The sequence below is a fragment of the Parambassis ranga genome, chromosome 3 (assembly GCF_900634625.1).
Source record: "Parambassis ranga chromosome 3, fParRan2.1, whole genome shotgun sequence".
Classification (NCBI taxonomy): domain Eukaryota; kingdom Metazoa; phylum Chordata; class Actinopteri; family Ambassidae; genus Parambassis; species Parambassis ranga.
Window position 1 is genome coordinate 23,457,991 of NC_041024.1, and position 144,179 is coordinate 23,602,169.

The window sequence follows — 144,179 nt, forward strand, 5'->3', positions numbered from 1 at the left end:
TGCTGCCATGTACAGGAGCAGTGAAGATATCAGGGTAAGCGACATGCAGTATCAAGACCTTCTGATGGTATTAACACCCATGTGGAGTATCCGTAAACACTCTGGTCACAAAACACATTCATATACGGCGTTTAAAGAGCAAAATTTGTACACCGTCTGCCATTTTGCCTTGATCGCATTAGAAACACACAAAAACATTCCCTGCATCATCATCATTGCATGGCACATAATGCAGAGTCATCAGCTACACTTCACCGACTCACTAAAGACTCCCATTTTGTCCTGCATGTACTGGAAGATCCACAGAGGACACCTACCTCCACCTGCACACACCACCCGCCCACCCACCCACGGCCAAGCCGCTGTCGTCCTGATACTTGTTTTAAAGTAAGCAGCTCTGCTTTTGGTACACCGGTGTGGGCTAATGCATGCAGTTTTGCGCAGCTGCGGCGCGGGACAAGCAGACAGCCGATCACGGCGTGATTTATGACGCTGACCGCTGGCTGCGTGGTGCAGGCTAATGACACATACACTAAAGTCATTGATTTGTATGAATGCCCTCCGCTCTTCATCTATCACAATTTAACGTTAGGAGTTTGCAATGCAGAGGCGGAGAAGAGGATGGAAGGAGGGAGGAAAGAGAAGGAGAGCAGATGAAGAAGGAGAAGAGGTGGGATGTGAATCTAATGTATGGGTGGCACAAAAAACAAAAACGAGAGAGAGAGAGAGGGAAGCAGGTGGGACGAGTGGAAAGCGGTACCCCCAAGGCCCGACATCCTCTCTCCACTCTCCGAAGTCATGACTCATTTGCTGCTCCTGTAATATCTCCCTCCTTTCCCCTGCTTTATGGAAATGGCTGCGAATTGTGCACAGTGGACACTGTGCTCAATAAAGCAGATAATAGCAACAACACAGAGTGAAATGCACGAATTACCTTTAGTCTATGAGAGAGAGGGGGGGAAGGGGGGGTGGTAGTGGAAGAACTGAGAAGGATGAAATAAACCCAACACATATGTGGTTTAAGCAACACAACTGCATCATCTTTCCCCTATTTAAGCCAGAGCTGCCAGCGCATAGTCATAAACAAAGAGAGGATTTTGTAATGTTGTCAGAAGAGAAATTAGTATAGTATGTCAGCTGTAGTATGCCAAAAGTACAAGGATGTTTTTACTACATAAAAGCCAGCACAGTTTTCTAGTCTGACCCACAATCCTCTGCACAGAGAAAGATCCAGCACATGACTAAGCTGCCAACAGAGCAGATCATCTTGTAGTAAAGTAGCACTCGAGTGAAATAAATGTCATTTTGTCATGTTGTGACATCATAGTGTGTCCTCAGTGCAGGGAACACAAATGCAAAGGTATGTACTTTTAGAAGGTAGAGATAACAGTATGGAGCTGCTATCTATATAATGACTTTCTTTGATAGTAGTATTCACATAGCTAGTAGCTTAAGAGCTAGTTTTCATCAGTTTCTTCCATTTTATGGCAGGTTGCAGGTCCAAGACACAGAATGTAAATTTATTTAGTAATGAATCCCTGATCCTGCCTAAACTTCCAGTTAATCCAAACACAGGCAAAGAGGTGGAAAGTAAGTGGAGCTGAGGTTGATGGGTAGTTAAACTGTGAGTCAGCATTCAGCTGTCAATCAAAGCAGCTGCGTCCATAATTAGACAAATGTCTTATAATTAAAATGAATAAGGATATAAAAATTAACCCTTTCTATAGTTAGCAATGGAGAGCAAAGTTATTTTTGTGTCAGGCTGTAAACACTACTACTACTTTTAAACTAGACATTTTAACATGGAGGTCTATGGTGACTGACTCACTTTTGGAGCCAGTGCCCCAGAGGCTGCAGGGGGAACTGCAATTCTGTTTTGTTTGTTTCTCAGCCCCTAGGTTGCAACATGATACAAGAAGGGAAACAAACATAAGATTTAAGATGCTAAATCATTTACTCAATACTATCGCGCATCTATTAATCCCATAATCGCATTAATTGTTTTTTTATTATACTCAATATTAATGTCTTTGTGTCTCACCTGGACACAATGAGGGTAACTGAAAATACATTCATTGTAATCACAGTATAACAATAAATTACAAAATTTGATTACAATATGGCAAATTTATTTTAAAAAACTGCAGACTTAAGTCTAAAGTCTATAGGACTGAATCCATTTTTACGTTAAACATAGCACTTTCCTCTTTTATCTTGTTTTATTCACACTTTTCCCTTTAATAATAAATTTTGGAGGTAACTCAGGTACAGGGGGAGAGTTTTTGTATTTACAATATTTATTTTTGTGTCACTAGCTTTAACTACATCTCTCTGTTTTTGCTCTCCACCACCCTGTTTCAACCACAGACATCCTAGTCTCTCATTTGATGACATGGTGCAGATGGAGCCATGACTCATGGCTTACAGCACCCGCTTTAATTACAGCGGATGTAAACAAGCCTGTCAGTTATGCTAATCCGAACCATGGATGGTTGTGAGCAGACAATAACAACAGACGAACAACAGGAAGGAAGAGGACCAGTCTCGACACCTGCTTCTCGGACAGACTTGTCTTTCAAAGCTTCACATCATGTGGAGTAACTTTTTTCTCTACCACCGGCTGCTTCCCCACTCAGGCCTGAGCATTTGGAACAGGAATGTACACAAGTTCTGTTTTCATCTATGACCGCACACAACATATCTCCAAGTCAAGATAATCATATCTGGAAACATCACTGAGGTTTGTCCACTGACACATCCAATTGGTTCCATATTTAAAGAGACATGCAAGAATCACTGCTGCAGGTTTCCTCTGGAGCGAATATGTAAATATGACATGCAACTGCTTTTCATCAGACTTGTGTTTTTCTACATTTTTACTCTTTTTTTTCATGTTACCAATATGTCATCTGTAGCACAGTCCTCTGATATGCAGGCAGCACATCCATCTCCTCCAGTTAACATGAATCTTAGCTTAAATTAGCAGAAGAGAAGGGAGTTTTATTCAAAGCTAAGTAAACCATGCGCAGAAGAGCTGTATGAGTAGAAATGCATTCGTTTTAGACATGAAAATTTGTACATGTTGTACAAAAATGTATGTTTTGTTTTTTTTTGCTCAAGAATGAAATTGAATGAAGTAAAAAGCACATACATGTTACATGAAGGCACATACATTTTAACATAAACAGAAATAATTCACATTTATATGGTGCTACTTACTACATATTCAAACACATGCAACTTTTGGGCGAGGACAGTGTACGGACGGGCCGGGGATCGAACCGCCAACCTTATGAATAGTGGGGAACCAGCTCCCAACTTAACCACAACAGCTTACATAAGAATTATTAGGGAAATAAAACAGAAATGCTTTCACACCATATCTGGAAGAATCATTGGAAGTATTAGCACAAACAGCACAGGCTAGAGAGCCATTACACAGATAACAGCCAGCAACTAAAGTTTAAGCTTCTGGCTAAAAAGTTAGCATGTTAGCACAAATTAGGATCACAAGTGGAAAAATACAGATCACATTTGCAGCATTGGACAATAACATAAAGCTGGTTTCAGACAGATATGATTGGACTTCAGTGACATGAGTCACCACCTGTTGACCACTAAAAAAAGATGTACATACTACCATGCTTTTCCTTGTCAGGCCCAGAAGCTACTTCAATGTACATTACCAAAACAACAAGAGACACCAAGTAAATTCACAATCATGCTGCAAAACTCCTGCTATATCAGCTAATGCAAAGCACACATGCACAAAAAAACTTTAAAATAGGCAAATGGAGGAAAAACAGCTCGACACATTGGAACAATAAAGTCAGGTTTTAAGCCCATTTACCTACAAGAAACTAAAATATAGTCAAGGGAAGCCACATAATAGCACCCAAAAACATACCAAATGAAAGCTCAATTGCAACACATAAACAAGTATACAAGTGCACATAGTCCAAGCCAAACCAAAGAGCCTGCATTTGATAGTAAAATGTCACTAAAGTGTCACAGTGCCACAACAGAGCTCAGAAAACAACAATGCAAGCAAAGAAAAAACAACTCACCAGGAGTGGGGCCTGTGTGTTTGATTCTGGGCCTGCAGTTCACCTGTGTTCCTCACTTCCAGCTGTTCCTCTCTCGCAAGTCCTTTGTTCTCCACAGAGTTGTGGTTTTACCATAAAAAGAAGCTAAAAGCATCAGTTTATTCATTTCAGCTGTAATCCAATTCAAGATAGCTCAGAGCTTCTTTGCGTACCACCAGACACATGTTTCATCCACACCAAACATTTCTTCCCTAACATTTCTGCAGCCATTTTGTCTCTAGGCCACGCCCCCTCAACACTCACAGGCTGCTGCAGGTCACAGGAACAGGAAACTGCACTGGACAACAACATATATGCACAGAGGTTTGTCCTGTGATAATTGATATTTGAAGAAATGGAGGATGGTCAGTAGTGTTGTTACAGATACAAAAGCGAAGAATCCTGTTCAAAACCTATTTAAATAATTTAATTTTATATGAAGTTATTATTAGGCAACGCAACAGAAGTACAAAAAAAACACATAAAATAATATTTACACACAGTGTTGAAAAAACAGACAACATATACATTAGGGATGTCCAGATCCGATCACAGGCCCGATTCTGTGGTTTCAGACTCGATCAGAAATGGACGTTACCTCCCAATCAGTACTCGGATATATATGTATTAGGGCTGTAAATGACTCTCTGGCGTGTTGTGGAGGGGTATGTTGCTTTAGGTCTGGGAGGTTCTGGGTTTAAGACTCGGATGAGCCGCTTCCTTTCCGAAATTTCCGGAAACGGGTAGTTGGTGCGGTGGCAAGTGCTCCTCTCAGGACACATACAGAGTTTTGCTTATACAAAAAGAAACACGAGCAGTAATAGGTTTGAAGAGGACAGAAAAAAATGCCCTGTGACAGCGCGAAGGTGCAGAACAGCACAGCTAAGATAGCACAAATAATCACAATGAGTCACCCTAAAAGTATCAGATCGAGACTCGGTATCGGCAGATACTTAAAATCAAATGACTCAGACTCAAACATTTTAAAAACTGATTTGTTTAAACAACCTAGAGATTAAAATTTGTATACATTGAATTCATCAGAATTTTGCTCTGCATAGTAAATGTGACATAAATAATTATACTTTATTAGGGAACATTAGGCCACAGTAAAACAAAGAGTAACTGTGTAACTGATGTTTCTTTGCTGATGATAAGCGTCTGTTTGCTTGTACCGTAACCTCACATCCTGCATCAGAGCTGTAAAACCAGGTAGGATTTATGGGAGCTAATGTTCAGCCATGCTCTTTGTTTTACCCCTAGGTGAAGCAGCCCCTTGATTAAAAACAAAAAAAAATCTCTTGCTACTTTTACCAAACATCCACAAACAAACAAAACTCTTTTTCTTTTTTTTTTCTTAACTTAAGCTTACTGGAGGCATCTGTCACCCTCCCCTCCCCTCCAGCGCCGTAGGCTGGCAGATTTAAGTAGCCCCCCCACTTGATTGCCAGAGCCCTCAAATCTCGTCTGAGAGACGATAACGAGACGTCACAGCTTTACACTCAGGTTTTAGAAGAAGAGGGAACATTTGTCATTTACGCGTCTCTCCGGTCTGAGCGTCTGTCAGCCAAGGCTCCACTCTAACAGCAAGACGGATCCAATTACCAGCCGTGGACATCTCTAACAAGGTGCCGGGAAAAAGGCTGCCTGGACAAACAACGCCCGGGCCCAATAATGAGAGGCCCTCATTTGAGTGATTTGAGTCCTTCTCTCTCTCTTTCGCTCTCTTTTTTTTCTCACTCTCTCTTTTCTGCATTGAAATGTGCTACAAAATATGCAGTGTTATTTTTATTCATCTTTATTTCACCCCATTTTTCTTTTAAAGTTTTGCTCGTACTTTAAAAGACAGAAGTGAGAGAGTGAGTGGTGGGGAAATAAAACAAGGCAAACATGGATATTAGCATAAGAACTTGCTTACACACGCACACACACAGACACAAGCTTAAACTTTGGAATTGCTGATTATTAATCATTCCGGAGCCAAGCTTGTCAATACAAATGATACAAATAACAGTGGTGCATCCACAACGTGCGGCCAAGGGGAGAGAGAAGCTCTTTTTTCACAAGTAGCTCATTTTACCTCATTCTTTCGCATAACTAACCAGGCCATGGATTGTCAATGCTGGGGCTGGGATCAATGCGCCAGGGCTCTGTGCGTCTCATCGATTTCCCAACTCCCAGATATCACAGCGACTCTTCATCAACAAAAGCACTTTGTCCTTCCCAAATAATCAGATCGAAGGAGCTCCTCTCCAGAGACAAAGTCACTTCAGTACCACCACACATACCCCCGCACCCCACAGACACACACACACACACACACCTCCAACTCCCACCCCACCACCACCACCACCACCACGCAGAACCCCTCTGGGAAACCAAAGCATTTTGCTTCCTCCGAGTGTGACGCACGCTCAAAACAAATGACTGCATGCTGAGAAACTTGTGTATGAATGCATAATCCTAACAACACGAGCAGGTAAAAGAAAAAAAAAATCAATATGCGCCACCACACACAGAGAAAATATGCAAAAATAAATAAATAAATCATCGAGCTGCTGTAATTGCACATAGTCTAAGATTTTTTAATTATTATTCTATTTTATAGATTTATTTTTGCAGCCTAATACTTTTACATATTTAATACATTGTTAACATGTTTTGATTGCAGCGCACACGTTAATTAGGGGAAAGTAATAAAAAACATTAAAAAAAGGGAAACAAGGGACGATAAATAGAGAAGGAGAACGCTGGGTGTCTATATGGACTGTACCTGTTGGCTTACTTTAATAATAACTTTTATGTTTTTAAGAGCTGTGGTGCATACACTGCAAAGAAAAGTTGATACATTTTAATCTCTGAAAAAAAAGTTCATTTTATAGGCCACAGTTGCTACATCTGACATTTTTAGTGGTACAAAGCCACAATTAACACAAATTATTGTCTATATAGAAATGTATATATGTAAGAAAAATCCAAATAGCTGGCTTAATTAAATGTATGACCGGATTAAGACATGTTTTATTTTTATTATTACAGCTTATTACAGCTATAACAGCTTCAAACTAAGGATCCTATAAATTTATACAAATAATATATATTAATTTATTTTATGTTATATTGTATCAGTGTACATTCCATAAGCTATAGCTTGAGCATAAATTCCCAAATACCAATACTAAAAATAAAATTTAAGCTGAATGGGTCAATAGGTGTGTGTGCTGTATTAGCAATAGATGTTCTTTAGCTGTTTGTTTGTTTGTTTTTAATAATAATGTGTGAATGGTAGGTGAAGACAGACATTTTTATCCATCAAAACCGCTTCCTTGGACAAACCAAATTTTTTAATTCTTCTCTTTTAAGCAAATGCATCATTTCCTGTCAATTTTGGAGATATTTATAGATGAGCCACAGTGACCGTTCATAAATCTACTTTAATATTTTAAGAGGGTCTTTCGGGTAAGGGGGGAAAAAGAGGAAAAAAAGAGAGAGAAAAGGAAGGCAGGGATCGGTGGAGTGGGGTGGATGGTGGATAGGATGGTGGGGGTCGGGCTTTAACTCGCTGCCCAATTTGATCAATCGCCACAGTCCTGCCTCTCCACTCAGAAAATTAGAAATGGGAATCTTAAAATCTGGAGCCGTTTATCATCACAGGTAACGCAGGGAGCCAGATGAGACTGGAGAGAATAGGTGTAGATATTTCAGTTCCAAGGCATAATCTTAAGGTTCTTCCACTGTAGAGACCTATGAGTACAGCAATACACACAAACACACACACACACACACACTGGTGGGATCGCTGGGCAGTATAGAGTTTTTCAACTTTGCTGATAAGCACTGATACAAACCTAGAAAAATTACAAGGAAGTTTGTGCAATCTTCCTATTGCAACAAAGTTGTAAACGAACACACACACAGACACACACACAGAAACAACACACTAGATGTTAGTTACACTGACACTCATTAGGCACCTATTTTAATAGCCTGACTCCATACTTGACATGGAACTCCGTGATCCTCTCGAACTCCTAATTGTTTTGATTAGCTGATAAAATTGCTATACCTAACAGTGGCGCCAGAGTGACGGTAATGTGGGCAAGTTGCATAGTCACACAAAAGGAGAAAGCTTTAAAAAAAACACAGAGAAAGATGTGAGCCCTTTTGTAAATGAGATGAAGATATTTGATAGCTGGAGATGTTATTTAGAGAGGAGTCTCTTGTGGCACTAACTAAGGCCAGAGTCAAACCTTTCTAATTAGGAGACATGAGAATTTATTGCAGAGCGGTCAGGGTGTTCTTCTAATGGAGGTGTCATATGTGGACTGCTAAACAAGTAGCCTGAAGCTTGCTGCCCATTTGTTAAAAATAAAGTCCTAACTACTTGACGTTAGATGCCCCCAAATTTCATGATGTGTTACAAAATAATGACCATCGCCTTGCAGAGTGCAAAGCTCGCTCGCTTTGTCAAATGAGCCCGATGTGTTACAGTAAAGTTTTCCTCATACTTTAATCATTTGTTGTGAACAAAGTGGGAGCCCCATGAAATGTATTAATTTCTTTCTCAAGTATTGTGAGTGTGGATGAGGGAAAAAAAGCTTTTAAACATTTATTAGCCAAAGGTGTAGTTCTAGCTGTAGTTCTTATTTAAGTCTATGTGTTTACCACCTGAACGTAAGACTACATGCTACTATCCCAGCTTTTAGAACTCAATGGGTGCCTCTGGTCTGAACCACTTCAGATCAGCTTGTGCAATGAAATGCATGCGACAACGTCCTCTGATAATAATACTGAAGAATAAACATAGTAAACACAGGAAGGAAACACTGTGATGTGGAGGACTGCTACTTGTTTCTATGACACGGCTGACACAATGCCACGACGGAGGATGTGCAGGTTGGTCGTCACCGTGGTGAGTCTTAATCACATGACCATCCACTATGGCTGTATAGCAATGTGTTGATCAATGCAGTACAAGTGGTGGTGTGCATTCATAATCCTGAACTAGGCTTAGTTTTTGGTGGTTTCTCACCAGAGAACAGGGGATGTCTGATGCAGGTTGCCTGCTTTTGGGGGTTCTTGGCCCACCCGAGAATTTAAATGGACTGAAACCTACAGAGGGAGGCCCTTCAGTGACTAACTGGCATGCCATCCAACCACCCAATCCCACTCAAATCCCCAATCCCAATCCCACCCCATCCAAAGCATGAGTTAAATTTCTTACCTCTTACTTCATTCCTTATGACTCTACTCACTAATTTTTTTTTTATCATATCAATGCTAATTATGTACCATAATTAGCGGGTGTAACTGCTTTGATTGAATCTAGGTGGACTACACCGGTCAGAGCCTCCCACAGTACAGTAGTCACAACATCCCCAGAATAAAGAGTCAAGCCTCACCTGCTCACTCACTTTCACACTGCTCTCTAAAGGCTGCATGATGTGGCCATAATATTCCTTCAGTTCTGCAGAGCGCAGAGAGATTTCCCTGCACGGCAAAGTGATGGGGAATGACAGACGGGAGGCTTGGCAGTCTTGATTTGTGCACACCTCAAATTTCATTTGTCAATACAAAACTGCCTAACAACAATCTCCCTCTTTCTATCAATTGTGCAAAGTCTGTGATATCCAAGACAATTTGACTTGTAGATGTGAGAGAGCGAGAGAGATGGACAGGGGTGGGTGGACGTTGTTCGGAATGTCTTGTCTCTTCACTCGTCTTTGCTCTCTCCTGGCAACTTTGATTCAGGCAATTACCAAGCGACTGGAGACTCTTGCTGACATTTGTCTATCAACAGGAGTCACTTCTCTAATTAGCGTCTGTGGAGAGGGAAGGAGGAGAAGAGTGCGCTTGGCGGAGGTGGGGTGGGAGGGGGAAGGTAGAAGGGGCGACAAAGACGCTAAGATAATCAAGTCCAGATAGTAGCTCTCTTGGACAATTAGTGAGAGGAGCTATTGCCGGATGTGATCCTGCAAGCTTCCCCATGACACTCCACACCACACACCTAAAATATTTAGCGTTATATTTGCCTTGCTAGACTGCAGCTGTTGGGATTTAATCAAACTTGTTTGTGGCCCAATCAGTGCAGGTGCTGCCCAGCGTGAAGATAGATTCCTTCCCTTTTTCCCTTTCTCCGAGGACCCCGGAACAAAGCAGCATCTGCACCCAGAAGATAGCCTGGGATAAAATATGTATTAGTTTCCTGCGAGGCCCCCCCCAGCCCTCCATCCCCACGCGCCCCTCTCTCTCCTCTCTCTTTCTCGTACCACTTTGGATGACAAAAAGCAAAGAGGGGAGATGGGGAGTAGTGTAAGAAGAGATAGTATAGATTTGAATCTATTGAATCTACTTACTGGGAGAATAGCCAGTACACATAAACACCACAACAAACAGCAATACTGTGAAAAGCCGCTGACTTTTTATTCCTCATATACACATCTCATCTATAAGTAAAAGCATTTAGTCGACGGTTCCGTATTCTCTTCTCTGTCCTGGTTTTCTTCCCTTTTTTCCCTTCTCTGCTCTCCGCTCTCTGTTTTTCTAATTTCTTCTTCTTCCTCCTCTCCTCCCCCAGCTGACAGGCTCTGGGTTTTCAAGAGAAGAAAGCGGGCATTAATTAAGACAGTGCCAGCTGTAATTTTCTGGGGAAGTAAATTTCTGCACAACTAAAGGTTACGGGGACCTTTTCACTGTCAGAATTTACTACAGCCTGTGAATGTTAATGCAGCTAATGAAGACATGCTCTCAGAGTCTGAACTTAAAAAACTTCCAATAGGAGGAGAGGGCAGAGAGAAGGAAGGAGAGGGATGGAGGACGGATGGACAGAAAGGGGGAATAAAAATAATAATAAAAAAAAAACACGATGCGTTGAGAGACAACAGAAAGTCCATTTTTTGTCTCTATCATAAATGTTTGTGGTTGCATTTTTAATTTTTTGTTTGTCTTTCACCGGCAGTGTCTTTCAGCAATGGGTACAGGAATAAATCCAAGACCTTGACCTAGAACAGTGCAGTTGTTCTGGCGGGTGTAGGGGGCGTTGCAGTTGCCTCGGTTTGCCTTGTTTCAAATCTGGCGTACATGATGAATGAAGGGCTCTAAATGTCTCTGATCTAGATAACAAATCCGCCAGCAGCAGCAGCAGCAGCCAGGTGAACGAGCTTAAAGCAGCAGCCTAATACTGAAGGATGAACAGAGAATGGAGCCATGTGAGCACTACAAGGAACTTTAATTTATATGTGATAAACAGTCTATTGCCACAAATAACAAATCTGTTCAACATCCTAACTACTTAAGTCAGGTTTATAAAAAGATCATATTCACCCATAGGTTTCTGAAGAGCAGCAATAAGTCAGCTCAGCTCTGATTGGGAGCATCGTAGTCTGCCTAAAATCCTAATTATTCTGCAGTAAAAAAGGTGGACTGTGGGTGAGTTATATACAAAGTCATATTTTTTTATGACTTTATTGACTTTACATATATTTTTGATTCTTCAGCATGGGTTTCATTCCTCAGCCTCAGAGGATGCTGCCTGGGAAAAACAGACCATGTCAAACACATGCTTACAAGACAAACCTTGCATGTGCAACAAGTGTCTTCACCATTTTTTTTGGCTACCACAGCAAGTTCAACACACAGCCTTCAGATTTGTGTAGAAGTGCTTTAACTATGTTATTTGCATTTGCACAGGATACAAAAGGAAACATTAAACAGCAGTGCAACATCACAAAAAACATACAAGTCAACGTCTATATCAATATGACATCACAACACTGTCAGGGTTTGTAGTGTGGAAGTGGACTCAAATGCAGGACAGCAGGCAGTAGTTAAGCAACTTAAAGTTCTTTTATTTAGTCCAGGGGTCAAAGCAAAGGTGGGCAGTAGATGAAGCGAAGGTACAAAAGGGTAGGCAAAAACAGAGTTCTGAAATTTAGAGTCTAAACATTAAAATTAGAACTGAGAAGCTGATACTAAAACTCAAAGGGTGCTCAGAAAACTCAATAAGCTGTCAAAAGGCTGGTAACTGAACTCATAAACAAAATTACACACAAGACTACAGACCAGCATTCACAGTGTAGCAACAAGAACATCCACAAATACCAACATGTATACCAACAAGACAACCAGATGAAGACAAAGGGGAGCACAGGACTTAAGTGGACAAGACAACAAGACACAGGTGAACACAATCAGGGTGGGACAGGCAATAAACACTGGCGAGAACACAGAGGAAGTAAAACAGGAAGCACAAGACACAACAAAACAACAAACACAGCAAGGACAAACACCAAACCTTCATCTAAAGAGAGAACAATAACCGAACACAGGATAACTCAGAAAACCAAACCTAGGAGAACACAATACAAAAGAAACATTTCCATCATTTCTGATACTTAGCATACTTTAAAGGCACATTACAAACAAGCATTTCCTAGCTCACCAAGTTCATTGTAACATTTCCATTGTGTTGCTAGTATATGCATGGTGTTACATATCGTGTTGTTTGATTGTGTCAGCATTAGCATTGCATTGCTGGAGCACATACATGTGTTGCAGAATTGTTTCTTGTCTTAAAAAATCATCAGACATTTCACATACCTTTGAAGTCACACACTTGCTTGGACAGGTCATCAGTCCTCCTGTTTGAACACTCAACCACGATCTATACACAAGTTTTAAAACTTTTCTCCTCTTCAAGCAAAGATTTGTAGAAGTCTTTTTGCTGGTCCAGCTATTCACACACTGGAGCCACGGTATTCCTCTACAGTGGCGTTATTAGAATCTTTGCACAGCCTGGCTTGGTGATCAACGGCCTACAAGGCCCAGAGCTCAGTGGAGTAGTGCCAAAAAACTCCACAAATTGTTAACAGTGTCCAAAGGTTTTGTTGTAGAGAGTTGCTAAAGTTGCTGTTGCTTCAAGTGGGATAATAACCTGTAAAGTTTTTGGATGATTACACAGATTCTTTGTGGACAGACAGACAGAGAGACACAGGAGCAGCGGCCATCTTGGACATGAATTCATGATTCAGAGCATTAAATTGTTAAAAATAAAATCATTTCTTTCTTTTTTCTGCCAACAGCTTCCCCCACAAACCCCCACACCTAATACTCACCATGCTTGACCTGCTTTTTTTCATGAAAGGCATCAAATGTGTGATTTGTAGTCATATTCAGCCATTGCAACAGCTGAATTCAGATTCGAAATGAGGCCTCCCGCAAATAAAACACACCTCGCTTTCTCAGAAGCAAAAAAATAAAAATTTAAAAAAGGAGACAGAGACCAAGTGAGGGAGAGGTAGATCAATGACAAGGTCAGAAAGCAGCAAGGAGCCAGCAGACCTGCAGAAGTCCTGGAGAAAAGTAATATTTAACCCCAGGCTAGAGAATAATTTCACTTTCCCTCAAATCAGTTTAAAAAATCTCTTGCTGTCAGAGCCTGGCAGATTTATACAAATTAATGGCCTTTAGTTGAAAATCTCCCAGCGCTTGGGTTATTAATTGTTAAAGTGCATACATTAAACAAAATGAGCAAAAAGTCATTTTCATAAATTATCTCATACAGAAAAAAAACTGGGTAAAGGGGATTGTTGGCCTGGCTTTGGTATGGGATTTTGTGGTTATACCATTCGTAAATATCTGCATACAATAAGAAGAGAAGGAGAGAAGAAGAAATAATGCATGGAAGAAAAGAAACAAACAAAAAGGGAGCAGTGAGGTCAGGTAGAGAAAAAAAAAGATTTATTGTTAGTCTTCTTAATCCTTCTTTATCTTTGCACATACTTCAGCATCTAAATTACTCCCTGCCTTTGCTTGCATGTGTCAGAAACGGTTACAGTTGCATTGCCAGGTTTTGACAGATCTGGGATCATCGTCGTGATCTGCTGTCTGATGTCCTCGTGGAGTTTTTAATTATGGACTCTGCCACAATCAACTAAGCAGACTTCATCAGAACTCCTCCTGCCACCCCCGAGGAGTAAGACAAGGTGCTCACCGCCGTTTAAATTTAAAAACGTTCTCACAAAAAAGCATCCATCTGTAGCATCACTGAGGATCTGTAGGACCAGACGAACATTTTTACATTTTGCTTTCATGTATTAAGACAAAGCTCAGTAATTGGAATTAAAGCACTAACCTGCTAACAAACAACCGCACCAACAGAAGGACAAAATTTCCCACCTAGTCGTCTTTATAGTTAATCAGCATTATGGGTATTTTGTTCAAAGCTTTTTACCTGTTAGCTTAAGATCCTATACTGAGATCTGGTTTTTGGATTCAGAACAGTTTTATAGTATAAAAACATATACACACTTCATTATTATATTATAGTGTTATTTATTAAATACACTTTACTTATATTTAGCACAAGCAAAGGACTCTAGGACCCGAAGATTTTGTTTTTTTCTGTTGAGGTAGAAACACCAAATTTAGTATGTAGATTGAATTTCACATATTTTGCCATAATTTTAATATCTGAAGGCATTAGAAAAAAAAAGTTTCTGGGATTGAAAGTTCAAAAAAATGTATGCATCTAGTGGTAAGAATAAATTAATTTCCAAGGCGAAATGCTGCTTTGTTTGTCTGTTACTATTCATTTCCATTCATTTGTATGGGATTTATAGTTACAGTCACTCAGAAATACAGCTCTTGGCCTTAATCATGAAGGAATAAAGGTTTTAAACATGTGTCCAAAGTCTAACTGAATACACCACACTATCAATATGCAATGTTAGTTCATTATGTCTCAATGTAATAGCTTCATACAGTCACTTTACGTTGTTTTGGTAATATTATATAAAATGTTGTTTCTAATTTTCTTCAGAGATACTCACACTCAGTCTCCACTCACACACACACACAGTGGGCTGAGTGATAGGTACTTGAGGTGTCGCTGGTCCTACTGAAGGGGGGCAAAGAGAGAGAGAGAGCAGCAGTCAGATAGTAGGATGAGATGTTATTTCCTAAATTTGGCCCCTAGCACAAAAGAAAGGCCTGTTTGATATTCATCTATCCGCCACTGGCAGTCTGGCGAGGGAGCCTGTGAAAATCTATTCACTATGATAATGAACAAATTGTCATACATTGGGCTCTGTCTCCCCTTGACAGTGATAGTTATCAAAGAGAGAGATCGAGGCAAAGGCCGAGCATGTGTGTATGTGTGTGTGTGTGAGTGTGTGTGTGTGTGCCTCCCAGATTGTCGCCGTTCCAGAGCGGTGGCTGTCATTAGAAAGACAAGCCTCCTGGCAGGAAGCTCCTGTCATGTCACAGCCTCACACTTAAACGCTGTCATACCTGATTGATACATACAGCCTTGCTGTTTGTGTGTTTTTGTAGTACACACATACACACACACACACATTAGTAATGAATGTTTTTCACCCTTGCATTTAATTGTAGAACCTTCCTCTGCTTCCTACCATTGCAACATGTCTTGACTGCGTGTTGTAAAAGGTCAAGAGCTGAGGTTTGTATCAACACACAGCATTGCCTTTGACCAATAGATATAAAACAATAGTCATGTCAACTCTGAACTGCAGCCGTGCTGCTTTTCCTGTGGCACTTGGCTATGATGATAAAAATAGATGTGTGACGCTCTGCTGTAATGTCACTCATTTTACGTTTCCCATCAGAAGTGTGTCAGCTATTATGTAATTTGCATGCAATTAGCATAGAGATGCCCACGGGGCCCGAGGTCACTCCGAGTGAAAAGCCCAACATGTCGCTTGATCGGATCACCGCTCACATTCGTAGTACAGATGAATGTATTCACTGGAGGGATTCTTTAATTGGACAGGGCACATTGTACTTCATTTCACCTGAGGAGGGTTTATATCATTTACATACAGCCTTTAATATGCTCTTGTACATTTCAGAGCAGATATATAGTGTACTATTCAGTATTTTTTATCATTTCCTGCTTGATTTTGAGGCAACATGACATTAGTAGAGCTCACTATTTCTTTTGTTATTATAGAATTATTTTTGTTTTAAATTTACTGGCAAATGCAGTGGGTTTAATTTAAGCTAACCTACACATGCCCAGTTATCAGTGAAGTTTACATTCTTTAGGTACTTTCATCTTCAGTGTTGGGAGTACATGAAGCTGAAACTTGGCATCAGTTTTCAAAGGACTTCAATGGAAGTGCTGTAGCAGCTTCAATAGATGGTATGTATGTGGTGTTGCAAAGGTCACTGTTGTTGCACCCAGTCAGTGGCAGACAGCTCGCTGAGCGGCAGCGTTGTGTTGCAAACCGTGGATTACAAACACACATCTGAAAAGGTGAAGAAGGTGAATGTTGTGTGATTGACTGTACAAACAGATTCAACAAGAAATCTGAGATCTGGTTTTTACAGACTGCTGAAATCTTAAGAGAGGAGCTGCAATTCACAGAAACAGCTGGAATCCAGCAGCTGAAACATCAGTCCAATGTAACACTTTTTTTTTAAATGTTTGGTTACATGCAGTACTTATGACTCGTTTATTTAATATTTAGCATCTTTCATTTATTTTTGTTAGTATTATAGTATTCAAAAACAGCCTTTTGTTGACAAAGACAATTTAGATCATTCCTCTTCCTCTATTTTCCTGGTATTGATATCAAGCACATATAAATGTCAGGAAACCTGATTCCAGGCATCATGTCAGTGTTCATGGACCGCTGTTTCTTTGGTAAGTTCGAAGGATCCCTTGATCCTTAAATGGAAGCAGATGGCAGCCGTGTTACTGCTTGTTTTGGTAAGGGAAGTGATGTCTGCACATACCCTCTATAGACAGACAGTGACAGACTGCTCCAGTCCATCCTTTCCAGGCAGCTGTTGTAGAAGTTGTAACTGCAGTAATGTAAGCAAGTAGATTTTCTATTTAAACTCAACCAACGAATTTTGCGTAACAATGTGAAAGTAAAGAACACCGAACGAGATTCAAACTCTGGTAAACTCAGTCCTGGCATGACTGTGCCACAAGTTATCATACATAAATATCAAGGTCTTTGATTGAAAATACAGTCAGGTTTTAGTGTGGTCTATCTAACCTTTGGATTCATTTAACATTTTAGTGACATTACACGGTGTTTAACTCAATTTCATTCATCATGACTATACCCATAGACAGTTTGTAACTATGGACAAAGTGTCCCTGACATCACTCTTGTGGGCCCATGTTGGAACTGTTACTGTCTGCTTAAACTTCCAATGCAGGCAAACAGGTGGAGCACACATGAAGGTGAGGTTGACAGGCACTAAAGGAAGCAGAAAGCATGTGCTGGTGTGAGTCGGCACCTACCTGCCACTCAAAGTGATCACACCTCATTATTATGCATAATTAAAAGTTTTACAATAGCCTGCTTATCCATTAGCCTACTGCTAACAGACCTTATAGGACAGTATATTTCTAGATTTCAAGTCTTATGTTGTCCACTATGGACCAGAACATTTAGACAGTGAGAAATTCTGTGCTTGTACAATGACCTGGCAAGGCACGCCATACACCAGTGAGTACACTGGAGGCAGTGCGGGTAAAGTGCCTTGCCCAAGGGAGGAGTTGGGATTGAACCACCAACCTTCCAGTTATTGGACAACCCTGCTCTACCACTGAGCCACTGCTGCCCCAAAGTAATGTGTCAGAAGTGGGATTCGAACCCACGCCTCCATTCGGAGACCAGAAGTCCCGTTTCTGCGGAAGGAGATTATCCTTGAGTCTGGATAATCTCACCTACAGTGAGGTAGGAGGAGCCAACACAAACCTGGACTGCCCACTGCTGTCACAGCGCTATGTTACTAAACATACAGCTGAACATAACAACACACAACATTTTGTTTTTCATTAAATGTGTGTTAAACAAAGGATCACTCCACCAGTTCAAGCAGCACTCGTGCTCTGATGTGTTATTTGTAACTTATACAGAAACAGCATTAGTATGTCATACTGAATGAGCAATTACTGAATGAAAGATTCTGCCCTTCAAAATGCACAGGCAGCACATGAATTCTTAAGAATTAATATTTTTCCTTGCATATTAGACATTAGAACGCTTCATATTAGATGCCCACCATGATGCCCTTGAAAACAGAAAGCCATCCTAAGTAGGTATGCTCCAGAGAGCATCTAGTAAATTACCCTAAGGAAATAGTAAAAAACAACAGCAATAACAGCGAGGCTGTAGGCGGCTCTGAGAACGCTTCCTGTGATACTGTACATAAATCATCCTAATGCCTGACTTAAAATCTCTACATACATAAATAGGGAGGTGTGGGTATAATATACACATGGATGTGGAATACATGTAAGACTGCATTCAAATGTGGATGGATATTAGTATTTTAGAAATGTTTGTCTTTTCTGTCTTCGCCCCAGTACAAACACATACTGCACCACATCTGCTGTCGACCTCCACACCTGCACTGTGTTTGTTTGTGCTGGAGCACTAGTAAACACATGCACAGGTTTACATTCTATCAGCACAGTCACAGACTTGTTTAGTTAGTATTAGGTTCATCCAACAGACAGCTGCTACAGTGATGTGCAAAACTCATGTTTCTCTGATAATGGTGCATCCTGCAAACCGCATTATTAGCTCCACCTGCTGAACTGCTCGTTAAACCAGCCAATCAGATGTCACATGTAGACATGGTGAAGATGACCTGCTGTGAGCATCAGAATGTGGAAGAAAAGGTGATCTCAGTGACTTTTAAGCCTCCAATACACTGTGCGATTTTGGGGAAGTAGTTGTTTAACACACAACTCACACAGTACGAATAAAATGCATGCGATGTCAAGTCAAATGTCACGATTTATGTGCTCACACTGTCCAATGGTCGGCTGCGACATCACTGCTCACACTACACGCGACTTCAGGTGCCCAGGTGAACATGTATAACCCGGAACTGTTGGTGTTTCAAAGAAAAACCTAAGTCATTCAGAGTTTGTGTTGCTGCCTCGGCTGATCAAATATAGCCTCCATCAATTCTGTCCAATGCGCCGCCATGTTTGTTATCATCTGAAACAATTTCGTGTGCAAACGCATGCGCAGAGTGGGAAAAACACAGACTTCGGGCCGGATACTCTCACGAGGGGCGACAAAAATATCAAACACGCCAGAAATTCAACCGATCATCCGATTGCTGTTTGTGTGATGTTAATCGCCTCTTGTGAGCCCCAGTACACTGCGCGATTAAAGACGCACAACAAAGCTGAAATTTGGCCCGACCCAAAAAAATTGTACGACTCAAAATCCAGGTCAAAATCTGACCAAAAGAGCAAGTGTATGCCTGGCTTTAATGTGTCAGTCAGAGTTTGGTGTAAACAACATAAAGCATGGATCCATCCTGCCTTGTATCAGTGGTTCAGGCTGCTGCTGCTGCTGTAATGGTGTGGGGGAGGTTTTCTTGTCACACTTTGGGCCCCTTAGTACCAACTGAGTCTGGTTTAAAGACCACAGCCTACCTGAGTATTGGTGCTGACCATGTCCATCCCTTTATGAGCACAGTGTACCATCTTCTGATGGATACTTCCAGCAGGAGAACACACCATGTCACACAGCTCACATCATCTCTAACATGACAATAAGTTCACTGCACTCAGATGTCCTCCACAGTCAGCAGATCTCAGCCCAATAGAGAACCTTTGAGACGTGGAGGAGATTCACATTGTGAATGTGCAGCCGACAAATCTGCTGCAGCTGTGTGATGCTGTGATGTCAATGTGAAGAAAAATCTTTGAGTTTCAGTTTCAGCTTCTTGTTGAATCTATAACACCAATAATTGATGCAGTTCTTAAGGTGTCCAACGTGGTACTAGCAAAGTTCACTGTTCAACCTGTCCAATATTCTAGAGGGGTAGACCCCAAGACCACGTAGACTAAGCTAGATTGTTTTCTTTTTGTTATTGTGTAGTTTTGTCAAAAATGAGCTATGACGTAAATAAAGTTGTAAAACAGTATAGACATGCGTTGCAGAGCCAGCAGGCGCAGAGGAGAGGCACGAATAAACAGTTATCTGTGTTACTCTCACACTCCAATCTCTTTAACAAACAAATGACAAGTGAAACAAACGCTCCCAGCAGTCTCTCCACTCTACCTGCATAGTGAGGCCCAGTGATGGAAAGAAACTAGCAGCGGTTAGGTGGGTGGGAAGGGAGAGAGGAGAGGAGGGGTGGGGGAGGGGGAGCAGTCACTGATATACATGCTGTGCCCTTAAAGAGATGACGGCCCCTGTCACAAGGCAGAGGGCCCCGCGACACGCCGGGATATAAATCTACACAGGAGATAAAGAAAGTACATGATGAATTAAGCTGGTGCATATAAATTCTTAAGAGCCTCCATTTTAATGCTGGTCATTATTCAACAAATTTTTCTAAGAAATGCCACATGGGCAGGAACAAGTAATTAGGGGGAGAAAAGTGAAACTGTCACCCGTAATGGTTTACTCCGCCGCCTCACCTTATCGGGGGGAGAGAAAAGAGAGGAAAAGAGGCAAGAGGGGAGTGAGCCGGAGCTACCAAACTGCCATTAAGGCAATTGTGAAGTAGTTTTCTCACATGGTCTCACATTCTATCAGCTGTTTGGTTGAGAAACGGTGTCGGACTGTACAAATTTATTAGATTCTGGTGAAGAAGAAGGTCCCATGCATGTCGTTTGACAGTACAGTCTCAGCCCTGCATTGTTACAGAGGATCTTGTTTCCACTTCCCTCTTCCTCTATCAGCCCTTCTCTCTCTCTCTGTTTCTCTTTCTTCCCCCCTCTCTCTCTCAAATCGGCCGAAGCCTCAATAAATCTGTGGTCACGGGGGATATTGTTAGTGTTGGCCAAAGTACAAAATTTATGGATGACACTTTGTAACAATTAATCAGGAAATGTTGATTAATAAAGTTGGTCAGTTATTCTCCTGAAACCGAGGGGAGGCTTCGCCACATTGTCAGACTGATCATTTTATTCATTATTTTTGATTAATGTACCCAGATACCCTGACTATAAGAGAAGAGGAAAAAGAGGAAAAAAAATATGGAGTGGGGGGAGTGGGGTGGTACTTATCCTCTATGCAAAATCATAAATAGTGAATGAGTGTGTGTATACGGGCATAACCTTGGCTGTGGCAAAGAGATTTGAGGGGAAGGTTGGTGGGATGTGGGAGGAGAGGGGGAGAGAGAGAAAGACGGGTGAGGGGTGGTGCTGGTGGTGGTGGGGTAGGGAGTGAGGGGGGGTGTGAATGTGCACATTCAGCAAATAAACTGCAAGTGGGGATTAAGGAAACAAAATAGGGAGGGGGAGGGAGGGGGGGGGGCAGCGTGATGAACATCACCTCTCTGGACCTGTCCGTCTTCGCTGGACGCCCATGATTAATTAGTTTGTTTAGATACTCAATTAGCCCAGCCATGCAGAGAAAGGCATGGCGAGAGTCTGTGTGTGTGTGGAAGAGGACGAAGAGATGAAGGGTTGGGAGGGAGGAGTGGTGGGGGGGAGGTTAATGAAACTGAAAAAAAAAAGTGTTTCTTAAAAAAAGGAGAGGATGGGTGGTGAAGGGGTGAGGGATGGAAAACTGAGATATGAGAGCCAGTCGTGGAACAGCATGCGGATAAGTTTTAGAACTTTTGAGATCAGGGTTACTTAATCACACACTGCGAAACATGAACGGTCACTTTTCCACAGTCTGTTACAGCTATAACACAAAATAATAAATACTTAAGTTGTGTTGTTTTTGGTAGGATTTGTAGGTGTAGGAATTAAGCAATCTGTGTCTGTCATTGCCTTATGAACCTACCAGTTCATATTAATTTTTAACATACTGGGACCTGAAACCAAAGTTGGTTCAAACTAATAGGAAAAAGGACAAACATGCCCTCCGACATGATATATTGTTGAACTGATTTCATTTATTTAAAAGATAAAAAGTAACATACAAAGCACATTGCATTTTTGCTTTTATTGCACTCATACACACACACACACACAGACCAGTGGTGGCACAGTCATCGGTAAAGGTGCTGTCAGTGTCCATTGGGAGCAGCTCGGCAGACCAGGAGCATTATGGCATGTGGACAGGAGGAGCTAGAATAACAAATAGCTAATGAACAAACTGCGAATACTGGATATGCATGTGTATGACAGGGATGTATGGCATTGGATTTTGCAGCCATCCTCACAAGGAAAATGGAACATGAGTAACGTGATACTCCAGGCCTTGAAATTGGAACATGTGATTGTCCAGCTGCATTTCTATGCATGCATATTGGTGGGGACTCGTTTTGTGTTTAATGTTAAGAATGTGTGAGCTTTACCTAACCCATACCCTGTTTTTAATGCCTAACCTTAACCAGTGTTTTTCCTGCTGCACATGAAAACGAATGAACAGCAGGTGAAAACAAAACAGCTTGTGGTGTCAGGGGAAGTCCAACCTCAGACTCCTGAGTGAAAGTCTGCAACGCTTATTAGTTGCCAATATCTGATATGCTGTTATTGTTTAGCTCGTTTTGGCTGCTTACATGCTCCCATTTTATTGACAAAAATTTTGGATGCATCCACGAAGGACACGATGAATATTAATGAATATTATTAGCAAGCCCAAGGTCTTGCTAATAATATTGTGCACTGCTAGGTTTGGCACATTGTAAGCAGAATTAAGTGCACTAGCTTTGACATATTTTTGACAGGCAGCACAGAAGTTAGCATCTCACAGGTTCCCACAACAAAAAGTCAACAATTATCCCATTAGCTTTCGGATTACTGTAAAAAATAATAGACGTCTGTTTTGTTCAACAGGATAATCTATTTTTTCCAGGCCATAAAACTTTCCTCTGAAGAAGATTCTAATGTTACACTATGATGCCATCTCCAAGTTTATCTTCACTTTGATTGTATATCTATTTAGCCACTTAGTAGCCACCTACATTAAGGCACATGAAAACATAAATCATCTTGTGCTTGTTAATGTTTTTTAGTCAATAAAACGTAAAAATCCTGTGAGTCAACCACAGACTGTATTCCAATCTTTCTAGCAAAAATAAGAAATAAATAAATACAAAAGAAAACTTTGGGACAAGGGGTGCTAAAATTCTAACACATTTCTGGTTTTAGGTCTCACTCATGCAGCAATTTCCTCAACACGTGCAACTGATTTCTAAGGAAATTTTGAGTTACATCAACATTTTCTTTGTAAATCTATGGCTAAACAGTAACCATGTCACAAACTGGATGATACAAAATAATCTGGCCACTGTTGTGAATATAACCTTGTCAGGACGATCACCTGCAACATTATTCCTTATACAATCAATAGCCGATCTTAAATTAGAACTTCAATAGTGGCTCAGAGTGTGTGACATTTTGGTCACTTATACCCGTGTTTCTTTAAAAGAGTGATGGTACTGTGTGCATATCTTTGTGCGACTTAACAATAAATGGACATTAATTATGGACACTATCAATTCTCTAAATTAACACAAGCTGCTGCACAAAAAAAAGTTTAGCTCCTTCTGACCCTCTCTTAATAATCTCATCACAAAAGACAGAAACTGATGAATTTCCATCAGTCTATGTACGCACACACACACACACACACCCATATCCACACACGGTGTCAAGTATGTGTTCAGTCAGGAGCAGTGTGGTGCCAAGAAGCCCTCTTTTCACTTTGTCACATCAGATTTGCTAAAACAACTGTGAAAACACAACTGTTCTCTCTGACTGTCTCTTCTCCTTTGTTCTCTGTTCTGCTCCCCTCCCATCCACTCTCTCTGCAAAGCTGGGACAAATGGCTGCTTTGGGACAGCGTGTGTGCATGTGTGCGTGCGTGTGTGTATGCGTGTTGTTGGTGGGGGGGGGGGGGGGGGTGGCGTGGGGTGTCTCATTGTGTTACGTGTGATAAACTGCTGTGACAGCAGAAATGTTTGTGTGACAAGCACTCTGCAGTTGGAGTCCATTAGCTGCCTCTTTTGAGTCTCCTTGGCGGGTTATCACTCTTAACACACACGCACACACACACACATAAATGCATATACTTAAACACTCACAGACACACATACACTGTACAAACAAGACAGCCCGCTACTAGTCATGATGCTTGTGTCCTAGCAACATGTGTCTTAGGGCATCATTCATGTGTGTATGTATGTAAACACATTTCTATCTGCATATTTAGAAAGTAACCTTTTCATGTGCACTATTACTTCTCCGTAACATCCACACATGCACTGCAGAAGTGTTTTCTTAAATGATACACACATATGAAAAGGCTGAGGAATTATTTTAACATTATTTATGTGAGTCATAATAGACTACAAGAAGTCCTGTACAGGTAGCTAATCATATTGTAGTTATAACCATGGCAACCAAGACCCAAACCATAATATATATTATATAGTTTTTTTTTTTTTAATTAACCAAGTCAATTCTATATAAACTTTATCAAAGCAATCTAAAACGGTGATATTAAACAGTCTTTCATACATTTTTTTTTTTTACATTTTTATGTATTTATTTATGGTCATGTGCTGAAAACCTCACATAACACACTCACACACACACACACACAAAAGAAAGGAACATTCAAAGAGATTTTTTGACACAGCACCAGTGCAAAAATAGCATAGATGAAGTGTTGTATGCATCTTCCATGTTGTCCCTTGGTGCAGTAGTAATATGCCTCTGTTTGTGAGACCCAGCGGTCTCCCACCACCATCACCACGGCTCTGCAGTATTTGGTAAAAATCGCCTCATTTCCCGGACTGCATATTCCCCTTGGACCTGTGCTGCGATTGTATCGTCGTTGTCTGGCGTTTAGCCCGGACTCACTTTTCAAATGGGCTTAACCTTGAGGGACTTGTTTGACACCCCCCCTCCCCTCTTTACTCCCTTCTCTCAACCATCCCTTGCCACCACCACCACTACCACCAAACATCCCCCCACCTCCCATAAAGTGTGCCTATGTGCACGCAGATACACACTGTTTTCCAAACCATAGTGGATTGAATAATTGATGCCTATCCTTCTGATGCATTTGTTAAGCTACACAAGTCAGACAGAGACTGTCAGAATGTGTGTCTGTGTGCGTGTGTGTGTGTGAATGTGTCATATTCTGTATGTGTTCCAAAAATCCCCTCACCCCCTCCATCATCACAGAAAACATGTCCTGTCCCCTTTGACATTCATCATAAACGCCATATGTCGTCGCTCCCCCCACCTCCACTTTCCTCTCCCTCTTTTCTCCGTTTCATTCTTCGGGAGACCCAGAACTGACAAACACACAAACCATTTGGAATGTGAAACTGTGGACCAGACAAGCTTTTAGACCTCTTGCACTGACAGTTGAGGGAATCGACTGTGGACGGCTGTGGTGGGAGGGGAGGGGAGTGGGGGGGTGGCCATGCAAGTTTAAACAGACAATAAAAGAGGGAGTGAATAGTTTGTTTTGTTTTTTTTTTTTAGGCAGAAAATGATGTTGACAGATAAAACAAGGGAGAAAAAAGAAGCAGAGAAGAGCACAGAATTGACTTTGTGTATTTCCAAGTCTAATGTTTCTGTGGTGGCAAACCATTTGTGGCATGGTGCCATGTCTTGTGTCTCTGAGGTTTGAGGAAGATGGCTGCCATAACAAAAAAAAGGAATATCAGCTTAAAAAACACACATTTTATAGAAATTTCCTTCATTTGTTCAACATCATCATTACAACACAAGTGCTTTTGGTTTGCAGTGCGCTGGTAAAAACACAGCTGCACCATCCTCGCAAGCAGAAAAAAACGACAACAGAAAGACAACAAGAGTGGAAGGCAATAACAAACATTCATCAAAACTACAGATAGGATGAGGCTATTCATTCTAGAGGCAGGGAAGAGAAATATCATCAATATTTGACATTGTTTTATGGAGAAGCCACTTGATTTCGTCCCAGGTCCTGTGCGGGTGACCAGCAGCGATCAATTACCATTGACAAGATTTGTGTACACGGACGGCCTTCGCACTTTGTTTCGCTCTGCCCTGCCTCTGTGAAGTTGCCTCCTCAGAGATCACGAACCAAGTCCAGGAGCGAGTGCTCCATCTTCCTTCTGACTGCTCGGCATCGTTACTGCCCGTATAAAGACGACTTTAAACTAATTACGCAGTGCAGGGTGATTCAAAGGGGTTAACAGGCATGCAAGGTTGAGAAGTTGATATGAAAAATGACTACAAATCATCCATTTTGTAATATTACAGCATGTAATACTGATGTTAGGTAAGTTGCTCTGTATTTTGGATTGTTAGGTTATTTGGATATTAAAATTGGTCGCTGATTTGTCTTTCGGCTGAACTCACCCGGAAGCTGTGGTTTTAAAATAAAAAGTTTATTTTGAATTAAAAAAATGTCATCTTTAATGGAGCTTAGCCCTAAACTCTAGAAAGATAGATTTGAGTCTGTGTCGGAGCAGGAGTGGACGTGCAGTCCACCCATTCACTCCACTAAACTTCCCACTGTGAAATGGGTGTGGAATCCCTCCACTTCACAGCTACTTCCACTCAGCATGAACACTAATGTACCAATGGTAACTGTTTATCTAAATTGGGGTGGATTCATGTGATGACTTGTGTGCTGATGACCATAGACCAGAGTGTGACTCAGTAGCAGGGATCACAAAACATCAAACATAGTCCATAATCCAAGACTTTATTTATTTATTAGAACAGGCAGATGTCCATACATGGTTAGTCAGTCCACGAGGCAAACACAACCAGCAAGGAGTAGGCAGAAGCAAAAAATTCAAAACACAGTTCATGGGTCAAAGAATACACAAAAGATCCAACCACGAGCAAAAAAGCTAGCTCAGGGTCGAGAAACAGGCAGGAGTCATTCACGGGTAAGTACACAAAACAAGTGCTGGATTGGTCGACTAAGCGTGAAGACAATCTGGCAGAGAGTAGTGGGAGGAGAGGGTTTGAATACACACACTGTGATTGGCTGGTTGGACACAGGTGACTCACAAAAATGATCAACTAAATAAAGGGAGGAAGAGGATAACAACAAAGCAAGAAGACCAGGCAATTTTCAAAATAAAACAGGAAGTAGAACAGGAAGTGAACAGTCCAAACCACACAGACCATCACCACTTGCTGCTTGCCCCCATTCAAATATAGTATATATAATATAATAATATATATAATATAATAATAATAATATTATTATAATAATATATATATTGCTAACTTTCACAAAGGCTTCAGGTTTTTTTTTAGCCACACAGGATGCTGCTTGGATTAGGTTGACCAAGTTAAGGTCAGGCAGATTAAATGTGAGACTGTACTCACATATTAGAGATATTAGTGATTTTAATAGTTTTCATTAAAACAGTTCTGTGACATTGGGTTCAGCATCATTGTAATACCAAATGGGCAAATCTTCTGTCAGAGCAGTTCAGTCTCTGATAAGTCTTCACCATCATGTACACTAATGCAACACCTATGACCTGCATTAGCTAATCAGGGTAATGACTTTCATTCATGAAGGCTTAAGTGCTTGTTTTCAGTCAGCTTGAAATAAAACATCTATATGCATGAGTCCTGCTGTAACTCTTGGTCTAAAAGACAGAAGCTGCATGGATGGGTATTTATTGTTGCTGAACCATGATGCCATCTGCTTCTTGATTGGATGCATGTGTTTATCCACCCATGGTGGCACTTCCTAAAAGTGTGCGTTTGTGGCCGGAAGGAAGGTGAACGCTGATGTCTTGATTGAGCCGTAGCAGTCAGAGGGCATGGATAACAGCTTTGTTCTTTGATAAGAATGTTTTGACAAAAAAGTTGTGTTTTTGTAGATGGAAGACTATAAAAACAGCTTTTTATATTAATTTGAACAGAGTAACATTTGTTTTCCACACAAACCAAAAACTACCAGGGTCAATGTTACACACATGCAGCACACACATACAAGTAACATTTTGTCGTAACACGTGTAAAAAGCATCATGGCAAAAGTGAAAGAAATAAGTTTAGCTATGAGAAAAGGGATTGTTAATGTCTACAAAGCAGGAAAAAGATAAACAAGTTTATCAAAGTTTCAAGAACAGAGTGAGAGGTTTTATCAAGAAGTTCAAAGAGACAAATAGTGCAGAACAAGACTGGCAGAGGTAGGAAGTGGAAAATGTGGAACTCTGGAACTGAAGTGTCAGAGAAGAGAAGTCACTCGAGTCCTGTACAGGAATGGAGTGCCAGGAAAAACTCCACTTATGGGATGCTTCAATGTGAAGATGGTAATCTTGGCTGTGTGGAAGGAATCATGGAAAAAGAAGACCTGAATATCTTGAGAGAACACCTAAAGCAGTCAGCAGCAGAACTGGGTCTTGGTCTTGGTCTTCTCTACAACATGACAACAACCCAAAGCGTACATCTCCTCTAGTGAAGAACTACCTCCAAGAGAGAGCAAAGTTAACTTGCATAAAGGCCTTAAATCTGTGGATTGCACTAATCCTCATTTTGAATTTATTAAGCTTTTCTGTACATAATATATAGAACGCAGGCAATATTTAAAAAAGAAAGGAGGAGCTCATCATTGTCTCTCTGCACATAGGTACAGTTAATTAAAGCAACTTGAAAACATGTACGCGTACATGTACGCATTGCTTTGAAAAAATCAAACCATCTGAGTTATAATTTGATAAAAAAAAAATTGATTAAAACGCAAAAGCAAGCAGCAGCACAGTCCAGAAACACAATCAGATTATATACTCTGTAGGGACACCTGTAGTTCAAATACATACATCGTTCCTCATAAGGCTAGAACAGGACACAGAGCAGTTCATTCAAAAAGGATATTTTGCACACCATTGCTTCGTTCCAAAAAAGTGATCTCACTTCTTGCTTTGATGGGAAAAAGTTGCACAAACCGACACCAGAACAAGCCCTTCCAGCTTTTTTTTTTCTTTCTGGATTATGCTGCACTTAAATGTGAGTGTTGACTGCGACTAACAGTAATACCAGATGTATGGAGAATATTTTTGCATAGCTACATAACTCACTCATAATGGCTGCATGAATGGCCGGTCACTTTAGACTGTTGAGGCTGTAGTGTAGTAATATAGCGGGCGGGTAACACCGGCCCCGCTCTGAGTGCTGCGGCGCTAGCAGGTGATTTGTAGCTCAGGGAGACTAATGAAGTGGTCGCTCTGCCACCCTGCTTCTTTTGCAAGATCAATTCGGCGTCAGGGCGCGTACGGCGGCCGCGCTTTATGAATGATGGAAACCTCCTTAGGCCATCCATATACCTGAATCCCCAGCATCACTATGCACCCTCCCTTCCCTTCCTTTCCCCTCCCTCCCTCCTTCCCTCAGGCCCCCATGCTCCTGGAGGCAGGGATTCAGCAATCTTTCTTGTTTGGAGAAAAATACATTACCATCGGCCTCCTCAGCTCTCCGGCCTCCCTGCCCCGGCGCTATATAAGCTGCATACATAGCTTGACTTTATGGCTGCTAAAGAAAAAAAACAGCATGTGCACAATATCTACACACACACACACACACACACACACACACACACTGCCAGAACCTGTCACCATTTAGTGATTTGATTGACTTGATGTGAGGCTTTTTTATTGTTGGCCATGATGACATCCCCTATTACAGAAAAGGTGTTCAAGAGGCCGGGGAAAAAAGAGGAGCTTTTAAACTGTTAATGCATAATGCGATAGATGTTTTTAGTCAGTGGATGATAATGAAAATGAGCTAAAGCGGCGAGCACGGAGAGCCAGTCGCTCGCCTCTCCCTTCTCTGGCCTTTGATCCCATCCAGTCTGGCTTTTAAAGCATCTGCTTCCGTAATGAGGAAGAGTTTACCATAGCTGATGCAGATTCAGGAAATGAATTCAAAAGTTAATGGCGTATTTGTCCCGATGATTAAGAGCTGTGCTTCGTTCTTTATGACATCGCTGATCCTCGCTATAAAATGGATTGCGAGGAAAGGAAAAGTTCTAACAATTATCCTAAAATACCCAAAGGATAATTATTCCGGTTTTATTTGTGGAGCTGAGGCGCTTTTAATGGGGCGGGATGAGTGAGGTCTGGGGCTGATCTGTCAGGGGTTGTTTTTCTTATTACAGTACATGATATATAAAGATGTCATGAGAGGTGGAAGCTTCTCACTTAGATTGGAATGCATAGAAAACAAGGCAAGGGTGGAGGGAGGGAAGGTGAGACAACAGAGAGTGAGTAGGAAAGAGGAGGAGGACAGCGAAGAGGAAGTCTTTACGGTTAATCTCAACTTTTTTTGAGATGGATTGGTTGAACCTCTGTGTAAATCAGCGCCTGCATGGCAGTCGTCTTTTTTTTATAATAATCCGGGTGTCAGCGGTGAAAGAGCGGAGAACAAAATAGGTGGCAGTGAGGGAAGGCAGAGTATAGCCGTCCAATTGAACCTGATAGCTTCCCTCCCTCGTTCGGCATCTCTCGGCCTCCCTTCATCCTTCTTGTCCTGGCTGAGAGGAGGAAAATGAGCAGGAAGGAGTGTTTAATGTTTCCTCTGATGCTACAACAAAATGAAGTGCCCCCCCCCCTCCCAGCATGTGTACTAAGAAATGAGCAATACACCCATGATGCTGCAGTTTACAGTCATTTCTTGTTTTATCTTGTGACTGCTGACACACATGCACACAGCGTGACTCATTGTAGGTAGTACAACATACACCCAGCATATAAGTGTGCTTAATATTCGATCATTATTTTAAATTCCAGCTGCTGTGGGTAGGTTTAGTGTGTTACCATGTTGTTAAAAGGAGTTTTTGCATATAGGAACTACACACACTGTTATAAGTTTGTGCCATTCAAATGGTTAGTACTTTAAAAGGTCTTAAATCAAATAATAAGAACTAGAATCAAAACAAAGGAATCGATGTGGGCGAGGAACGCTGAGGGATACACCAGAACACGTGTAACACACCGAGAGGAGAAACAGACAAAGACTCAGGGGGGAGCACATGTACTAAATATGCAATTTAAGGGTAACGAGACACAGGTGGAAACAATGATGGTGGAGCAGCCAATCACAGAGGACGGAAAACACAAGGACAGGAAGTGATGTCAAGCAAGATGCACAAGAGAATACAACTACCAAAATAAAACGACGAAAGAGAATGAAATGCACCTAAGAAGGAAGAAAGTGACATTATTAAAATAAAACAGGAAACCGTGGATCATTCACTACGGCCTGCTCAATATATGCATCCAGTGGGTTTGTCACCAAGCTGAAAACAGTCCGACACTAATCACGTCACTATTCCTACATCATTGATGCTGCACAATGAACATATGCTGCAGTGCACACGGTACACAATGCTTGTACTTATCATGATCCACTGTGGGATGAACTTATTCCACTGTGGAAGGTTTAATAATGTGGAAGGTATTATAATAATAACAATAAAATACCACAACCACATGAAGGAAGGTTTCTACACAGACAGGCTCAGGTGACAAGTAGATACTTTTTTGTCTTTCTAAAAATGTACTCACCAAGGACTGGATAAGGGAGACGGACAGTTTAAAACTAGCTTTGTATTATTATTATTATCATGTATAACTTTGGCTTTATGTCTAGATAAACGATGTGTACTGTCCTTCCATGTTGTGTGTGTTCATTAATGTCAGCTAGCTATTACTGACTAGTAAAAGCCAGGCTAAGCTGCCATCTTTTTGGATACAAAGTTCAAAAGTCCCAAAAAGATGTTATTAACACATACACTGATCCACTTTCATACCTGGTAGTTCCCTTTCCCACTGAGTCCCGCTGTAAGCAACTTGGGCATATCGTCTCCGAGTGCGTTTTTTAGGACATCTTGGTGTCAATTTGGTGCTGAGACTACCCCCAGAAGAACAAGTGCACCTGCAGACCAAAACAGTGCCCTGAAAGAAACAAAACAGGGTTCACAGAACCTGAGCAAAAAATCCCTGTTTTGTCTTAACACTAATATTTCTTTTCTCCATATGTGCAATTTTTCCCAGTTCCAAATTGGTTCTGATTATTGCATCACACAATAAATCATTTAAAAATACTTTACACCCATATATTTTATTATTTTGATATTCAGGTGTTTCACACATGTAGCACCAGCTGCCTTCACCACTGCCATGTACACCTGTATACTCTTTTCCTCCTGACTGACCAGGAGACACAGTCTGAGCTGCAGGAGCAGCAGCAGCAGCGGCGGTGGCGGCAGCGACGGTGGCGGCAGCGACTGTGGCGGCGACAGCACTGTGAAGCCTCTCCTTGTTTCCCCTGAGTGTTCTACATTTACCCCCCCCCTTCTTCCTTTATATATTATTCAAGTTCAAGTAATTAATTCAGGATATCAAATCAAGATGTAGGAAATCAATCAAGAGCCTTTTTCAATCTGCCTTTCATTAAGCAGAACCCCCGGTCCTGGCTGAGCCTGTAGCGGAGCTGGCCTGGACTTCTATAAAGACAGACTGAAACACTTACGTGGCATCCCGTCCGCCGGAGAAGATGACTGCTTTTTGCTTCGCAAGACCATGCTGAAGTACTTAAGGCTGCATCCGATTGGGTGGTTGGAATTATTTTTGTTTAGTGCTGATATAAAAATGAACCACATGGCAAGGGCCTGGGATCTCCTGATCAGGATCTGAACAAGGCCAGTCTGATAACGGAACACTGTGAAAAAGAGAGAATATCTTAAAAATATCCTCTGATTTCTGTCTATATTTTATTTCAGTGCATTAATCATATCCTCTCTGATAACCTTAAAAAATAATTTTATTCGCATTAGCGCCAGATGAAGCAGCTCCTAGCCTGAGAAGAGATTAAGTCAGAGCAGATGTTACTGAAAGAAACAATCTCTAGTTAACAGACGTGTCTTATAGTTCACTTTACGCCCTTTCCTGCAGTCACGGCCACCACAACTTCACCCGGCTCCTGCTCAGATCAATAAACCTGTGGGAGCAAATTCATCTCATCCCCCTTTTAGGCAGATGCTCGGCCATCTTGAGGCAGACACAATAATGTTGTGGTAAAAATGTCAGTCAGTGAATGTGCAGGAGGACGGCACCAGGGGTAGTAATCTTTGTGTATATATATATGTGTGTGTGTGTGTGTGTGTGTAGTCGCGGTGGTTGGAGGGAGTAATTTATTGAAGGAAATGTATCTATATTCTCATAGAGCCACTGTGAAGCCGAGATCTCCATCGCAGTGATAATTTGCGGTTGTTAAAGTGACACAGTGTTGGTAGGCTGTTCCAGGCGAGGAATGTGAGGGGGCCAGACCTGACAATTAGAGCTCTGTATATCACACACTCTCTCAAAGGAGGGATGGAAGACAGAGGGGCAGGAGAGGTCAGGACACACACACACACACACACACACACACACACATATATTTATATATATACACAGTACACACACACACAGGCACGCAAGGTGGCGGACATACTGTAAATACAAGCTTATGAGGTCAGATCATACTGTGAGCGGAATACATGTGGCTTTCATTTGCAGAGGTAACAACAGATACCTTTCAGGTAAGAGCATAATAGATGTTAATTTAATTTCCTCTCATTGTGTGTGTGAGTGTGTGTGTTTTAAAATGCACTTTTGAATTATGCTTTACATCATTTACATCATTTTGTCAGACACAGCCTCACGGTAATATGATATAATTGGGCGACAGAGGCATTGTACAGTACATAATAAACAATTCAAGACTCCCAAGTAGGTAAAAAAAGTCTGTTTCCAATCCCCTGTACAGTCGCAAAACAAAAAGAAAAAAGCTTAATATGCTCACTTTATCGTCCTATTGAACCTTTTGGGTGCATCTTTTTTTTTTTTTTTGAGGTGGAAAAACAGGAGTCGATGTGCGTCCACGATATGAAGGTGAATAATTGTTGTAATTAACGACCTGTGGATATTAGCTTAGAACCATGTGATGGACCTCCAAGGCTAATTCTGAAACCGGATCTGTCCGATATCATTCTTCAAAATGGCACATTTTATGCACAACAGTCGTGTTTTCTGCTCATGCCTGGCTCCTGTGTAACACACACACACACACATAGACAAACCTGTCCAAAGACTCTGAACTTATTCCATGTAAGATAGCTGGAGCCATTAGCTTCCTGTGACCTTTTACCACTCTTTCTCTGCCGTCACATTCTGACTCCACTCTGTGTGTGTGTGACTACTAAAAAAAAAAAAAAAGACCTAAACCCATGCAGCTAAAAAACACAAGCATGCATAGATACTGTAGGTATCTACAAACAAGCACGCAGGCATGTATTTGCGATGGATTTTCCTTTTTCTTTTATTTGCTGTAATTGGAAAATAATTCAGGCAATGTCAGGCAGAATCGATAAAGAATTAATGAAAAGAGAGGGGGAGTCATTAAAGGCAATAAAAAGGGAGAGGTTATGATGAAGATGGCATCATGGAGAGACACAGAGGAGACAGACACTGCTGCTGCTGCTGCTTCATTTGTGTGTGTGTGTCAGAGGAGCATGTCGCAGACTAAATATTTTCACAGTGCTTTCTTATGTAATGCTAAATGAAACATACAAACAAATATTCATTGTTTATTCTAAAAAAAAAGCAACAATAAAACATTTTAATAGAAATCTGGCTCAAAAAATGAACGAGAACATTAAATCTTTAGTCTTATTCCACTGTTTCAACACTACGGCCAGTGTCACAGTCAATCATTCAAAAGAGGTAATTATATGACAACCCTATACGCTAAAATACCTGCAGTCCCTTAATAGGATTTGAGCCATCTAGATCCAACCTCCAGCTCCCCCCACCCCTCAAGCCCCTACCACTCATCTCAGTGCCATAAAGCTGCCAGAGGAAACAATACTGCCTTCTCTCCTCACCGCTGAGGTTAATGGCAAATGGGGCTATGGCTGCCGGTGATATTGTTGGATAAATGATTATTGATTAGGTAAAGGTTGAGCTAATCATTAGGCTTCATCCATTTTACAGACTCTCTCCATGACCTTTCTGCCCAGGCCCTTCTTGGATCAGCCCCGGATTTCTCCATACGATGATTTGATCGCAGATGGGCACCGAGGGGGTGGAGGAGAAAAGGGGGGGGGGGGGGAGCAGAATAAAAGAGCAAACACAGGAGAGTGTGCTGAATGTGCATGTGGAGTAAGTCGGCCTGTGTTAGAACCATTTGCTAACTGCTGTATTTAAAACAGTGTGTGCTATACAAGCCACGTGCCATCAGTCCATCATTCAAAAACCCATATTGTAATAATAATAGCATGTGTGTAAATCTATGGTCGACATTTAAGTCCATATTAATCACTTAATCACCCCCCCGCCCGCCTCAGCTTTTCAATAGCCATTCTCAGGTTACAGTGTTTCGTATTGAGCCGAGCGCACAGGCTAAAACCCTGAAATACAACTATAGGCAGAGCGAAAACACCCACTGCGAAACATCCGCTCTGAAAACCTTGACATGGTGACAAGGAAATGCCTCGCTCCCTAACAGCTCTATTTATTGAATTGTAGCAAATATTCCTGGCAGCGGGGACCTTAACCAAAGCCAGACTGGAGCTGCACATCTGCACCCAATCACAGGAGAAAACCCCTCTGTTCCTTCTCCGTTTCATTTATTCACAAAAAGGCCCGTGCTGGGAAACAGAATGTTTATTTGAAGTAATACTTTACTCCCAACTACTGGATGGCAATACGTTAGCATTTTCATTGCCGCGTGCGGAATCTGTTCTGGAGAATAATGAAGGCCATGATTTTTTTTCGCCCTCCTCCTCCTCCTCTTTTTTTTCCCCTTTTCCTCTCTTCTCTGCTAAAACAACAGAAACTGTTGGTGAGCTTGTAAACCACATATACTGCCACTTTGCTCTCCAGCTTGTTTGTGCACATGCCATTCACCCTTCTTAAACATGACCAGAGGCTGCTCTTAAACACACCAGGCCCCTGATTTATTTATTTATTTTGTCATGCTATCATGTGCTACTTTATTTGAAGCATTAGCTCATGTATGAGTTGTGACTTTCAACAAAAAAAAAATCCCCACACATGAGGGAACGCTGCAATGTAAATCATAAACAACACCACACACTGTATCTCCAGATCTTCACTTTTTATTGATTTTTTTTTCTTTTAAATATCACGGACACACATTTTTCCCTTCTTTTGGGCTTCCCTTTTATTGTTATTGCCTGTACAACCTAACACCTACAATCTTTGGCATCTACTAATGGCCGGCTACTACATACAAATAGTCATGATTTGCGTATGTACAGAAACCACACACACACTGTGACACGCACACACACACATTAGCATCTGCAAAAATAGGGATAATTGAGAATAAAGCTCACATGCAGAAACATAACATGGTTTGTTATCTTTTTCTTTGTTTTGATGTAATCCATCCATTTTTGCCGATTTTAACATCTTAAATACTTAATAAATGAGACTGGATGTTATTGAAGAATGAAAAAGAGATGAATGAAATATGCCTTGGCCTAACGTGCAACCATTGTTGATGAACTTTTGATTAGTCGTCACTAGAACTAGGCAATAGCATAATCGTAGTAAATCTGTAGTGTCAGAACCCTGCTGGTCCAGAATAGTGATGCATGCATTCAATTAAAAGGAGACCCACAAGCAAACAAACAAACAACCAAGGCTGAATGGTTGAATTACAAGTAAGAAATATTAAATAAGGTGAATAAAATCAAATGCCCCTAAAACACACAGATTACAGAAGTGAAAAAGTTAAAAAAATCAAAAGAAACAGGTGGAAACACAACCATGGCAAACAGAGGAACAAAGAAGCACGTGGACTAAATACAAAAGGTGAAGGTGATGAGACACAGGTGGAAACAATGAGGGCGGGGCAGCCAAACACAGAGAGAGCGAGAGAGAGAGAGAGAGAGAGAGAACACAAGGAGGAACACAAGAAGTAATACAGACTGAGCTACACAGGAAACGACAACTACCAAAATGTGACGAGGAAGCATATTACACAAGAAACTTGGCATTTTCAAAATAAAACAGGTAATAGGTCCAACTTATACTAGACACCTGTTTGAATGTAAGAATCTTTGTTGATTGGTGACTGGTAGAAAAAAAATGTGGTTCTGGAGACAACAACAGCAGCACTGCCCTCGAGTACTTTGGCAGGTGTTTATGTGGCTGCATGTGGACAGAATGCATAAGCACATCAGTACTGAGGCTGGTGTGAACCTTCTCCAGTTAACGGACATAGAGGATAAGAAACAATCTCCTGATCCCATAGCATAGCATAAGCATTTAGTACTCTCTTACTAGTTGTGTCTCATGCAAGTGTGAGGCCTAGAGAGGTGTAGCTATATTGTGATGATTGTGCCCAAAATCCAACCACCTCAGATGTGCAATGAATCTTGGGATGCATTGGACCAAATTTATCAGCTGCACTTGAAGGAGCCATCAAAGTGGCACAGGCTCGCTGCAGCCTTTGCAGAACTGTGCTAACATCATACCTATATACACTGAGCTCTCATGCTGTATTGCCATACATGTCTACATGTTCCATTTTTACTGAAAGTCAATTCATCTGTACTTCCTGTCAGCAGTGAAAAAAGAAATACCCCACATTCTGCTCGCCGTCTGAACACTGTCACTCTCCTCTCCTCGTCCTCTGTCTCGTATTCTTTACTCTCCATCCTTCATTCTCCCCCTTTCTCTTTCTGTCTCTTCACCTCTTATACCCCTGCCATATTTCATTTAAATATTTTATCTAGTTGTCTTGCGGCTTCTGCGGCTTGCCAAGTGTCATCTAGATCCGTGGGCCCCGACATTAAAGTGGAGCACGGAAGTCATCTTTAAAGGCGCGTGTGTGTGTAAAGGAAGAGAATAGAGGGGGAAAGGGGGTGGGACAAGGGGGGGAAGCAGCTCGGCCAGAGCCTGAGATGTCGGGCGGTGATGTGAAGTGAAAAGGTGGAGAAGACAGGGGAGTGATAACTAATGTACTTCCTGTGTACTTCCTCCTCTCTAGCTGTCAACCCCTCCTGTGCCGAACACCCTCCTTCAGCCTAAAAGATATAACTGATGTGTGATGATTTCGTGTGTGTGTGTGAATCTGGGGTAAATGTGATGTAAAAAAAAAGTTGCATGAATAAAAGGATGTACATTTAGGACATAGTGATGGCTATGGAGAGGTGTGTGCTTGTGAGGAGGTGACAATGACAGATGAGTGAAACTTTTACTTAGCAGAGAGTAATGTGTCGTCTCCATTTTAAAAGATGTTTGTGCGTACCTATGTGTTTCTGTGTACGGTTTCTCATACCCTGGCAGGTTCCATGTTCCAGTGGATCACTTGAATGCTGTTGAAAATCTCAGCACCGACCTGCGAAAACATAGAAGAAGAAGCAGAAGAAGAAGAAGAAGAGATTGTGACCACGCAGCTCCCTGTAACACCGACTCTCAGTGTAGTTTTAGATCTTCACTGTGAAAACACGACGACAAACACGGTTTGGCTTTTAACACATTTTTTTGAAACTTGCGTTGCCAGGTAGCTCGTCCAACATCACCAACACACACACGCGCGTGCTGACATGGACCGCCTCACGTTACAACCACCATAAACCACGGTATAATACGTTGGGAGAGGTAAAATCACATCAGCTGTACATCTCTATTTTTCCTGCAGAAAGGATCAGATCAGACCAAGTGTAAATGAAAGTCATGCTTCTGACGGGAGGAGCTTAGTGTGTCTTATAAATAGAGAAGAAGAGAAGCAACGATGCAACGTAGAGCCATGTCCGCTCAAATTAGTATAGAGTTGTGCGACATCCACCTTTTATTTTCATGCATTTTTTGTGATAGATGAAAAAGCAATTAATTAACAGAAACAGAAATTGCTTACAGTATGATTTTGTGGTATGATAATCAAGCTAAAAAAATCCAAGATTTATGTAATGTATATTATAATTTTGATATATGACACCAGGCTCTGGAAAATATGAACACACACATACACAGTATGATTCCATTTTTTTAACACCTTTCATGTCTTTTCATTTCACACACACACACACACACACACACACACACACACACACACACACACACTGTGTGTTTCTGTTCCGCTTGCCAGGCTGCTCACTGACTCCCCACATGTGTGTTTGACCTTTCAACTCTATGCTTCCCCCTCAGGAGAAAGGCCCTGCTCTCTGATGCACCTTTGTACATCCCAACTCACACACACACACACACACCAACAAAAAGATACACACCGATCCATCGTTGTGAGTGTGTGTGATTTAGCATTTGTGGGACAACTTGGGTCAGGCTTGTGGTCACTCATGGAAACAGATAAAAGGATATATCACTTCCTCAGTCCCTAAAACCACAAGTAAGTGTGGGCTTCTGGACACACACATACACACACCATGCACTGAGCTCCTGAGTCCCCAGCTTAGCACTTGATCCTCTCTCTGGGAGGTTGACACTTCAGAAGGAAAGCCTTTACAAGACAGGCACACACATACATACATACACACATTTTTGCAGTACATGTCTGCGAGAGCCCCCAAAAACCTTGGAGGCCTGATCATGGTGATCTGCTGGTCAGCATCTGTTTACTGTCGGGGACACTGCTTCCTATTTCCACAACCATCAGTCACCCAGATGAAACTCCACGTCTCAGCGTTTGAGGTGTGGGAGACATATTGGAAAAATCACGTCCGTAAACAATTCTGTGTCACTAAATATCCTAAAGCTAGGACTACTCGCTTTCTGCAGAAGTGGAAAATCATTTGAGCATATTGACCTCTCCACTTGCCTACTTCCACCCCCCACCCTCGAGGTAGCGCAGATTGCTGGCCATATCAGCCCCGGCAGGGAAGCGCTAATTCAGACAGGCGTGGAACAGACACAACTCCAACGTGGATGTCAAGTCGGCTAGCGTCTTTACACGGCCCAAGGGCACCTTGCTGCCAGTTTGTAAGGGAGAAAGTGCGGCCACTGCACCCTGAGGTGCCGGCATTTAAAGCAATATCCTGTCTATTGTGTGTGCGGACCATATGGATATTAGTGAGGTCAGTGTGAGGTTATGTTAGATGGAGTGGGGCGTAGACACCGAGAGGAAATATGAACACCAATTCATGAAATGTTAAAGTGTATTTTGACTGACAGATGTTCCTCCATTAGTTTTATTATATTTGCTGTAAAGAGAATTTTATTAAATAACTCCCACTCACCATGTTTCCTAGACATTGCTTTTTCATCTAAAATTAAGTTACATCATGTGACATTAAATATCTCAGATCCAGCTCCTACAAGTGGTCAAATTTTTTAAATGTATTTTTTTTTGAGGTCATATATAGGTTATGCACAATCTTCTGACTGGGCAGAAATCGTTGCTATGATAACCAGGAAAACGACAGAGAAGCTTGTCGTAAATAGAAGAAGTTTGTCCTTTAAATGTGTTCAGTGTCAGTGTGAACCGAAATTGTGTCCCTAAACCTAACCCGGTATTTTTGTTGCTTAAACTGAAAAGTGAAAAAAACACACACAATACATGAACCCTGGGCTACAAGGTGAAAATCTTGGATTAGGTTTAGACTTCTGGTTTGGTCCTCTGACATTGACCCTATGGGAACTTAATTTAAAAAAAAGGAAAGTCTATGGGATTCAAAGGGTTAAAGTGAGTCTGTTTTAGACATTTTACTGCTCCTCCAAGCAGCTTCAGATCAGAACTGATGCAAAACATCTTCAAAAAACTCTACAAGTCCAGATGCCTCACTTTAACCTTTTGAATAAAAAATGGCCTAGGTGACTGAGAATCTTCATCAACAAGTCTATGGGGTTTGATTGACTTTTGGTGACTTTGCCTAAGTTGACAACAATATGGACGTACATTATCCATGAAAATAAAGCTAGTTCAAGCAAATGGTCTTACACAAAATTTCCACCTGTTTCACTTCACCTCTTTGCCTGTATTTGGATTAACCAGGAATTAGGGTGGACTCTATCATCATGGCATCCATCTATATGTACAATTTATGGACCATACCAGTCTTACTGAACTATTGCATAACCAAATATGACAACTAGTTCAATTTTGACAATTACTTGGATTGTAATAATGTTGTTTTCATTGTGTTGCATGTTTCACATGCAACAACAAGAAATACAATATAAGTACTTCCTGATTTGTTGTTTGGATGATGCTAGACTTGTGGCTGAATGTTTGAAAAACAGTAGTAGGGAGATTGTGCAGGACAAAAATGGCGGATTGATAAACAGATGAGCTACCAACAATTTAAAATTGAATACAGAAGAACATGTTATTACAAACAAGGGAATGACATGGTGAGGTGAACATGCAAACAGACACTAGAAGAACATGGAAAAAATGAGGTGATGGTAAAGAGATACAGGTGGAAACAATGAGGGCGGGGCAGCCAATCACAGAAGATAGGGTTTCTATTGGAAGTAAGTACACAAGAAACTACCAAAATAAAACAACTACAGACCTGCATGTGAGCAGGACATTTACCTGACCTGAGTTGTAGCTATGTAGTTGATTATTATTTAAAAATAAAAAAAATCAGTTTCAGTTTCCACTCAGCCGGTATGGTACACAGAAGCAGTGGGGGTGGGTGGAGGAAGGGAGGCTTCAGTGTAGCAGCAAGGAGAATGTCACAATAAGATAAACACCGGGTGCACCTGAAGTGCCTTCGGGCTGATGTGACGTGAGTATCGGCTTATGATTTGTACCCACTGCAGCTCTCAGCGTGGAGTGGTTTCCACACACACTCACTATACATCTTCAAATGCTTAGCACCTGACTCTTGAGTGTTTCTGTAACCCACTGCTATGTTTGTATAGGGACGATAATTTCATAATGAGTGCATGAAAGCGTACAGGTTTGTGAACGTTGAGAATGATCCATCACAGACGGAGGAACTGTTGAGATGCTAAGATCTGCTGTGTGACTATGGCAGCTTTCAATGCACAATATTATTCTTTTTCTTTCTTTCTGATTCTACTTGTCAAGTAGGTATTCTACCACTATTAGAGGGAAGACACAGACAATATACAATAAAAATACAGTGCATTGTCTGGCAGTGATATGTATAATATGTGATAAGGAACGATAGGACTTCAGATCTTGGGTCAGGCTAGGGTCTAGATTCAGCAATACCGGTAACGATTCAGGTGGGTTATATTGACACTAGTAAAAAATGAATAATTTGGTAACCTCATTGATAACATGAGTCATTACAAATATTCTGACAGTTTTAACTAAGCCAAAGTTTGAATATTTTTCTTCATTAGTGCTACTACTATTTACTGCTCAAATTCAAATATATCAGAGCATCATTCAGAATAAAATACAATTTTTAGATTTTTAGTGCAAATTCATCACAAGGGCTTAGTAATACATAGGATCCATCTAGTTTTGTTTATGAAACGTCTAGACAATCCACAGCAGATGGACAGTTTAAGTAGTTATGATGTTACGATCATGTTAAGTCCACTCAGACTGGGCGTTGACATATAATTGGCAGGAAATGTTTCAAAATGAATCTAGTGATGATTAATTGCTGCAAATGAGTCACAATAAAACGTACAGAGAGCTGTATACAATTCTAAAGTGAAGTCCATCTCCATTTCTCCAAGATCTAGAAGTGAATTACTAAAATCCTTAACTTTATCTATTTCTGTTTATGGACACAGACGTAAAAGTCAAATGAAACAATATGTTTACTAGTCCATATACACTGCATTCAAACTGTGGTTTACTTCCTGCCTGATGTTACATGTACTGCTGTGCCAGACACCCATAAAAAAAACAGTGAGGAGACCCCAGTGGGATCTGTGAAGGAGTAAATCGGACTGTGTCAACATTTCATTGCTTTAAGATATAACAAGGAGATGAAGTGGAAACATGTATGTGACTCATACAGAGCTGTCTCCATAAAGCAAATGTATTAGGTGTTTTTTTTTTTACTGCAGGAAGTCGAGTCTGAGATGAGGTAGGAACCCTCCTCTCTTCTTATTGCATCTTAATGTAGTAGTATCAGCAAAAAGTAACCTATCAATTTGAAATACAGTTGTATTGTTGAATTTTGTCTGTGTTTCTTTACCAGAATCTTATAATCTCCCATAATCTCAAATTAGACTGAAAGAGACAAAATGATTGATCCCTTTGCTGTTTTCTTGCAACACGGAGCTTCAAATAAATAAATAAAAAAAAAAGAAAACCAGGTAAGCAGCTTTTTTCATTGAAAGAAGTCGTCCCCGAGGCTCTGGAAGGAGTCCTGGTGGTCCCTGAACCTGACGTTGAGAAACCACTATTTTCAAGCAGTGTAACCAATGAAGTACAGTAATGGAGTGTAGTGGCCTGAAGTGTAGCTATGAAGTCTTCCCTAATGACTCTAGCACATGTGTGTCTGGCTTTCAGCCCTCTCATTAACGTCACTGGACACTGTATACTTTGTGGCCGTGTGTGTGTGTGTGTGTGTGAGAGAGAGAGAGAGAGACGCTGCTGTTTGCCAATATAGCCAAGGCTTAGAGTGCTCCGGTGATCTCATCTCCTCTTTAGAGTGCTCACCCTGTGGCTGTGGATGTGTCTGTGTTTACGTGCACACCCACCTACAGGAGTCATACGTGAAAAGGAGTGTACTTCACCCATCCACAGGATGTCTTTCATTCTCCATCTACTGGACGGACGTACCGTAATTTGTGTGTATGTCACCTCCTTCTTTTATTTTAGAGAAGCTAAGGAGCTCAGCAGCAAATGTTTGGTAAATGTTTCTGTTTCATTTATGTTTCTGTTACACATGTTGCAGCTCTAGTTTATGAATAAGGAAGACCTGTGTGTGTGTGTGTGGTAAACAGGGTGGTTTGCTCTGTGGAAGAAGGAATTTCCCCCAGCAGTCCCCATCAGTAATAGTGCCTGTAATGAGCTGCAGCTGTCAGCGTGGTTTCCGCACACACACACACTTGCATAAAACACACACGCAGTAAGGAGGAAGCGGTGACTCACTCAGCAGTGCGCCGTCATACTGTATGCTGATAAACAGTGTAACTCATCAGACTTTGCATCAGACATTAGAACACAAACATTTGCTCCGAAACACCTTCTACAAATATCTGGATGCAGTTTGTGACTTATTGTCAAACTTCACTTCTCACATAAACATTCTGCACAATAAGAACACAAGCAATATGTTTTTGTTATGTTTTTGTCCTGCCAGCTCTAATTTTAAACATTTTTTTTTAAAATGACCTGATTCGCTTGTGAGACTCTAGAGGTGCAGTGACGTGCAATTTAATTATGGTTCATGTTTGTGTTTTGATAAAAAAAATCACATCTTACTTTCACACTTCTTCCAAATGAAGGAAGCTAATTTTCCATCAAACTGTATTTTTAAGGACAATTCTTTGTTCGGATTCCTTCAGGAATGAGCTCAAAAAGCATATGAATTTAATAATAACTTACGTAATAAAAATGGTACAATGGCCACGACACAGATGTTTTACATAACAAAAAATTGCACTTTCACATGCTTTTTGTGTGTTCGGTGGTGAGATTATGCAGCACGTCCCCTCCTAGACAACCAAATAATGCATATGTGAAATATTTGTATATTTAATAATTTCAGCATTTCGTCACCTATGACACGTGCAGAAGTTAATAGAGTTTTATTTTGAAATAGATATTTTTTCCCATTGAAATTTTAAAGTCGTTTACTACCATGAAAAAACAAATTATATGACTTTCAGCCCATCTTAATCCCACCTTTTACTTTCAATCTCATTTTATGAAATGAAGGCAACAAATCAAGCTGAGCTTAGCGTTCTAATTTAATTTACAGCAATCACAGGGAATGGTGTGAATTTCTTTATATGATCAAATCGTTCATTTGTACTTGAGGGTGTTGTGATTTTAAATCATTTTTTGTCTTTATCACATCACATAAAGAATATTAGAGGTGCCAGTTTGTACTGTCAGAGAAGTAGTTCAACTGCAATGTACTGCTAGCAGTTATCTTTAGCTTGTATGCTAATGAAGCATCATCAGTCGTGTGTACTCTGCTACCCTGTTATAAGTTTCTTGGCACCAGGTGTCCCAGAAAGTTGCTCCACTAATCTGACTATCCCTTCTAAAAACAAAAAAAGAGTAAATCACAAAATATAAAAAGTAATGATAATATTAATGATAAGACAGAGCACCTAAGAGTGGCCCAGCTGAGCCACAGCTTTGTGTTGTCACTGGCCCCGGCCCTCCGTGACCTCTGCCAATTTTTATCTCATTTCAGTCTAACTTTGTAGATCAGACTTTAATTTTGAAGCACGGACCACGGGACAGTGATGAATAGGCTACATCAAGGAGGGCTTAAATTACCCCACTCCCTGGTGGCAACACTGACCACAAGGAGAGGTGTGTGTGTGTGTGCATGTGTGTGTGTGTATATGTGTGTGTGGTGACCTAGTAACAGCAGACAGAGAAAGAAAGAGGGCTGGTCAGCACTTGCCCTCTCAACCCTGCTAGCTCCGCAGCACACCCAACAAGGGAGGAGGGAGGAAGAACCGTGGGGAGGGAGGGAGATGGAGAGAGAGAGAGAAAGAGAAACAGAGCATCCACTCCATCTTTTTCAGTTTCTCCTGTCAATGCGTTGTCTTGTTTTTGGTCAGAGTTTGTAACTTTTAAGGTCATTTGAGGAGACTCTAACCCTGGCCTCATTTTGTTTTTTTCTCTTTCCATGCAAATATTAGTGATTACCTTTGCCAGTGGCCGGCTAGTTTTGGAGGTCATTGGGATATTGATGAAACCTTAGTGCTACATAATGAAACAGTCCATCTCAAACTAAAAGGAGAGAGTAAGGCAGGAGCGTCTGGCCAACAGCCACAGGCTAGGCCTCAGGCTGAGAAGAAGAAAATCAAAAACAAGGTGACAAAAATCAGAGAAATAAACTTGAGTGTTTTCTCCATTTGCATAAGAATTTAGTGCAACTCCTCTGTTTATTTAAAAGAAATATTTTTAACTGATTTTTTTAAAGCTTATAGTATTTATTCAACCAGGCTTTATTTCCAATTGTGCATTTAAGCTAATTTGGTGAGCTTACACTTTTTTCAGCCACTGTCCCACATCTGTCCTCTAATGTGCAGTGATGCTCTGAGTTAAGAAATCAGGGGCTGTACTCACAGCTGAGAGTTTTAGGCATACATGTGTATCAAACACGTTATTTCTTATTCATATTTCCCTGCGTTTGTTTCTCAGCAGACTGTCCACAGCTCTTTATGTGCTCTGGAGACCCGTGTGCCGACGCGCGCAGCGGCGCCAGGATCATAATGAAAGGGGGAAAAACTAAGACTAATAAGCATAAATGTTGTAAAGAGATAAACCACCTCCTCTTCACCACTCATAAGCCTATGACAAATCCCCACGCAGCTAATGTAACATGGCTTAATAAGAACATGGTCACATTATTGGAAGACTGGATCTCATAACGCATCCGTATAATATGTTGCAGTCCAAAGAATGCCTCAAAAAGTTGATTATGTTTGTTTGCGAGTGTTTAGGTGATCTTTGTGCACAACTTCAAAACAATATTGACTCTATTTTGACTCACCAACAATAACCAGCCACAAAAACAAAACGAATTTCCAGGACGCATCTCCGTCCTCCTTAGCGAGTGCCAACACTTCGCCGCGCCGTGCGTCCGTGGAGAGACCTTTGGAGCTCCCGACTTGTGCGTAAAGGCAGCAGTGGCAGGATGCAGAGGCGAGGTCCGACTCCGATTGAACCCCCCCCCCCTCCTTACCACACGAACACACCAACACACACACCGTGAGTGTTAAGACTAGTAGGAGAACGTGTGTGTGCGTCCGCGCCCTGACGCGTTTAAACTCTGCTTTTCTCTTCAATCCAAGTGGAATCAATATTCCAAATGTCCATGAACTCCATCACTTACACACACCCGTTTCTCCCACGTCCTTAAATGCAGTTTATAGCTTAAACAGTCAAATGTAACACACGTCACCACAATTTTTATTCCTATGTCTGCTGCAGTAGAGAAGTAAATCTGTTCACACCATCAGTGCGACTGGAATATTACAATTATCAGCAAATTATGTTTAATAGAACATGAGAACGCACCAGGACGGAACACAGAGGTTTACTGTGCTGTCTAACCCACAGGCCTCCTGGAAAGTATTAATATCTGAACATGATACGCTATTTATTTTGTAGTTCAGCAGATGGTCGGTACGGTACAAGCGGACACGAGGAAGTGTGGTGATTTTGTTGTAGTTTATTCAATTTCATTTTTAAATTAAGAAACAGCTTTTCATCCCACATTAAATCACATCTGCGTCAAAGACATAAAGTTGTGTTCTCTCTCATAATAATCACAAAGTTTAAAAAAAAGTGAAATGAAACAAATGAAGTGGAATTCAGAGGACGAACAGATACAGAATAAACGACATAATCTGAGCCAGAATTACGCACGTCTCCTAGGTGTATACATTTTGACGCAGTTTTTGAGGTCTTTGTGACAATGCTTTTTAAAATCAGTGACACGCAGTGTTACCCGCGGTGGAGCACGTTGAATGGATTGGTTGTTTTTCTTTATGCTTTGAGTAATTAGGAAAGTTTATGCAAACGTTTTAATATCGTGCCCATAAAACGAAACATCAGTCATCCAGTCTCTCTCCCTCTCTCCCTCTCCCTCTCTCCCTCTCTCTCACACACACACACGCTGACTTAATAATCTTCACAACGATCGCTATTAAGATGAAATAATTTCTGGTCAAAAATGAGTCGTTTTGTTTTTTGTATTTTAAAATTTCTGAAGTTTCAGCCAAGTAGAAAAATGCGCACACGGCTAAATGATGATCAAATAGGGAAACAAGCAGAACCTGCAAGCGAAGCACATCGCTGTAACTTTCTGACATTCTGAGTTGAACTCCGCTGTTTTCCTGCTTCATTCTGCTTCAGTCTTTACACTCCGCGTTTATATATATACAAAAAGTTACCATTTGGACTCACTCTATCCGTACACCATCCCACACACTACGGACTGATGGCTTTCTTGTGTGGGAACTTTTGTGGAAGAAAGATGAAACAATTATTTTCCAAATTTGTATCATTGTGTTTGGTCCAGCCGGGTATTATTCATTCACCCTCTCATCTCTTTCACGCTCTCTTGCTCTCTCTCTGTCTCTCTCTCTCTTACACACACTCCCACTCTCTCTCTCTTTCTCTCCCTCAGTGGTACACCTATTGGGTCATGTCTGCATGTCTGTCTTAGTGAATAGGTTACAACGCGCCCTGCTCACAAGTCTTGGATCAGTGAAATGACGCAGAGATAATCTAATGTCTCTGTGCTTCAAAACACTGAAACCCTCCAGGTTTAGTTGGTTATATTAAACTGCTACTAACCATATGAAAACCTATAAGACATTTTGTTCATTTAAATTTAATTGATTCCTTAGAAATAATAATGAATGTCAATGCGTTTTCTTATTGGATCTGGCACCTCAGTAGGTGTCCTGGTCCTCCTTCCTTTATTAAAAATACAAAGAATTTTGTGTCACAAAATTTGGTTTTAACACAAATTAATTGGGATATTTTTAGTTCCTGTGCCATGATACGTAAAAAAATCTATTTAGAAGTTAAAATGCGTTTTTGTTTGTCTTTTATGAAAGTGGACTATCAGAGGGTTGCGAATCGTGTGTGTGTGTGTGTGCATGACTGTTTGAGTGTACACAGTGGGGTGGGAGGGGTGTTGTAGTATCGCAAGAATTGTGCGCACGGCAGTTGTGTGTGTGCGTGTGTGTGTGTGTATGCCTGCCTGTGTATGTGTGTGTGTGACACTGATGGATGCGCCAATGGAAAGACGGACAGATGCTTGGGCGGATCTAACGGCATGCAGTGGTGGAGCGGCGCACACAGTCGCGGCGAGATTAGGGCGAAAACATCCTCGATCTGCAGGAGAGTCACCAATCACCCAATCCTTCCGACGAGCCCCGGTGAACGGAAAGGGGTTAATTGACAGACTCCCCCCCGACTCTAAACGAGAGGCGATACCGGGGAGAAAACGGACGGCTAAAGATTTGATTCCCTCAGCGGCGGCGGCGGCGAATCCGACGAAGAAAAGCTGTTTCTCAGGCTATTGACGAGCGTGAGAGGCGAGGCGCAGCAGCACCACATCTGGCTCAGAGGAAGACAGGAGGAGAGAGAGAAAGAGAGAGAGAGGGGGAGAGAGACAGCCTTTGGCAACTCACCCTTGTTACCCTCCCTTGTTCTTCCATCGCTTCTACAAGAATCTTTTATCCATTGTTTTCACCTCGGTGAAGCTGCGCGTTCCACTCTGAGGATTGCCTGAAAAATACAAAAGAGAATCTTTTTTTTTTTAAATCCACTTCACCAACAACTCTCTGTTGAATCCAAAAACTTTTCTCTGTGAGGTGAAACACTGCGTGGAAAGGAACAAGTGCATCAGCAGAAAAAAATAACCTCAGTAAGATTTTGAACTTACCTGTAAAGAAAAAAAAAACTTTATTCCTTTGCATCCGGTGGGTAAAGATTTTTTGCGCTTCTCCGGGCACTCGAGGCGCAGGAAAGGGAGAGCAGGAGCGCAGTTGTTGGGAGACACGTCTGATTCGCTGCGTGGCTGATTTAAATAGCTCCTATCAGGCCACGTAAAGAGAAAAAAAGAGGGGGAGAAAAGTACCATCAAGCGGCCAAGAAAGTGTTTGGCAGTAGGCGCTACTAGAGCTCGGCTCATCTGTGCGCTCCAGCCAGCCATCCAGCCAGTCATCCAAGCCAGCAAGCCTGCTTGCCTGCCTGCCTGCATGCATGGGAGCAGCCTGAGCCCCGTCACCTCCTCCTCTTCCTCCTCCTCCTCCTCCTCCTCATGTACATTATTACAACAAGGGAGACCCAATCAAGCACGTATCTCATCGATTCGCGCACACACTTGCGCGCGCGCGCTCCACACTCACTGGGTGCACGCGCACACGTGCATACATACTGACTGAGTGACTTGCCCCTCAGCGGATTTTTCAAACCGCTCTTGGACAAAATAACGTAGACGACGCGCCAGGACAAGGGCAGCGTGTGGGCGACCAGTCCCGACCGTCACCTCCTTCTCCTCTTCCTCCTCCTCCTCCTTCTTCTCCGCTGTCGATCCAGAGAATTAACAAACTGAAAAGCTGCGTGTGGCTGTTTTTTTTTGACCACCAAACGGGACTTGCCAGAGGCGAATGGATTTTTATGAGATGTTTCCAGGCATGTTTGAGCTGGCATACCTCTTGGCTTTGAATCGTGCGTGATTACCGGGAGGGGAAGCGAAAAACCTCATGGATAGCGCGGCGAAGGATCTGCCCTTAAAGTAAGTATGCATTTCCGTTCAGATCCCACTGTCAGCCTGTGTGCGTGTGTGTGTGTTTTCTGAATGATACTGTGTGTGTGTGTGTGTTTTTGTTAGACTACCATGTGTCCGCATGTCTGCTCCTCTCCATCTGCAATAAGCCTGCCATTACGCACATCTCCAGCCGCTTCTGATGATCGCTTAAAAATAAACGGAATCTGGAATAAGACAGTGAATGTCAGAAAGAGAGTGAGAGGGGTACTAAAGACAGCGAGTGAGAGAGAGAGAGAGAGAGCTAGAGTAAGAGAGAGAGGATAGAGAGTGAGATAGGGAGAGCGAAGTGAAAGAGAGAGAGACGTGACGCCTATCAGCGGCGGAGAGGTTGAACCGTAGAAGAGGCGCAGGGTTTCAGTTGTGTCAGCTCTTGATGTGTGTCCCCTTGTTTGCGGACTTTTGACTGACGCAACCCTTTGGTTTTTTTTATCCCTTCAAGCTTGCCTGTTGCAGCCCCCGACACCAAGTAGAGGATCACACGAAGACACAAAGCGCTTTTTTTATACCTCCCTTCTCTGTTTTCTTTTTCTACCCGCGGAGACCCCCGTTCCAGCTCCCTTCACGTCCATCCAAGTCGGAGCAAGGAGAGAGGGAGAGCCATCGAGCAACCGACAGAGAGAGACCAGGGGGGAGTCACACCGGCTTCCCCTCTTCTTTTATTTCATTATCTTCGCTTCTACTGGCTCTTTTTTTCCTCTGATTTTTATTTGTTCGAAAACTGCACACCTTCCCTTCCTTACTATACAAACACACCCACCCCGATCTATGTGGGAGCCCTGAGAGCGCACCCAAAGGGGGGTGGGAAACTGTGTTATCAAAGCTCCGCGGATCCCCCAAGGCTGCTTCGGATCACCGTGGCCAGAAACAAACTCCCTGCCGGGCCCCTAAAGCCGACATGCCGCGGAGGAAGCAGCAAGCGCCGCGGCGCGCCGCAGGTACGCACTGATTTTTTTTTGGTTTGCATGCGATTTACCTTTCTCACTCTCTCTCTCCCTCTCTCTCTCTATTTACTACCCCTCCTCTCCCCTTACTTCAGTTACTTTTCATTGATATTACCCACAAAGCAACATTTGTCTTTCATGGCACTGTAAAGTCACAAGGAAAGCCAGCAAGTTCCTTTTTGTCATCATGATTCCTCTCACAATAATCTGTTAAGAAAAACTCATTCATTTTGTTTTCTTTTAGATAAGTTGTGTGAGAAATATTTCTATTTTAGAAGCAAAATAGTTGTTCAATGTAAAACAAACTGTGGTGGGTGCAAAGAAGAAGAAGAAGAAAAACCACTGACGGGTTACCTTATTAATGTTTTTCATATACTGGTGCAGTGACCCAGTAATTAGATGTCACCGACTCTGAAAAAGGTCACAGGTCAGTCACGTGTGGGAGTTTTTATTGTGGAAAAAAAACCTCCTCCGTTTTCCTTTAGTGAACTTTTTTTTTGGTAAATCGGCACCTCCTCCTCTTTCTTCTCTTGAGCTGCTTCTTGTAGGTGGATTTAGGGATCTACACTGGAGAGGTCTCCAGGGTCATCTGGCTGTCATGGACGCCTTTGATGCTCAGTGATTTCTATCAGGGGAAGTCGGATTAAAACTCCTGATAAATTACAGGAAGTCATATGACTTCATTATTTTTTATCATTACACCTATATTATTGTAGTGTTTGCTACAATTTGTGGAATTACTCTACATTTGTTGTGTCTCGTACATCATGTGAAAACAGTTTGTTTTCATCTGGGAGTTTGTTCTGTCTCCTCTCTCACCGTCCTTTTAGTTTCTGGGAAAGACTTTTCTTTAAAGATTATTTCACAGCTGGTGAGAGGGTGTGTGTGTATACTGGAAGAGGGCTTTAATGGACAATTGCCATCTTTGATTTGACGCCTGATTGATCACCTGTCATCTGGCTGAGCCTTTGATCTGCTCATTCCCAATAAGTGTCAATAAATCACCCTCTCTCTCTCTCTCTCTCTCTCTCCTTCCCTCCCCCTGGAATAAAGCAGGCCTTTGCTGTCTGGCCTTGCAAACTTGTAGCCATTAACACCATTGTTTAATTGCGTCTTTGTATTTTTCTTTAAATGTGATTTATGTTGAGCCCCACAACTTTTTCATCCATTTTTTTATTATATTAAAAATGTAACTCTCAGCCTCATCATGTGGTGTGATGCAAGACCGGTTTGCTCCATCAGAAAGGGATCGTCAGAGAGACTTTGTTTCATATTTGATTTAATTGTCTGCCCTCTGACAGCCACATTCATCAATGGCCCTAATGGTCAATCAGAGGCTGGCACATGCTCTCTCACACACACACACACACACTCACTCTCTCTCTCTCACACACACATTACACGAACACACACACAGAGACAGAGAGAGAGTCTTCTTAGCCCAGGGCCCTACTTGATCAAAATGTTTTAGCCCTAATGGACACAATGGGTGGAGGGTGGGGGGGGGGGGGGGGGGGTGGGGTGGGTGGACGGACAGATAGATGGACAGACGGATGGATGGATGCTTAGCGTGTGGATGACTGAAAGCCTTTTTATTCAGCTGGAATGAGGAAGTAGAGAGTGTGCCGGCAGGGAAAGCAGAAAATGAGGCATTTATTTCGTTTGAGGACAAACACGAGACAGACGAAGGAGGAGTTTCATTTTAAGCAAACTTCCTATTTTACCCCCTTCACTCCTCCTCCTCTTCCTCCCATCATCATCTCCTGCCTTCCCCCTTCCAGCTGCAAGTTGTAATACTTAGGGAGAGCTGCATGGCACACAAAGAGTGATGACAAATTGATTGCGCTGTAGTGATGGAAAGAGTTATGGGGAGGATGGCAAATGATAGGTCTTGATTAGGGATTTTTTTGGTTGGGTTGGTGGGGGGAGGGAGGAAGAGGCAGAGTGCCCCAAAAATCTTCCTTACCCTTTTTTCTGTGCTTGATTAGGACCCAGAAAACAAAGCATTTTAAGTTAATCTGATCAGAACTTAAAAAAAATAAGATTTTGAGCTTTTTCTGTTTTAACCTCAAAATCTGCACTCGTCTAACTATGTTTTCCCACAGTCTTCCTCTTTCCTTACACTTCCCACCCTGGTGATGGAGCACAGACACACACACACACATTCAGCCATCTAAAAAGAGGAGTTGTTTTGCCAGCTTCATTAGCGTTCTCCTAATTAGCCGAGCATCTGATGGATCTCTGACAGGCCTAATGATTGGAGATGACAGGCTCCGCACACTGTCACGCTCACCAATTAGGTCTGCGGCGTACTTGGATGTAATCAACTTGATCTTACACTGTTCTCACACAACACCCCCCCACACCCACCTGCTAACACCACCCCCACCCCCACCACATCTAAGTCGCCCCTGCACAGGTGAAGCGCTTGTGGGCCATGGAGCGCGGGTAACTCTAAAAAACTAACCCGCACACATTGGAAAATAGGGTGCTTGTTAGGGTGGTGTATACGTGTCTGCGTGCACAGTTTTCTGAGATATTTATTTTTTCAGGGACAGCAGGAAAAAGAAAACAAACAACAACAACAAAAAGGCTACAGGCTTTTGTGCCCCGGCTTCAAAGTCAGATCATTGTTTTTGGAGAGGAAGCTTGACCATCAAACGTCGACTCTATTTCAGGACTAGGAATAGGTCCTAAACTACACATCTCCGTGTACGTGAAGGATGTGCGTGAGTGGTGTGCAGATTGATAATGTTAACACTGGTCATTATTAGCTACTCAATGACACTTTCCCAGTGTGGAAGGATTTTTCACCCGCGTTGTTTTTTTTTTTCTTCTTTTCAGCCAATCATCAGCATGGCGTCCAAAAGGGCTAAGCATGATTTATGTAAATATTAACATCAAGACAGATCTGCCTCTGTCCAACAGGAGATAGATGGCAGCTGAGGAGGAAAAGCAGCTGATTTCTGTGATTTCTCTGCCTCTCACTCTGTGTGTATGTGTGTGTGTGTGTGTGTATGTATATGCATTTGCAAGTGTGTGTGTGTGTGTGATTGATTGTAGATGAGAGCGAGAGATTAATCATGCTTGATGTGTGTTAACGTTGCACTCGCGGTGGATCTAAGTCGAGATGCAGTGGCCCATTTAAATGTACTCACTCACTCACATATACACACACACAGGAGGGAGCGGGTACACTCGCACACAGAGAAGCGCAGACACGCACATGTTCACCTTGTTTGTCACAGGATAGGACATACATATATTTATTTATAAAAGAATTAAACATTTGAATTATGTTAATTTAGATAAAGGGATATTGCTATTTAAGAAGTATTAATAAACTAAAAATGTCATTTTATACCTTAATTGTAATATTATCATCTTATTGTAATACTTTCCTGCATTTGTTTGGCTGCCTTAGCTCACTGTGTGTAAGTCATTGAATAACTCTGACATGCTTTTTAGTATTCATTCAAAGCTGAAACGACATGTAGTACATGGTAGAAGAATTCAGGTGTCCGCACGTCCTTTAAGTGAAAGTACTGATGGCTGGGCTGACTAGGCTGATGTCACTATTTTGTATTCTCTACAGTTCAGATGGAGGTTCAGATTTGATGCAGCATTTGACTTTACATGATTTTAGTAAAATGTTTTGAGGCTGTAGCGGTGTAGGTTCAGCTCCAGCCTGTGTGTCACCCCCTGCTTCTCCCCTCATTGCTTCCTCTCTCACTCTGTTAGAGTCTCACACTTAGAAAGATAACGTTATGTTTTGGTTTAAGATTCCAACAATGAGTCACTAAGCAGCTATGTAAAAGCATATGAGCGGCACGCCAACTGATGTTACATGCTATAGGGATTTCCAAAGTGTTATTTGGCATGCTGTTCACATGTATATTAGAGCAGAGACAACAAAGATTTTTTTTTCTTCACTTAAACAAGATAAGGTTAAAAAGCTAGGTTTTAACTCCTGCAGTAGCTCGGATAACTTTCCAATCCCAGATCGTCCCTCTTTAGCCTCTGACTAGCACACTTAATGAAACTTTCTGCATGTATGCTGAGCTGAAAAGCACTCAGACTCAGCGTGCCGGTTTCAGTCTTACTCCCTGTATTACTTTGTGCAGAGTGAGTCTTTCCCAGGCAGCTAAGTGACATTGTGATTTGTTATGGCCTTCCACCGCTTTTCTCAGTGCTCCTGCCCCACACTCTGCCACAATGAACACAAGAGATGGAGAGAGATGGAAGATATAAAGTGGGAGAACTGTAGCATAGTTAAATATTCTATCATAGGGAAAGACAGAAAGGGAATGAGATTGTAAAAAAGATTATGTGCATGGGCAAGAGGAAGTAGAAACAAATGAGAGAGCAAGCGAATAGACAAAAGACAATCATAGAGAGAGAGAGGGATGGAGGGAGAGGAGCTGGAGCTCACTCATATATCCCCTTCCACCACCACCATCACCATCACCACCATCACCATCCTCCCCTGCCCCCCTTCCATTCCTTGAGGATAAGTGGCTGATGGTTTATAAACAGTGTTTCTTTTCCTCCCTCTCTCAGAATCTTCCGTCATGGCTCCCATTAGGTTGACAGCTGTCAATTAGAGCTCCCTTGGTCTGGCGCACTGCACTTTATTGCAGGCAGTTGATGCTGTCATTTTGCTCCCAGATTCGCCTTGAGCGTTATCACGAGCGCTCAAACAGTCAATAGCTGATGCATCAGCAGTTATTTCTTAAATTGGCTCACAAGGCTGCATCCTTTCCTCATTTTTTTTCCTCTCCTCTCATCCCCCGCCCAAATTTTTCTCTACAACCCCCCCTACCCTTCTCTCTTCAGTCTATCCTCTCTCCCTGTTCTCCTCTGCGCCTCCCCAAAGATTGTTTTGTGAGGATTGTGCCTATAGAAGTTATGGATAGCAAACATATCAGAAGCAACTAGAGCTATCTTTTTTCACAGATACGTAGATGCTTGATGAATAATTAAAGTGATCACATAAAGTTAGCTTAAAAAAAACTGAATATATTTATATATATATATATATAGTGGCTTTACAATGCGTTTATGTAAGTAAATGTAATGCAATTCAATGCAGAGATACATAACATTTTTTTAAAAATTATAAAAAAGGAGATGAATACAAGATTAAAGGAAAAACTATGCAGAATAAAACATATATATATAATATAATATGGAAAAATATGGAATAGTAAAAACAGTTACGTCAGCCAGAATATGCCGGCTGGCTGTGTGCAAAATTGTGCATATATATGTTATGGCTTAGTCAAATGCGCAGTCACAATGCTATTAGGTGCAAATTTAATTATTATTTTATATTTTGTTTTAGATTATGTTCATAATCAAATAGTTTCCTTATCCCGTCATCTGCCTCTCACTGTGAGGTCTGATTGGCTGATGGGCCCACACTAAGGAACCCTGGGAAAACAGCTAAAACAGGAAATTTAGTGAATGGAGTGAGATCTCTGTGCACGCACACACACACACTTCCTGTGCTGACAAGAGGCAGATTTACTTCCACTATCCTATAGCAGGCCTTAAAGAGGTCACAATCTTCTAACAGAGTTTATATTACAGTTTTGATCACTTTTTTAAGAAACTTTTTTAGTAGTCTATCACTGTTTCCAAAAAAGACGGCTTCTGTTTATGGCCGGCTGTATTTTTATAGCCTGTTATACTTCCTGTCATGTTCAGGAGACAGGGGGATGATGTGTGTGTGTGTAAAAAAAGGAGGGGTGGGTAAGAAACTGCAGGCCCAGTTGGAGGATGAGTTAGTGTCAAGACAAGGTGTTTGTGTGTGTGCATCTTTTGAGTGTCATCTGGGCTTGGCTCCAGGTCTGGGTTTCTTCTTACCCCTCAGTGGGGGTTGCCTTTATGTCTGCGAAATGAGTGTGTGTGTGTGCGTCGCACAATCAGAACCCTAGGCTTCCCTTTCCCACGGAGGCTTTGGCTGACTAGACTGGCAGCCATCAGTCTTTTGTGTGTGTGTGTGTGTGTGTGTGTGCAAATGGTGGCTGTGATGAAAGGCAGGGGAACCAGCAAGGACCCGTCTGAGGCCCTGGTAATCAGGGCTAGCCCAGGCTGACATCCTTCTCAGGCTGACAGCGCCTTCCTCTTCTCTTCACACACACACACACAAAGGCTGAATGGTCACCACTCAGTCACTGCCATAGGACAGTCTTGCATGCCTTTACCCCCACCCCCCCACCCCTGCCATCACGTCTTCTTGTTTCATGTTCTGATCAGTTTCAGATGCTGGGAATTATTCTCACCCTTTAAAACACTACCTGTGTGTGTTTGTGTGTGTGTGTGTGTGATCTTAAGGTTTATGAGTCAACCAGGAAATGCATGGTTTGATATGGTCTGGTCTTACAAGGGTGTGGTTGTGTGTGTGTGTTCTCAAAGAACAGCATGGAGGCAGGTGAAGGAGGGAGAGAGAGCGAGAGAGAGTGAAAAGTAGAGGAAAAGAAAGTGTGAGAGAGAGATGAGAGGAGTGTGGAAGAAGGCTGTTTTATTTTATACTGCGAGGGCCTGTTGCTAATTAATGTTTCTTGGTCGGTTTCTGTCGGAGCTGAGTAATGTTTTTGATCTTTATGCCTGATAACTGCATACCTAATGAGATTTCAAAGCTGGTGGAGATGGGAGTTGCTGCTCCCTGCAATTATTGACAGATGCCTTTTCTCCGCCACTGGCTGCCGCGCCATAAATCCTTCCTCAGTAATGAGCTTGAGAAGTGCCACCCTGCCAGTGAGCTAATGAAACCAAGCAAGGGGGGCTGCCTGTGTGTGCATGTGTGTGTGCAAAAGAGTGCATCACACTCCTCTGACACATTTTTTTCTCTTTAAATGCACTCTGCAGATGTCAGCCACCTCGCCTGCTAGCGACAAAGAGAGAAAAGAGGCAGGAGAAAGATAGTCAGCGAGGTGGGGGGGGTTGGAAGAAATACAACGCCAAAGCTTCTTTCTGCTTCTCCACTTTATGAGAAGTTTCAGGGGTTCAGGTTACAGCCCCATGTTAAGGCTATTTGTCTAGGTTTGGCTGTTTTATTTGAAATACTAGTATCTGTGTTGCCAAAACGGGAAGGAGAGGAGGAGGGGGGGGCTGTGATTGATATTGTTGCGCCCCCGTCAGTGCTCGCTTGCCCACATCCAGCAGTCAGCTCTCTTTCTCTTTTATTTTTCCTCAATGAACTCCTCTTCTCTGTAACTCAGCCAGGGAAAGGAAATAAAAGAATGCATGGAGGAAAAAAAAAAGGAAAGCGAAGGGGAAAAAAAAAATCAGGGCAACCTTGTCTTCAAAAACACCCAATATCTGGAGCGCGCGCACGTTAAAACCGTGTTTGCCGCATGTGTTTCCAGAAACTAGAGGAGGAAGGAGGAGAGCGGCGAGTAGACGAGCGCCGTCTCACTGCCAAACAGTCGATTTCCCCCTCTCATCGTCCGCGCCATACATCACAGACCCACCCTTCTCTCCTGACACAATGACGTGTGTCATTTATCAAACAGGGCCTTGCCAGGGCCTCACATGTGTATGTGTGTGTGTGTGTGTGTGTGTGCATGCACGTTTGTGGGTGTATATACATGTGTGTAGGGCAGTCTTTCCTTCTGCTTCTGAGGTTCTCCAGGGATGGAAGGATAGAGGGAGGGAGAGAGGGATGAAGAGTGAAGAGGAGGAGGAGGAGAGTTAGAAGGTGATTATTGGTTGAATGAGTGTGTGTGAAGTTTGGAAGGAAGCGTGGACTAGTTTATAGTGTTTTGGCCTGGCTACTTATTTTTTATTTTTTAAGAAAAGTGTGTAAACATCATTGTGTGACATTGATACAGCAACTTTAAACAGTATTTTACACACAATTAGTCACATTTCACACCATAAATATGTATAGATTGTAAAAACATACATCCATTAATCTCCCTGATCGTGTGCAGGCATGTGTTTGTGTGTCAATAACAATCTGTGTATGTCTCTTTCTCTCTACTGCTCATGTGTCTTGGGGGTTGCTTTGAGGCGTGTATCAGTCATGATGTCTTATCTAACACACACACACACACACACACAGACACACACACACACACATAAACTCACAACCGCTCGCAAGTCTCTCCCATGGGTTTGGGTAGTGCAGCCCTCACTCTCTCTTCACTTTTTCCCTGATTCAAAGGGAGGCCTTATAGAAGATGGATGCTCCTTAAAAAAAAGAGCCCGTTGATGGATATGAATCTGGCCCCGCCATTCATCACTGCTATATTATTTAGACTGGATCACTACAGAGCTGTAACCTGAGCTCCAGAAACGAGTGTGTATGTGTGTGTGTATGTGTGTGTGTGTGTGTGAGAGAGAGAGGACATGGCAGGTGAAGGAGGAAGGGGGTGGAGATGTGGCAGGGTGGACGGTTGGGAAAGGGAAAGTAAAGTTACAGTAAAGTGAGGAGGAGAGGGGAAATGGCAGGAAATCAAACAGTTCTACATGTATTCTTCATGCAACAATACTTTTCTGAATATGAAATATCAAAGTCTGGGGAGCATTACTATACTATACTGTGCCAATGCCTCAGCTGATGTCATTTAGTGTTTGTTTAAGAAAATGCCATACTTGTTTGCCAATTGAGTCACCAGATACAACACATGCGTATGCTACGATAACAGAACATATGATCGTATTGCCCGTCATCCAATCATGGGATTGACACAGCCGCAAGCAGACTGTCACTATGCAGACTGAGGTTTGAGTCTCCCTGACACCACAAGCTGTTTTGGTTTCACTCACTGTGTTTTCAATCATGGTTAGATTTGGCATAAAAAAGCACTGGTTAAGGTGAGGCATCAAAAACAGGGTAAGGAGTTAGATAAGGATCATCTTAAAATAGACAAATGCATAACATTAAACACAGTTTACAACTATTACACCATTTTTAGCTTTAACATGAGTCCATGTTGGAGGCTCCAACAGTCACCATGTTGGTAAACACCTGGATAATCCAAACATAGGAAGAGACAGTCAGACAAGACAGACATACATACATTAAGGTAAGTAGTGCAAAATATGATCTGACACCTGCACCTCTCTCAAAGTGCTCTAAATTTTTATGAAAATTTAAATGGGTGTATTGCTGTTTATTTCTACTTTAAAGTTGGACATTTTACCATGGAGTTCTAAGGGGGATTGACTCACATCTGGAGCCAGCACCTAGAGGCTGCTGGGGGAACTGCAGTTTCTGAAAGGAAAGCTAAAAAAACAGAAAAAAAGTTCACTCCTATATTTTATTCAGTAAGAGCTTATGTATACTTTTTTGTAAGGCAGCCAAGATAGTGGTTGAGTGGGACTGTTGCTGTCAAATAAAGGCTAAAACATAACTTCTATGTTCTAACAGCAAAAGAAGTTCTCTCTAAAAAGCATCTAGACTGCTGTAATAATCATTAATGCTGTATAATAATACAGACTTAAAGGTTAGTTATGAATAGATAAATGCAAAATTGGACTGTATATGGCAGAGATCAGAGGAGAAACCTAAGCCAGAAGCCAGATGATACCGACACACATTTAGTGAATGGGTTGTAATTGCTGCACTTCAGAACTTCTCATAAATGACAGAAGATTTAGTAACAAAAGGAATCCTAAATCTTTGTCTAATCTTTATTATTACTCCGTGATCTCTTATCAAACCTCCCTCCATATGTTCATAATAACTTTAAATAACAACAGTTACATTTTAGGCTATTCTCCTTTCATCCCTTTCCTGCCCTCCATCTCTCACTCCCCTCATCCCAGGTTTCTATAGCGGCCAGGGCAGACGTGGTGATTTATTGTGGCCATCCATCTCTCCTGCTCATCCATCACTGGCCGGTTGCTAGGCGATCATGGCAGCAGCTGTTTGCTTTTGAGTTCGACAGAGGGGCCGTCAGTCAGCGGCGGCAGGTGAAAAGCATTACCAACGCGCCGTTGTCACGCCGAATAATTAATCAAAGGCGGGAAAGATAATTAAAAAGATATGACCCTTGCTGGTACTTGGTCCTGGGTTTGCCCAGGAAAAAAAGAAGAGAGATGGGGGCGGGTGAGAGGAAGCGTGCTCATCGTCAACGCTTCGATTATGCTCAAATGCTTCTTTAAGATTCTACCTTCCTTCTGACTATGTGACCCCTCCTCCGCCGCCCTCAAACACTCAGAGAGACGTGGAGGAGTGGAATGAGTGAGTGCTGATAAAACAGGCTCTTCTGTTAGTCAGTGGATTTGCTCTAATTAATTAGGAGGAGATGGGCTGGGAAAAAAAAGAAAAGATTTTTTTTTTTTTTAAAAGCCCTGGCAAAAGGAACGTCAGCTCTATTCACAGCAATATGCAGACACACTGACACTGGCATCATACATTTGTGTTATTTTACAAACACGATTTAAGATGACAGAAGTCCAACAACTTTAAGAATGCACCAGACCACAGCGTGCTCTTGTTGTTGGGTGCCTAAAATAATATATTATGGTGATACGCCAAACTGCTCAGATCAACTAAGGTTAGCTGTGCAGATGTATTGGCGTGAAATGAAGACGGCTGTGGTGACAGATGAGTTAGAAATGAGAACAATACAAGTTGAGCAGCAACAAGCTGTTGAGAAGATGGTGTAGATATACACTCCAAACTGAGAAGCTGATGGGAGGCAGCTGAGGGAGCGGTGATGAGCTAACTGCCGACAGGTGAGCAGTGTGAGCTGACTGGAATGTGTCCACAGGATTTAAACAATTCTCATTCATTCTTAGTGTAAGCAGCCTTGCAGTGCACTCCGGGATAGTTTAAACTAGTTGCAAACTGATGCCATCAATATAAAATGAATGTAGATTTATCAACTTCAAATGTAAAGTATTTTTTAATCAAAAAAAAGTTTTGAAATGAGTCGCCAACATGAAAACTTGTCTGTCCAATCAGATGAAACCAGGAAGAGCCAATTGAATTTCAGCTTTAAGCCAATCAAGCTTTAGCAGCCATAATAAGCATAAGCATTTTTAAATGTCCCTAAATTGTGATGTGATAGCACAATAGTTTTAAGTCAGTGTGTATTAGCTGTGTGGTACAGGGAGGAAGTTGCTCACTAGTAAAAGAATTACAGATTGAAGCTTCTTTATCATAAACCCATTTCTTGCATGTCCCTGCATGTGATTCCCAACTTTGCGTGCTTTGCATCGCAAGCTTTTAGGTTTCCATCACTGTTAAAGGATCAGACAGGATTTCTCCTCCATGTCACATCTTTGATCTCTCAAAAGCTGAATTCCTGTGTGTTTTGACGTCCCCCATTTTTCTCACCACCATTTATTATCTGAAGTTTATACAGAGTTAGCACACCAGTGGAACCAAACGTTCTGTACACACAAGTGGCTAAGGCTGGGAGACATAACAACAAGCATTGGGAGAGGAGTGGGAAAACGCACAGATTATTATGTTCTTCAGGCTCACATCATATTTATGAAATGCACAGAGTAAAAATGATTTTAAAATTAGGTATGCTGAATCCAAACAGCAATGTTTGCATTAGAAAAAAAGAACATGGGAATTCTTCCCTGTGAGTTTTTTTTAACATGGAATCTATACTTGATATCCTTTCATATTTGAGACAGTTCTGTTGTCACAACAGTGGGTGCACTCTGTGAGTGCAGTACAGATTGTATTCCAGACAGCAAGCCGCTGTCATCACTTCACAGTCACTGATTTGTCCCTATTTTGAATCAGCCGGGCCCCTGTGTTGCTGCTGTAGCTCTAATACTATCATTCTGTAGAGCACAGGATCCTGCTATCTAGAATCCACCACATAGCCACATAGAGCTAGTTTACACTAAAAAGAAATGTTGTACTATCTGCTGGGATGTAGGTTGGGTGACTTAATATTGGGCTGAATAGTGATCCAGTATCATGTGTTGTAGATAAATGGTGAGAAAGTGATAAAGATTAGTCTTAACAGCGTTAGCATGTTAGCACTTTCTGTTCCGTTATCCTGAAATTTTCATGCATTACTCAGACACATAATATGCTAGCTCACTTTTCACAATTGTGAAAAGTGTCATTCAAGATGTTTGGACTGCATTCTTTGTGAACATATTTGCTGCACCAGCAAAGAAATTGAAGAAATATATTTAAAAAAAACAATGGCTGGATTGGGTTGATTTCTGTAGAAGATGCTCTTTTAACAAACAGTATTCTGCAGTATTGATAAAAACTGGGAGGTATGTATAAAGATACTACGGATTGAACAGATTGACAGCTACTTTCTGGGGTAGTTATGAATAGAGTGAAACTATAGAAACATAGACAGACTGGGGGGAAGAAGACGGAGAACGGCAGAGCAGCAGAGATGGATGCAGCAGACAGAGCATCAGTCAGCATTTAACATTTTGCTTTCTACCTTTTCTGTCACTCTTCCAGGAATGATTTAGCCCCAAGCCTTGCCTCGGGTTGTAGTCAGTCTCCACAAGCAGCACTTTCAAATACACACACACACCATCTTGCACACAAGCTGGGGACAGATATGACAGTGTCTGTTTTTACTGATCTAAATGAAAGAATATTTAAAGAGATAAACACAATAAATGTGCAGGGCTTACATCAGTCAATAGAGGCTTGATTGGTTAACATGTAGCTATTGATTCACTCACTATGATAAGCTCAGGTGTTAAACAGTCTCCACACACTGTTGTATTAGGCCCCGGAGAAAGTCAATCCAGCTAGAATGGGATTGAATTTCGGAAAGCCTTTAAACTGGATACGTTCAGACCTAAATCTGGATCATCACACACGTGCGTCTGCGCTCAATCCAGCTTAATCCGGCTTAATCCGGCTTGTTTTTTGTCCTCCAAACCGCTAGGTGGCGCCTCATAATATACACAGTCAATTCAGGCCATGTGCGCAGATGCGTCATGCATTTTTTTTTCCCGTGTCACTTGTTCTTTCGTTTTTTTCGGTTCAAAAAACAGTTTATTCCTTTGTAGCCATGTCTAAGATAAGTAGTTCAACAGTTGTTTACATATGCCTTTTATACGCGACCCGGGCACTGTCCCTGTGAACCCAGAAGTATGACGTTGCTAGCGGAATTCACTAGCTGCATTTGTGTTCAGACCTGAGCCCCAGATGTAAGCCAATCTGGATAGATCCACCTCCGAGAGGTGGATTGAAATCAATCTGGATATATCTAGACTCAGAAAAAAAACTATCCAGATATATCCAGATATGACCCGAATTCCGCTAGAGCTGGATTGATTTCCTCAGTGTAAACAGGGTCTTAGAGGAATCTTAAGGTGTGAAAAAGGTTTACAATGAGATTTTTATCTGACTTTAGAGAGGCCAAACCTCGCCTGAAATATCATCTGACCAGTTTCTGTGCATTTCTCAACTTTTTATCAGTCACGATTATAGCAAGAAAATAAATATCAATGATCTGCGTTAAATAACTCCCTCATGTCATATGGGCTTCATTTTATTTCACCACGTCTTAAGCCAAAGCAACCATTACATATCTGAGTCAAGAATTCCAGCGATTAGGATTGATGGAGCCATCCACTCTTGACTTCTATCATGGGAAACTCAAGCTGTGTGTGTGTGTCACTCGGGAAAAGAAAACAAAATGAGATATCCATTATTTGAACTCAAACTGGCTGGGAAATGTTATTGAGATTTTGAAGCATCTCCGGGCTTAAAGGCTTTCTAACTTCATAGAGAATTTAAATATTTGTGTATTAAAATTAATGTGCATTGGCTATGAGATAGTTTTGTTTGGTAGTGCATAAAAGCATAAAATTAAAAAATACTTCTTTGAAAAATACAAGCGATGTCAAATCATATTTTTTCCCTCCTCTCCTCGAATTATGTTTTAGTGAAATGTCTCATTCATCAGTTTCCAAAACATCAGATGCTAACATCCAGAGAAAAACTGATTATCTAATTTCTTCACATCCCAATCTCAATTTGAGCTCCTTTTTTTTTGTGCTTGTGTGCTTAAAAAAAAGTCCCCTGGTTATATTTGTCAGCCTCTGTCTCAAGATAAATGTGACCCACTCTTGTGTGTGTGATGGGTTTGTGTTTTTGTGTGTCTCTCACACACAGATCAGAAAGTTTTGTGCACTTTTAGATAGGTAATCTCATCATGGAGCGTTTCATTAAACACACAAGGTTTCACTGCACATTTCTGAGACAATACAGCAGCTTTGTTGAGATGTGTCAAAATAAGAGTAACACTGTGTGTGTCTGTGTGTGTGTGTGTGTGTGAGAGAGAGAGAGACAGAGAGAGAGGGCCGGTGTCTTCCTGTCAAAGAGGAAACAACGTTAGACATAATCCTGACAAGACACAGTGTTTATGGATTCCACAGGCCTGATACAAATGCAGACCAGCACAAACACACACTCATGATCACACACATGCAAACGCACATCTCGCTGACAGAGAGTGTCTGCATCTGTGTGTGTGTGTATTGTGTGTCTGTGTGTGGGAGTTATGTTGTAAATCACACTAATCAATTGTGGCCTGTGTCAAGGCATGCCAGACATGGTGAACGGTCTGTTTTACATTGGGGTGTGTGTGTAGTGTGTGTAGTGTGTGTGTGTGTGTGTGTGTGTGCATATTTGTATAGCTGTCACATGATGTCCTGCACACAGCTGTCACAAATCACAGTTATGTGTCTCCAACACCACATACTGCTGGTATGGTGTGTGTGTGTGATTAGTGTGTGTGAGTTGGAAAAGAGTGTAACATAGACAATTTTCCTGACATGATATGGTGCAGTGCAGCATGGTTTGATGTAAGGGGCTGACTTGGTCAGAGGTGCAGGATAGAGGGTGTTTTCAGCTGCTTGCTCAAGGGTTCTTTGGCAGGGGAACATCACTTGTGAATAATGTAAATTGAATATCTCAGCTGTTTTTGAAGGATGTATGATTTCATTTTATTTGTATATACCGGTATCTATTGTTTGTTTTTTATATTATTCATTAAAGTCAACAACAGTCCTGTAAATTAACAAAACTAAATTGAATTAAAAAAATACATTTTCATAAAATTGCAGCTCTATGAGGGCAAAAAAAAAAATACCACTAAAAGTGCACTTTTTTTACGTACGTTGATTTATGAGAAAATATTTTTACATACAATGAAAAAAATTCACAAATTTAGATGACAAACAAATTCTAGATTAAAGTCATAAATCTATGAAACAAAAACCCCAAAAGACTGCTATTGGAGTACTCCCATGCAACGAAAACCTATGCAGGCAAACATTTTTTTTTTTTATTGTCACATATCTGCAGATTCATCCTTTTTTTTCTGAAATATAACCCCTACCCAACCCCCACTGACTTATTTTTTACCTAATTAATTGAATATATATTTGCACACATGGCCCAAATGCCAGGAAAACAAGGCATGAAAAACAGTGAAAAGAGGATTGCGAGCAGATAAACTGACCAAACCACAAGCACACAGACTAAATACACAGGTGAAAACATAAGGGAAGAGCAGCCAATCACAGAGGAGGGAAAACACAAGAACAGGAAGTAATGTAAACCAACAAACATAGTGAAACAAAATTATCAAAATAAAACAGGAAGTACAAGAAGGAAATGTTGTTACATATGACCAATATTCATTTTTATTTTCAATGAAATCTTGTAAATATTCATTGATTCCATTCACTACCTCCAAGCCCTTAATTCTCTTGTATGTACATATGTGTGTTTGCATGTATTCCCATAAGGTTTGGTTGCCATAACAGCGCTCTGAGGTGCTAGCTAGACACAGCGTTGTTTGCATTAGTGCTTTACCTGCCGAATGGTTGATGTGTGAGTCTGTGTGTGTGTGTGTTTTACAGATTTTTTTTACACAAGCACATCACGCTACATTTTTGACATTGTTTGCATGACATAAAAGACTTTTCTATAGTTTTTGTTGCTGCTTTTCAAGCCTAATTACATGATTAATAATGGCAGTCTCTTTCCTGACACAATTCATCACTGTCTGTGCATTTACCACCCTGCTGGAAATACACATGAACACACACACACAAATCCAGTGCTTTGAAACTGAAAACCCATCTTCCTAAAGCACACACACACACACACACACACACAGACCACATGGCCAAGATGAAAGGTGCGAGGGCCAGAGATCCATTGTGTGACATGTCGGCCTTGAACTAGCATATTACCAACACACAAAACTAGCATTCAAAGCTAATGAAAAGCAGTGTTTTTTTTTAAGTACTAAGTGGCTTCAGGTTGCATTTTAATTGCATGTTACAGCACAGATAATGACTACCAGGGTAGAAGTCACATATCCCTGAGACCTAGGAATAGTGGCAATTGCTCACTAACTGATGAGAGTAAAAATGAGTGAAATGATGATATTCATGGCTAAGTAAAGGCAAACTGTACTGCCTTCCTTTAATTATTCTCATCCTGCACTCCTTCTGAGCACATTTGTTCCTAATTAGTGTAAAATTACAGCTCTAACCCAGACAGTCGCCTCAGAAGTCCACGGTTTTAAGTACCAAGAATACCTGATTTTTTTTCTTTCTTTGAAAAAAGTTGAAAATGAAGGGCCAGAGTCCCCAGTGTGGGGACACATAAAAACAACAACAAAAAAAATGTGCGACTGTGACTCCAAACCTCATTAAATGAGCCTCATACATGGCTTGCGCTGTAAACATGCTAATATTTCTTAATGGCACTCTCCTACATTGATATGCACATGAACTCTAGACCCCCCTTCCAACCCCGCCCCGCTGCTCATCATCAACGCGGAGCCAGCACACGCATGGCACACATGCAGTCGCCACCATTACGGGGCCCGCCGGCTCTCTGTTTTTTCCATTAATATCAAGTGATTGAGCGTAACATTAGCAGATAAAGCGGAGACTAAGATGACATATATGCCGTAGATGGAGGAATTAAAGCCTAATATAATCACTTGGCCTTGCATAGGAAGAAAAAAAAAAAAAAAAAAACATCACTCGTCACTAAGCCTGACATTTTGATTTCCGATGTTTCTGGCACAGCAAGAGAAGCAGGCAGGATGGATGGAGACTGATTTCTCTTTTAAGTAAAGAGATGCTTAAGTGATTGTTCAAAGGCTTCCCACGCATACTTTAACCTTGTAAACAAACAAACAAAAAAACACTCCAAAATAAGCACACAAGGAGGTATCGATCTCATACCTCTTAGGAAGGAGGTGTGTGTGTGTGTGTGTGTGTGTAGGTGGTGCGTCTTTAAAGCTCTCCGTCCGGCTGGTTATTTTCAGAGCAAGTGGAGAGCACATCAGTTTTTATTAGCTTAATAAATCACCTTTGTTGTCAATCAAGCAGCAGAGAATAATTGGATATGGTTGAAGCCTTGCGTGATGGATTATAAATCATTCAAGATTAAATTAAAAGATAATGCACAAACTTAATGGTTTGTGTTTTGCAGTCTAAATTGCCTCGGAGCAGTGCTGTTTTCCAGCTTTATTGCAAGCCGTTTTTCTTTCCTCCAAAACTGCTCACATTTCACACCTTTTATTGCTCGGATGGAGGCTTGCCGCCTCTCTTTTACATCTGTGTTTTGTTTGATTTGCAAATTCATATATATATATTTTCTTTGTGGAACAGAGATATTTGGAGCTAGATGAATTCATTTTTTGAGTGCAATTTGTCTTTAATCAGTTCTTAGCAGATCAATGATGCTTGATGTGCTTATGTGTATGTAGGGGGGAAGAAATAAAGAAAAGAAAGATGAGGCCCAGAGGCAAGCAGAAAGACACGGCTAGGGGGGGAAAGGAAAAAAAAGAGCTATATCATGTATATTATCCTCTGGCCAGTGAATTTAAGTGTGTCCGTTTGCGTTGGAACACAGCGGGCGTTATCATAATCGCCTCCTGCCTACTTGACAGGACCTTAAAGTGATCCTGTCATTTTATTTACACCCAGACCACTGTTTGATTTGCTTGGAAACACACACACACACATATATTTCTAACTTCCCCAGCGAGCCTGGTCGAGTAGGTCGGATGACATCTTTTGATCAGAGCTGTCTAAAGAGATCAGAGCGGACTGGCAGGTAATAGATACCCAGCAACTAACCAGACTGCTCTGCAAGGAGTTATGTGAGTGTGTGTGTATTTGAGACAGTGTGCCAACGAGAGTGTGTGTTAGCACAGACATTTCTACACTCAGCATTAGAAAATCTTGTGCAGAAGCTGCTTTGTTTTCTCTTGTAATCCCTGCGTGTGTTATAAGTGTATCACTAAATTCACGCGTTGTGCATTATAGCATTTTGTTGCTGGACACATAGCTAGAGCTTTTTTTTGGCAAGTGAGAGCTCTTCTCTGTTGGTGTGATAAAGACATGTGACAAGAAAATAAAGGAAAAGTAAAGGAAACCGTTGTGTGTGTGTGTGTGTGTGAAACAGATTGGAGGTGATGGAGGCAGTAGGAAGAGAAGAGGAAGAGAAACAAATGGGAGATAGTGGAAATGATGGATCTTGCTTGGCCCTGCTTGGCTAATTCTGCACACCCCACTGCTTTTTCATCCTACACACACACATACACAAACTCACACATCCCCCTGGGATGAGTGCTCATGACCCTAGGTTGCCCTGTGGGTTTTGAGAGCATGACTGTTGTATGAATAACAAAAGGGACTGTGGCAGAGGATCATTCACTGATATTTGTGTAGTGTGGGAGAGATATTGTTGTCTATTCACACCAACACATTTGTGGTTAGTTAAAAGGCCACAGGTGACAGACCACAGTGACATTATTGCACTAACATTTTAGCTTGAGTGCGCAATGTAGGTCTTTAACCATGGCTAGCATATTAGATTTCCATTCAACTGAATACAATCACCATACCATCACTGCACATGGCTGTGCTTAGTTTGAGCTCCACATATGACTACTACTGCTCAGTAGTAACGGGGGAAATTCGCATCATCTCTAGCCTCATACTTGATCCCCGGGGATATATCCTCAGTTGCTTGTTGTTTTCAAGTTACACGCTCACATTATCTACCAATATGCAGATGACACACAACTTTATGTGCCACTGTCCCAGAGTTATACTCAATGTATGTATGTTTTGTTGCTTAGCACAAAACTTTAGTTTATTTTTGTTTTACTGTTATTAGCACAAATATTGGCAGGCTTGGAGTATATGCTGCTAGTTTAGAGAGCTGGCATCACTTTTCATTCCACTTAAATTGGCCAGAATACAGGACTGTATGTTAAAGGATTGAAATAGACTATATATTTAAATATGTGGGACCTCTAAAGGTCCTGCATATTTTTTTGCCTTTTTTTGAGGCGCTACTTGTCTACTGTGACTGAAATCCATCTGTGCGCTGATGATATATTTGTAGATGTTATTCTTGGACAGACGCTATTATTTCATTGCATATTTGAGCAAGTTCGAGGTGTGAGTTTCACAAATGATCTTTCATTTTTCTCTCATTAAAAAAATACACACACATGTGTATATATATATATATATATATATATTAGAATATTTTATATATATGATAGTGTATGCTTTTATACCATTGCACCCTTTTCATCACAGCTTACTTATAACCTAGAAGTTCTACAGCCAAATAGAGGTTACATAGAGGCTCAGTGCTACTCATGAGTGTGTGTGTGTGTGTGTGTGTGTGTGTGTGTGGTGTAAAATATTCACCTCTCTCATGTGGGTTTAGGACGCCAAGAGCTAGACTAGCTGGAAATACTGACTTGATAATTAGTTGGCACACCGTTTTTACACTCTTGTTGCCATTTGTTCCCGCTGCATGCAATCTGTACTAACAAAAAAAAAATATAAATACAGCACACATGCATCACTGAGTGTGTGAGTAGCTCTTTAGCTCAGACGTATACTCATATATTGGCATTGTAACAGCAGCATGTAAATACACTGTCAGGAGCTCCCGAAGCTGAGTGGCATGGGGAGATGATTAGCCAGCCTAGCACTAAGACACACACACACAAGCGTTTCTGGACATACACAGGCATGCTGCTGCAGCATCTGTGTTTCTGAATAATCGCAGTCTTTCGATGTGTTGTGACGCTGCTGCAGCCAGAGGCAGACACACTTAAATGTTGCCACTCCAAATCTAATCTCCCCTCTCTCATCATGTGTCTCTCTCTTTTGCTAACACCACAGAGCTATGTGCTGTATTATCTCAGCTTCTTTGAATGGAGTTTTGCATATATTGTGCTATCGAGCGGTTTATTACTACTTGTCAGTGCCCACATGAATATAATTCATATATAGTAGATAGTGATACAGGCCAGGGTAAAAAAAAATAATATTCATTGTAGAGGGATGCTATTTTCAATTTACAACGAATGCTTAAAATGGCCAGGTAAAATCAACAGACGCATCAAAACTACTTGGTTAGATTACAATTCACCCACCCTTGCACAACGACATATTAGAAAACAAACTTCCATCATCTCCAACAAGCTTCTCCTTCTTGTTCTTGGTTGCTACGGTGATGAGTCCCACCACATCCAGAATATGGTGACACATTCATAATTTGGCAGTCAATCAGATACCCTGTAAATATGCAATTATCTAGTGATGCTGCTAACTAGAAACACTAAGTTTTAGTTGATGTCTGATGTTATGATTGTTGAACTCCTTTTTTAGAATATATATACACTTTTTTTCCCAAAATAACTAACTAAACATTAAGCGTTTCCCGTAATGCCTGTACAATGTACAATAAGGGAATAACACTTGTAATAATAAAGCAATGTCAGTGCAAAGCAACTTTGCTAGCAAGAAGCAATGATGCTACATCAGCAGTTACTGACACTAAACAATTCCACACTTGCCCATTTTATATTTTCACTGACATCAATTTTGATGCATACCCCTGTAATACACTAGAATCAGCCAGTGTGAACGTATCTGCCTATGTGTCCATCTAACTGTTTAATTGTAAGGCTAATATGTGGCCATAATAATGTCTTGCTCATAATGTTGTGGATCGCTATTCTTTGCATTACACTGTCTGCAGCACGTGTAGCATCATCACAGCTGGGCACATTTTAACCTAAACCAAGTAGTTTTGTGTCATTCTCCTGTGTCCATTAACAAGTCATGTATCTGGTTGAAGGAACAGCTCCATTCGTTAGGCATCTTTGGTTCGATCAAACGCCTATTGGGATCAATGGCATGCTGTGCAAGTCCTGGGCACTCACCGTAGACAGCCATGCCACTTTAACCAGTCACTCAATCTCACACACACACAGAGACGTGCACATGCAAAAACCATCCCACCAATTTGTCTGTTCATGTCAAATCACAATAATTAAGCATTATTGATCTCAGATTCAATTAACTTCATTAACGTGAGTTGCACTGGTGATTGTGAAGGGATAGAAATGAGGGAGGGAAGGAGGGAGGTGAGGGTGGAGATTATAGGAGCTCATCAAGTGGGAAATGGCAGAGGAGTGTATCTGTACTCAGGCATGTGAGAACATTTGGATGGGGGTTTGACTTTCATCTCAGGCCTACAGAGGTGTCTTCAGCTTTGTCTCTATACAGAAAATGTCACCCTACAAGACACCAATGTGGACAGTCTCTCTCTCTCTCTCTCTCTCACACACACACACACACACACACACACACACACACACACACACACACACACACATACGGGTCTATGTGAACTAGACGGACACTGCTGGCCAAACGCGTTTTTTGCTACATTAGGCGGACACCCCTTTCCACTTGCTTTACGAAGATATGGGGTATGTCAAAAAATCTGTTTTGAGCCATAGAACACAAATGTCACTTTAAATCTTAAATACACAGCACACAACCCAAGATATAACAACCTGACAACATGGTTAGTTAGGCGGACAGGAGATAATGAGGTAATTAGCCCCGCCCATGACACAAAGAGAAATTAGGAGGACTAACTCAATTTGTGCAGACAGTAGCTATACACACACACAAAAATGTCACTGAGGTGTATTAAAGGGTCAAATACCATTAATGGAACATGGCTAAACACAAACACAAACGTGAAGGCATTGTCCATTGAAAGGACACACCTACTATATGTGGACAATTTGTTTTACACAACACACAATACGCCAGACTATGCATTGTGAAGACATACCTGATTTGTGAGGACACATTTTAACTGGCAATATAGCTCACATATATATTACATATTTTATATAGTTAATACCTCTTTCATGATTACAGAGAATGTTTTTGTGATGCTATGAGAGAACCACCAGTCAATGCACAGCGAGCCACATTTATTGCAGCAAAAACAATCAAACATCTTGGCTCAGCTTTAAATGGCTTGTACATTTTAAAACATAATTTAACAAAAACTAAAAAAGTGCTGCAACATTATGGAACCAAATGTCTTTCACACCATTCACTGCTCCAACCTCGAGGATGCTGGTGGATTGAGTAAGGGGTTATACCATCTGAGGTGCCAACAGGCTACCTGGGCCTCTTCATCCCAACAGAAAAGTGTACTTAAAACAGACACTTTGACCTGTCACTCCAGGAACAGGACAGGTGAAGTTAACAGCAATAATGAATGTTAACCTGCATGGCTAAAAGGAGTAGATGCACCACTAACAAAAATACTTTAACCATGACTCGTCCTGCTATGTCATGACAACAGAGCCGACTTCCATTTCAACATCTTTTCAACAAAAAACAAAAACAGAAGTGCTGCATCATTATGGAATCATCTTTCACACACATCATTTAGTGCTCTGTTTCTTTAAAGTAACACCCCGATTTCTGACGAAGTCTCTTATGTTCTGCACAGAGCGACTTGCTAGAACAGGATGCTCGGCCTTTCTACATTGCTGACATTCTATCATCGTGGCAAGTTTGCCTTTCAAAATATGGTGCTTGAAGTGCCTCATGATAGCAGCGACTTCTTTAGGGGACCATTGCCTCTTTTGTTTTCTCCTTGCATTATTTCCCTTGGCATCCAGACTCACTACAAGAGAGGAAAAACAGATTGTCAAATGGTATTCACACAACAATCCCAACAAAAACAACCCCTGGAACTGGTTAACATATCACTTCATGAGTCTTCATGAGCATCGTGTCCATGACAGGACACCACAGAGGAAGTCACTGCGTTCCACTGCACGCTTGAACAGCACCTCAACACTCCACAACACTACTCAGAATGTATTTTGTGAACTGAGGACATGGAGAAGCAGGAAGCTGAGCCTCACCTACCAGGGCTTGCATATCCTCACACTATTAGAATAATGGCCTGAGTCCTTTTTTCCAAGTTTTTCAGACAACACATAACTTCACCAAAAGCAGAGCATATGATATTTAGGCCAAATATTCATTTTGGTCAAAACATTACCTAGGCCATTCATTTAATAGGGTGACGATATGCTGTGCAATGACAAACATCACTGATTTTATCTTCACAGTTTGTAGACTAGTATTAAAACCCATTTAAAGTGTTTTGCTTCAGAAAAAACATGTTGTCTTACCAGTAGATGTGCTTTCAATGGCAGAGTCAATATCTGTATAGTGAAAAAAAAGATTAGGTATATGGATATAATAGCAAACAGTAATATTGCTTAGCCTACATGTAATGAATCAAACATCAAGGATGCTGGTGGACTGAGGTAGTGGTCATACCATCTGAGGTGCCTGGAGGTTCCTCAGCAGGCTGCCTGTCTCTCTTCATCCCTACAGAATAGAGTAGTTGAATGTTCATGTGATGATTTGTGTATTTCACAACAGACACTTCAACCTGTCACTACAGGTACAGGAATGGAACTATATTGTCACTTGCACAAAAAGTGCGGGCGAGATTACGTTTGGAATATAGCTTCCTGGCCGTGCAACTGTGCGCCACAATAGTGCTTGTTATGTTACAGGTATATCCCAATAAGCCATACCAGTGAGTTAGCATGTACAATGGCAGACCACTTGAACTTGCATGGCTAAAAGGAATGCATCTATTAACAAAAGTAGTTTAAATTCAACTCTCCTTGCTATGTCATGACAAAATGACTAATAACTGAACTGAAGTACTGGAAATGGAGACATACAGACAAGAGCAGCTGTAGCTCCTATGGCATGCCCTGTGATGACTCCTGCACTGCTGTATCCATCTAACAAACCCTGCCTGACTAACATTAAAATAGCGAGCAGCATTGCCTTGTCTACGTGTAATGAATCAAACATCAAGGAGGCTGGTGGATTGAAGTAGTGGTCATACCATCTGAGGTGCCTGGAGGTTCCTCAACAGGCTGCCTGTCTCTCTTCATCCCTACAGAATAAAGTAGTTGAATGTTCATGTGATGATTTGACCTGTCATTACAGGTACAGGACAACAATAATGACTATGATTGATTATGATTCAGGTATATCCCAATAAGCCATGCCATGCCAGTTAGCATGTACAATAGCAGACCACTTGAACTTGCATAGCTAAAAGGAATGCATCCATTAAAAATAATTTATATTCAAGTCTCCTTGCTATGTCATGATAAAATGACTAATGACTGAACTGAAGTACTGGAAATGGAGACATACAGACAAGAGCAGCTGTAGCTCCTATGGCATGCCCTGTGATGACTCCTGCACTGCTGTATCCATCTAACATCCATCCATCTAACATTACTACATGTAATGAATCAAACATCAACAAGGATGCTTAGTCATATCACCTGAGGTTCCTGGACATTCCTGCTCATATTGGCTGGCTCTTTTCATTCCTGTAGAATTAATAGTGCGGCTCAATAAAGTTCATGTAATATAAGCAGGTTTGTGCCAATTCAGTTATTAATATTTCTAGGCACACTTACCAACACTTGTATGTGAATGTATGAGGGGCTGCTGTTCATCAAACTCACTGTCTTCGCTTTGCTCAGAATCACTCAGGTTCATGTCATCTGACAAAAAATGAAGAAAATAAATAATAAAACATGAGAGAATTAAACAGCAAACATTGAGTTACAGCGATAAAACATTATGAATAATATTACAATGAAGATTAGCTTGTTGAGGTAAAAGGGACAGATGTTTTTTAAGTGGGGTTGTGTGAGGGACAAATGGCAGGCAGGCTGTGTGGAAAGCATAACATTCTAGAGGTTAGGTCATATTTTTGCTACAGTAAAAATATCTGTTAGCAATTCTTGTAAACCAAACTTTATGATCTACACAGATCTACACAGCTGAAAACAACTTTTAATAGCAATACCTTCAATGTCAATCTCTTCAAGTGATTTGCCTTGAAGATTTGTCAGGGACCCTTTCTCCATGGCAAGAAGTAATTTTGATATTTTGGCCAGCTGCGTTGTAGCCTCTGGAAGCCTGTAATATTCTCTGTGGACACGAATGTCATGTCCTAAGAAGTCTGCAACTTGATCCAACTCATGATTTTTGAGGTTCAGGATTTGTGACAAAGTTGCAACATGCTTGCGCAAGTGAGTTGACCTGAGGAGTTCAGGGTTCTGAGCGCCACACTCATTTGCATAAATCCTCAAACAGTCCTGTCCTCTATAAGAAGACAAACAATGGGGTCTTGCAAACAGGAATTCATTCTCTTCTGGGACTCCACACTCTGTTCTTTTGCTGATAAGATGTGTTAAGGCATCAACCATGTCTGGTGACAGCAGCACAGCAACTTTGCGCCCTCTTTTACCCCTAATTTCCACGCGACTGAAGTGGTTACAAAGTTTTTGTTCGAATTTTGTAAGGCCGCTGGCAACATCCTTATGCAAGGCAGTTGTGTCCCTTTCGAGGAAGCCTTTGAGTCTCATTTTTGCAACTTCTCCTCCACGTCTTCGGTTGAAGAGTATGATTTTTGCAAGGGTTGCTTTACAAAGTTCTCCATAGACTTGGGGTGATGGTGTTTTTCCTAAGTCTTCAGATGCTACATTTGCAGTTTTTTCAAGATGTCGGTGAAGACGTTGCACATCCTCTGTGAAAGGCAGAGTAGATGGCTTGTTAAAGTGCCCCTCAGTCAAGGTTGTCAAGGCTGTGTGTGAGACAAGTTCAGACCACTTTTTGGTACACAATGTCTTGAAGGTCTGGGTTGACTGTATCAGTTGAGGATCCTCTGCTATCAGAGCCCTGCAATGTATGATGTCACAAATCTTTTGCAATGAGTGACCAAGTTTGAGGGCAAGGCTTGGAGTTTGGTAGCTGTTCTTTTCTTCGTCATACCCAGACACTTTCTTGACAGCTTTGATAACCACATGGAAATGTTTGGGTTTAACAGCATCTTCAAGGGTATATATTGCACAGTCTTTGCGGAGTGCCAGCAGAAGTCTTCCAACTTCACGAAGCTTCTGGCGAATATAGTCATATTTAGTGGGATCCTGTCCGTGTCTGTTGAATAGGGACTGACCCAGCTGAAGAATACAGTAGTCACTGCGCACAGCAGCAGAGATGTCATCGTCTTTCATGGCAGTTAAAAGCTTCCAAACACCTTGCGATATCTGTTGACACAACGTTGACTCCGACATTTTGGCCAAAGACAAGACCCGAGTTCTTCCCGACTCTGCTTTGGCTTCCACTGGCTTCGAAGTACATTTTCGAACATGTCGCCACAGATGCCTGCGAAGATACAGAGCCTGGCAGTACATGCAGTGCACATAATCCTTTGGATTATACATTTTCTTTGGTTGGCGTCTAAGTTTTAGCAATCCAGTCCCACTTGTTATAACCTCAGCATTGTGTTCATAGTTCCCTTTATTCCGTAGCTTGATCAGCATTTTTTTGCGTTCACTGGAGTCATGTGGGAGTGCTAAAAGTTGTGCAACCTCCACACTTGTCTTCTCATGGGTTTTCAAATGACGTGTCAATTTTGACTGTGGCTTTCCACAGATATAGCAAAACGTTTTTCTTCTTAATGAAGAGGATGTATTTGGAAACTGTATGCACTGAGCTTCCCCAGGCTCCTTAACAGATGTGTCTTCGGCAATGCCTTTGCTAACTTTAGCCTGAACACCTAATACTTGATTGCCTTCCTTATGAATCTTTTTACGCTCTGTTGTACTGATTGCAAATTCACTGCAGGATACTTCTTTACTCTGTACTTCTGAGAGTTGTTTAACATCCATATCGTTGGAAGGCCCTGCTGAGCTTTTCCATGAACTGTCTGAATCACTGTGAGAATCATGTTCATATTCCTCCTCTGATGATACTGCTTCTTCCCAAGGCCCTGCTGAGCTTTTCCACGAACTGTCTGAATCACTGTGAGAATCGGGTACATATTCCTCCTCTGATATCTCTTCACTTGAACTTGTTTCTTCAAGAAGCTGATATAAAAAAAGAATTACTACATTGTGCTTTTCACACACACCTTTTAAAGTAATTACACATACACTTACCAGTTTGGGTACCAGGCCCATATTCTGACTTTTCAAATAACAACTTTTGTGCCAGAAGACAGAACAACCTAGACAGACGATAAAGAGAACTTATGAAGAAAATTGATGCATGTACGTCACTAAATTAACAGAAAAGAATATTGCCTGCTTTCAAAAGTTTAAATTATAATTATAAAAATCACCTTGATATGTCAGCAGAGATTAAGGACTAAGGACTAAGGTTAATTTAAAATATTGCTCTCACAACATCACAGCATGAATATTCACATTTCAAAAGGGGGAAACAAAGCACTACAATGCTGCAGGGACAGTTTTGGTCAGTCTTACACATAGCTGCTTTAGCTAAGTGTGTAAATATATGATTTGTAGAAAACTGCTTTGAATGGAAAATGTTCAATGTACTTTTATGTCTATGTAACAACTGAATTAGTGGAAATTGGCACTAAACACTAAATGTGATATATTATGCAGACTGAATAAAAAATACTGTAATAATTATGAATTAATATTGGTACATCATGCATGAATGCATCATTTATTCAACAAAACTACTCACGTTTACATCTAATACCAGTCCACTTGATCGCAGCATAAGGTCCACTACACCTGGCACATTTGTCGAAGCTTGGTACAACTGAGGAGACCAAATCATGTTCACAGATCTGTTGGAAAAAAAAACATGGTTATGAGAATATCATAATGAATATCAAAATAACACTTCATCTGATTTGATGAAAACACTTGCAATTCAAAAAACACTGCCTTTTGTGTGATGGAGAACATTAACAGAATGTAAATTGTGGAAATATAAAAGAAAATGTATATATTTTGCTATTATTTGTAAACGAACAAACAAAACATGTGAACTTTTCCATCCTCACCCAAAGAAATTCTGAACAGAAGGTTCAAAGGTTAAGTAGAAATTTTAGGTACTCAAATATTTCAAGCAATCAAGTATTTTTTATATAGTCACGACTTAAGCCACTAAATATATCATTAATGCGTTGTGCTATAACTTATGTACACATTCAGGGTACATTCCCTAAAGATAAAGACTGCTCTAACTGACAGTTTGACTTTAAAAGCCTTCGAAACATGTTTTCTGAATCATAATTGGGTTACGTTCGCCAATATCTATCAAATGTAAGCATACACATATAGTTCACATAAAGCAGATCACCCAAGGATTTTAAGTCTGAGATGCTAATTTTGAATGGATGGATGGATGTGTTTAGGATGTGTATACAAAATGTTACAGAAATATTGAAGATTTTTAAATTATTCACCTCATGAATTCTGCTGGCAGGAGAGGCAGGTGGGACAGGATCAGTCTCCTGTGGACTGTTCTGGGGACAGAAATGGACAAGCAATAAGCACTAAACAATCAAAGTTGAACATTCAAACTGTAGTTATTTGTGTTGTGTGATAAACAAACAATTATATACTGACAAAATGTCAATACACGTTATATTTTCCTCAAGAGTGAGAATTCATTTCAGCATAAACACTGACCATTAAAAACATAGAGTTGATTGAGCTGATTTTGTTATTAAGCTGCACAATACTGCCCACCCCACACAATACACAGTATGACAGCAGCATACAGTGTTACAGAGAAATATAGAAGACTTTTAAAACAGGACTTTAATAAATTATCAATTATTCACCTCATGAATGCTGCTGGTAGGAGAGGCAGGTGGGACAGGATCAGTCTCCTGTGGACTGTTCTAGGGACAGAAATGGACAAAGTTTAATCACTAAACAATCAAAGTTGAACATTCAAAGTGTAGAAGCTCATGATGTGCAATAACAAAACAATTGTATACTGAGAGAATGACAACATACATGATATTTTAAGATTGTAAACAGACATGTGATTAGGATACATGCATATAATGTTAAAGAAATATCAAAGATTTTTAAACAGGACTTTAATAAATTATCAATTATTCACCTCATGAATTCTGCTGGCAGGAGAGGCAGGCGGGACAGCATCAGTCTCCTGTGGACTGTTCTGGGGACAGAAATGGACAAGCAATAAGCACTAAACATCTGAAGTTGAACATTCCAACTGTAGATGCTTTTTGATGTGCAGTAACAAAACAATTGTATACTGAGAGAATGACAACAGACATGATATTTTAAGATTGTAAACAGGCATGTGATTAGGATACATGCATAAAATGTATCATAAAATCATAAAATCAACACTGACCATCAACATAGAGTTGATTGAGCTGATTTTGTCATTAAGCTGCACAATACTGCCCACCCCACACAATACACAGTATGACAGCAGCAGTAACTAGGAGGACACGATGCTCAAACTGGTCTAGCCTCATGGTGGAGGTCAGAACACTGCCCATCCTCCACAATACACAGTATGACAGCAGCATACAATGTTACAGAGAAATATAGAAGATTTTAAAACAGGACTTTAATAAATTATCAATTATTCACCTCATGAATTCTGCTGGCAGGAGAGGCAGGCGGGACAGGATCAGTCTCCTGTGGACTGTTCTGGGGACAGAAATGGACAAAGTTAATCATTAAACAATCAAAGTTGAACATTCAAAGTGTAGAAGCTCATGATGTGCAATAACAAAACAATTGTATACTGAGAGAATGTCAACAGACATGATATTTTAAGATTGTAAACAGACATGTGATTAGGATACATGCATATAATGTTAAAGAAATATCAAAGATTTTTAAACAGGACTTTAATAAATTATCAATTATTCACCTCATGAATGCTGCTGGCAGGAGAGGCAGGCGGGACAGCATCAGTCTCCTGTGGACTGTTCTGGGGACAGAAATGGACAAAGTTTAATCACTAAACATCTGAAGTTGAACATTCAAACTGTAGTTATTTGTGTTGTGCAATAAACAAACAATTATATACTGACAAAATGTCAATACACGTTATATTTTCCTCAAGAGTGAGAATTCATTTCAGCATAAACACTGACCATTAAAAACATAGAGTTGATTGAGCTGATTTTGTCATTAAGCTGCACAATACTGCCCACCCCACACAATACACAGTATGACAGCAGCAGTAACTAGGAGGACACGATGCTCAAACTGGTCTAGCCTCATGGTGGAGGTCAGAACACCGCCCATCCCCCACAATACACAGTATGACAGCAGCAGTAACTAGGAGGACACGATGCTCAAACTGGTCTAGCCTCATGGTGGAGGTCAGAACACTGCCCACCCCACACAATACACAGTATGACAGCAGCATACAATGTTACAGAGAAATATAGAAGATTTTTAAAACAGGACTTTAATAAATTATCAATTATTCACCTCATGAATGCTGCTGGCAGGAGAGGCAGGTGGGACAGGATCAGTCTCCTGTGGACTGTTCTAGGGACAGAAATGGACAAAGTTAATCACTAAACAATCAAAGTTGAACATTCAAAGTGTAGAAGCTCATGATGTGCAATAACAAAACAATTGTATACTGAGAGAATGACAGACATTACGCCTTGTCCAGATTTTTTCAGCCTTCAAATAAAATGACTAGTCACTACAACAATTCAGTCAAATTATTTCATGCAGCAGCATTTCCAATTTAATTCCATAGTCAATCTTTTTCTACTCTAGACACATAGTGTGTGCTATTTTGTCTCACAGGAACGAGTATGATCTAAATGCAGCAGAACATTCATTCACAAGTATTAAGTAGTTGTCACCACCCCTAGTCCTGAAATCTTATAGTATAACAATGAATAACACTTCTGAAATATCACTTCTTTGCTACATTGTTTGCTGTAAAGCTGACTTTATGTTCTGGTCCCAGGGTCTACAGTGCAATTACGTTTTCTTTATGAAGCACTGGCATCTAAATGTCTCCAGATGATTAGCAAATATTCAAATGGTAGACTGTGTGTTCACTTTGTTGAAGTTGTTAAAACTCCTGAAATTCATGTTAACTTCATAGTTCAGTAACAGCAAAAACTACTCACTTAGAATTGCATGCTGCTCAATGATAGCAAAGTGTACTGCAATATGCAATGATCTAGAAAACCTAACTATATTATTTATTCAAAAATCACAACATGTGGTGCAGCTTGACTTTGCTGTGAAATAGTGTGAAATGATAGTAGACTACCAAATGTTGGATCTTTGTGAAAATTAAGCTCCATTTGTAAATACCTTGCATCTCCATGGCCAATCAGAATCTCCATAGTTATATGTGATCTCTTCCCCAGGACTGATGTCCTTTAGTGCAAACAAACAGAGATGGGGTTTTTCATCCACCTTGATTGTTTTCATTTTGCTGTTCGGGTTCACATGCTCATCATTGACAAGTCTCCCTAGGGAGCCATCCTCTTTGGCAGCATCAACACTGAAATGGCAAGAACATGATTCCATATAATTCACTACTACTACTATTTTCAGTAACACTTAGTGGGTAAGAAATTGTATTTCTGGGTGAAATTTAGAAACAACACTAAATTAATTACATACCAGAACTGTTTTCCATTAAATCGAAATTCAAACATGAAAACTTTCAGTGACTCATGATAAATCCGTTGCCTGTTTTCATGTTCATGTTTAGTTAGCAGTTCCCCTCGATATTCAACAAGGAAGTCTCCCTTTTCAAAGTGGCGGCGGCTGAACACTCCACGACCTAACAAAAACAGAGTCAGAAGAACTTCTTACAGTTATAATAAGAATCAAAACAAGCCTGTGCTTAAGACACAAATACTTTGGCAACTCACCTTTGAATGAATTTATATATTTCACCTCAAATCCATCCTTGTCTTTACACAAGAATGCAAAATGTGCAGCTTCTTCTCCTGGTTTCACCTTTGCCCTCCGGGACCTTGTTGTTGCCATCTCTTACAAATGCCTGATCACAGTACAACATGATTTGATTACATGAACATTTTATGATAACATAACATTTTTTAATCGTGACATGTTTACACCTAAATGCAGACACAGATGACTGAATGACTGCAGCCTGCACAGGCTCTCAACTCAGCAATGATGCAGATTTACCTACGGTTCTACGCATCCACGCGGCCTGGATCATTTCTCATGCGCGCTGCTTTATTCCCACATGTATGATGTTTATAACGCGGATCAATAATGAAGTGCAAAGAAGCCGAGTAGTGAAACTCGTGCTGATGCACTACGAGTGTACTTTTCATCGCTTTCACTCCGCGGCCCGTCTCTTTGCTTAGAAGACGCTTTAATGCTGCGTTTAAAAGAATAACATCAGCTGTAGATGCATCAGGAGCGGATCTCTTTACTTAGCTGCTCACATGGAGCAAGAAAAGACACGGCAGACATGCTGGAGCGTCGGCACAACAACATCCCGTTTCAACCGAGTTGTTCCGGTGAAAAAAGTGTTTCGGTGGCCGCGTGTTATTAACTGACTTAAAGTTATGGTTAAAGTTTCCATTTAGCTGAACCTGGTCCAATAAGCACGTTAGGTTTAACTAGCTAGCGATGCAAAAAACAAACCTGGCAAGACTAGCTTGTTGAACTAGTGTAGCTGTGTGTCTGGAGTTAAAAGCCTTACCTGCGTGATCCTCGCCATGCCAGGTGAAACGAGTCCACGTGACGAGAGGGCAGAGACGTTCCTCAGAGAAGGGAGGGGGGGGGGCTGCTGACTCCATGTGTGTGTGTGTGTCGCAAAGGTTTCCCCCGGGTCCTAAAGCCGGCCACCCGCGCCCGGACAGATATAACCCTTTTTATTGTTATTAAGTAAGTGTACTCAACAAATCAATGAGTGGATGAGCCAGAACTTTCTCCAGCTCAATGCAGATTAGACAGAAGTGCTTGTTTTTGGCCCCAAAAATGAAAGCTCTTAGATCAGACCTGAATTTTAACAACCATATAAAAGCTATTACTATGTTGGCCTATTACCACCTGAAAAACATTGTTAGGATCAAAGGCTTTCTGTCCAAACAAGACACAGAAAAACGTATTCACGCATTCATTTTCAGTAGGATTATTATAATGGCATTCCACAGGTCTTAACAAAAAATCAATCAGGCAGCTACAGCTGGTCCAAAATGCTGCTGCCTGAGTTCTGACTAACACCAGGAAACTGGACCACATCACACCTGTACTCAGATCACTGCACTGGCTTCCTGTGAGTCAAAGGATACATTTTAAAATTTACTCTTGGCTTACAAAGCACTAAATGGTCTTGGACCAAAATACATTGTGGATTTGTTGGTTCCCTATGAAGCATCCAGACCCCTGAGATCATCAGGGACAGGCCTACTGTCTTCAACCTCAGTCTGCAGCTGGGGAGAGTGCCTACCCTGTGGAAAACATCCTGTGTTGTTCCAGTCCCAAAGAGAAACTGCCCTCAGGAGCTGAACGACTACAGACCGGTGGCACTCACATCACAGCTGATGAAGACAATGGAGCGGCTCATCCTCGACCTCCTCAAGCCCCAAGTGCATCAGGCTCAGGACCCGCTACAGTTTGCCTACTGGGCAGGTGTGGGTGTGGAGGACGCCATTCTCTACCTCCTACACCGTGTTCAAGCACATCTGGACAAAGGGAGGGGCACAGTGAGGATTCTTTTCTTGGACTTCTCAAGTGCCTTCAACACCATCCAGCCCCTGCTGCTACTGGACAAACTGAGGGAGATGTCTGTGGACCACTACTTGGTGTCCTGGATTGCTGACTACCTCACGGAGAGACCGCAGTACGTCAGACTAAAGGACACCACATCAGACACTGTCATCAGCAGCACTGGAGCTCCCCAGGGGCTGTCCCCCCTCCTCTTCACCCTTTACACCTCAGACTTCTGCTACAACTCAGAACTGTGTCACATCCAGACGTTTGCAGATGACACAGCCATCGTGGGGTGTATCAGGGATGATGGAGAGGATGAGTAGAGAAGTGTAGTCAGTGACTTTGTCACCTGGAGTCAGGTGAACCATCTCCAGTTTAACACCTCAAAGACTAAGGAGCTGGTCATCGACTTCAGGAAGTCCAGCCCACAGCCACGTCCAGTGACCATCAGGGACGACGAGGTGGAGATTGTAGGCAACTAGAAGTACCTCGGGTTGTGGCTGGACAACAAGCTGGACTGGACATGCTGTACAGATCACCTGTACAAGAAGGGCCAGAGCCGTCTGTACTTCCTGAAGACTGGGAGCCTTCAACATCTGCAGGAGCTCCTGTGGATGTTCTACCAGTCTGTGGTGGCCAGTACACCTTTTTATGCTGTTGTCTGTTGGGGGGGTAACATAAACAAAAGGTGTGCTAACAGGCTGGACAGACTTATCAGGCGGGCCGGCTCTGTGGTCGGCATGAAGCTGGACTCCCTGGTGACAGTGGCAGAGAGGAGAACACTAAGAAAAATCCTGGCTATTGTGGACGATGCCAGTCATCCTCTGCACACTGTCATCAGCCCTCAGAGGAGCCAGAACAGCCACAGGCTGCTCCTCCCCAAGAGCAGGACCAACAGACTCAGAGACTCCTTTGTCCCCCGATCCATCAACTCTACAACTCTGCTTTTGGCAGGAGGGGGAGAAGGAGGGAGGAGCACAGCCCGCTGATACAACACACCTGCAATAATTTACATGTGCAATAATCCATCTGTACCATCTATGCTGCTGTGCAATGTTTGTACAGAATTCCTCTTATCTTTTATTTTTTACTGTACTATGTTCTATTCTATTCTACTTAACTCTTGCTCTGTCGGTGTTGTATTGCTGCTGGTAACCAAATTTCCCTGAGGAGAAAATGTATTCTATTCTATTCTATTCTATTCTATTCTATTCTATTCTATTCTATTCTATTCTATTATGTGTACCCAGGGTCAGGACCAAACTAAGTGAAGCAGGGTTCAGTTATTCTGCCCCTCACCTGTGGAACAATCTTCCTGAATACCTGAGGTCTGCTCAAACAGTCACTTTATTTAAATCAGGCCTGTTTACTGCAGCATTCTCTTAAATTTCATTGTATTCATGGTTCCTAACTGAACTTTTCTCATTTGATCTTTCCCACTTAATCTTTATGATTTTAATTTCTAAGTTGTTTGTTTTAAAATGTTATTTTTTATTCTGTGATCTTAATGTCTTCTGTAAAGCACTCTGAATTGCCTTTTGTATGAATGGTGCTATATAAATAAACCTTGCCTTGCCTATTGCCTATTGACCCTCTGGTATTCCTTGAATTAGGGTGACTGTATGAATTAGGGGGACTGTGTATCCATCAGCCAATCAAAACCTGCGAAATATACACTTGTGTGAATAATTAATTAGGTGGTGTACTACCCGGACCCACCGGCAGGGGCGCTATGTTGATACACAGATTATACACAAAATCATGAAAATGTGTAATAGAAGGACTTTTGCTGAAAATTAGTATATGGGCTTTCTAAGCCAATAGAAACACATCTACGCTGTTAGAATTAGGCGGACACTGGCCCTGTCTGACTAATTCAAAATGTCTGCCTAGTGTCGGGGTGTATTCATACCAATTGTCCGTTTAATACACAAAAACCCACACACACACACACACACACACACACACACACACACACACACACACACACACACTTGCTAAAACTGCAAGACCTAAGCTGAAGTGTAAACAGACAGCCCTGACGTGCCTGTGTGTCTGATAGGGGCTGTTAAGTGGTTATATAAGCATGATAAACTGTTTCCTAACATCATAACATCTGCAGACTGCATACGCATTTCCTCACTTTATGCGCAGGCAGGAATACAGAAATGTAATTCAGGTTTGTAATACCTCTATTTTGTTCATTTTTTAATTCTATTTAACCTATTATTATTAGAATAACTTAGTATTATAGCACAGATTTTGTACTAATGTCAGGAATGATTTCAAAGCGCACTCCAAGGAACAACTGCAGCCTCAAAATCAGCAGCCAGTTCTCCTGAAAATGAGATCAAACCACCTCTTCCACCCTGCTGACAATTCATCTGGAACTCTCTCTATCCTTCTCTCTGCTAATTAAAAGAGCACCTGCATACCTGGTGTGTTTGGCCCTGGCTCCTTCTACTCCAGTGGTTCTGTGTGTGTGTATGTGTGCTTGGATGTGTTTCTCCATATTTATCTCAGTATCCTGGGTCATAGTGTTGTGAACCCCTCAGATTGGGCTGAAGCCAGTGGCCTTGGGAATCATCTCTGCATGTTTTTATGTGTGTGTGTGTGTGTGTGTGTGGCCCCAGTCTTGACTTTCATCCAAGACCTGGCTCCCTCCTCCTCCTCCTCCTCCTCTTGCCTCAGTCTCTTCTCACTGTGCCACATTTATTCATGTCTCCTTCTTCCTTTAGTTTACACTATAAATTCTGCTGCAGATTTATTTGACTGCATTTACTGCAACAATAAATACAATATCGGATAAGGTGTAGAATGACCATTTCCCCCATCTCTCCCTCCTTACACTCACTGTAAAAACTGTGGAACCATTTTGTGACAAGTTTTGGCTGAGGAAGCTGGAGCAGGGCAGTAAACTACTCTGTCCAACTCAATAAAAAATATTACAGTCGGTTTCTATGAGTGCAGAACAAATTATCTGCTCCTTACTTAACTATAAAACCTAAAAAAAACATTACACTAATAATACATTAATTAATACCAGTGATGGGAATAACAGGGTTATAAATAAACAGCGTTACTTTTTCAAACGAATTACTGTTTCCAACTATACAACGCTGGTACTGACAATAAAGTGCGGCGTTACTATTAAGCTCACTGAGCTCATCGAGCAAGCTGTCTGGGAGCTGCAAAGTTTTTTCTTTGATGAACAGGGAGGCAGAGAAAACCACTATAAGTAATGACTGAATAAGACAGAGGACAACTACATGGTAAAGCAGTCAGAGGCAGAGTGAGGCAAATGCATACACACACATACACAGCTGCACCGACGAAGAAGGAGTCACACATGCAGCTATGGCGTGTCCAGGGAATCCGAAGGTAGTGTTGTTTAAAGTTGAAGGTACAACAAACATTGCTTTTCCCTCGTCGAGATAAAAAGCAAGAATGTGACATTATGTCCAGGAACAACGTGTGTTTCCACATCACCACAGGTTACAAGCAATTCCAATCTCATGAAGCACCTCTCATCGTCACATGCTTCAACAAATTAGACACTGTTGATAGCAGCCCAAACCCAGGTGATAACTCTGGGGGGAAAAAAGCAGACAGAGCCGCCACGTCCAAGCAGATGAAGCTTGATTTTTCTGCTCCACACCTTGTGACACAGACAGATGGTCAGGTATGTTGTGGAAAACATGCTGCCGTCATCAAAAGTTCTAAGACATCCATATTATTCCACTAGTAACGATAATTAAATGTATTAAACTAGTTACAAGTTTTTTTACAAAAAAAAAAAAGCAGTTTTGTGTGATGTTTAAGGGACATCACTATAATACACTAACACTATAATACACTATATAAAATAAGAAAGAACAAGAGGTTGATATTTCACTTGACCCTACATACTACTTATAGTCATATATTTTTATACACATGTACTGTACATCGTCAGAGCATCAACATATGTTATATATATATCCAATATACAGATTTAAGAGTTTTGCATTGACACCAAAAAAGAAATCTTTCAACCTTGTGTTATAAAACTGCATTTCTGTGCACTGACTATATTGACAGACTAGATCTTAGAACTTTAAAACATAGACAGTCTGCAAACAGACATAAACCAAGACGTTTGCTGAAAGTGCATAGTGTCCCCTGTTGTACTCTGAGTTTGTCAGTTATTGCTAAGACAAATCCTTTGATGAGACCATCTGCAACAAGCTTCTCTTCATTTACATATCGATGGTCCTAATACTAATTATTTTCCTTTTTTTTTAATATACTTTACAAATTAGACTAAACTGCCATTTTTCTGTAAATGACTAAAAGATGCAGCATCTTGTTCCACAGTGTTCTTGGTGGGAGAACATGATTGCAAAAGAATGCATACGGATATTCCATCTATTTTATTTATTTGCAAGTTTTTTTAATTCCATCTGACAAATGTCGTCATATTTCGCCATCCTCTGTATGAAACACTTCTAGAAATCAGAAGTGCGCTCCTTGTAGGTGGATGAATCCTACACATTTCATTCAGCACGTATCCACTCTTGCTGGCACATACTATTTTCCCTTCCTCTGCATGTGTCTGTATACATATCACACACTTGCAGGTACACAGATGGGCTGACACAGACACAAACAAAAACACACCATGTTCCTGTCACACAAAGGCAGCTAATTTGAAGTGTGTGTGTTGCGTTTTAAAGGTGATTTCACATTGATGTTTGGCCTTGATGAGAGCACCGGGCTGCTGCGTTCGACTGTTTCCTCAGCCAGAGCATTGTTCTCTTAAACAGCTGTCGTTTTGGCTGATTCAGAACAGATGGTATGTACATGTGGGTCTGCTCGGCTGCACGTATGTACAGGCGGGTGGATGTGTCTCTGAGACAGAAGGGGGTAGAGAGCGAGAGAGAGAGAGAGAGAGATGGACGGAAAGGAGAGGTGAGGAAGAAGGGAGTGTGTGTATCATTTCTGCAACTGAAAATGGATCATTGTTGTTTAAAGTTCCTGTACTTAAACACAATAAAACACAAACACCATTAACACACACAGAGTCATGTGATCCTTCTTAAATTGCACATAACAGAATGTTTGAAGTATCAAATGGATCCTTTTTGTTCGATTGAATGCTGGAACAGATTGCATGTTCAACAGAAGCTCCTGAGCTTGCCTGAAGGCAAAGAGTTGTTAGACTGCAACACTTACAGTACTCCTCGTGTGTGTGTGTGTGTGTGTGCAGCCTGCCTGCCTGCCTGTGTGTGTGTATGATATGTGATGGGCTCTGGGATATCTGTGTCTCTGTGCATCTGTTTATCCCACGGCTGTGTCGTATCATCGCCGACGGCAACCAGTGGCCTGACAATGACAAAGACTCCTCTCTCTTTTGCTGCCGGTGCAATACAAGCACACACATACGACTTGCACTAATGTGCGCGGCACGATAAGGCTGTTATGGTTGTGCAAGTGATTTTTGTGAAACCTTTCTCCAAAAATGCCTCTATGCCACACCCGTTCCACTGACCGGCACACACTGTGTTTACATACCAGGTTAGATGAGTGAGGGCCTGTTACTGAGAGAAGGAATGCTAGGCTGCTGACATCTACATACACACACACACACACCTCTTTGCCAGCATAGTTGTTAAAACAAGGAAAAGGTTTGTGTATGCATACACTAGCTTGTGCTTCAATTGTTATTCAGACACCCAGCCTTAATCACAGTGTGAGTGTGCAAGCATCTGATGTCGTTTCATCCCTTTGATAGACTTATTAACAAAAGAAAACATTCATAGACGAGCGAGATTGCGATTTGTCTTGATACGTCTTTTCCTCTGTATGATTTCCATTGTATTATTCTTAAACTAGAAGGATTTGAATATAAATTGAAAGCCTCTAGCCCCTCTCCCTGAAGCTAAACTGTAAATAATAACTCCAAACTTTTTTTCTAATCTTTGGTAATTGAAGCAAATGGGTTTAGCGGGGAAGAGATTTGTCGCAAGAAAACGTACATGCATTTTTTTTTTTTATTTACGAGGAGGCGAAGGCTGAGCAGTGTAATGAGTGAAAATGCATGCTTAATTTAAATGGCGAGTGTGTCTGTTAGGGAATGCATTAGAGTCTGCAGAAGAAGCGTAAGACATATTAATTGACAGACAGGAACCGCTGTCTCCGAGGTTGATACAAGTAATTTATTACTTCAGAAACGAATGCCACCGCCAGAATGTGCTTCATTAATTTCAAATTTAGTTTTAATTTCAAGCTGTTGCCCCTTGAGAAGAATAAGGTGGCAAGTTCTGTTTGAAGAGACATTTTTTCCCCTCTCTCTCTCTCTTTCTCTCTGTCTGATTTTCTGCAGTACAGAACAAAGACCTGGGGGTGGAAGGAGATAGAAAGGGAGGGTGTGGTGATTTGATTTCAATTTGAAAACAATGTCAGTGTAAAAGGGGGGAATTCAAAACAGAATTATTGTAAATACTTGCACTGACTTTCTACCAAAAATGTGGTGCTTATAAATCTTTCTGTCTGTCCAAGCAGCATACGTCCCTGAAGACGAGAAGGAAGCAGCTCTGCTAGATGAGGACATGGATGGAGAGGACTCAGCTCAAGAAGGGGATGAGCCTGTTGCCAAGCTCCTGTGTCAAGATAAAGACTTTACTCTCAAGGACAGGCCAGGATCCACTGGCTTCCATGACTCTCCCAATCCTGCTGACTTTTCTGGTCAGGAGCTCGATAGTGAGTCTCATCTGAGTGAATCCAGTGACCGAATGTCAGATTTTGAAAGCTCCTCGCTCAAAAATGATGACGACGTCCTTCCTAAGGACCCCTCTAATAATGCTCTGTCCCCGTCCTCCTCAGCTGTCATGGCGGCTGCTGCCAATGCCGCTGCTTCAGTTGTAGGAGATGAGGCCATCTTAGCTGCAACAGGGTCCGTGGCTGACAGCCTGGAGAAGATGAAGGCCATTTACACCTCCTTCCTAACCAATTCATATTGGTCTACACTGAATCTAAACCTGAGTCAACCCCCTGCAGAAAAACCCCCTCGCAGTCACAGCAGCAGCAGTAGTAGCAGCAGTAGCAGTAGCTGTGGAAGTGGAGGCTATGACTGGCATCAGACAGCTATGGCTAAAACCCTCCAGCAGGCCTCACAGAACCACCACAACAGACTGGGCCTGGTTCAACATCCCCCAGTGGCAGTATCCACAGCGTCTACGGAACCCAACCTCTTTAGTACTGTCCAGTTGTACAGGCAGAGCTCCAAGCTCTATGGCTCTATATTCACTGGTGCCAGCAAATTCCGTTGTAAGGACTGTAGTGCAGCATATGACACACTGGTGGAGCTAACGGTACACATGAATGAGACGGGTCATTACCGTGATGACAACCATGAGACGGATAGTGAGGGTACTAAACGGTGGTCAAAACCCAGAAAACGTTCCTTGCTGGAGATGGAAGGGAAAGAGGATGCACAGAAAGTTCTCAAGTGCATGTATTGTGGACACTCCTTTGAATCGCTTCAGGACCTAAGTGTCCACATGATCAAGACAAAACACTACCAGAAAGTGCCTCTGAAAGAGCCTGTTACACCAGTGGCAGCTAAGATCATTTCTGCGGCACGGAAAAGAGCCCCCATTGACCTAGACATCCCCAGCTCCCCCGACTCCAACGGAGGCACACCTAAGCCCACGTCCCTCACCGACTCAAATGACATTCTCCAGAAAGTCACTAACCCTTACATCACACCTAACAACCGTTATGGACACCAGAATGGTGCCAGCTATGCCTGGCAATTTGAATCCAGGAAGTCACAGATCCTCAAGTGTATGGAGTGTGGCAGCTCTCATGACACACTCCAAGAGCTCACAGCTCACATGATGGTAACAGGACACTTTATTAAAGTTACCAACTCTGCCATTAAGAAAGGCAAACCGATTATGGAGTTGTCCAACCAGGCCCCTACGTCCAATTTAACAGCTGAAGAAAAGGTGCAGTCTGTTCCTTTGGCTGCCACAACCTTCTCCCCTCCACCTGCCCCGGTGCCTCCTCCAACCAGCGTCTCCCCTACTTCAATGGTTGTGGAGATAAAAAAGGAGGAGAAGGAAGAGGAATGCACTAAAGAGTCCATCCTCAGCAATGGTACAAACCTCAACAAGGAGAAAAAGTCAGTCGGTGAGGAGGACGCAGAGGAGAAGTTTGATATTTCTTCAAAATACACTTATCTGACTGAAGACGATCTGGATGAAAGTCCAAAAGGGGGTCTTGATATCCTCAAGTCCCTGGAGAACACAGTGACCTCAGCCATCAACAAAGCCCAGAATGGAGCTCCAAGCTGGGGTGGGTATCCCAGTATTCATGCTGCCTATCAGCTGCCAAGCATAATGAAGCTCTCTCTCGGCAACTCGGGAAAGAACTCTCCCCTTAAATACATGTTTCCCGGGGGTGAGATTCTCTCTCCCACTGGCAAGAACCAGCCTTTGATCTCACCTCCCAGCCGCCAGACCTCCCCGTTGTCCAAAAACAACTTTCATGCAATGGAGGAATTAGTCAAGAAAGTGACAGAAAAAGTGGCCAAGGTAGAGGAGAAAATGAGAGAGCCCAGTGCTGTTAGGAGTTCTCCTTTGAGACGTAAAACGCCCTCACCCTGCAACAGCGAGGCAGGAGACTCAGCCCGAGGAGAGTCCCCAAAACAAAATAGAGATGGAGGCTGTAAAACTCCTGAGAACACAAGAGTAGACAAAGTAGAAGGGGATGGAAATGGATCTAATCACAAAGATTCAAATGGTGATATTTCCATGAAGGAGTCTGTGGAGAATGGAGTGGAATCCACTGCGGTGACATCGCCCCTGCCAGCCTCTCTTTGTGGCAGTACGGCAATCATCACAGACCACCCACCTCCAGAACAGCCGTTTGTTAACCCTCTAAGTGCACTGCAGTCGGTAATGAACGTCCACCTAGGGAAGGCTGCTAAGCCTGCCCTTCCTTCCCTCGACCCAATGAGCATGCTGTTCAAGATGAGCAACAGCCTGGCAGAGAAAGCAGCAGTGGCTGCATCCACCCCACCAGCACAGACCAAAAAGACCAATAGTGACCACTTAGACCGCTACTTCTACCAGCAACATGTAAACAATGACCAACCTATAGATCTCACCAAAGGAAAAAATGCAGAAAAAAGCAGCAATAGTGGTTCTTTGGGTTCGGCAGCTCTCTCCTCTTCCACCTCCACCCCGTCTTCAATTTCTCCCTCTTCTGCTGTCACTATGACCAAAGCCTCAGCTGCTGTAGCCTCCTTTATGTCCACCTCCCCTTTGAGAGAAAATGCCCTCTCAGATATCTCTGACATGCTGAGGAACCTGACAGAAAGTCAGGCCATCTCCAAGTCCTCCACACCAACCAGTCAGTCCGAGCGGTCTGACATTGACGGTGTCACACAGGAAGAGACAGAAGATGTTTCACCAGCCCAAAAACGTAAAGGTCGCCAATCCAACTGGAACCCTCAACACCTCCTCATCCTACAAGCCCAGTTTGCTTCCAGTCTGAGACAAACAAATGATGGAAAATACATGATGTCAGACTTGAGCCCCCAGGAGAGAATGCACATCTCACGTTTCACCGGACTCTCAATGACCACGATATCCCACTGGCTGGCTAACGTCAAGTACCAGCTAAGAAGAACCGGTGGCACAAAGTTCTTGAAGAACTTGGATTCAGGTCATCCGGTGTTCTTCTGCAGTGACTGCGCCTCTCAAATTCGCTCACCTTCCACCTATGTAAGCCACCTGGAGTCTCACTTGGGCTTTCGTCTGCGAGACTTGGCTAAGCTTTCTGGGGAGCAGTTGCTTAGCCAGATTTCACAGCATCATCATCAGCCACGCCACACCAAAGGACTATCTGAAAAACTGTTCTCCAATCTCCATCCATCCAGCCACCCTTTACCCTCCTCTCTACCCACGTCCCTATCTTCCTCCTTACCCATCTCCCTGTCTTCATCCTTAACCACCTCCCTGCCCTCGACTGAATCACCATCACCTTCCCCCGACGAAGACGACAGTGGGGCAGTGTACCAGTGCAAACTCTGCAACCGGACTTTTGCGAGCAAGCACGCGGTTAAGCTTCACCTGAGCAAGACTCATGGAAAGTCCCCTGAGGACCATCTCATGTATGTGTGTGAGCTGGAGAAACAGTAGCACTTGCTGGGGACAATGCTGCACTCTTTCTTGCTCTGTCTCTCTTTAGCCTTTCACAGACATTGTTTAAAAAAGAAGATGAAGAAGAAGACAATGAAAGGACTATTAAAGTGACAGAACTGCACAAAGATGCCATACAACTACTGCTCTGAATTTTGGCACATGGTTTTACATTTTGTGTTGTAGCAGTTTTTCAATTCTATTTTATTTTTCATATGCGAGGTTAAACTCACTTCAGCCAGACACACCTGTTTTTTTAGGGATCTCCTTTGACGGGACATTTTTTTTATTTTTTTGTCTTGAGATGTTGGTGAGGAGATACAGTATATGAAGGTTTAAAAAGAAGAGATTCTAAAATGAAGTGGTGTGTATTTTGAAACTTGTGTAAATGGAATTAAGTTCCTTTCTATTTTGACATCACTAAGGTGTGATAAGCTGCATGCATAAATAAAACAGTTTAGTTAAACATTTTATAACTAAATCTGGTGCACTTTTCATGATTTTATTTTATTTTTTGTGAGTTTTTTCCAACTCTCCTCTTGCTCTAACTTCGGTTTGTTTTTTTTTTGTTTTTTTTCATGCTGGAGTCAGCATTTTACATTTTAACCCTCTGAGTACATCAAAGCACTTCTGCAAACTCTTTTGACTCAATATTTGAGAATGGGAATTGTTGAGATTATGGTGAGAAACAGAATGTGGATTTTGTCTGCAATGTACACAATCCCAGACATAGAAGCATTTAATAAAATAACACACACAAACAAACAAACAAACCCAGATCGTTCGTTCATGACTTGAGACGAGCATTGTAGCTACGTGATGAAAAAACAATTTTTACTTTGGTTGATCAGGGACCTATATTAATTCAGGTCTGTGTAAAATGTGTATATAAAAACATATGAATTAATTCCTGTCTAAATTATGCATCATTTCTATATTTTTAATTTAAAAAGGATTATGACTATCTGCTGGTGCACAGTATATGAAGACATAAATAAAATTGTTTTGCACAATAGTTTTATAAATGTGTTATGTAATCAAAGGATACAAAACAAGAGGTAGGTAGCAAAAAATTACAACAGGCAAATCTTTTTATTCCAAACTCGTGCTCAAAGGGTTAAATATTTTTTTTTTAAATCACACACTACTTTACATGTGCCCCCTGTATGAACACTAAAAAGATACTAAAGGTTGTACAAAAAGATGTTACTTTATGAAGATATTTCACATGTAAACTGTTATTTATAAGCACTCTTGGTTGTTTCATATTGTTGAATGCCTTTTTGATTGGTCCGATTTTTTTTTATTTTATTTTTTTTCTTTCCGTTCTGTCTAATTACTCTGCCATGATTCCACACTGCAGCTTTATCTTTTTGGGATATGAAAGGTAACCATGGTTACACTAACCTCTTGAGTGACAAGTTCTGCTACATTTTTGGCAGTTAATTTGCTGAAGTAACTGACAGCTGCCAGTGTAGAGAAATAATAATAATAATAAAAAAAAAATCCTTATGTGTAAAATATCGGCATGTAAACAGCACAGATACTGTTATGCATTCTGTGCCGTTAGTCTTTTTTTCATTTGGTTCTTTTGTTTTCTGTTGTTGTTGTTCTTGACAATGAACCCCCATTATATGACTTCATATAACCTTGTTTTCTACTGCAGCATTAAAAAAAGGAAACAGTTTTTTGCAATAATGTGTGTGTGTGAGTATGTGTGTGTACATTGTGTGTGCCATGGCTATCAATTATGTGTGTGCTGTGCAGTCCCTAATGAGCACATTAGACTGGGAGTGTGTCAACGTCTGTCTGTGACGAGCTGCAGACTAGTTTACAGTGAGTGGCAGCAGCGCGGCCGTGTGGGAGACAAACACACACACACACACACAGTCACGTATCTATGTCTTCAGAGGACATTACATTGACTTTCATTCATTTCCTGGAGACTAACCATAAGTACAACTCTTCCAAACCCTCACTTGTAAACATCACCTTAAAATTTAATGATGTCCCCATAAGGATGATGAGTTCCCGCACGTAAACAGATTCAGGTCCCCACAAGATAAGTGTTACCTGGACCGCATATTCAGTCATGCAAACAGACACTGTTATTGTTGGGTTTCACTTCAGCTAGCCACTTGTGTTGTCATACTGCCTTATGCAAAGGCGGATACTAAATATTTAGGACTGAACCTGCACCAGAACTGGTTGTTATCACTCAGATAGAAACTAATGAGGAAAATTTACTTAGTTGTTGAAATGATTAGGAAAATATAACATCTTATTTTGTGCATATGCCATACAACCAAACAACAGGCAGGCAACACTGTGCCGCACAACGACTTTGCTCCACACCCCTCCTCATGGGATAAGAAACTATAAAGAATTACACACACATACACTCACTGCCTCAAAGTTTCCCTTCTACGTCTCCAGCTCTATAATTACCTCGGATGTCCATTTTGTGACTACCCTCTGCAAGGTAAGAAACCTGGCAGAAATATATTTGTTTAGGCTTCATGAGAGATGACAACAATGCTGACAATATGAGTGGATTCTTTCAGGTGTTTATTTAGTTGTACCCCCCTCCCCACCCCTGGCTGGGACTGTGATTAAAGAGGAATTGCATCGCTATCAATTTGATGGTGTGTTCTGCACAACAGTATGATAAAGCATACGAGAAAATTAAGCGTACAGAAGAGCGTGATCTTCTTTTTTTTTCCCATCATATCTACATAAGGATCAGTGTACAGTATGTTCAGCAAAGATAGGGGAAAAAGGCATACAAAGGTAGCTCAAGATAGAAATGTATCATCAACATCTGCGTATACAGTCACACGTGTGCGTTACATACATTTATACAGAGCACAAGATAACAAAGTGAGACATTTTTCTGCTCTGTTCTGCAACTTAATATACCATTCTGGAAATAAAATAAAAAAATCATGCATGGGCACACGCCTCCACACTACAACAGACCAGTAATTCGCTCTTTTTCTTCACACACACACACACAGCCGCACAAAAAAGGCCTTTACACACACACACACACCTCTCAACAGCCAGGTAGAAGGACTTCATCCGCAGTGACAAGGTGCCACTGTGTGTGAAAATGTCAGCCTTCAACAGTGCAGCCTGAAGTCTGGCACCGTATTTAAGGCTCTCATTAGCCTCAAAGAAAATATGCGTGAAATTGAAGTGTAAAAAAGCCATTTTCTCTCTTCCTGCCTTCACATCCGGCGAGCAGAGGCAAGGGCTTATTAAGGTTTAAAAACTAGCATGCAGGAGACAATGGGTACCACCACTGGGCTCTGCACACACACACATACTCACACAGCAAAACGTTCACATTCATTTCTATGTATCTCTGTGTAATCACAATGAGGACTAAATCTCATCAGTTTCTAGCCAGTTAAGTAAAATAATGAGCAGATGCTTTCAGACACAGATAATCCTAAGACTAACACCAACATCTGGTTACTTATTTAAGTTATTTATTTTAATTGCAGTCTTTTGGCAACACTTTAAGTCTGCCAGTAGCCAGCGTGTTTTAATCTTGCAGTCACCAGACATAAGTACTGACCAGTTAATTGACTTTGATACATGTACTTTAACACTAACTGCTTAAACACTATAATACAAAACATACAGACAAAAGCTAGCTTCCTTACCCTTGATGCAGTTTACTCAGAAGTTTTTAGTTTTCACAACCAAACCACTAGCTTGGTTTCCGTCAACCCTTTTCTTTTATTGCATTTTAACATATTGCCTAAGAAAAGTGAGATGAAATGGCAAAAAATATCAAAAAAATGCAAAATTATTACTCACTTGAGGTGGTTTTTTGAGTTATGCAAAAAAAGAGTTGACATTTTCTGTTTTTAAGATTTGCTTCACATTTAGGTGGAAACCTAGCTGATGAGTCCATGCGGAAGGGTGGCAACAACAACCAGAGACACTGAAATCTGTCTGAACTTGAATCAAAAAAATCATCAGCAGATCTCTGAGCATCAGTCTGAACACATGTTTCGTGTTCCTGCATTTTTGTTCTGCTGGCAGAACACTGCTGTGGTGTGGTTGTCTAAGACCTTCAACACAGCTGTTCCACTCTACAGGAAACAAAGAAATGTCCAGTCTGCAACATGCTGTTTTCTGTATCAGTAGTTCAAAACACACAAACAGCATCCCAGGCATTGTTAATCCAACTGATACAAAATCACACAGGGATTTGCAAGGCGTCAATCAAACATTTATGTAATAAAAACACTTCATTCGGCAGCTGGCTTACAACACCACGTGTGCTATGACATTCTTGTTAACACCCGCTGCCCCTCCTGGTCAGCAAAGACTAAGAAAACAGCAGTGGAAGAGAAAACTATTTTTCTTTAGCCACAATGGGACAAATTGGACAAATGAATGGTTCTATAGATAAGAGACAGACACATTCACAGAGTACATTTTGACTTGAGAGCTGATGTTTTCTAACTATAAGTCATACTTACATAAACTTACTATTCATTATATTTTATTCAATTACTGATTGATGACTAAACAGTTACTCAAATTTTGCCTTATGGTTGCAAAACAGGTTTTCAGCCATGACAGTTTGTTTGGCCCACTGATTTACAGTTTTTGGATGGATAACTGGGCAGTTTTGTACATATATGTATGATGACCCCTAACCCTTTAACACAATGGTGTTGCTCACTGTAGCTATGTTCTTGAGTGGAATGTCATCCAAATGCTGGATGGATTGCTGTCAAATTTGGTACTCAGGTTCACATCCTACCTAAGATGTGATGTATCTATTCTTTCTTATTTTTTTTTCTACTTTGTGTACACACAGTTTAGAAAATGTTAGCATTCACAAGGTAAATATTAAAGCTGCAGCATCATTATTGACTGTAAGCATAATACAGGATGCTGAACTTAGCCTCACATTTCTTTTCAAGTAGACTGTTTTGTCATTTTTAGGCAAACAATGACTAAAAACAATGGATAATAAATGCATGCATTTGTTGCAATCCTATCTTTGTAAGCTCAAATATGAGAAAAAACTGTAGAAACTAACCAGAAATGGCCTACTCCTACGACTTCGTAAGTGAATGATGGAGCTTCTGAGATGTAAAGTACATTCCCAGAAGGTCTTTATGCTACTGAACATTACCATCTTTACACCGGTTTTGGATATGGTGTTCTGAGCCAGCATACCACACCTTTATTGTAGTCAACACAATGCAACCATCAGAATCCCTCCAGGAACAGAGAGAGAGCCTCCACCACAGTAAGCCGCTAACATGCTTTTGAGAAAGGTGTGCTGCAGATCCAGATAGCTTTATCTAAAACATGGGGCTGCTGGGAGGGTGGGAATACAAGCTCACTGGATCTACTCCTCACAATGGAATCACACAGCATAACACAAATAAAGCCAAGGTACAAGCAAGCAGACTCCTTACACACACACACACACACACAAAGAGAGCACCCTGTCCATCTCTCTTTGACTTCTTTTTCTGTTCCTGTTGGTCTTTCTGTTCTCTTCTTCACATGCCAACAGTCACACTGCTGTCTATAGTCAAGGCAGCTTTGCACATATAAGTGTTGATATACCCACTAAACACAGTTTTACTATATTTGGGAACATTTTATGGCTTTCTGAAAAAAATATAATTATCAATTAGCATACAAAAGCTTATATGCTAAGATCCCATCTCATTTCTGAAGCAAAAAAATGTTTGTTAACATAGCTTTATGCCACATGTTCAAATTTGCAGATGATTACAGAGAAGAAAAATGAACATGCATTGCATAAATATTCATATCGCATTATTCTACTGTGCATACTTTATACTATAATCACACTGCATAGGCAGAAGGTACAGCTACATACACAGAGATAGTGTAGTAAAAAGTAAAGAGCAAAAAGTGTTGTTATAACTAATTAGAAACTCACCAAGTGTTTTTTGGGTATTTGGGCTAAAAAATAAAGTATATACATAAAATATAAAATTAAATTTTTCCTTAAAGTACTTGTGTTTTTGTTTTTAATGTTTATAAAACAGCTATGAAGATAAAGAACAACCTTAAAAAGTGTGTGTTTTTTATCAAAATAACACAACATTGCAAGTTACTGCAAGCCTGGGATCCAACCCTTGTAGGACAGAAGGGAGCAACATGGCAAAAGGCTAAACTACAGACAGCAAACAGCAGCTAGCACAGGTTTGAAAACCAGACAAACCAACAAACACACTGGAAGTCCATGGACTAAAAAATAGACAAGGTGAGGGTAACAAGATACAGGTGAGAAGATAAGGGCGCAGCACTAATCACAGAGGAGGGAACATTTGTAAGGACAGGATGTAAAGCAAACCAAGAAACACAAGTAAATAGAACACAACACTACACCACAATACAGACGTGGTTGTCCCACATAGCAGCACTAACAGTCTTGGAAATGTAATGGAACATAGAATTAATAGATATGCAGGACAATTTAATGACTGTCAGTCTAAGAGTGAAAAAATAAGGACACAGTCTATGTGAAGCTACCATCTTAGACAAATAATTTCGGATCATCTAAGCAAAGTTTGTCCAAAAAAAAAAAATCCAGTAAATTCCAGCTGTTAGGCTGCTACATCAGCTGTACTAATAATTAGTACAATATGGACTTAATTTGCCACTGCTGATTTCTCTTACTTGGCTTCTTGAGTTGCAGAAATTTGAACATTTCCAACAAATGCGCCTCACCTGCAGCATCAAAATCCACCAAACACGGCACAACTACCACAGTTACAAACCAAAGTGTACTCATTCAGATGTGAAAAACATCAAAGAAATGCGGTGTGAGACCAAAAAAAAAAAAAAAATCACTCTGAGTCTCCGTCTTAGCCTCTTAGTCGTTAATTCACCAGGGTAACTCTTGTGGTAACATTAGCAGGGCCTTGATTTGCTAATGTCTTGATTTGGAAAGGGGTTATTCATTTGTACAGCCACTGATGTCTCAGATCACAGGAATGACATATGTAAATTCTGTCTTAGTAGGTTCTTGGGCGAGATTCCTTAAAAAAAAAGACTATGGGAAATGTGCCAAGAGACTGGGAAGTTGCACATCAAAGTCATACATCAGAAGCAGCTGGGAGGTAGAATCGTGACATTTATTTGCTTTTTTTAATGAAATATTTAAAGAATCCTTACAAGGGTTAAATTTCATATTCTGCCCTGAATTTTCTCTCTAGTGCACATAGGAGGAAGACAGACACTTATCTATTTAAATTGTCTGCGATTCACTTATACATTACACACACACAGTCTTCCTGCAATGAATGTGTCTGTGAAGTGTTTTCATGTGTGGGTATGTGTGTTTAATATATTTTGAACAGGAGGACATTTGCAGCTACAGCAGAGAAGAAGAAGGAGCTACTGCAGGATTCCTGGAGTCCTGTCCAAGGAGATCCTCACATTGTGTGAAACATGCAGGGTGTAAATGTTTACATTAGTGAAACGGTGGGTAAAAAGAATGAGTGGTTGCACCTGGGGCCTGTATCACAAAAGGAGTTAAAACTCTGCCTGGAATAAGGGAAACTTTGGATTTAAAGTTTAAAAAAAAAGAAGCAAATCAAATCCGTCAGTCCAGTCATTCAGTCATTTATCTCTGAAACCAAGCTAACCTGTACTTGTTACCATGGTAACTTAGCCAGTGAATATATCCTGTTTGGAAGCAGGTTTTCTTCAATAAGTTGGAGAGTTGGTGTTTGTTTTCTGGTAGCATTAAACCACCTGTTTATTGTAGGGTTTGTTTTATCTGCTAGTTTCATATTAATCCAATATTTGATAATATTTTTCTTTAACCTTACACCCAGCTCTAGCTTATAATTAATGAAACATAATAGATAAGAGATCATGTTAGAGACACAGCTGCTCCACATTGAATAATATCATATTTACTTTGTTTAATGTCAAATGTTGAGGTCTTAATTGATTTAATTATATCTTTATATTTTATTTAATTTTTAGTCTCTTCCAAGTCTGTTTTTTTGTTTTTTGCCTAAAAATTGTTAAATTATAAAAGTACTATTTTAACGGTTTCTCCTGAATTACTTTATTCATTTATATACATGTATGGCTACATTTTCAAAGGAATAATAGGCAGACCTCTGTTTTTTTTCAGCCACCGTTGCCATGGTGATGCATAGTATTGGCCTTTATTGATGCACGCTCTTAACTCTGAGTCTGGAGTCAAATCAGCTGCTCTGAATTATAGGACATGTGGATTTGATGTACACAAAAAAGAAAAAAACTATGTTATATTATTATATGGTTCTAGATTAATTTACCATACATTAATTGATGCCAAAATCCATAGATCTATCTATCTGGCATACCAAACTTTCACGTAAGGATACCCTCAAAACATTGTCAGTCTATTTAATAATACAACAGTGACTCAGTCATTTATTGTGTATGTTCATTACCTGCAACACTAGATCACCTCGGGGCCCGCATGTTTCCCAAGTATCTTAAAATAACGCAAGTGATGAATGTGCAATTTCCCTAATTTACGGCTGACTGCCGTACTCGGGGCTGCAGGCTGGATGGAAATCTTAAATGGGGCTTGAACAGCACTCCTCACAACAAGAAATCAATATGCCATGCAGCCTGGAGAGTCGACCTGCTATCTGCTGTGGCCGAGGCATCACTTGCGGGGTAATTTCCTCTAAACGCTACAAACACAGCTCAGCCACTTCACTGACACAAATAGAATCCCAGTCGCACACTCTGACACACATACACTCACACAAGAGAGGATGCGTGTTGAATGTGTATGTCAATGAGAGTGTGTGGTTGAGATGACTTGAACGTACTGTATTATGCATGTGTCTTTGTTTGTATTTACAGGTGTGGGGTTAAAAGCAGTGAAACTGCATTAGCTTTTTATTGAGTGTGTCAGACTCCAATCATAGCACCCTTTACCTGATCACAGTGGACACTTTAATATTTTATATACACAGCGAATGCAAACATTTGCATAAACAAGTCGATGTTTTGAGTAAAAATTGAACAGATTTCATTTCAAAGTAAAAGACAACTCGATATCTGATTCACTTCAAAATAAAAGCCATCATCTCCTAGGGTGTATTTAGATTCTATTGTAAACATACAATACACTGAATCACAACATGGTACCTTGAACTTTGGCCATCTTGCTCATATAATCTGAATAAGGGTGATATAATGGGTGGTTTATCTGAGTTATATCAGCAGTGTGGTCATGTGATGCATTTTCCTGTGTGCAGAGAATCATGGTTGAGTGTCTGCAGGGTCGCTCATTTGTATGTTTCGCATGGCAATGCATTATGGAATCACAGTGTCAGGTTGTGATTCCAGAGATGGGGTGATCAAGCTTGTACTTTTTTTACAAATTATAAAATGACACTTTTAAACTAAAACAAAGACATATTAACAGCATCTGATTTATTTCTTGCCTCAAAGCAACATTTGACTGGAATATTTTTTTTGCATGTTTCTATGGTGTCTACCATACTATGACCTTCTCCCACATACAGGAGACGTGCATGTTAGGTTTATTGGGAACTCTAAATTGACCATTGTTTTTAGAGTGACTGGTTGTTTGTCTGTATGTTAGCCCTGCGATTGACTGGCGACCTGTCCAGGATGTACCCCACCTCTCACCCCATTGACAGCTGGGATAGATTCCACTCCCTAGAGACCTTGTAGTACAGGAAAACAAAACAATTAAAAAATGGATGGATGGATGGTCTGTCAATCATAAATTGTCACTCTTTAGCGGAAAACCACCGACAGTAAAATGTTGGAAGGCCGCACAAGGGTCTAAGCTTACAAAATGACATATTTAAGGTTATTTAAGTCACTTATGGTTAGGATATCTCAACGGGAAATTCCTATGGATCTGTATGGGCCTGGTTGTCAATTTATAATGACATATTCTGGTTAGAGCTAAGACTTGTGGTCCACTATCACTTGTTACTCGTTACATCTAATGTGCCGTCCTAGTCCATGTGAAAGGCACAGAGGTGGCACCGTTTTGTTGACCTTCTGGTTACAGGAATAAAAAACTTCAAAGTCTGGAAACATATAGGGAGGCTGACATATTTGATAGTGGCCACATGTAAAACAAGCTCATCCTGGTAATATTAATAAAAAAACACAGTAACCCTGGTCATCACTATCAAGAGTTACATGTAGTGTCCCTGTGCATGTGCATACACCCCCGGAGCCTACAGCGCTGACTTGGATTATGAGGTCAAATGTGTGACCCCATTCAAAAGGATGAGCTGTGCTTCCTTTAATAGATACAACAGAGCTCTGCTTCATGCTTAGAGTGTCCCTTTATGGTATCAGCAGATTGGAGCTAATTAAATTTGCTCTAATTTCAAAATCTAATTTCCAATTTTGGAAATGTATCAGTCAGGAAGTGTGTGTGTCAGTATGGAACGTATATTTATATACTTACAAAATCACAGCATGATTTTCCATCAAAAATCACTTTTCCTTTACTTCTCGGTAGAGGGTTAGGATGCTCCCTCTTCTGTTTGCCTGATATTCCACAGATCACACACCCCTCTCACTGCTTCTCTTCAAGCTCATTATCGCGGTTAAATTATTTCCTCCCACAAGAACGTTAATTAACACACATGTCCAGACCACGTCTGGCCGCACAAATTGATTACAACATCAGAGCCGATGTGTGTGTTCGGCTGGCCTCTGCAGGAACAAAAGCCATTTGGCCCTCAGTGGGGCCTGCAGGCCTCTGATGGTAGCAGAAACATATTACATATGCCACACAATGTATAGCATTCTACCCAAGCATGTAAGAGACAAACACAAAGAGGGCAAGCTCTCTGTGCACATGCTAATGAGAGACGGAGGGTATGTAGATTTAAACAAAAGGCCTTGCGGTAATCAAGAGGTATCAGACACAAACACAAAAAAGAAAAGCGTCTGCGTGGTGTCTCACACACACACACACACGTTCTTTATGTGAGAAATGTCAATATGACAGAGCAAGGTGGGTAATTTTAGGCTTTGCCTCAATCACCAGTGTTAAGCATAATTTCAGTCCTGAAGGGGTTAATTAGGGGCTGTGAGGAGAGACCTGATTTAATTGGCTCATGCCTGAAAAGGCAGAGAAAGTAATAAAGGGGGGAGAGAACGGTTGTGATATTTTTACACATCAAGATCAGTTTGAGTGTTGACTCGGTGCGGCTGTAACAATATATGGTATATATAACATATGTGATTCAGCTGTGAGGCTGCAAATATTCTGTATTTTCTTTAAAAATGTATTAACACTTAACTGATTGAACAAGTTTTACCTAGTAGCCCTAATATTTTGGTCATCTCACAAGTGTTGGGTCTTAATTGTTAAACTCTTTTGACTGTAATTATAATACTACTATGCTGCCAAGTAAATGTCAGAAGACTGCAGCTACTGTAGTTCATGCAAACCCTATAGCACCAATTCCAGTGCATTTCCATTCATTTTCTTAACCTACTTGGTGCTGTACTACAGGGTCAAAGAGGGGCTGAAGCCTATCCTAAAACCTATCCTGGAATGTGTCGATGACTTTGTTTCACAAAAGCGAAAACAAATATTGGTGCCTAATAAAATGACATCTAAAACTGTACTTTTTTTTTTTTTACACCTTCCTTTACTGCATGGCAAACTGTACTCACTTCATAAAATGAAAAAATAGTTTCTAAATGTTGATGCTAACATGTGTTGTCCTTTTTTGACATAAAATACAAATTTCTAACTAATGCATTTTAATTACGATTGTACACTTTCTGTGAACGAGTCGTGACATTGAATGTGCCAACGGAAAGAAATCCTTCCCGGGACAGCCAGTATGGTTGTAAACTGCTTTTTAATACCTTCAGTAGTTGTGTTTTGACGTCGATAGTCACTGTCAGTAAGTACTTCACACAGATAAGGCAACTGTAGGTAGGGACCCAGGACTTCCTTGTCAGAGTCTGCTACAGAATTATACCCATCCACCATCTCTCCTTTCACCTGAGATGTGGTTTCACAACTATATATCAGGCAGAAAAAATGGATGTTCCATGGAAAAAAGGTGCCCATGTCATGAAAAAATGGATGATTTAGATGAAATGATGTGACTATTTCTCGTAATTCTTGTCAAGCTGGGTCAGCCTCAAGTGCTATGAAATGAAATCAGTGTGAAAGTGTTAAAAACTGCAGTTCCCCCCATGGCTTCCAGGGACTTGCTAGCAGAAATATACATGTTTACAAAAACATTTTGGAAAGATGGTTTTAAGGCTGTGGCCAACGTTGCAATGGCCCTTGACCATTCTTTAGAAACCTATGGCTGAAGCCCATACTTAACCACTTGTCCTTTGATATAAATAACCAAAAAGCTTTGGTGCCTAACCACCTGGGTAGTAATCTGGATTTGAGTTAATTCAGGACTTTCCCAAACGCAACATTTGTTGTTTATGAGTGGGGGCATATTGGCTAAGATATGATGCAGCTACATATATTGTAAGGGTAGTAAGGCATGTTGTGGACTCATAGACAACATAACAGTCCAACCTCACACCCTGTACAGCATCCATCTGGCTTTTAAATATTTACATCTTCAGTATAAAGCTCTGGCTTTCTGCCTCAGCACAACAAACACATAAAGACGCTGCAGAATGAAATGAGAGGCTCCACAGGAGTGAAGTGAACTGGACAGGTGAGTATGTCTGAGACGAACAAGGAAGCTCTTTATATCATCTGTGTTCTTTTATGTGGTATTTTTTCTCTTCTTTTATTTAAGGCGAGGTGCGTTGATGGGCGCTTCGCCTGAATGCCCATGAAACAGAGTTGGCAAAAAGCTGATGGAGGAGAAAAAAAAAAAAGAGAGTCCTCCATCCTTTCACTCTGTCTCTCAGTCTCTCTCCTCCTGTCTCTCTGCAGTACTGAAAGGCTCATCAGGACTTGTCATCGCTCTAATGAATATCATTTAAATTGCTTTGTGTATGGGAGTGAGTTTGGATGTCGATTTAATTTGCGCATGTGTTTGAGCTCTTGTGCTCGGCGGGGCGGACGGACGGAGAGCGGCAGCCCTAATGAAACGCCGGCCTCTGTGACAGGCTGATGAGGCCCGACCCGATCAGACGGCTCTGAAAGGAAATTTTGACAGGGCGGCGGAGGTGGGGAATGCAACACACACACACACACGAGCATGCACAGGCATGCAGACTGAACGGCAGATACAAAAATGCAGAAATACACAGACAAAGATTAAGACGCAAGATACACACTTGTGCAGGAATATTAATGTGTACCTATTTGCATACAGACTCAACTAAACACGCGTACAGAGACAAATATCAGCACAAATCAAATCTGCATTTCAGGAAATAAACTGACTTGAAGCCAGGTTTGTGTTATCGTGGCGTTCCAGCATGTTGTGTTAGGGATGCTAGCTGAGCACCTGTCCTAATTTGCAGATCCTATCCCCACCACCCCCCACCCCTTTTAGCGCAGCCTTGCTAATGATGGCACTTCAGTGTCCCTGAGCTGGGGGAATATGTAAAATAACGCTCGCTTCACTCTGCTCAAGATGAGCCACACCAGGCTATAAGCATGGCCTTATCAAAATGAAATTACAATATATGCTGATACCGTATTTCCACAACCCCCAACCTTCCCTGCAAACCCCCCCCCCGCCCTCCAACTCCAAATCCTCACGTGTGCACTCCCCCTGCCGCACGCCCGGTGAAATATTACAACCTTTCCCAAAGCAAAAGATATAAATCCGCATTGAGGAATTGCAAAAACAGCACAAAGCATTCCCAGGCCGGCCTCTGAGGCACTTATGATTTAGCATTGCAGGTGTATCAAGAGCTTGCTCTCCCCCACTCTCTCTCTCTCTCTCTCTCTCTTCCTTTCTTTCTGCCTGTGGCACAGCAGCAAGCGTGGTCACGCCGCCACCCGCTCAGCCGCAGCGCCCTGTTTCATTACTATCACCCAGAGGTTTTTTAATTGAGTCAGATCCAATTATGAGCCAGCAATTAGCTATTAATGTAATCAATTACTCCTCCACGCTTGTCACATCAGAATGTGATGGCGATGTGGAATGCGTGTACGGTGCATTCAGCATATTACCAGGTTTATCACAGTCATGGTGGGGAAAGGGAAAATCACTAAGATAAAAAAAAAAGAAAGAGCGAGAGACTCAATTAATTAATGAAATAAGGCAGGACTACAAGCTGGCTAATGATAGGTGTGCTACCTGCCTTCCATATGATCACATCACAAGTGCTGCAGGTGTGTCTGGTGATGAGTGAGGCTGATCTGATACAATAATGATGTCAGAATGATACAAAAAGTGCAGCGTACATTTCAATTTAATCAGATTAATAAGATGTGCACACTGTAGACACGTGGATAGTGTGCAGTCCATTTGTGTAATCTGATTACACCTTTACTGCTAAACTAACATAATGTATTTGTTATACTCTCTGTTATCACTTTAGTATTACTACTGAGCTTTCAATTTATTCTTTTGCTGTCATATGATAACATTGAAAGGTGTAAAGTAGTTTTGTGATAGTTTTCTGTATCCATCACCCCTATGTCCATGTGTGGCGCAAACCTCTTAAATAATTGGTATCCAAAAGTATTTGCATACCAGCTGTCCCTGTTTGGAAAAGACTATAGATACAAAGCAGATCTGCAGACTCTTTTGCACAATCTTTTGCCTGTATAAGTAGACAGGCAGTAAGCTATAAAGTCTAGAACTACCATGAAAAAAGTACGGTTTGTAGTTTGAAATCTATAGTCTAATAGTCCACCAACTTCGCCCACACCACTCAGACATATGGTCTGAAAAGACCACAGAAAGATGACAGGCCAAGGTTTGCCTTGATGGAGTCAGGCAGCCATAGTGTTCACATCATTCAAGTGGTTCCCGTGTAGAAAGACCGACATCACTTCTTTGATCAAAAGTTGCTTTTTACCGGACCTGTTCATGCTTTGTCTCTGGTATGGATCCAAACATGGACCAAATTTTAACCTGAGTGTAACAAACTTTTTCAAATGCATTCCCAGAGGTAGATCCTAGACAGAGACCTAGACCTAGATGTAACTTGATACCCCTGGCACAAGAATTTCCTTTGGGATTAATAGTTTTATCTGATCTTATTTTATCTTAGACATTAACTTTGTGATCACCTTTAAAACAAGAAGAGCCAAAAGGAAATTTAACGATTAACCAACGATCCAAGAGACATCCCAACTGTGGTGGTCTGGGCATGTCAGCAGATTTGACACCAACTGTAAACCATACAGTCTTCTTTGGCAGAAACAGTCATAGAAAGATGTCACGGTGACTTTAAAGAAAAACAAGACATGTTTATTCAAGGCTAATTCCACATCTACCCTCCCTCTTTGCCCTCTGTTTTTTTCAGCTTTCAAGTGCGATAAGGGTTTTCTCTAGGCCACACACCAACTCAAACAAAGATTTACAACACTTTATCATCTTAAATAGTGTAAACACTTACAGTATTCATGTAGTGACAAGCTTTGACATATGATGATACAGCAGTGGTGTGTAATTACTGTGAAATGTTGGATTTCTCCAATCTTTTTGTGACAAATCGAAATCTGAGCTGCTCTAATTCTTGTGGTTGTTCTGAGCGACACATTACAATGTATGATGTCTGTCATGAAACATTCTTTGCACTAGAATTTAAACACACTTTCATGCTTTATGTCAGTTGAGTCGCCATACACATCTTATACTTTTGTGTGACATCATCAGAGGCACACCATCCGAAACAAAACAAATCTTAGCCTGGAGGCACAACATGTCAAAGGGGAAAAATGTTTTAAAAAAGCATATTTGAGCTGTTACAGTCATACGTGTTGGAAAATATTGGATATTGAAAAAAAATGTTTTAAAATTAGAAAGCGAGACACAGTCCAGGCAACCAGGCAAGTTAAACAGACACACATAATAGGATATTAAACTTTAACTACCCCATATTCATTCCAATCATCTAGGAGAGAAACAGCCAAAACTTCAGGCTCCAAATTTCATTTGTGTCTCACTGGAAAGGTTGAATTTATGAGGCTTTTTTGTTAACTGAGAGGTATGTGTGTCGGATTAAAAAATAAAAAGTTCTCAGGGCCGTTTTCTCCGGTCTCTCTTGGTGACATATGTCTTCATTTGTGAGGGCTGAGCTTGTGCCAGGGTGGAACTTTCATTGGCAATAGCTCGTTTCTCCCATGAGAATTGTTACGCAGGAAATAAAAAGGAATGCCAAGTTACTTCCTAATGTTGTGAGTGATTTCATTACCTCAGACACTGGACTAATTTGGGGCAAAGGGAACCAATGGGGTTTCAACATGCAAAACAGCAGCGCCACCAAACCACACAGCTCTGAATTCATAGAGAATTGCATTCATAAATGAAAACAAATGGCAGTGTGAAAATTGCAGAGAGGTAGAAGGGGAACTGCTCTGTGCTTCCTCACATTCTGAAGGCTACAGAAGAAGCTGCTAAAAGGGCGATGAGTTCGAAACTGCACTATTAAGGGACTACAAGAAGACTTGAAGCAGAGATGATCCTGTGACAGGCTGTGTCAGGACGGTGAGGTCGTTGTCGGGCAAGATCTGTCTCTCTCTCTTTCCTCTTAACTCAACGTGCATCTTGACAAGGCAATCACATCCCTCCCCAAGTGTAATTAAATGATAAGTTCATATTTGAGGGACAATTGTGAGTCGGTCGGTCGAAGAGCGCTGTCATGGAGAGCTGCTGGCGTGACGAATACCCTTATTAGCAGCCACACTGCACCCTGACAAGAACAGGGCTGACCAAAAATGTGTGTGTGAGAGGTAGCAATTCACACACACACACACGCTTTCTGAACAGAATATTCCCACAAACACAAGCGGAAACATACACTCTTGACACAGCCGCCGGTGATCGTTTAAGATATACCCACAAAGGGCAGATGGAGGTAAAGGGGACATGCACTCCTGCGTGTCAGCGCAACATGCATCTCCCTGTAAATCAATGAAAGATGATGTGAGCTCTGCGTCCCAGCTGTTTGATATGCAAACGGCTTTTCTATGCAAATTTGCCTTGACAGCTTTAGACACACTAAAACAGGAGAGAGAGAGAGGAGCTTCCAGGCCCAGGTGTACCGAGCCAAGAAGGGAAAATAAATAAAAAAACAAAATCGCCACTGAATGACAAACAGATGAGTTAGACAAGAGGTTTGTTTAAGCGGCAGTGCACCTACAATGTTTGAAGAAAGAAAAAAAAAAGATGCATGGCAAGCACAATGCACCTACAGCTTTTATGAAAGGGTGAGCAAACATTACACTATTTACAAAATGTCTTCATCAGAAAGCACAGCAAACAGCGTTGTGTTTTCTCTGTCGGTGTCTGTGCGTAACATATATCCCCTCCCTCTCCTTTCATGGGCTGGATATTGAAGTGTGTGCTCGCTTTAATCCTGTGTGTGAGGCTCGGTGTAGTGCAGGCCTGCTCTCAGCATGACTCCCATTGTGCCGTTCGTTCATTGTGTCTGCGGGAATAAAGCTTGCCTCTGTTGTCTCGCCAGCTTCCTGCTTCAAACGCAGCTCTGCGGAGATCTCCCTCCTCCCATCCTGCCTTTTTCTCCATCTTTGTGTGCGTGTGTCTCTCTCTCTCTTTTTCTGTCACTCACCCACTCATCTCAATTGTTTACCTCCGTCCTTTCGATCTTGATACAACTGCCACTCCTTTTTTCTTCCCGTCTTAAGAAAATAAACGTACTCTTTTGAGCCATGCAGTAAAGAGGGGAGGATCTTTGTTTGAGGAGGTGAAGGGATGAAATGACACCAGCAGCCAAAGAAAACAAAAGACTAAGAAGAGGAAAATGAACCGGCATGAGTCAATTTTCATGATTGCTTTTCAATGTCTGAGTCATTTTTGTCCCGCCGCTCTGGCTAATACACAAGTGCTAATGTTCATTTGGGGAATAGCTGAGACAAAACAAAAAGAGAAGCCATGCAAAACTTAAAAAACTAACTTCTACAGGTGACACTGCAGCAAAAGCGAGAGGTGCAGTAAAGCAGCGAAGCAACCCGCTCCACTTCAGATTTCAGGTTAATAAATCACAGAGAGGAGAAGCTTGTTAAATTGAACTTTATAAAACTTCTGTGTAAAGGTCAGCGCTCTCTTTTTCTGAGGTAATTTAAAGATTAGAGGAGTCAGTGTTTCCATCACACACACACACTTGAGTGCACGCACATGTACTGTATGGATGCGCACACATGTGCCATTTACATTAGACAGCAGGACTTAGGTGAGACCGGGCCCAAGGTGAGACTTTTTAATCATTTCTTTAACCGTGCATACTAATCTAGGCACCATTTGCACATACCTGAGCGAAGTCCAACTCTAATTCCCAGAGCAGCTAATGATAGAATTTCCATTCTATTCTCTGAATTGAGGCCTTGTTTGACAGATTAGAATGTCATTAAAAGCTGCCCATGCTGAGAGGCTCCAGATGTTGTCATTGATTGGTGTAAAGAGTCTGGAAAAAAAAAACTTAGAAAACTCTACCAAGAGGGAACTTATATGAAGCAACAGTATGTTGCCTTAACTGCTCCCAGGTGTATTTTGTTTGTACTGTTTAGTCTCAGATAAATATATGGCCACACACACACAATGTCCAAGATCAATATGTACTCACTATATATAGCATGTTAGCCGTTGCGTAGTCCTGTCAGAATGTGAAGTGATACCTATTACACCCTATTCAGAAGGTTGAAGCAAGGCATCTGGAGTTTTTTTTGAAGATGTTTCGCTGCTCGTCCAAGCAGGTTCATCAGTTCTGTTTGGTGGGGAAACAGGTTTATAGGTGGTGGAGGACCTCAGTGGGTGGGTCTGTGTGAAACTCACAAACATAAGCACTAAATGTTTCCATACTTCCCTGTGTTAGTCTGGCTGACTGTGTCGTGTGTTTACTCCCTGGCTAAGGCTAGTGGGATCTCTCTTTAGGATATACAAAAAAGTCCCCCTCAGACCCATCGTCAGCAGCACAAACTCAGTCACATACATTGTGTGGCTAACATCCTGACACCACTAGTGGGAACACACACTACACCACATCCACAACTCATAAGTCAAGGTAGAAAAGATCTGAATGGGCCCAGACAACACTATGGTCTCATTTGACGTCACCTCCTTGTTCACCAGCATCCCCACATCATAAGCCACAGAGATGGTAAGGAGATGCCTCACACAGGACAACACACTCAAGGACAGAACCATCCTCACTCAAGACCACATCTGTGACCTGCTGGAAATCTGCCTGACCACAACTTATGTCCAGTATAATGGGAACTTTTACAGACAGAAGCACTGCGCTATGGGTGTCACCAATTGTGGCCAACCTCTACATGGAGAAAGTGGAGAGAAGAGCCCTGAGTTCCTTTCCTGGAACCACCCCCACCCACTGGTTTAGATATGTGGATTACACCTGGGTCAAAATCAAGCCCCATGAAGTGGAATGGTTCACAGAGCACATCAACGCAGTGGACAACAACATCAAGTTTACTCGAGAGGACACCAAGGAAAACAATCTGGTCATTTTGGACTGCACAGTACACATTGAGGAGAACGGGAGTCTCAATGTGGAAGTGTACAGGAAACACACACACACGGCCCAGTACTTACTGTGTGATTCACACGACCCACTGGAACATAAGCTAGGAGTCATCAGGACCCTGCAGCACAGAGCACAAACTGAAGGCCCACAAACAACAGGAAAAAGGACAACAACCGGCTGAGGAAGAGAATTGTCATCCCATACGTGTCAGGAGTTTCATGAGAAACTCCACAGAATCTTCAACAACCACAACATCCTGGTCCATTTTAAAGTCCATTTTGTTGTCCTAGAAAGAAAAGAAAAGAGAGGATAGATGGTTTGAAAGAGGAGTCAAGGAAGCCATCTATGTTAAGCTGGAAAAACCTTGCCTTAACAGAGGTGGTGGACTCAGACATCATCTTTCTACCACATACAATGCAGTGATTCCATCCATTCCCAGGAAGTTTAACTCTCAGTTACAATGGGCTGTCAACCTGTCCCTCCACCACAGCCCCCCTGTAGTCTCAAAGTCGTTAGCCAGTCGCTGGACACACCAGACACAGACAGTCAGACTAACACAGGTAAGTATGGAGACATTTAGAGATATTGTTTGTGAGTTTCACACAGACCCACCCACTGAGGTCCTCCACCACATATAAACCATTTCCCCGCCAAAGAGTTAACTGATGAAGCTGCTTGGAGGAGCAGAGAGACATCTTTAAGAAAACTCTACAAGTCCAGATGCCTTGCTTCAACATTCTGACTGAAAATGACCTGGATGGCTAAGAATCTTCGTCGACCTATTACAGAGTGACAGTGAAGACTATTGCTGCTCAAAGAAACATTCAAGGTCATATGCACAGTGGTTGTTCTGATGTTTGTGTGGCGGTGAAATTAACAAGACAACTCTCTGTCCTCTTACATTTCTGTAATCACTCACTTTGAATATGGATGTCTGCTTGTGCAGCTGTTGTTGCCAACTTGTATTTACGCTGATTTTGTCAGATTTGGAATAATAAATATGTGATTTGCAGCTGAAAAAACTATTGAGGAAGTGATCCTTTTCAGGTTGTTTTAAAGCGCTCTGACAATAATAATAATTATGATAAACTTAATTTGTAAAGCACTTTTCAAAACCGAGTTACAAAGTCCTTCACGTCACATAAAATACCCAAAGAATAAAATCATAAAATAAAAAATAAGACAAAACTAGATAAAACACAGAACTGACAACTGGTATTGGCTTTTGTTTTGTTTTGTTTAATCCAGAAAGGGCTCAAAAACTTCACCAAATGGCTAGCTAACACATACCTTCTGCACCCCTACTGTATTTCCCCATGCCAGCAGGTGGAAGTAGTCTGCATTTGCCATTTAAAAAGACATACCTGTAGTTTCTATAAAAGTAAGTGACATTCTGACCAAGAATGCGATCTATAAAGGTTGCATACGAGTGGAGCAAGATACCACAGACTGTAAAAAAAAAAAAAAATAGACATTGCATCTTCTGCACCCTGCTGGCTGGTTGCAAAGAATGTTTATAACTTCTAAGCTAGTTTTAATCATGTTGATCTGTGTTTAACTGTTCTTTTTGTTTTTTTAATACAGTGAAAAAAAAATCAAGGAAGCAGCTAAGCTACTCAAAAAGTTAAGTGAGTGTTGTGCAACTTCTAGTGTACACACTCTGGCTCCAAGATGGCGTCTTTGTCCAATATCTCAGCACCACTGACACATTTTGCTCTCACCTTTGTACAATGGGCAGAGGTGGAGCTGTGTTGTCCATTTGTATATACACTCAGTAACTATATGGATCCAGTAACTGCCGTTAGATAGTTGCTTGCATCCTTACTGTTGTGTTTGCTAGCACTGATGGGTTCTATGAGTAAAGGTTTATGATTTTTAGCAATGCACCAATTTAATACCAAACAAAAGTAAGAGTTGTGTTAACTTGTCGGTGTAAGAAGTATACTAAGTATGTAAGTGGATATGGTGCTCTATTGAGAGAGCTGGTGATAGTATGAATGAGTCACTGATAGCCGGATGGCTTCTAGAAATAAAAGCCAACGAGTCGAGGAAAAGACAGAGTTTGAGCTCAGATGTCCATCAGAGTAATAGTTTTTTTTTTTTTTTTTTTTTTTTTAAAAAGCACTTCCCTCATCCTTTCCCCACAGTCTCCTGTTCCTCCTCTCAGAGAAGCCTGTCACATGCACTTTGCACTGATGGCTGACGGATCGGGCCAAGACACTCGACTCAGGGCACTCCTCTATATATCGTTAATTTAATGCATGATGACGTGGCCAATTACAGCAGGCCTGCACGCTCAAATAGCATGTCAAAACCTGTGTATCAATCTATTAGGTCTCGTCTCCTTGCACATTACAAGGTACCTTAAAGCCCATCCCTGCGCCGGAGGAAAGTGCTGACCTCATGTGAAACAGGCCTCTGATCCTCTCTCCGGCCTTTTAAGGTCCACAAAAACACAGCTGGACTTAAGAGTGAATTGAAAGTGAGATCAAGCATAGTAGTGAGAAATGGCTGTGTATTAGCCGATCTGCATATGTAAGAGGTTTACTAAGATGATGGACTGAGCTTGTTGCCACCTTCAAAACTTCTACTTCTCTCCATTTCCCCTACCTCCCTCACTGCCAGTGTGAGTTTTCAGCTGACAGGAGGGGCTGTGAAGTTTGACTGGTTCTGTTCATGTTTTGATGCTGTCACTTCCTATCCACTCAGAGAGTTCAAGGCCATCAAGATCTTACAAATGAGCAGACACCGGCACTGGGAGATGCTCTGAGTGGTGAGGCCAGGGGCATCTAGTCCATCCCCATGACCAGCACAATGCCATCTCAGCTTCAGGGTGACGGTAAGCTGCATCTAGTTGTGCAGTCTACATATGAAGTTACCTACCTATTTAGCTTTGTGGCACAACATATGCATATCTTGCCAGACTATTTGTTTCCTAACACCTGCTGCTCAGACCAATTATTATTTACAAGTATGACAACTGTGAGAAGCAATCTGATTTGTTAAACAGATTGATAAATAGAAGGTTCACCCACAGACTGTATATAAAAATAGACAACATGACAGCCAAAACATAAGAGCAAGGCCAAAACATTTCTAGTTCCCCACTGGTTGCTGGCTGCAGTATATGACATTATTGACCAATTAATAACTGAAAATATTCCTCAAATAAAATCTGTGTTAGCTAGTTCTTACCACACTAATCTGTGTTTAAGTGTTTTGTTTGTGCAAACTCTAGTTTTAAGATGGTGTTGTTTTCCCAACATGGGAAGTGTTGGGAAAACAACAGTGTGGAAGATCCCAAGTGGGATATCATGGCATCACTTTTGTACAAATTTGTGGAGGTGGAGCTGTTTTCAGTCTATGGGTTCACTTAATCAAATGAAGTGTTTTCCCCACATGCTTACTCTTTTCACACACTTCAAATGGACAACTTCCCAGATGGTCCTGTGTTACAAACCTTTAGAAGTCATAACCATAAGAAATCAGCTAGACCGACTGGCGACCTGTTTACGACATGCCTCACCTATTGCCTAGGGACTGCTGGGATAGGCGTTAGTCCTACCATACAGAATAACGTTAAGGAGAATGGATGGATGTATAGTAAGAAACTTATATGCCTAAAATATTTCAGACTTGGCAAAATGTCAGGAAGATTAAAGTGACAATTAGGCTGTCACACAGCTGTGTCCCACTTTAAGAACAGTATACTATAACCATACAGCCTATGGAGGTGTATCCTGCTGAGACCAAAGGCGTAGTCTTCTTAGACCTCAAAATGTCACAAATAGGATGGTCGGGTTTGTGGAAATCATCCTGTTCATCACATAGTGCTGCTCCTGTCACCTAGCAGCATGCGGTGAATATTGACATTTAAAAGTCTACTTTTCGGCAGGTAGAGTTCAGGCTGTTGTATTCTAATAAAGACAACTGAACCGTAACTATGGCGCAATGACTGCTGGGATATGTAGGGTCGCAAATACACCCGATACATCCTTTGTTATCAGGGGGAAAAAATATGCATTTTTTGGCTGCATTTGAAGGTGCCATCACAATAGAACGGCCATGTCCTACAAATGTGTCCTTTTAAGCGTGAAATAAGACACAATTTAAGATGACTTTGACCACCAAGGAATCCCTAAACTGAAGCAGACTTGGTCACACAAGATTAAAATGTACAAAACTTTCACTGTATTCTCAGAAAAATCCTTCTTCTTTTTTGTTGCTTGCTAGTCACAATTCTCAGTATTTGTAAATGTCCAATTTGAACAATGTTTTACACATTTCTCCAAGTCCTGTTGCCAATCATTGGCAATACTATTACACAGACTGTAGGTTATTTGAAACGTTTTGAAATGCTGTGCTTGACATAGGCTACCCACTTTCAACTGGGCTGCCCAGATGTCACATAACTGGATCTTTTGGTTTTACATTCAGAATTATACACAGACATACATTTTACAGTGTCATGGTTTTTAGCAACTTCCCTTGCCACTTTCTCTATCTAAACATTTGCAAAACTGGCTAAACTACTTTTAAAACAGACACCAGTAAAACATTCCCTTCTGCTCAGTGTGATCAACTTTTCAGCAGACAGTGCTGACAGCAGCTAAACTCTAAGCATGTGCTATTGGATTTTTCAACTATGACCAGAACACACACTTTTTATTTCCCCAAGTGTGGAAATCTGATGTTTCAACAGATGAGACCTGACATGTATCCTGCTAATGTGAAGAGGCTGCTCAGCACATGAACTGAACTGTAACTGGGTGGAGGCCATGAATAATAAATTTCTCATAATTGTTGGTACGATGCCAATCCTAACTCTATGATCTTTTAAAGTAAATGTTTCTTGGCTTAAGAGCACATCGTTTCATTTCCTCATTTTGTCCCTGGTGTAAAAAAAAAACAAAGTTTGGACAACCGACAACATTCGTGGTCTAGTTTTACAACATCCCCTCCAGCCATTTTAGTCAGTAACTTGCATAAGAAGGTTATTAGAATGCTCTCTGATTACATCCAAATAGCTGCATAAAGCATTGTGTCTCTTACCAAACTGTCTGACTAGGTAAAAGCTACTCACTTATTCTTCACAGTATCATCTACACAGGCTGTTAAAAAGGAGAGTTGTATGCGTGTTTGAGAGTGTTAGTTTGTTTCCGACTCTTCTGCAGTTAGCAGCGGCGTTATGTAAAGGACTCAGTAGCGTTTTGGATTCTGTGCTAGCTTTGTCTGACAGAAACTGTGATAAGAAGAGAAGGTGTGTGTTTGTGTTAAGGTTATTAGTAAAATTTGTAAAAGCGAGTAGATTTCATATGGGCGCATTGACAAATCCATAATGTTTATGTGTGTCTCTATGTGTGTGTGAAACTGTGTGTGTGTGTATGATGGGCACTGATCTCTGGACTGACAGGGCTAATCTCCCCAGTTACTGTCCCGCTCTCCTTGTCCTGTCGTGCTCCAAGTGGCTCTCTGATCAGCTCGCATTAAAGCTAAACACTTTGACTGATTTGGAGGAAAATCAAAATCAATTTGCAGGGCCCTCTATTCACAGCTGTCCCCCCAGGCCCTGGAGCTTGTCACATCCCCTTGGTGTGGAATTGACGTTTTGACACGCAGTTAGATTAAAAAAAAAGACGCAGAAAAAGAGAGAGAGAGAGAGAGAGAGAGAGAGAATGAAGTTTTCTTCGCACACACTTCCATCATTTCCCAAACCATCCATGAGATCAAGGTAGACTGGGACGTGTCATCGCTGAACAGGTTCAATCATGGAATGTCAGCGCTGCGTGCCTCTCGGCTACCTGGTAGAGCTTAATGTGGCTGTTAGCATAAGGTTGTTTTCAGGTAGGTCCCCCCGGTACTGAAAGGCGCACGGCGATAGGACTTGATGAACAAATAAAATTGGCGGCTGATGGACGAAGAGACCAAAAGACAGCTTGGGACAGGCCGACTGACGGGCTTGATTGAAAGCAGGGCCGTAGAGGAGTAACAGGCTGACAGACAGATGGAGTGTGACAAGCTAAAGCTGGTGTGTGACACCGAACACCGTCAGACATTAGGCGACAGCAGCCCGACAATTGTGGCATTTGATGGACAGAAGGCTGTCACAGTGAGTAAAAGTCGAGAGGGTTGATTGGCACAGGGAGTCTTATCTAAGAGTTTTTCTCTGTTTTAACATTTGCATATGTGTGTGTGTGTGCACGACACAAGCAGCAGTGTGGAGCGAGGAGGAAGGAGGGCATGTTGAATTAAAGTGACAAAAAGTACGGATGCAAGATAAGGGATAAAGAGAAAGGAAAGCCAGAAAAGGGAGAGAGAGATCAGGTCATATGGAGGTAAAAGGCCTTATCTCATACACACACACAAACACACACTCACAGAGGATGTGGTCCATTTGCAGTGGCACGCATAGTGATATCTCAGCTGGCGTTGTCAAGGAGACGGGCTGTTTGTCGGCCTTGACAGTTTTGGGTGGGCTCAGTGCATCGCACTAGCTCCTCTACTGTGAACTCTACTGAACAACTGTCAATCTCCCACTGTCTTTTGGGGATTTCAAACTTAAACAAAACAAAGAGAGCAGAGAGAGAAATGAAGCCGGATGAAAAAACAAATGTCTGAACATAGAGACAGATGAAGTTTTTTTTTTGTTTGTTTCTATTTCGCAGCACCTTGAATGTATGATTGAGGCTTGCTTCCTGAACTTCATCTATTTTCCATGTAATCTCCCGTAATGAACTGTGCTGGTGCTGTGACGTGTTTGTTAAACAAGCTGTTTTATGTGTTGTTGCATAAACACATGGATCAACTTCACTTGATTTTCAGGCATCATCGGTTCCTGATAACTGCAGGGTTTCAGACCACCCCCATTTAATTAGCTTGATTATATTGTTAGGGATTTTTTTTTTTTTTTTACTCGCCGACATAACCATGGCTGCTCTTTTAATTAGAATTAATTGCACTCTAAGTGGGGGTCTTTCAATGAACATTAATATAAATTGTTAACTAATTAATCATCCTGTTGCTGACTCTTCCTCCATTTGTTAAAGCTTATCCTAAACCTGATTGGTTCATCTCAGGTTTCTGCTCATGATACAAAGTGTTCATCTGTGACATCGGAACACAAAACCCTGTGGCATTTAATGTATTGTACCTTATTGCTATTCATAAGGGTCGCTCCTTGACCTCTCAACTAATATGATATCATGGTCAGTGTGTAAGCGAGTGAATCAGGCACGTCACGGTAGCTGACATTGAAGGCAAGTCACGCTCGCTAATAGGCAGCGGCTCTGACGTCCAGTGTCATCATGTGGTTCGACCCTGCGATGTCACAGAGCTGACAGGCCTATTAGCTGAGGTGGGGGGCGTTGACACAGATAGCCCCTGACAGGGGGAGATGTGGAAGCAACCAGGGCCTGTTGACAAAGAAAACCCCTGATAGGAACAGAATGGTTAGGGAGAGGGGAGTGGGATAAATGTAAGCAATATGTAAGTTTGTTGTCAGCTGTCTGTTGACTTCCAAAGCAGAAAGGTTTATCCCAAAAATATTAATGCTGATCTATTATGATCTATTACATGTTTAAAAAGTTGGCCTTTATACATGGCCTACATGCTTAACTGTCCTTGTCAAAAGCAAATATCCTAGTTAAGATCAAAAAGTGACCTAATTTCTGACTAGTGTACGATATAATATATCAAAGAGCAATGCTGTTTTTATAGTAATAATAATAATAATGCATTAGTCTTATATAGCAGTTTTTTGCTGGGCACTCTAAGTGCATTCACACACTGGTGGTGGTACACTACACATGTAGCCACAGCTCCCCAGGGGAAGTTTTTAGACACTAGCAGTAATATGCCATTTCTTTCCGTTTCAGACTGCAGTAGGACAGGGTCCGTGCATGTGTCGTGCAGATTTGTGAGTGAGTTTGTGGGTGGTGTTGTTAAATGTTCAGCTTGCCTTTACTGAGAACTTTTATTTTTTTTGTACATTGTAGAGTTGGAATGGGTAAACTGTACTCTTGGCTGTACCTAAACATTAACACTCTGCAGTGTGACTATTATAGCGTTGGTGTAGAGTTTTTGAAGAATTCAATAAAATCTTGTATGTATTTTTCGACTGGGTCGCAGCACTTTGAGATTTTGCAAAGCTGTGGATTTCTGCATCGAGTCTATTAAGTTTAACGTTGCTCCACCGCTAGCTTTGTGTGTGTGTGTGTGTGCACAATCACTGGGTTGTTAGGTTAAATGTGGTTAAATACAGTATTATTAAATCCCAGGACAACAAATACAAATGTATTTCCTAATCTCCTCCTTTGCTTAAAATGACCAATTAGTAATTGGACAGAATAATACTTTTAACCCCTTCACATCTACCTATTTTTTGCTATCCTCGCCTAATTTGCATACCCAAAAGAAAAACCTTATAACAGGAGAACTGTAAGACCAATCTGCCTGTGAGAGACATCTTTTGAAAGATAATTCATTCTAGTTTCTGACAAAAAAACAAACTATCCTGCAATGACTGTTTTTGTGGTCTGTGCCAAATTTGTGTCATTTTTATTTTAAAGGAAAACCACAGCAGTGCTATTCAAAGTTTAGTACTAAGTAAAGAAGAGGTACATTACACATTCAGTTGGCACATGAATCTATTCGGTTTAAGAACATAAGAAGCAAACCGTTGTGGACTGTCATGACTAGACATTAACTGTAAACCAAAACAGTGCAAACATTGATCTATTTTATTAAATTGTTACATTATGCCTTCCTGTACAGACGCGCCATCTCTCTCTCTCTCATCACATTTGTCAAAGAGGCTGTGCACTGGTGACACCCATAGATGATAAAGAGGTAATATCACAATTTAAGCTGTTGAAACACATTGGTACTATTTCAAGTTATTTTAGTCTGGCTGGGTCTTTTGTTATTTAATATTTCTGCTTTGCTCCTCTTCAAGTTTATCAGAACTTGTAAACAACGGCAGGAGGGGAGAAGATACTCAAGGAATACAGCCAGGCAAATTACACAAGCGTATCAACAGTGTTGCTGAAAACAGGTAATGATATTGCTGTGAATACAGTGACTTTTATTATAATGGTATGATCTATGTACTTACTCATCATACCATTGGACCACAGGTGGAGTTTGTCTGTACAGTACAAAGGCTGGTTGTCATTAGATTGTGTATAGTGGAATTCAAGTTGATGGTTTCTTGCTGTGCCTTAAGTAGTTTTCAACTTCTCTGTGCTATATAAACAAACTCCATGAGTAATGCAACTGGCATGAGGATAAAAAGATATCTTCTCCTCTCTCTCCTTTTAATTCTTAAAGTTATGATAATATTATAAAACAAAACATTCACTTTGGATAGGAATGAAGATTTTTGAGTATGTTTTTAACCCATTCAGAAATGCTCCACCCATGGACATCGGAACCCCATATGCTATGGGGATCTGTTGCACCTTTCCCATTGTTCAAAGATCCTGCAAAGTAATGTTATGTTTGTCTTGTTTGCCTATGCTAAATGTGCTATTAATAAGAATTCTGATTGTGTTTAGGACATGTATCTTGATGCCAGTGGGTTATAGGGGCTACCCTGCTTGGAAGTTAAGAAACATGCAGCAATAATTCAGCCTTGGTAGGAGTAGAAGCAGCAACTGTAGCAACAGCAGCGCCAATAGGGACACTAAACACAGAGGCCCAGAGTTTGAAAGAGATGTGACTACAACTCATCAGTTGAATGGAGAGCAGTATAGGTAGTCTATGTAAATGGAGTGTCCAGTCAGTTTGGTAATAGATGATGTTGTGTTTGCTTTTGATTTTTTTGCCATGCTGCAGCCTTCAAGAGGTGACTAGTTCAAACAAGGGAAGACAGCCATACATCCTGGCATCTGGGACATCAAAAAAGCAGCATCTGTCCTACTGCATCGTGGTGGATTGGCAACTCCTTTCCTGCAAAGCTAAGTCTTCCTTGTCTGCCTTTGATGAACTTTTTCAGAAAGCATTATGTTTTTGGCCTTTAACAATATGCACACAGTTGTACAGACTACATTTACAATACTTGAAAAACTAAGACTGAAGGACATGGTTAATTTGACCAAACTGAAAAGGGAATATTTGAATGCTGATTTTGTTTGTATGTACGTATGTAAAAACATACACTTTGTATTCCAGAAATGTATTGCACACTGTAAGTTTGAGCATTTGCCAGAAGTTGATAAAATGTCTGGTGGACTGAATTTAAACTCTCATTGGTGTTTTTAAGTTTTAAATTTAGCTAATATAATGCTGACACACAACACTGAGTTATATTACATCTTTATATTTAAGAGTAACTGATGATGATGATGTTGATGTCACAACCCGAAGCGCTAGCCTGGTTCGCAAGCCACATTTGCATTCAGACCAGAGGCAGATTTCAGTGCATCTAGCTCAACCTAGAGTTGGGTTAATGTAATGTTTCATACAGATATAAGCTACCCACAGACTATATATATATATATATAACATTAAAATATGTAGTTTTATTCAAAATAATTGATTTTGTGTGGTGGAAATAATGGCAAAAAAGATCCAAGGTTTGCATTCATTCTTTTTTTCTGTATAGCTGTCAGAGTTCACTTTCCAGCCTAAAAAGGTGAGTGGTTGATGAAAACAGAAGGTTTAAGGAAAGATGGATACCGCAGTATTTTTGATGGAGTTCAGTGGATATGCTACCTGTCTAATATGCATGGAAAAAGTTGCAACTCAGAGGAGCAGACATATAGCAAACACTATTACTCAAGTACACATGAAGAACAGTTATGACAGTACTAGTGTGACGAAAGGAAAAAAATATATTTTAGCAAATAATTTTCTATAAAACAGACAAATGCAGCACCTTCCTGTAGTATGTACAGCTGTGTTCAAAATAATAGCAGTGTTTTTTAAAACGTGAATAAAGCTCAAAATCCTTATAATATTTTGATTTCCATTCATTGGGAACACTGAACATTATATTTTACATCAAAACATGAAGAAAACAGTATCAATATTTTAGGATAAAATGACATGGGCTGCTAAAAATAGCAGTGTCTGCATTTTTCATTACAAACATAAATGTTTACTAAATAAAATGAAAAAAAAACACTAAGATTTAGCATTCCTGTGAATGACTAAACTAATATTTAGTTGTATAACCACTGTTTTTGAGAACTCCTTTACATCTGTGCTGCATGGAGTCGACCAACTTCTGGCACAGATAAACAGATATTCCAGCCCATGATGATTTGACAACTTTCCACAATTTTCTTGGTTTTTCCTCAGAAACAGCATTTTTGATGTCACCCCACAAGTTTTCTATTGGATTAAGGTCCAGGGATCAGGCTGGTCACTCCATAACCTTAATTTTGTTGGTTTGGAACCAAGATGCTGCTCACTTACTGGTGTGTTTGGGGTCATTGTCTTGTTGAAACACCAATTTCAATGGCTTTTCCTCTTCAGCATAAGGCAGCATGACCTCTTCAAGTATTTTGATATAAGCAAATTGATCCATGATCCCTGATATGCGATAAATAGGCATAACACTATAGTAAGAGAAACAGCCCCATGTCATGATGCTTGCACCACCATGCTTCACGGTCTTCAGAGTGTACTGTGGCTTGAATTCAGTGTTTGGGGGTCGTCTGACAAACCGTCTGAGGCCCTTGGACCCAAAAAAAAACAATCTTACTTTCATCAGTCCACACAATGGCTTCTCCATTTCTCTTTAGGTCAGTCGATATGTTCTTTGGCAAATTGTATCCTCTTCAGCACATGTCTTTTTTTTTTTTTTTTTTTTTTTTAACAGTGGGACTTTGCGGGGTCTTCTTGCAGATAGATAAGCCTCACACAAGCATCTTCTAATTGTTACAGTACTCACAGGTAACTTCAGACCATCTCCGATCTCCCTGGAGCTGATCATTGGCTGAATCTATGCCATTCTGGCTATGGTTCGAACCATTCAAATGGTAAGGCTGTTCCATACTCCACGAGAACAGAGAACTCGCTCCTCGCTCCACAGGTGGTAAGAGTAAAAAAAAAAAAAGTTTGTTTCGGCACAGAGGTACCATACTCCCAGAGAGGTGTGTTGCATACGGCCCTCCCACGCAGCGTACGTCTCACACAAAAGGTTGACAATGCAATTGTATTGCAAATTGTGAGCACAGTCGTGGTTACCTGACCTAACAAGCTGATAATGCTCAGGGAAGAGGGCGCACAGCATGACAATAGATAGATCAGTGTAGCTGACTGTAGCAGACCTCTGGTCTGTGTGAGTTTAACTCTATGATTGTGTGGATGACTGTCTGCAATAATACATCCCGTCTCCTGGTGTTTAAAGTGCGCGTCGAGCCTCTGTAATGCTGCGATCAATACTGGATTAGTTTTTATCGCCACCTTTTGGACAGACACAAGTGTTTCTCCTTCCAGGAGCTGTTTGCCAGCTGCTCATCTAAACTGTCCATCGTCGTTGTACTTCCTCCTTCTGTCTGTGTGTTCTGCACCTGAAGAAGCTCTTGCGCTTCTCCACATTCATCATGCCCACTAAATTGCGACCAATCACACAAGTGTTCTCTCACACCACTGAGAGAAAAAGTTCTGCCCGGGCCATGTGTCCGAGAGAGCTGCAGAAGAGAAAAATGACATCATTTTGTGAGCGTGGAGTATGGATCCAGCTGTAGTCTTCCATTTTCTTCCATGTCTCTCTTGTTTGGCTTTCCATTTTAAAGCATTGGAGATCATTTTAGCTGAGCAGCCTATCATTTTCTGCACTTCTTTATATGCTTTCCCCTCTCCAATCAACGTTTTAATTAAAGCACACTGTTCTTCTGAACAATGTCTGGCACGATCTTTCTCAGGTTTTAAGAGAGAATTGCATGTACCACGTGTGCTGGCTTCATCCTTAAATAAGGGCCACATGAATGACACCTGTTTCTTCACATAATGAATGACCTCGCTGATTGAACTCCACACTGCTATTATTTTGAACATGCCCCTTTCACTTAACTATTAAATTACACAGACTCAGAAGCATTCATATCATATATGTTGAGACTTTTGGTTTCTCTGACTCTACTACAACTACTGGTAAATTATTTGCCATGTAATAATATGATTTATACCAAAAACAGTGTTTAATCTGGTTAGTTATGTTGGTCTGCTATTATTTTGAACACAACTGTATGTGTGTGGCAGGTGCAGTTTGCAGTGATTACAAGAAGGGTAGAGGAAGGAATCAGGATGGGATCAGTGCCCACTGTGCCCACAAGCTAAAGCCTAGTGATTTAAGCGAATGAGCGGCATGTTAGAGGAGAAAGCTTTAAACTAATAACACATGAACTGTTCAGTGTCGCAGAGAGAGGTAGATAGAGAAATGGAAAGAAGGCAGTGTTCCTTTTCAGATATGCCAAATGTCTAGGATAATGGTGTGACATACCCATAATGCACTTGGGCATCTCAATCATACTCCGCAGACATAAACACTCTGATGTTCCCTAGCTTGCTCAAAAAGACACCAAGGTTACACACACAAGATGATGATGGTTCATTGTGTAGTGTCGCGCTGCAGTTGATAATCGAAAACGACCAGGACCTACAGTAATAAGAGCTGCGGCTAAATGATACACTTCATCTCTGTTGCTCATCACCACATTGCAATGTGGAGCTGTTCAACTAGAAAGTGGTTTTATTTCTTATTGGCTGAGAATTCTGAGCCATTTCGGAGACTTTTCCTTTCAGACAGAGGTATATGACAGGAAGCTTCTCATTTCTACATAAGAGGACACAGCAAATAAGTTGGATTTTTGATGTTTTAAGCACAAGATATATACATTTAGTGCAAAATAGAATAGAATAGAATAGAATAGAATAGAATAGAATAGAATAGAATAAACTTTATTAATCCCTTTGGATTTTTAGACATACCAACACTTAGTAAAGTTGGCAGGATTTGCAAAAATATTTAATAGAAACCTACGGCAGCACCGGCAATCTCATTTGCATATCAATTTTTAAATGTCGGTAAAACTGCAACCACATAAGACAGAGCAATAATTCTTTTTGCATATGAAACCGAAGGAGTTAGATTTACTTATGAAATATTAAACATGCCTCATAGAGCTGTTCTTTTCCACAAGTGGGTGTGCAGAAAACCAGTAAAAAGTCGCAAAAATCCATAAAAAGCTTACACAATAAAAACATTATAATCCAAACAGCAGGCGTTAACATCATGTTGTAAACGTGATGATGTGATGAATTCCCGCGACATTACCCCCGAACCACGACATCATCTTCCCGGGACTTTGCAGTTTTACCGTGGCAAAAACTTTTGGCTTGGACTCGCTCATTCGGTATCTATATCTGTCCTAAACATTTTGACACACGCAGCTAACACACACCAGACACACATCAGACACTCACCACACTCTGCCTACACACTTACACACACTTATGGATCCACCTCGTCATGCCAAACAGCGGTACAGCAAGCAGGAGGCTTTCGAGCTAATTACCGTGTTGGACTATGATGGCGCTATTGTCGATTCATCTGATCCGGTTTCTGTCGACAGTAGAGATGAAGCTGATTTCATCGACGAGATAGACCTGGCCCATGACATGTAAGTATATATTTTTGAAATGGTTTCCTTTTATTTTGAGTCAGAGAAAAGTAAGGAACATATTGAACTGAAAGCATTTCGCGCCAAATACGCATCATAATTGTAATACAAATCTAACATGCTGTGTAATCTTCCTCTATGTACAGTATTGATGATGTTGATGATGAGGACATGGAGGCCCCCTATGTCCCTGAAGCATCTTCCACTCCAGAGAGAGGCAGAGGGAGAGGAAGGAGTCTGCCTCCAGCTAAGGCAAGACACTGCAGCCGCTCTACTAGCAAGCCTCCAAGGTCAGAGTCACTCCCTAATTGTGTATTTTTTACATTTAGTTTTGAGGGATACAGCTGTGACATTTCTGTATTTAGAAAAATATGTGGGAAAAAAATTATTATTGTAATACTCTCCTGCTGTACACATCTAAAATGCTGTGTAATCTTCCTGTGTGCAGTTCTGATGATGAGGACACTCTTTTATAAGAGAGTATGTGTCCAAGACTACGTTTTAACACATTTTAACAGCTAGTTAGTGGCTTTCAAAAAGTGGGTTTTTGTATGTGCACATGGTATTTTCTTTGACTTTTAGGATTGAATGTTTGAATTTAAGGACAAAATGTTTTATAAGCTGTGTTGCATTGATGAGCTGTGTCATTTGAAGGACCCATTTGTAGACCCGCTGTATCACCGCATTACAACAAGTCTGTTTCATTATCCTGCAAAGCACAGGACCGTCAAAGGATGCAGCCCTTCAGTTGGGACACAGCTGTAGTTTGGGTCTTGGTTACCAGAGCTACAATTCCTGCTTCTTCTAAAATATATGACCCTGCCTGAAAAGAAGCAATGGACACAATTCACAGCATGTATTCCTGCTACTATAAGCACTTCCATTGACAGGTAATGTTAAATTTTTATGCCGAAATAATAATTGGCTTTATATATGTGATCTTTTCAGAACTGCTCTTGGGTCAATATGGGATGGTAACAACGCCGCAGTTTGGTGACTGACAACTTGCAAGTATTCCTTTGAATGTGTCAGTTTCTCATGGTGACATATCGTGTTGAAAAATCACATTGCAATCGGTCTAAGCACAGAACACTGTGGAACTCCACGACTTTTGTGTGTGGAATATTTGTTAATATGAATAAACTATAAACTAACTCTAATATATATTATACTGTAGTAGGCAGTGGAAAGAATTTAATTTAACTAACTGTAGTTACTGTTGTTAGTCAATATGCCTTGGAACTCATCCTTGGTTACTGGAGAAAAAGGGTTTAATCATTCAACTTATTTAAGGGAAATGACCTGTCTTTGATGTAAATTATACAGCCAATGCAACTATGCATCTAATGCAAGCAGATCTTTACCCTCATTATTATCCCAGCAGTAAAGGTAAACTAAGAGCTGTGTGTATTATGGGTATTTTTAACCATTATCCTCCATATTTAGCATCTCAGTCAGTGTCTACCTTCCACCTTCCGCCCTCTCTTGCTGTCTCTTTCTTTCTGCTGCAACCACCCATCGTCAGTTTCTCCCCTCAATGCTGGGAGCACACACACAGGCAGACTCCTTCCACTCACCAGGGTGTAATCTCTCTTTGTTTACACTGCCAAGGGGTTATTTGGCTGTCTGTTAGAGTGTGACACAGACAGCGCTACACTGTCAAAGACAGCCTCAGCACACTGCAGACAAGCCGATTCTGTATTCAGTGTATCTAACACGTCAGCCCACACTGACAGTATGTGATGGCCTACAATCACACAATATGCTCTAAAAGACAGGATCCATCCATATGTCAGAGAAAAAAAACATATTGGAGAATCGCCATTGGCTGTGGTTACACTTGTCATTCTACCCTAGGGCCTAATGTTAATAATTGAAAATTGCATTGTTGTATAGCTACCTTTTGGCCTGTCAATGGCTGGCAATGTGATTCCTCTAACTGAGATTATTGAGTGTTTGCATAGCGTATGTGCATCCGTGCTGTAGCTCTGAATCATATTTAAAATACAGATAAAATAGTCGGCCAGGAGTCTGAAAACCCCACCCCCCATGTTTGGATGTCAGATGTCTCTGGCAGGCTCATAAGCCCCACCCTCTTGAGACTGATCAAGTTGAGGTTGAAGTTGAGTATCTGTAGTTCTTTAGGATGATTGTTGATGAAAAGCAGGTGATGGCCTGAGCTCATGCACACCAGCAATCAGGCTCAGAGAGACAGCCAAATTAGTAAGGGAGCGTATGCAGAGACTATAGGGGTGACTAAGGGCAGCAGTGGCTCAGTGGTAGAGCAGGGTTGTCCAATAACCGGAAGGTTGGTGGTTCGATCCCAACTAGTCATTGTTGTGTGTCCTTGGGCAAGGCACCTTACCGGCATTGCCTCCAGTGCACTCACTGGTGTGTGGTGCTCCTTGCTAGGCAGCCTTAAGCAATTTCCCTGATGGGATTATTAAAGTGTTTCAAAATCAAAAAACAAAACCCTGACAATAGTTGGCATACATTAAAATTGATTATACATATAAAAATTAATGACAGTGTCATTGTGAAGCAGCATCAAAATAATCACAATTTTATTTACACATGTACAGTGCCATTTTGTAGAAGCGTGATGTTGTGGTGTTGTTACTGGGTCGGTCGTTTTGTTGGCTAGCGTCACTGAAATGGGAAAACCTCCTGTTATGACCCAGCTCTGCTAGGGAAGGCGGAAGTACCATAAAACCAGACAGATTTGGTTAAGCAAGGTGTTTAACTGAAAAAGAACAATTCATAACAGAACAACAATTTAACCCAATTTGCTAGGACCAGACAAGATAATGTATGTATGTAATGCAATATACATGCTGGAAAACGTATAAATGAAATTGTTCTTTTAATCCTGCTTCACTGACAGTGTTAAACCTGTCATTTATAGATGGCTAATCCATCTTAATTACACTAGCCTTAACCCTTTTGTACTAACCTCCTGACTGCATTATTACTCCATCTTTGTAATTCTTACACCTCTTGAATTGTACTTAACCTGTGACCTGTAATAACGAAAAGAAAAAAGAAATATATATAATTTGCTCAAATTTGTGCTGTTAAGTGCAGCTAATGGACAGGTGAATATAGATGTGAATGGTATGTGCGTTTTTTGGCCATTCATCAAAAACAGTTGTTTTTACTCACCCACAAAAATAGTGCTCATTGTTCAACAGTAATGACTCATGACTTACAAAGAAGTGTTTTTGTTCCTCCCAGAAGACCAGAGGGCAAATGTCTAACAATATCCCTTTGATCTAGCAGAGTAACAGGCATATGACATACTATGTGTATGTGCTTTTGTTTTATGAGTTGTGTGCCGGTGCATTTGTGTGTGTTTTGCACTACAGGACATTTGCTATTCATTAAGGATTCCATGCATGGTGTGTATTTTCATTATTCACACAAAGGTGTGTGCCACCTAATCAGACTGAAATCACCAAGTGTGTGTGTGTGTGTCTTAAAAAGCTCAGAGACAGATTTCATCCATTACGTCAATTATGAATTAGCACCTCTCTGCCATCTCTCAGCTCTCTCTCTTTCTCTCTCTGTCGACTGCTGTCTTAATTAGCCAAACACAGGACATCAAGTCATTCTTCTTGCTGCAGGAGCTCACACACATATAAGAGAGGTGTGTGTATTCATGTAAGCACACACACACACATACACTCACACACACACGCATATATATATTTAAGACACGCAAATATTGTACAGTGCACATATGTAAGTACACACAAAGGAAGCCGGAGGTTTTAAATGTAGTGTGGGGACACATAATGAGACAGTCCTTCACATAGTGTCATAGTGTGACGATCTGTTACCAGGCTCCTATCTGGCCTGTTTCAAGTGTAATATGAATCAGGGCTCTGACAGGCCCTTAGCACATAGATCTGTCACTTCTCAAAACGCACTCTACTAAAAAGGAAGTGGAGTTGAAACATGGCCTCCAAAGCCAAATAAGGGTTTCATATGACTGACAAACAAAACAGAACCTATTAAAAACCACTGCCTGTGCATAAATGACAAGTTTAAAATTAGAGTCCGTATTGTTCCATCCTAAGTCTTTTATGCCATTAATAATGAATTATGTGAAGTGAGAAAGGGTTGTTGTCATTAAGAATTTGTCATCTTATTTGCTTGGTTTCTCAACTTTCCACTACCAAGATAAATGCTAAAGATATTACCAGTTAAAGAGCTCAGAAGCTTGTGAGACCACAATAGAAACTCCCAGGAAGAGGAAGAGAAATCAAATCAATGCTGACTGATGTTTCCTATTTGCAGGATTTGTATACAGTGTGTTAAGAATTTTATAAGGCGATAAGGAGGTTCTCAGGAAACAATTTTTCCAATGGCAGAAGTTTGGGTAAAAGTAGCTTTTTATGGTCAACTGAACTGCCTCAGGGCAAGAAATGCAGAGAACGTCCTTAAATATTGCATGTGCCATGCAGCAGTGTAGCGACGCCGAACTGACCTTACAAGACTACCACAGATAATACTTTATTGGATCACACATGCCCAGGTCCTACTGCATCCCTTTCTACTACCCTTAAAAAATGAAGTGGATACATTGCCCAAACTAAAGTACAAATTTCCGATCAGAACCCACAACAAGAGTCAACATTCCGAAGAGCTAGGGCAGATTTACATCAGACCCGAAGCTGCAGTGTAGCAGTTGTACAGCCATGTACAAGGAGAGATTCAATTTGGAAGTAGAGAAACCTTATTTATATGATATAACATGCTATTTATTAGGACAAATTCAGCAAGTAAAAGGCAGGAGAGAAGCAGCAACTGTTTTCAGAGTGGAAGTTGAAATCTGCCCTGTATGTACATGTGTTGATGGAGTAAACTGAGTTTTCAGTAATGTGCTCCGTAACCCAGCCTGATACAAGTAGAGAAGGAGACATTAACCATCAGGTAAACAGGCAGATTACTACATGATTTTGTGAATCTCACGAGTGTGGAACACCCTTGCAGGCAGCATAACACTACGTTACGCTTCTGAAACGCTCCTGGAGTATATCTGCTAGGGGTGCAATGAATTATTGATGTAGTTGACAAAAAAAAGAGTTTGTCGCTAATGGATTAGTAATTAGCAATTATTAGTTGGTCATGTCATTGTGCACATTTTTCACTCTGTCACACTGTTTTTATGGTGCTGTGGGAAGTAAGCTGGAAGTAAGGAGTGAAACATCTCACCTCTTATTTCTGAGAGTTGCACATGTGTAACAGTGACTGGGAAGCAACAACAAGACATTTTACAGTAGAAGCAAATGATGCAACAAAATCACATCTAAAATCATAGATGTCAATATGATAACAATATGATATCAATATGATAACAAGCTGGTAACAGAGCTTGAATGGCATAGGAGCATGTCTGTTCCGCTGTAAAAGAAAACAAGTTGGACTAATGAAAGTAGACAGTGCAGAGTTGGGCTTGCCCTCATATCTTTTAAACACAGCCTATGGGCCCACCACAGTGAGATAGCTACTCCTACTGAGGTGAGTGAATAATTTATTGTTTAAATGATCAATAGATGTTTTTATGAAAATAGTTGTTGCATCCCCAGATCTTGAACCTTTATTTCAATGGAGCACTTGAACTGGTTGGAACAATGCACAGTTGGAACATGCCAGGTGACACACCATCCTCCAACCCATCTCCTCTCCTATCACTCTTCTGGGACCCCAAAGCAGAAGATGTGTGACTTCTCCATTATGTGAGGTGGTACCTTCAGTAGCTACAGTCACTACTTGCAAGCAAAATCAAAACCAGAGTTTTGAAAACGGGGAATGATTAAGTTCTAGGCTTTTAAAGCACCTAAGTATTGGCTTCACTTTTAAGTTCGAGTGGATACATATTTACTCTTTTTTTTTGTTTTAAACTACATTCGATGTGTGTGTGTTCCATAGCAGTCAGTCTGACAGGCAGTCAGGCTACTGAGCAGAGCCTCCTGCACACTAGGCTAAGTGAGTTAGCATGGGGCTGCTGGCTCTGTAATAAAGCGTTTAATGGACACACAGCTTCTCCCTGCCTTCCTGGGGCGAACACTAAATCCCTCTTTACTGTCGCTTGCCCAGATGTTACAGAGTTATCCATCTCCCCCATCACCCCAGAGGCTACTGCATCCATCTCCCCACTGAAATACACATAAAAAGTTGTTTTAAGCTTAAGTTTTAACATGTTTCCTTAACTATACACATGCAGTCACAATCTGAGGTGCATCGTGCATCACCAAGGCTGTAGCCCCTATACTTTTGAAGTATGCAACAATGGAATTATATGTGTCTTATATGTATCTTTTCCACTCAAAATATTGAAATGAAGAGCTTTTAGAAAAACTTTGTAACTTTAGAAACATATGGGCCTGTCGCGATAAACAATAAATCAAGTAATTGCACAATAACTTTAAATGGGCTTGAAACATTTTTCAGCCGCGATAAATTACATTTGCATGTTTGTTTGTTTTCCTCTCTCTGCCAAAGAGACTGGATGACAAAAGGCGTCACTCCGGTAGCGTATAAAGTGTGCAAAGTCTGGCCATCGGACTTTATATGGCCCGCGGCTTCTGTCTTAAAATGTGTCAAATCAACAGGTAGATCTTATTTTTTTTAACTCATTGGTGCGTCACAGTGCTGCAGGGCTTAGACGCTGGTTACAGTAACACAGAGGGCTGTGAAGCTGCACAACACGTGTGTTTCTAAAAAGAATTACACTCATGCCTATTTTATGCACTATATTGCCAGTGTTCACTCACAAATCCAAATAATTGAATTCAGGTGTTTCAATCACTTTCATGGCCACAGGTGAATAAAATCAAGCACCTAGGCATGCAGACTGCTTCTACAAACGTTTGTGAAAGAATGGGCCGTTCTCAGGAGCTCAGTAAATACCAGCAGGGTACCTGTGCAACAAGTTCAGGTGTGAAATTTCCTCACAACACTAAATATTCCACAGTCACGTGTCAGTGGTATTATAACTGGAAGTGGAAGCGATTAGGAACGACAGCAACTCAGCTACAAAGTGGTAGGCCACATAAATTGACAGAACAGGATTGGTGGATGCTGAGACGCATAGTGCTCAGAGGTCGCCAACTTTCTGCAGTCATTTGCTACAGACCTCCAAACTTCATGTGGCATTCAGATTAGCTCAAGAACAGTGCTAGAGAGCTTCATGGAATGGGTCTCCATGGCCGAGCAGCTGCATCCAAGCCAATTACCAAGTGCAATGCAAACTATCGAATGGAGTAGTGTAAAGCATGCTGCCATTGGACTCTAGAGCAGTGGAGACGCCTTCTCTGGAGTGACGAATCATGCTCCTCCATCTGGCAATCTGATGGACGAGTCTGGGTTTGGCAGTTGCCAATACTTGTCTGTCTGGTCTGCATTGTGCCAGGTGTGAGGTTTGGGGGGGGGGGGGGGGGGGCTTGGTCTCTTGGTTCTTGTAAAAGGAAATCTGAGTGTTTTTGCATACCAAGACATTTTTGACAAGTCCATGCTCCCAACTTTGTTGGAACAGTTTGGGGATAACCTAGGTAGACAAGAAGCGAGTGGTGTGAAAGAACTTGACTGGCCTGCACACATAAGAATACCTTTGGGATGAATTAGAGTGAAGACTGCGAGCCAGGCCTTCTCGTCCAGCATCAGTGTCTGACCTCACAAATGCACTTCTGGAAGAATGGTCCAAAATTCCCATAAACACACTCCTAAATCTTGTGGAAAGACTTCCCAGAAGAGTTGAAGCTGTTAGCCTCAAAGTATGGGCCAATGTCATATTAAACCCTATGGATTAAGAATGGGGTGTCACTCAAGTTAATGTGTGAAAAGGCAGATGAGTGAATACTTTTGGCAGTTTGCTGTCCATTTATTTTTCTCTGCCTATTTTTTTTCCACATTTTTTTCCTGCAAACCTTATTAAGTGTCATATTTCTGCCCTCTTCTTAAGCGTGTATGATGTTCTCCACTGGTAGAAAACAAACAGCATTCTCCTCTGCCCACATATTTGTGTGAGCCTTCCACGCTGACCTTTTCCCTATGCTCAGACACACAGGAACAGCACTGTGAGATAAACTGAAGTTTGATTTTAATGAGACAATTGGATTTAAACAGTAGGGCTGCCAAGAGACTTTTGATACAAAAAATATGCCCTAAAATTACACTTCTTGAAAATCACCTGGGCATTTCCAAGTTCAAGGACTATTGCCCAAAAAAGCATTCTATAGTATGAGGACTTGACACATGTAATGACCCCCTTGATTAATATCAAACATGTTTGCAATTTAAAGTTGTGACAAACAACATCAATACTTAACAGCAGCCAACAGCAAGAGAGACATGTCTACGTTGTAATCCTAATGACATTAGATAGCATGCTAACTCAATAGATATCACTTAAACAATCTTACCACCAGTTACTTAAGGACACAAACTATGTTCACAAAGTCTCCTTTATCTTTTCTCCTTTAGTGTAATTTAGTCATCTGCTTCAAGGTTTTCTTACTGCAAAGAATTAGCAACTACTGGTACTTAATTCTACAATATGTGCAATGTTCAGACATGTAACAATGCGTTCTGACAGCAGAGATCACCGTGTTAACACAGTAGGGGTTACAATCCAAAGAGCCTTGCCATAATGGTAAGTTTAGCTAAGCCAGTTCAAGGTTGTTAGGTACATCACCAGTCTCAGGCAGTTGTATGTGCATGAGGCTGGCTACCTCTGACTGGATTTGCAATTGTGACTAAATACAGCAGATTGTGGTCTAGAGTGTGTGTATTCAGGGCATTATGTCATTGTAATGTGACAAGAGAGGAAGGGCAACCCTATAAAATCCAGTTCTAGGGATTAAATGTGTTTAAACTTCACACCCTCAGGAACAAAAAGCCTAAAACAAGCAACATAAAACTATGATCGAATGCAAAGACAAGCTGGATAACTGCAACACATGTTAGTTCCACCCAAAGTGTTGGATATCACCTGTTAGATGTGCGATAACCATGCCCTGTTTTGTTTTATTGTGTGCAGGCCTGAAATGTGGCTGAGTCTAAACATGTGCAGCCTTAGGTCCTGATTACACTAACTAAGATTTCCCCTGTTGGACACACACTCATATCAGTGTTAAAAAAAAAAAAAAGATGCAACACAAGAAAACACAATTAAGCTGCTGCAAAACATGCTACCCTGCCAAGTAAGTATGACTGACTGATCCATCCAGACTGTCCTGTCTCAGTGCATTAGTCAGACAAAAAGGAAACTTTGGGGGCTGGTCATTTCAGTGATGCTGGCAATGTTTAGTTCAGGCACAATCTTTAGAGTCTTAGACTACAGGATGTCAAGGGCACTGTTTTGTTTTTACATCCTCACTCGGTGTCTTCCCTTTTTTATGTGTGAGATGGGGGTGGTCTTTCAGTTCTTCCTAGAGCAGCACAAAGTGTTGTCTGGACAGCTCTGATGAGCTGGGCGTCTCCTGTATTATACATGTAAGTTGGACAAAGAGATGGGAGAGAGAGAGAGAGGGAATGAGACCGGGTGGGAGGGAAGAGAAACAGCGAGCCCGAGTCGGCATTCAGGAAAATGCAGAAGCGTCAAATCTGGAAGCGTGACAAAAATGTGTCTGGACTAATGATGTCAACTGGTGCTCTAACCACCCCTCTGCAATGTGTGTGTGTGTGTGTATAGCTTGTCTTAGTTCAGTTTAGTTTTTTCCTCTGACAATCTGGTGGTCAGGGAAAGGCTGCACTGATGTACAAAAATGATACACACACACACACACTTGCAGATATATAAACAAAAGAGCTGGTGATACCCTTTTACTTCATCCCCCTAGCAAAAGAAGAAATGTTGAAGGTTGCTGCACGGACTGCACCTTTAAGGCTAACGAAAGGAGTGGAAGTTGGTGAGGAAGCTCTGGAAAAAAGGTCACGCAGAGTTCACAGCCTGCCGGGGGATGAGTGATGGCCATAGAGAGGGGGCTCTGTTGCTGGGCCTTGTTCTTTTCTGTGCTGCCTGTCGGCCCGCACAGCGGTAGACTGAGCCTTGATGGATTGGCAGTCAGTGAAAGGAAACGTAACCCCCCTCTCCACCGCCGACTGCACTCTTCCAAGCTCCGTCTGCACTTCCCCACCCATCTTGTGTCTTGCTTTGGTGCTGCTGAAGTTATGCATGTGCGTTGTGACAGTACAGCAAGGACACATAACTGTTGTGGTGGGATCTGCCAAAAAGAGTAGATCTTGTTTAGGGATCATCAAAACGCTACTTCCACAACCGGCTGAAGGTCATTTGTGTGTGTGTGTGTGTGTGTCCATGCTGAGGTGATAGGTAACTGTGATATAAAGAGGTTAAATATAGAAAAAGCACTCGAGAGAGGAAAAGACGAGAGGCGAGGTAAAGGGGTGTTGGTAGGTTAAGGGTTTAAGTACAGGACATCCCCTGACCTGGGTCAAGCTCAGACGACACCCCAAGAGGCTTGTTTTCTGGAGGGGGTAGGAGGCAGCGGGGAGCTTGTTGTACCTGGATGGACACAAAAGAAGGCCAGGCAGCAGGAGGGAGGAGGGGAGGAGGGGGGCTTGCTAAAATAAACATCAAAGGCTGCAGGCCATGTCCCGCTTTTGTTGCCTGGAAATGGCGGGCTCCCCCTTAGGGGTTGATGAGGTGAGAGCGAGAAGGAGGATATGAAGAGGTGGGGAAGGGGGGGGGGGCGAGGGGGACGACACATGCTCCCTCTCAAGCCTGCCAAACTTCCTCTGGATTCTTTTGATAAATAAATCATACAGCCTTTTGTTGCCATTTATTTACTTTTCTTATTTAAGTTTCGCTCATTATTGTAGCTATTTTGGTCATACTGGTAAAAGCGATTCTTCACAATTCAAAATATGAGTACATCAAAAAAGTTGATAAACTAGTGACCTAATATAATAGGCCGCATTCAGATCACAAGACACTCTGTTCACTTGTCCATCTTGATGGAGGTGGAGATCTACATGTCAGAGCCTACAGTCCTCACTGAGCAGTATGTGGGCAGATGAGATCAAAGTGGAGATGTTTCCCACATTGAACACCACTACGTTGCCCAAAAATGACCACATCATTCCAACTGCCAGTCATGGTGGTGAAGGGCACCTTGCAGTCATTTAGTCAAGAAGATTGAACAAGTACGGTTTGTTTGGAAGTGTTGTCAGGTGAAAGACTCTAAAACGCACATGGAAGCACGACTGAGGTTCACTAAACTGCATCTGAACAAAGAACAACACTTGTGGAACAATGTCCTCTGGACAGATGAGACCAAAGTGGAGTTGTTTAGTCTTAATGTGCACCACCATGTCTACTGAAAACCAAACATTGCATTTCAGCAGAAACACCTCATATGATGACAATATGACGACGGCTGAATGAATGCAGTATATCAAAAAAAAAAAGATGTAAACATATTATTCCACAGCATGCTTCAAGTGATGTCCAGTTGGGTGTCATTTAGTAAAAGTAACATATATTTTTGAGAAGAATAAAAAAATATATATATCATATTTGATATTATTTTTCTGATGGGTTTCTGGACTACTCTGGATTACTGGACTCTGGAATGGCAGACCTGCATGCACTACCTGTGTGCACATGAAAATGTTCACAATGAATTGTTTTCACCAACTGCAATATTTTTGCAGCCAGCTTTTTAAATATCAAAACAAACTTCTGATGTTTTATGGAATGTAACCTGAAGTTAAATCTTTTGGATCAGATTTCAGGCTGTTTTTTTTTTTTTTTTGCCTCAACCTGCACTGTACAAAAAGAATTCTTTGCTACACATTGATGATTGCGTTCACATTATCTCTTCATCTAAAGTCTCCCTCTTTGATGAAATTCCAGAAAAAGCATCAGGGCACTACTTGCATAATGATACCTGCATACTGTGTGGAGAAATGCAAACACTTTTTTTCCCCATGAATGTTTGTTTGGATTACAAGCAATGTAACATGAGACTTTCTAACTCTAATAGATGCTAATTGCCTTTGTCAGCTGGACCAATTCAGACAATCTAACTCTGGCATGACTGCTGTTTGAATCAGGGTGTATAAGTTGCCTCATTTGTGTGTATGTGAATGCCTCGGCATGGATGAGGGGACAGGCGAGTGGTGTGTGTGTGTGGATGTGTAGAGTGATGGGTGTTGGGGTGGGGGGGTAGCTAGGGAGATGATTATGCCCATCTGTGGCGGATGCCAGGTGTGCAACCCTCCTCCTCCCCATCCCCTTCTCCGCTCCTTCATGACGACCCCCACCCACATGCAGACAGAATCTCTCCGCTCACACACACACGCACAATAAATGCACACGCATTTACTTGCATACAATCACACTCCATCAGCACTCTCCAGCTGGCAGGAAAAGCAACAGCCACAGTCATTGTCGCTCTAACTGGTATCAAGGGGCAGCAGTCTGTGCTCACACAGAACGTGTGTGTGTGTGTGTGTGTACATGTGGATATTTGTGTGCATAACCCTACACATGTCACTTTATATAGCAACATACATGTGCCTCCTTAGCCATGTGCCATTGTGTTGAAAGCACAGAGGTCTGCATGTGCAGTGTTCTTTACCATTTCTCCTCTGTCACCACTGGCTTGGATGAATGTGCTGTAATGAATTATTTCCTAACGATCAGTTAGATTATGTTGCACGGTCCAGCCCTTTGAATATGCCTGAGTTGATTAAAAGGACTAATAATTAGCCAATCAGTGCCATGCGTGGGACTAATGCCACTGTCAGGCTATTGTCATTTCCCCTCCCACATTGAAATCACTTATAGCAGGGGCAATATCCGATTGAAGATGGAGATGAGTTGGAAAAAATATGCGTGCACCACCTGACAGGCCTTATGGTTCCAGCAGGGTTCTGCATTGGTGCTACACAAAGCTTTGTCGACATACATTTGTCTGTTGTAGCTGTTTATTGCCACAAGGGGCACTGTAAAAAATATGTGTAACAACCGGAGCTGTAGACAGCTCCTACCTTAAGGGCTTCATTTTTCAAAAGATCTGTGAGATTCATAGATCATAGGCACAGCCAAGACTAAAAGCTGCTTTACGGTTTACAATGTGGAAGACATCCTGTTGGTGCACTGTTCCTGCTGTCAAGCAACCTGCAGTTGATACTGACATTTATACGTTTATTCTTTGGCACGTGGAGTTTGCTGTGTACTATTGTATTCCAATGTCACCAGCACAAAGAATCATAGGGGATGTTGGAGCTGTGAAGGATCCACTTGACACCATCTTGGGATGCATTTGAAGGAGCCTATAAAATGGGACAGTCAATCTCTAAACATGTACTCCAATGTACTCAATGCAATGCTTCAATTGGGACTTAGATCCTGATTGTGTTTATTGTTGGTCTCTGTGTTTTCCGTCTCCTATGACACACACTTGAGTGTTGTATTATATTGTATATGGTGTCTAAGGCATGCACACAGAATAGCATCAGCAATGCTATACATGATTTACCATTAACATATTAATACAATAACATATTGGATAACTAAAATAAACACCTCTCAAGACTAGTCGACATCTCTACATCAAAGTCTCTAGCTTTTACCATTCCTGAGAACATAGCGAGTTTGTAAAACATGCGATATGGCATTTTATCTTAACTATTAAGATAAAATAAATACAGGTATAATTTTAAAAACAATCAACATTTGACCTTTACATAGCATCATTAGCAATGAGACACATGCTTTTGAGAGAACTGCATACAGGTCCCTCTCTGTGGCTTCTGCACTGGTGAAATTCCCATAATCCCTCACTCTGTGAGGACACAGAACACCAGCTATATACTTTGAGTACTGAGCTGAAAGAGAAACCTGGCAAATGTCTAAGTGTAAAAAACTGCACCTCCTTGTGTGGCCACTTGAGGCATGTTTTTAAAAGTTTTAAATCAATCCCATCAACATCAAATCAACAAGTATTTGTGCTCCACTTGGGCACTACCAAGATGGCTTCCAACACTGAACTTCTCTTAGAAACCTACAAGTGAGGTCACGCAAGGTTTGTCTATTTTTTATTCCATTAGATCACTGGAAGTATAAAATTCCCTGCAACACAGAAGCCATTTCTCCACAGGGGTCATGAAACACTGTGGGTGTTTTATTAAAGTTGCTATTAATTAACACTGAGGTAACTATGCTACCGTTAAATTTATTGCATTGTGTGCAAGCGGCCTTTCATGCTTTTGTACTCAGAAATGGATGCACTTTAAAATGTGTCCATTTATACTTCAAATAAAAAATAAAAAAAGTAAAAATCCCTTTAAACAGGCTTTGTTAAAGTAACATCAGTACAGCAGTAGTATTTAACTTCAACCCCAGATGTCCACTGGGCTGGCTGGCAGATTGGAGTGATTACATTATGAATT

The 144,179-nt window shown here is 41.2% G+C and overlaps 2 protein-coding genes and 1 long non-coding RNA gene across 5 annotated transcripts; 1 reads left to right on the forward strand and 2 right to left on the reverse strand.

The window, feature by feature from the left end:
* The first annotated feature begins 50,188 nt into the window (after positions 1–50,188).
* Positions 50,189–95,832, forward strand: tshz3b (teashirt zinc finger homeobox 3b). Of its 2 annotated transcripts, none has more exons than XM_028401661.1 (3): positions 50,189–50,394; positions 50,867–51,362; positions 91,823–95,832. In XM_028401661.1, the coding sequence occupies exons 2-3, from the start codon at positions 51,323–51,325 to the stop codon at positions 95,470–95,472; spliced, it is 3,690 nt and encodes a 1,229-aa protein (XP_028257462.1). In that variant the 5' UTR covers positions 50,189–50,394; positions 50,867–51,322; the 3' UTR covers positions 95,473–95,832. The 2 variants fall into 2 exon arrangements, with proteins under 2 accessions (XP_028257462.1, XP_028257463.1); XM_028401662.1 differs by having other exon boundaries at positions 91,826–95,832.
* On the reverse strand, positions 73,626–85,413 carry LOC114433215 (uncharacterized). Of its 2 annotated transcripts, XM_028401664.1 has the most exons (12): positions 84,862–85,413; positions 83,461–84,437; positions 83,207–83,369; positions 82,892–83,084; positions 82,040–82,099; positions 79,281–79,386; positions 76,193–76,279; positions 76,055–76,102; positions 75,604–75,654; positions 75,018–75,068; positions 74,867–74,899; positions 73,626–74,349 (listed from the first exon to the last, which is right to left on the reverse strand). In XM_028401664.1, exons 2-12 carry the CDS (start codon positions 83,576–83,578, stop codon positions 74,105–74,107), a joined length of 1,155 nt encoding a protein of 384 aa, XP_028257465.1. In that variant the 5' UTR covers positions 83,579–84,437; positions 84,862–85,413; the 3' UTR covers positions 73,626–74,104. The 2 variants fall into 2 exon arrangements, with proteins under 2 accessions (XP_028257465.1, XP_028257464.1); XM_028401663.1 differs by lacking the exons at positions 79,281–79,386; positions 82,040–82,099; positions 82,892–83,084; ... (1 more) ...; positions 83,461–84,437; positions 84,862–85,413 and adding an exon at positions 76,588–77,983.
* On the reverse strand, positions 80,392–81,508 carry LOC114433216 (uncharacterized). Its single transcript, XR_003670346.1, has 3 exons — positions 81,471–81,508; positions 81,185–81,244; positions 80,392–80,451 (listed from the first exon to the last, which is right to left on the reverse strand). It is a non-coding gene; the product is annotated as an uncharacterized LOC114433216 (long non-coding RNA).
* Positions 95,833–144,179: the final 48,347 nt, after the last annotated feature.

Excerpts from the sequence above, each read along its gene's own strand:
- tshz3b (XM_028401661.1), top strand. The coding sequence starts at position 51,323 with ATGCCGCGGAGGAAGCAGCAAGCGCCGCGGCGCGCCGCAG. Across the intron at positions 51,363-91,822 it reads AGCGCCGCGGCGCGCCGCAG|CAGCATACGTCCCTGAAGAC; the intron begins GTACGCACTGAT and ends TGTCTGTCCAAG.
- LOC114433215 (XM_028401663.1), bottom strand. The coding sequence starts at position 77,977 with ATGTACTGCCAGGCTCTGTATCTTCGCAGGCATCTGTGGCGACATGTT. Across the intron at positions 75,069-75,603 it reads ACCTCCAGGCACCTCAGATG|GGATGAAGAGAGACAGGCAG; the intron begins GTATGACCACTA and ends TCTATTCTGTAG. Across the intron at positions 74,350-74,866 it reads CATTGAAAGCACATCTACTG|TGAGTCTGGATGCCAAGGGA; the intron begins GTAAGACAACAT and ends CCTCTCTTGTAG.